Below are 142,481 nucleotides of genomic sequence, written 5' to 3'. Positions count from 1 at the left end.
AAGAATCCACCAAAGTGGCGATGGGGCCTCCATGCTCTGGGGGCCTCTCCTGGCCTTCATACTTCAGGGCAATTTCCAGAGGGCTGGCTAGAGGTGGCTGTTGACATTCCCACCAGCAGAACCATGGAACCAGCTTTCCCAGCAGCCACATGAACTGGCAAGAAGCAGAAATGCTCTCATGGCCTCAGGAAACATCTGCAAGTCCTCAAGGAGGCAAGACCTGCTCCTTTATCGCCTTTCCAGAGGAGATAGCGGGCCTGTCCCATTTGTAGAGACTGGACAAACTTACTGCTTTTACTTTCCAGGCCGGGTTTCTGCAAATGGAACAATTCACTCCTACTACACTTTTAGGATTGGGCACTTGGCAGCAGACCCTGTACTGGGCAGTGGGGTCACAGTCCTGGAATCAGAGCCACCAAATGCCTTCTAGGGCTCACAGGCAATGATGGAGACAGTGACAAGTAGCATTTGCAATTCAAGGTGATTGTTGCAGGAGAGGGGATGTGGGGAAAGGAGAAAAGTATGAACTTTGGAGTCAGAAAGACCCGTTTCCTCACATCCTGGTAGTGTGACTTCGGGCAGATTTCCTAACCTCACATAGGTTGTTTCTTCATCTGAAAGAAATGTAAATAATTATGTTTTTATTGCATAATTCCCGTAAGAATGAAAAGGACAAAGTACATCAATACTTAAAACTGCCTAGCACATAGTGGGGTCTCACTGAATGATAATTACTAGTATTAAATATTACTAGCATTATTGTAAAGGCTCTAGGAGGGGCAACTATAAATGGTGTTTTTAAGGAGACAACAACAGAAGAGACTTATAAGCTGGGTTTTGACAAGTAAGTAGGAGTCTGTTGAGTGGCTGGTGGGCAGGAAAAGTTTCCTAGTTAGAACAACAGCAAGAGCAGCTTCGTGAAGGAGAATGGAATGTTCAGGCAGCATAAGAGGACCAGTCAGGAACTACTGAAATATTCCCATCAAGAGATAAGGGCCTTGCCTCAGGCAAGATGACGCTCTGAAATCCCCTTTCTACTGTTCTCAAATAAAGGGCCCTCATTGACTTAGTGTAAATTCATAGACCAGCATTCTTACAATCTGTGCTACCTTGAGGGAAGCAGCCTCCACGCCCCTGGCCGGCCAGTCTACAGAGAATAAATGAAGCTCAGAGCTTCCTCCAGGCATCCAAGCCTCTGGCTCACCTTCCCCGGAGTTGTACAGGCTTGGGTTTCGTTCCCGGTGGAGTCGCTCTCCTTGCTGTATAACCCTGGCAAGCCCCTCGTCTCTCTACCCTCTCAGTTGTGCTATCTGAAACGATGGGAATAATGACACAGTATGTAGAGGTCCTTACACACCATCTCAGCTCCCAGCACACAGCAGGTACCCTGCTTCCAAGAACAAGGGGCTGCTCTGGCAGCTGAACTTATCGCAGAATTGGGGCAGGACGGACATAGTCCTGGGGAAGCCTCGCAATATCAACCGCTACAGATAGAAAAAAAGACTTTCACCAAAATGGTATACTTTAGATATTGCTCTGCAACTTTGCTTTTTTCAATGAATAAGAGATCTTGTCAATAGACATCTTCCTCATTCTTTTTTTAGCTGAGATAGAATTCACATCCCATAAAGTTCACTTATTTTTTATTTTATTTATTTATTTATTTACTTATTTACGGCTGTGTTGGGTCTTCGTTGCTGTGCATGGGCTTTCTCTAGTTGCAGCGAGCAGGGGCTACTCTTTGTTGTGGTGTGCTGGCTTCTCATTGTGGTGGCTTCTCTTGTTGCGGAGCACGGGCTCTAGGTGCACGGGCTTCAGTAGCTGTGGCACGCTGGCTCAGTAGTTGTGGCGCATGGGCTTAGTTGCTCTGCAGCATGTGGGATCTTCCCAGACCAGGGATCGAACCTGTGTCCCTTGCATCGGCAGGAGGATCAGCCACTGCGCCACCAGGGAAGTCCCAAGTTCACTAGTTTAAAGTGTACAATTCAGTGGGTTTTAGTATATTCACAAGGATATGGAACCATCACTACTGTATGATTCCAGAACAATTTCATCATCCCCCAAAGAAACCCTGTACCCATTAGCAATCATTCCCCATTCTTCCCTCCTACCAACCTCCAGTGACTACTTAGCTTGTTTTCTGTCTCTATGGATTTGCCTATTCTGGATATTTCATATAAATGGAATCATCTGAGGCCTTCTGTGTCTGACTTCTTTCACTTAGCATAATATTTTCAAGGTTCATCCATGTTGTAGCATGTATCAGAACTTCATTCCTTTCTATGGTTGAATGAGATCCCACGGTATGGATATTATACCACATTTTGTTTATCTATTCATTATTTGATGGACATTCGGATTGTTTTTACTTTTGGGCTATTCTGAGTAATCTCCATTCTTTTTAATGCATAGTGTTCTATTGATTGGATGTAACATAGTTTATTTAAGTACTTCCTACTTAAGAATAGTTCTGGTCTTTGCCATTTGGGGCCGGTGCAAAATGCTAATGCAAAAAATGTTGCCACAACATTCTTCTGGTCTTCCATAACAGGTAGTCAAAACTTACCCCATTTCCTAAGGAAATTATTCAACTGAAGCAAAAAGTTATGTTGACAAAGATATTAATCGAAGCAATTTTTGCAGTAACAAAAATGGAACTACTTAAAGAGTCCACAATAAGGAGCTCTTTCGATAAATTCTATTATTTGATGAAATAATGTACAGTCAGTAAAAATGAGAATTATGAAGGCAATGGAGCAACAAGTGAATTGCTAATGATGATCTTAAATTTAAAAGAAAATACAACAAAATGCAAAATGGCATCACTTGCCCACGCTGGTTCTCACAATAGCAAGACATGGGGCTGGGAAGCACACCCATGCCCTTTGTCTTCAAGTGTCCCGTCTCTGCCACATCACCATGACAAACAGAAGCTGGGCTTCCTCTCTAAGGAGCAGACTGGGGGTCACTGCCACCCTGCACTGCTGAGGATGCCATGAGAGGATCACTCAGCAGCGGAGGAGCGGCAGTGACAGTGCCTTCTCTAGATTTAAGATGCCAACTCCTTGTGTTGTCAGAGGGTGGGTCATAGCTGGCTGTGTAGCTGTGATGAGCATCATGGATCAAGGTCATCTTGGGGCTGTGGAACCAGTCATTCGTGGAGGTAATGGGTGACCTGCTGTGGTGGGTACCCTCTGAACTTCCCATGTGCTCTGCTGGAGTCTCTTGCCAGCTTTCAGCATCTGGGACAAAGGCTGCCTTCTTAGAGTGCTGCTTGATACTGTACTGTCCAGAGTAGTGATTGCAAATACATTCAACTGTAGCAGTTGTGAATGTATTCATGTGGATCTCTTTTTTTCAATGTATGCTTTCTATTGTCATAATCATGTATACTACAGTCATTGCCATTAAAGTTACACAATGCAGCTACAGGACAGACTTGCGGTTGCCAAAGGGGAGGAGAGGTGGGGGAGGGATGGATTGGGAGTTTGGGATTAGCAGATGCAAACAATTATATATAGAATGGATAAACAACAAGGTCCTACTGTATAGCATAGGGAACTATATTCAATATCGTGTGATAAACCATAATGGAAAAGAATGTACATATATGTATAACCGAATCACTGGGCAGAAATTAACACAACATTGTAAATCAACTATATTTGAATAAAATAAATTTAGAAAAAGAATATACAATGTAGCAAAACCAGTGATGAACATGCAGTCTTTAAAATATTAATGGGAAAAAATTTAGCCCCAATGGAGGATGTTGGCTGTATGCTCGTAGTTGTGATTTTTGTGATTTTTTGTGATGGGTTCTATCAATACACTTAGATTATATTGATTATCTATTACGTCTTAGGTTATAAGTTATAATAAATAGCAACAGATTACAGGTGTTATTTCTAAACATTCTAAACTTAAAATATACTAAATATATAATTTTTGTGAAATCAAAGTTTATATGAAGGAATAGAAAAGACCAATATTTTATGGTATTCTGTAAAGTGCATAGTGACTTCCAATCAGCTCCGTGCTCTGCTACTAGCCTTTGCTCAGCTCCATGAACTGTGAAATGACCTCCAAAATCTCCCAAATCTTCGGCAGAGGTTTAAGGTTGTGTTTGTTAGGGTTACAGCTAAGCTGCTGTAACAAAGAGATACTAAAATAGAGTGGCCCAAAAGCGATGAAATTAATTTCTCCTAAAAACAGGTCGGCCAGTCTGGGCTGGTGAGGTGACTTTGCTATGGACAGGTACGAGGTTCTCTGTTGCTCTGCCATCCCCTAGGGGGTCATTATTTGCTTAATCAAAGCTGGGTTGCTACTCCTGGGAAAGAGGAAGGAGCCAGCATCTAAAATAAGGAGCTTAAGTTAGACATGACTCAGAAAATGCGCACATCACTTCCTTTTATATCCTACTAGTCCGAACTTAATCATGGCCACATCCAGCTGCAAGGCTCATAAATGGACTCTCTACTCTGCCCAGGAAGAGGGAGAGGAGGGATTTGGGAGAACAACCAGGGATCGGCAGAAGAGATTTTTTTTTTTTAATTAAAAAAATGTGTAACAATAGAATTATATTACTTCACACAACTGCTGACATTTCTCTATGGTTCCTTCCACACTTGATAAGTACATATCTTTTTCCAACGTTGTAAAAATAGTGTCTATGCAATTTACGTTCTGCTAGAATAAAATGACATGATTAAAATAAATGATATACTATTTTTCATCTGTGATGTTGGCAAAGATTTTTTTAAAACACAGTAGCCAACGATGGGGAAACGACGGAGAAATAGCCACTCTCAAATATTACTAATGAGGATGTAAATTTGTGCAACTTCTCTGGAGGGCAATTTGATGATACATCACAAAGGCTTTACAAATTTAAGGGGGAAAATTCAGAGGTGTGTATACAGATTTGTATAAAAGGCTAGCCACCAAAGCCTTATTTATAGTGCTAAAAAACTGAACCAATCTAAATAATCAACAGCAGGAAATTGTTTAAATGAATTATGACCCATCCATCCATACGATAGACTACCACACAGCCATTAGAATCATGATTTTGGTAAGTCAGAAAGAGAAAGACAAATACCATATGATATCACTTAAATGTGGAATCTAAAATATGGCACAAATGAACCTATCTACAAGATAGAAACAGACTCACAGACGTAGAGAACAGACTTGTGGGTACCAAGAGGGAGGGGGAGTGAGGGAGGGATGGACCGGGAGTTTGGGGTTAGTAGATGCAAACTATTACATATAGAACGGATAAACAACAAGGTCGTACTGTATAGCACAGGGAACTATATTCAATATCCTGGGATAAACCATAATAGAAAAGAATATATATATGTGTATTACTGAGTCACTTTGCTATACAGCAGAAATTAACACAACATTGTAAATCAACTACGCTTCCATAAAAAAAAAATTAAAAAAAGAAACTTTGAGATACCTAAAAAAATAAATCATGCTTTTGTAGAACATTAATGATATGAAAATTATGATAATATATTAACTGAGAGAAACACATTGCAAAAGAGCGTATGTGGTCTGTGTTGATGAAAATAATCAATAAACAATCTACAATAGGAACAGAAAAGAGTTTTATTTGAGCCAAAGTGAGAACTATAGCCAGAAGACAGCCTCTCAGATTACTCTGAGGAACTGCTCTGGAGAACCATGGTTTTCAGCACAGCTTTATGTCTTGTCAGAACAAGGAACATCAAACATGTCAGGGGAACTTCCCTGGTGCTCCAGTGGTTAAGAATCCGCCTGCCAATGCAGGGGACACGGGTTCAATCCCTGGTTGGGGAACTAAGATCCCATATGCCGCAGGGAAACTAAGCCTGTGCGCTCTGGAGCCCACATGCCACAACTAGAGAGAAGCCCGCATGCCACAACGAAGATCCCACGTGCTACAACTAAGACCCGAGGCAGCCAATAAATAAAAAATTTTTTGTTTTTTTTACAGGTTTATTTCTGGACTCTTTACAGTGTTCCATTGATCTGTACATCTATCCCTCTGTCAATACCACATTGTCTTGATTATGGTTGCTTTGTAGTAAATTTTAAAATAGGAAACTTCGAGTGCTTCAACTTTGGGTTTTTTTTCCAAGATTGTTTTGGCTACTCTGGGTGCTTTGAGGTTCCATATTATTTTTAGGATCAGCTTGCTAATTTTACAGAGAAGCCAAATAAATATTAAAACAAACAAACAAAAAACATGTCAGGGATATATTTCTTTCAAGGTTTCAAAAAAAGCAGATCAGCACATGCACAGCAAGTCAGGATGGCCTTGACACCCGAGAAGGGAGTCTTATTATCGAAGGAGGACCGGCATTGGTGTCCCAGGAAGGAAGGTATTTAATCTTGATTTTTAACAGGGACATTCTTTACTTCTGGTCAATGTGCCCTTTCCTTTAATAATTAAAGCAGATGTACAATGTACAAACAGGCTGTTTTAGTTAGCAGAAAATTCAAGTTAACTCATGTATAAGCCAGAATTACTTCCCCATCCCTCAATCTGTGAAAATTTCTTTTATCATCTAATTCCAATTTTTTTTCACTTAAAATTATCCAGAGTTATAAAAAGGGCTTGAAGAATATTTACCAAAATGTTAACAGTGGTGTAAGCTGTGAGTTTTACTTCCTTATTTCTCCTTTTTAGTATTTTTCAAATTTTTTGCAATGAATATATGTTATGTTTATAATAAAGGGGTTATTTAAAACGCTGAATCAGACGTACAGAATCCTAACACATTAGAGCAGGATGGCTCCTCGGCAATAACTCCCTCAAATTTCTAAAAACAATTTCACCTCTGACAACTTAGTCCGTGTTGAGGTGAATACAAAACAAAACGTGTATGGAGGACTCAAAATAACTTAAAACACACACGCACACACTCCCCAAACTTCCGATACAACCAGTGCTAATGGGGAAACATACCCTGGGAAAACAAACATTGACATTGGCAGAGATAGGAGATGAGAACTTCATTCATTCATTAAAAAACTATTTGTGAGCACCTGCTATATGACGTTTTTGACACACTAGATCCTGGTAATCAATGATGAACAGATATGGTTCTTGCTCTTCTTGTCTTACAGTATTTAAAGTCTGCTAATGGTTGCCGAATGTCTATTATACACGCTACATTTTCACAGACATCTCTCTGTCATATTACACCAATAGTATTAATCCCCACTTATCGAGTTAGGGCCTAACTGTTATGCATGGTTACATAGGCATTATTTCTAATCTCACAGCAACCCTATGAAACAGCTATCATTAACCCCATTTTACAGATGAGAGAACTGAGAACCAGAGAGACAAAGAGAATTTCTCAAGATTGCACAGATAATTAGTGGCGGAGCTGTTTTCCAATGCATGTCTCTCTGCCCTTAAGCCTAGGGTCCTGTAGCCTACACAGAGCTTCGCCCTCCAGCACCACTCATCCCAAAGCCTAAATAAAAGCCCAGGACTCAATAAATTTGGACCTAACCAGACTTACTGAATTTACTGAGATGGGGCCCAGGAATCTTCTGCTCTTTTTTTTTTTTTAAATCAGTTGTCAGATTTATTTTGAAAGTGTTTGTCAGAAACTTCTGTTCTTAATAAGTTCCCTATATACGTCATACTCATTCTAAAGTTTAGGACCACTGCCTTAATCTCTTTATCTCCCTCAAAATCCATTCTGCAGAAATTATTTAAGTGAAATGGAAGGGTGGAACTTGTAAAACAAAACATAAGAAGAGGCCTTTGTGGAGACAGAAGTCTGTCTGGATCTGGTATGTGTACCTGGGAGCGAGGAGGTGGGTACCTGCAGCCTGGGGAAAAGGCTGATGGAGGGAGCAGAGAGGATAGGCCGGAGGAGAGGCCTTTAAGGTCAGCTATTGCCTCACCCAGGTGTTGTCTTGGGATAAACACTGCCTGCCCCTTCCCATTAGAAACCAGCAGCACAGGTAGCCACATGGGTCAGCCTATCAGAAAAGCAAAAAGGGGCTTCCCTGGTGGTGCAGTGGTTGAGAATCTGCCTGCCAATGCAGGGGACACGGGTTCGAGCCTTGGTCTGGGAAGATCCCACATGCCGCGGAGCAACTGGGCCCGTGAGCCACAACTACTGAGCCTGCGCGTCTGGAGCCTGTGCCCCGCAACGGGAGGGGCCGCGATAGCGAGAGGCCTGCGCACCGCGATGAAGAGTGGCCCCCGCTTGCCGCAACTAGAGAAAGCCCTCGCACGAAACGAAGACCCAACACAGCTAAAAATAAATAAATAAAAAATAAATAAATTAAAAAAAAAAAAAAAAGAAAAGCAAAAAGCTCCCAATGAGAAAAAAATAAAATGGAACTAGAGATGACACCCTAGAGAGACTGCCCCCTCCCAGTGCTTACTATTGAATATTTAAGGACAAATCCCTGCCCAGAGAATCAATCCCACCTAGAAAGGTGGTATTAAACCATAGGGGTCAAGAGTGATTCTGTGGGTCCTGGGGTCCTGTGTTCTGGGGCTTATCCCCTCCTCTCTCCTTAAACCCAGCTGCAGAGACAGAGACTAGAGCCTGGTCTTCAGCCCTTCCCCCTGAAAACATTACAGAGGAGCTGCTGTCCCAGGGGACCATGAGCTCATAGACCAGACTAATGAGCCACCTGAGAAACACAACCATTGTAAAAGAGGACAAACATCTACCAGGACGAACATCTACCATCTGAAGCAAGATGATTGGAATAGACTGGCCAAGAATATGCTTGATAAATACACTTAGGAAAATAAGGACTTTTAAAGTATAAAGCAAGAACAGGAAATCATTTTTTTACAACTTGAATGGTATGTAATTAACATACAATAAGATGCACATGTTGAAAGTATTCAGTTTGATGAGTTTTGACATAAATATATGTCTGTGAAACCATCACTATTATCAAGATAATGAAGATCTCCATCACCTCCCCCCAAAGTTTCCTCCTGCGCCTTGTAATCCATCCTTCCCTCTACTTCCATCCCCATACAACTGTTGATCTCTTTTCTGTCTCTTGAGGTTAGTTTTATTTTACATAGAGAATTTTGTATAAATAGAATCATATAGTTTTCATTCGTTTGAGTATTGTTTATTTCACACAGCATAATAATTTTGAAGTTCATCCATGTTGTTATATGATGATAATTTTTCCTTTTTTATTGCTGAGTAGAATTCTACCGTATGGATAGACCTCAATTTGTTTATCTGTTTAAAAACAGTAAAACACATCGGTTAAGGTACTCCTAAAACTTTTGCACATTGAGTCCACTTCTTCTAAATCACTTTTCAAGTCAAGATTTTCAGTGTCTGTGATTTTCCACATAATATCTTCCCCTATGATATCAAGAGCACTGGTTTTGCAGCATTTCTTTAAAAAAAAAATTAATGAAAGAATTAAACACCTATACTACTGAGCTCTAAAGCCAGATTAGCAATTATATGTGATGCTAACTTACTTTTTTGGTACTTTTTCTTATTGTGGTAAAGTGTATATAAAATAAAATTTGCCATTTTAACCATCTTAGTTCAGTGGCATTAATCACATTCACAATGTTGTGCAACCATTACCATTATCCAGTTCCAAAATTTTTCATCACCCTCAACAGAAACTCTGTATCTATTAAGCAATAACTTCTCATTCTCTCCTGCCCCAAGCCTATGTATAACTGAATCACTTTGCTTACACTTGAAACTAACACAACATTGTAAGTTAATGACAAGTGTTGAAAAGACTGTGGAAATATGGAAACTCTCATTCATTGATGGTGGGAGAGTAGACGGGGGCAGCCATTCTGGTATAATCTGACAGTATTTAGTCATATGAGGCATTCACGCCTCCCCCCTGCCCCAGTTGAGAGACGCTAATGGGAAACCCAGGAAGGCAGCCTGGCCAGAGATCCAGCATCCAGGGAAAAGAGAAACTTGGGCCAGGGCTGGCCCCATGATCTGCAACAGTGCTCCACCCAAGTGCATCCTGTTCTGGAAAGTCCTGTTTCCCCCCAGGGCACCTTTACCTCCTACCTGGACCACACCACCTTGTGATCTCATCCAGGTTCTGGAGGGAAACCTTGAGGCACTCAAATGCCCAGGAAGGCATGAGTGAATCTCTGTGATGGGGAAGCTACGAGATAGATGGGAAAATCTCTGGTTTGTGGATCAACAGACCTATGTTTGCTACCAGCCCCTTGGTCTCGGGCAAATTTAGCTCTCTAAGCCTCAGCTCTCAAATGTTAGTGGGGACAAAACATTAGATGACATCTGTAGAAGTGTGTGGCATAGACTGGATACTCAATATTAATTCCGTTGACCACATTTTTGACACGCCAGTGCTGAAAGTCTCTGGGGACACAGGGGCTCTTTTTTCTTGTTACCCTGAAGGATAGTTCTAAGCAGTTTTCCCCATGCTAAATCCAAATCTACCTTCCATAATGTTAAAAAAAAATTTAAATATTCAAAATAAAATTAAATAGAGCTTGAAAAGAAAAACAGTTTTACACTCAGAATGAAATAATACACTTGGAATAAAACCAGCAGTTTCTGCCCTATTCTTTCCCATCACTGAGTCCTGCTCTACAGGGAGCCACAGAGCTGATTGCCTCCTCCCCCCATACTTAACGCCATATTTTTAAATAATGTGTGTTTATACAGCTATTTCTTTCTTAGGAATTTATCTCCTACGTGAGGATTTAGCACTGTTGAATGAACTGTCCTTTCAGCATCCTCATCTGCTAAATTAGACATCACTCCTCCATACACAACTGTTTTTAACTTCAAAAATATTCTCAGGAGTCTCCCATTTATCGATGCGTTCTCCTCAGCTCCCTTTGCCCTTGTGTGTTTATAGACTGTTTTTTATTCTTTACTATCATGTTGGGTCTATAGAAGGGGAGAAAATAAAGGCAAGATGAACTTGCTATCTTTTTAAACAGAAGCCCCATGACAGAGCTTCTTGGAACAAAACTTTATTGAAAAAAAAAGAAGTCATTTACATCATTTTTGGTGAGTAGTTAATTCTTGGTCGTTAAATCGGAAACTGTGGTTAAATATCTTTTGCCCTTGCTGAATATATATACGTGAGTTGAGATTCTCCAATCTGGTTAATGTCAAAACTAAAATTTTGAATTGGATTACTGATGAAGAATTTATCTTCATCTTTAAAAAAACACAACTAATATTGAACTGAACATTCCTTTAATATTAACTGATCATAAACAATTCCTTCTCTTAAGGAACTGATTTTCAGGTATGCATTTTTGTCAATTGATTTGTTATCACTTGTAATTCATTGGAATTTAAAATTTGTAATTTAAGAGATGAATAGCCCTATTTGATTCCTACTATATTTCTTTTTAGTAGCTTTTAACTTTGGCATTTGCCAAAATCAGAGATCATTTAACTTTCTCTAGGCTAGACTTTTTCTTTTAAAATAAGGAATGGGGTGGAAATATCCGGACCCCAAGATAGCTAGAGACCAGTTAAAGAGTTTTCTATGGCTTTTTTTTTTTTTTTTTTGGCTGCACCACTGTGGCATGTGGGATTTTAATTACCTGAACAGGGTTCAAACCCGTGCCCAGGCTAAACCACTGGATCGCCAGGGAGGTCCCAAGACTTCTGTTGCTTTTTATTCTCTACCCAAAAAAGTGTTTTACAAAAGTCGGATATTATCTCACTGGTTTCAGCCCTCCCTTGGGAGAGGGCTTTGTTTTTTTTTCTCCATACTAGAGCAGATCTAAACCTTTCGTCAATTTGGAGGGGAAAGCCAGTTTTGTCAATCTGCTTCAAAACTGGGGGGAGGTGTCCTGGCCCCATTTATAACATCAGAGACAGGAACAGAGTTCCAATCATGATTCCTTTATTTCATTTCCAGCAGGTTAAATGGGCAGGTCGTTCTCTGCTATTTAGTAGCAACTTTAAACAGTAAGAAGGCACAATTTGGGGGCTAAAATTTCTCACAGAAACTTTGCAAATGCTACATGGTTCATTTGTGGCAATGATGTAAAATGGATCTTTCTGAGAAAGGTCCATATGTATTTTAGTTTGAGAACAATCATAATTTATGCCCACCTTTTTCCTGAGAGACAGGAAAAGATTTTAAATATATCCTGGGTGTCAGGAAGCTTTCAGTGTATAAAGGGACATTTGACTGAGGGATTCTTAGAAATACGACTTGATGGCAAGTGATAAATAGCTTTCCTTTACAATAAATTCATACAAGAAAAAGCAGTTGTTTCAAAGAAAAACATTAAGTGTGCAGAAAATGATAAAAACTCCAGGGTGGTATCTGAATACCAAAAGGTCTTGAAAACATTGTTTAGTTCATTTATTTTTTCCAGAAATATTTATTGAGTAGCTTCTAGCTTTCAGGCAATCTTTTGGGCACAGAATACAGAGGTGAGTGAAAAATTGTTTGACAGCTCCAAAATATAGAGCTCATAGAATGTTATATCTGGACAGGCTCTGAATAGCCACCTAGCCCAAGTCTCCTCTTTTTACTGACAGGGAAACTGAGGCCGAGAGAGCAGACATGACTTTTCCGGCTCACACATTTTGTTTGCGTGAAAGGAAAACGAAGGAAGCCTGCCAATTCCCCATCCAGTGTGTCACTGTGTGTTCATCCCTCTGAATCCCGGTTCTCTGGCGTCTGTTCCTGGGACTGGCATCTCCAAGACTTTTGTCATGGAGGTTCTGCCCTGGCATCACCCATATTGGAGGCAGCACAGTTTACACCTGGGGGAAGTCACCCTCAGGAGAAGGACTGCTCTGGTCTTATCTCAGGTTCTACTCCCATGATCAACATTAGCCAATCAGTGCCAACTGCCAGAAAATGCTGGCCTTGCTTCATCCTGAAGAAGCTACCCCAGTGTTTGTTGGAGGGAGGAATGAATTTTAACTACATTTATGGTGACCTGGTGTTCTCTTTTTTCTCTCATATGTGTCCAGGAAATCAGGATGCCTCTAGTTTTTTTACTACAGATTTTGCTTACAGTCACATAATTCATTTTGATTCTGTACATCATACAATTCTATATGATAAAACCAAAAGAGAATTAAGGAAAATTAAAATTGTGGCTGCAGGGTCTTCCCTGGTGGCGCAGTGGTTAAGAATCCACCTGCCAATGCAGGGAACACGGGTTTGAACCCTGGTCTGGGAAGAACCCACATGCCGCGGAGCCACTAAGCCCGTGCGCCACAACTACTGAGCCTGCGCTCTGGAGCCCGCGAGCCACAACTACTGAAGCCCGCGCGCCTGAAGTCCGTGCTCCGCAACAAGAGAAGCCAGCGCAATGAGAAGCCCGCGCACCGCAATGAAGAGTAGCCCCCGCTCGCCGCAACTAGAGAAAAAAAGCCCGCGCACAGCAACGAAGACCCAACGCGGCCAGAAATAAAATAAATTAATTAATAAAAGAAAATTAGTAAGTTAAAAAAAAAGAAATCTGTGGCTGCAGAGGGGAGCTTGCCAGAGGTAAAAGCACACCTCTCGGAGATCAAAGGACATTTATAATAGCCCCTGGTTTTGTTAATCCATCTCAACCAAGTCTCATCCATGTCATTGGAATCCATCACCATGGAGAAGTGCAAGAGCCGTATTATTTGTTGTGCTGCCTGCCTGCTGGTAACACTTCCGTCATAAGAGCAGAAATGGTGTTCCGCAGTGATAGCAAATGGCTTTATTTTCTATATAGCTCGTGTGCTATGTGAGATTCCTGAGAATTCCTCCCTGTTGGCTCAGGGATGTGTCAATTCACTGGGCCAAGATGACAAACAGCCACATACCAAGGTTTGAAATCAGAAACCCAGTTCCCGTGGATCCTGCAGAGTTCACTGTGTGCATTTCACCTCTTTCGGGGGAAAAATTATAAGAATATTCTACAATTTATACAAAGCATAGAGATGTGCAAACTTCTGGCTCTTCAAACCTGATAATTTACAAAACCAGCTGCAGCAAATTTCTGGGAAGAATCTTGCAGTATTACATCACAGTAGGGTCAGGAGAGGTAATTTACGGCCTGACATGTCTCCTTCCTGGCACTTCTTCTTAAAGAAAAGTGACTTTGCTTACTACAGCCAGAGGACAGCCCTCAGCAAGCACATTTATGGAAATATGCACAGGAGCCCATTTGTACTGCTCACTGACATTGAGGAGACGGTGCTGCAGAGCAGGTGCCGGGAGTGGAAGGCTATGGTCGGGGAGCTCAGGCATTTACATCCGGATGGGGGGATTTTCCTGTTTAAAAACTTAGTCTTCCCCAGTACTGTTCAACATAAATCCCAGTTTTACAGGTCTTCATGGAAGCATCTCCTTGGGGGTGAGTGTGCTGCAGTCTACTTATAAGGAGCAGGACTGGTTTAAGTCATGGAAATCCAAGAAAATGTTGGTTAAACCAAAGCAAGTTGTTCAAATTTCAGCACACACTGTCCTGGAGAGATGTGGTCCCTCCTTTGATGTGCCCCTAGATCCAGATGCTGGCTTTCCTTTACCACTGCAGAAAGCCCCTCCTGAGGGACGAAACAATAGGGCAAAGTAGTAAGTCTGTAATTTAAAATGTGGGCTTTGTGCTAAGTAAATTATACTTGACAAAAAAAGTTCCTAGATTTCCTCTTAAAAGGAGAGAGAACCCTGAGTTAACTTTTGACAGGAGGCCCAAAGTCAGGTCCGGATGCTCCAAGTCGTCTAATACAGCTAAACCAGACTCTAGTGGGACTTCTCAAATACAATTACTATTGAGTGGAAAACTCCCTAGAAGAGCAGAGAAAGTCAGCAATTTGAGCAGTCACCTGACAGAAACATCCAGATTCATTCATTTGAATCTATGGGAAAGTGATGATTCTAGGTCTTAACAGGTTCTCTATAAATATTTGAAGGACATTCTTTTCCAAGGACATTTAATTAAAAGTACAGTATTTCAATTTTTCTTTCTTTTTGTCTTTAGAATAATGTTATTGGAAGCAGAAAAGAAAAACCTTGTATTTGAGACCTAGATCATTAAATACTTCTCTAGAAAAAGTCTTTGACTTTGCTATATCAAAGCTCTTCTCAAAATCATGTCTATCAAAATGTTGTGGTGCTGAAGATGTTAGATGTCTATAAGCAAGTAAGAGATGCCTACTTGAATGCTGATTGTATTTTTGAAAGGATGATTTTTCTTTTATAAGGATTTCACGGCATTTCTTGAGGGAGGCTCTCCTGGCATTCCGGATGGGGCAGTTCTTTGTTGTGCTGGAACATGTCGTGCATGTCAGGAAGTTTGGCGTCACTAGCCCTGAGGCACAGAACAGTCTAGTAACCTAGGTCCTGGGACAGCCACCTACAGATCCTACCACTGGACAAAGTCAGCAGTACCAAGTGCCTCTGATCCAGGCACTGTGGCCGGCATTTGGGACACAGACATGAAACAGAAAAGCACACCCATTGCCCTCAAGGAACTTACAGTCTAATGGGGAAGGCAGACATCAAACGACTCAGATCAGGGGTTCTGGCCCAGTAGGGCCCACTGAGCTTGGCCAGCCTAGAAGTCAGGAAGGCCGCCTTGTGAAGGACTGTGCCACTGACCCCCAGGATGAATAGGCGGTAGCTCACAAGGCATCATCTGTTGTGTTTAGTTCTTATGTTGCTTCTAGTTTAGTCTTCGCTTCTAAAATAATTTCTAACTCTTTTCTGAATTCTTCATTTCATTTTTGAGGTTTTCTAATTCTGATTTATGCAGTTCTTTCATGTCTTAGGCCACTTGTTCAATGTATTTTCGTGTGTTTATTTTTTTTTTAGTTTTTTTGTTTTGTTTTGTTATTTTTATTTATTTATTTATTTATTTTATTTATGGCTGTGTTGGGTCTTCGTTTCTGTGCGAGGGCTTTCTCTAGTTGCGGCAAGTGGGGGCCACTCTTCATCGCGGTGCGCGGGCCTCTCATTATAGCGGCCTCTCTTGTTGTGGAGCACAGGCTCCAGACACGCAGGCTCAGTAATTGTGGCTCACGGGCCTAGCTGCTCCGCGGCATGTGGGATCTTCCCAGACCAGGGCTCGAACCCGTGTCCCCTGCATTGGCAGGCAGATTCTCAACCACTGTGCCACCAGGGAAGCCCTCGTTTGTTCTTAAATAACTGTTTTGAACTGTTTCTGACATCTCCGAGGTGTGCTTTCATTGTCTATGGGGCTATCATTCTGCTCCCTCTTATCCTTTTAATAATTTTGGGTGGAAATTGGCCTTGATACTTTCCTATTGTTTATTTTTATGCGAAATTATTTTTCCTGACTTTTTGGAATGAGGCTATATTCAGGAAAGATTTTCAACCTTCACAGAGCCCACTCTTTTGTTGTTTTTGTGTGGAGTGTAAAAATAAAGCAGCTTGATTTCTGGGATTTCCTGCCTCTGTCCTTACCCCTTCTTGGGTCTGGTCCATCTCATTCTTTCCTTGTCCTCAAACTCTGGTAGTGTCTTCCATGTTCCTCTGTCAGCTACAAAGACCACCCTCCCTTGCCCCCCCACGCCCCATGAGTAATACAGCCTCTCTCTCTCTGTGTCTCTCTCGGTTTCTCTTCTCTCATCTCAGTCCTGCTCAATTCTGACTTTAGTCCTAGAAGACAGCAGGTCAGCCTCATGAGCTTATAAGGGCTACGCTGCCCCGGTCCTTTCAGGTGTTCTTACCATAGGCACTTGCACTCACCTACTGTTGGGGAGGACAAACCCTCTCCCAGCTTCAGCTGACATTTTCAGGTTGGTTGCCCAACTCTCCAGTGATCACCGTTGCCCATTTTGGGTTCTGTTCTCAGGTCCATGATATACTTAGCCCTGTTCCTTCTTTCTTTTTTTCCTTCTCCTCTTACACAAATGCTGTTCCTGTGGCAGTTTTTGGTTTGCCCCCCCCTCTAGCTTGTATTTTGGGGCTCATGGGGTTACCTTGTTACCAATTTTGTTGTAAGTATTGTCTGATTTTTTGGTCTTGCTATTTAGTTGTTATTTTTATGTGGGAATTCGAAAAGATTGAAGAACTATGCCGCTACCACCAACCACCTGCTCCTTTTGTGTTGAGTGCCAGCTGTTTACAATGATTTTGTCTTCAAATTCTGGTAGTGTCCTATATGTACTTGCATTGATTGTAAAGACCCCTGTGAGTAATACAGTCCAGACAACCACATGTATCCTGCAGCCCTCTAACAAAGGCTGGTAATTTACAGGATGTTTGCATCTAGACTCCTCATCTTAGCTTGGGAACTTGATGGAGGGTTACTTCCTCTGGGAAATCTTGGTTATCACCCCAAGAAGAACTTCTCCCTTCTTTGAGCTTCCTTCATTACACCTCTTGGGATTTTGTGTGTACTATCCCAGAGAACCGGGAGCCCCTAGAAGCAGGGCCCATACACAATTATCTCTGTATCCCCAGGCCCTAGCACAATGCCTGGTACAACGTAGGGACCTAACATTTCCTGACAGAAGGAATTTGAGCTAAATGATGCCTGAAGCTATATTACATACTCATACTAAAATTTTTAAAAATTATTCTTAAAAATAATTTATGTTCATCATAAAACACTTGGAAAATACCACCCCCCCACAGAAAAAAGCATACAGAAAATATTCACCTATAATCTCATCCCCAAGAGAGAACAATTATTACCCTTCTGGTATATTTCATTTTGTTCCTGTGCATATTTAACTCATATAATTTGAATCATGGTGTATGCCATTTAAAAAAAATTTTTATAATAACTTAATTTTTTTTTTTTTTCTTTTCTTGTGATGTATTTTTTTTTTTAACATCTTTATTGAAGTATAATTGCCTTACAATGGTGTGTTAGCTTCTGCTTTATAACAAAGTGAATCAGTTATACATATACAATATGTTCCCATTTCTCTTCCCTCTTGCATCTCCCTCCCTCCCACCCTCCCCATCCCATCCCTCTAGGTGGTCACAAAGCACCGAGCTGATCTCCCTGTGCTATGCGGCTGCTTCCCACTAGTTATCTATTTTACATTTGGAAGTGTATATATGTCCATGACACTCTCTTACCCTGTCACATCTCACCCCACCCCCTCCCCATATCCTCAAGTCCATTCTCTAGTAGGTCTGTGTCTTTATTCCCGTCTTGCCACTAGGTTCTTCATGGCCTTTTTTTTTTTTTTTTTTTTTTTTTTTTTTTCCCCTTAGATTCCGTATATATGTGTTAGCATACTGTATTTGTTTTTCTCTTTCTGACTTACTTCACTCTGTATGACAGACTCTAACTCCATCCACCTCATTACAAATACCTCCATTTCATTTCTTTTTATGGCTGAGTAATATTCCATTGTATATATGTGTCACATCTTCTTTATCCATTCATCTGTCGATGGACATTTAGATTGCTTCCATGTCCTGGCTATTGTAAATAGTGTTGCAATGGTACATGACTCTTTTTGAATTACGGTTTTCTCAGGGTGTGTATGCCATTTTTAATCCTGTTTTTTTCACCTTAAGTTTTTCCATTTCCCCCACAAATTATTCTTCATAGCATTATTTGACAGCTGTGTATTATTCCAGTGTATGATAAGAGACATTTTAATACAAAATTAAAGGTATTTATTTATAAAACAATAGGGAAGAGTTTATGTAGTCTGCCTACTGATGTCTTGACATGAAATGCGCTATAATAACTGAAAATAAAGTAGAAGCCAACTCCAGTTTTAGAACACATTCAGAGTGGCTTTAATTTTAAGTGCAAGAAAGTCCTTAGTATAATTAATGTATTCTACAGCAACCGACTTCTGCTCAACTCATTGCCACATGCTATTCCCAAGGATTCCACTAGATGGCAGAACAGGCTAGGTAACAGCCATGGTTCTCAACCTTCGTGGGCGCAGGAACCATCTGCCTAACTCCAGCCTCAAGAGTTTCTGATTCATTAGGTCTGGGGTCTGGCCCAATAATTTTCATTTCTACCAAGTTCCCAGGTGATATGAATGTGCTGGGAGGATATCACACACATTGGGAACACTGGATTATAGGAATCAATGCAGACCAATCCAAAGTCCATTCACCCACACATCCATCCAGCCCCTCCTTCCGAGTTTATATTAAGCCAGTTCTAGGCAATATGGGCACAGAGAAGAGTAAGACACAGTTCCTGTTCGCAAGATATAGTCTTATGGGGTAGAAAAAAAGAAATTAAGAAAACAATGCTTAGTGTTGTCAGCTTAAGCTGACACATAGCCTTCCTAAGTGTTTTTTTTTTCTGATTCCCTCTCAAAGAGTTCAAGCAGGAATTCCCTGTCGGTCCACTGGTTAGGATTCAGCACTTTCACTGCTGTGGCCTGGGTTCAATCCCTGGTCAGGGAACTAAGATTCTGCAAGCCCCGCAGTACAGCCAGAAAAAAAAAAAAAAAAAAAAGAGATCAAGCTTTATGACCTTAAAGCTTGAATGATCAACAAGCTCAATCTGCTGAACTAACAACCTCAGGAATGTTTGCTCTCCTGCAAAACCTCACAGATGGAAAATCTCCTCACTGAATTCACAGAGGCCTGAAATATAAAAGCACACCTGACAACACCCTCTGCATTAATGAGTAAAAATAAAACACTAGGATGACTAGGTCCTTGGAATCTGCACTTGGTTTCCTTCTGAATTAGTTCCTCATTTTAAATTTCAACACATTAGTTTTGGAGAAAAACCTTTTGATTCATGATTGCCCACATTTTCCTTTAAATATTATTAATCACCTGTGGTATATCTTCATTAGGAAAAGTTTAAATTAAGACAGCTCTATATATCCAGTACTGTTGACTGGCCCTCTTCTGAAGTTCTAGACCTACTCTGACAGGCAATGCAGTTAGTGACATATCGTGTTAATTACTGGGATGTAAACAGCGATTGTTGATAGGTTTACTTAACACGGATCCTTTTTATGGAATGAAAGAAAACTTCAATGCATGCCTTGGGTTGAATTCTTACTTTCAAGTGATGCCTAGATTAGCGAAATTTTATTTGTGACTATAATTCATCTCAATGTTTCCCAAGTTTTTGAAAATGTAATAAAAATAAATGGGTAAAAGAAGAAGACAGAGTTCAGAAGAAATAAAAATAAGGACATAAAAATATCTGTCTTCACATGTTAAAGAAATGACAATTAAAGCAACCTTGAGATACCTTCTTTGTACCTACTAAATTGGCCGTTTCAAATAACCACTCAACACTGATGATATTGTGTTGAAACATGTACACTCAATCCAGTAAGGTGACAACATAAATCCCTTTAACCCATTTGGAAAGCCACATGATAAATATGAAGCAAAAGCCGTAAAGTGTTCCTTCCCGGAAACAGAGGAGGTTTCTGGGAACCCAGAAACGTTCTTTCTTGACTTGGACAGTGGTTAGACAGGCGTTCACTCTATAACTACTCAATAAACTGTGTGTTTTATGGTCTCTTCCATGTCTATAACAGAAAAATGTTAAGAAAAAAATTTCCTTTGCTTTTACCAATAAGTCACCTACTGGGAACTTGTTCTAAGGAAATCATGCGCAAAGAAGTTCTCTGTAGCATTACCTAAAAAACAAAACTAGACACTACTTAATTATTCACCAAAACAGGAATGGTTTAGCAAAGTATATGTAATAAAGGAATATTACAAAGTATTATGGTAATTGCAAAGACAGAGCACAATTCTGACAACACAATACAAAACAATGATTTGTAATTACATAAATCTATACATATATGCATAAGGATTAGAAGAGAATATTAAAAATTGTTATGATAAAGGAGTCTGGGTAATTTTCTCCAAAAGTTTGTGTTATTGTTAGATGATCTTTGCCACAAACAGAACAGAACATGTGGTTAAAATGCAAAGGACAGGGGCTTCCCTGGTGGCGCAGTGGTTGAGAATCTGCCTGCCAATGCAGGGGACACGGGTTCGAGCCCTGGTCTGGGAAGATCCCACATGCCGCGGAGCAACTAGGCCCGTGAGCCACAATTACTGAGCCTGCGCGTCTGGAGCCTGTGCTCCGCAACAAGAGAGGCCGTGATAATGAGAGGCCCGCGCGCCGCGATGAAGAGTGGCCCCCACTTGCCGCAACTAGAGAAAGCCCTCGCACAGAAATGAAGACCCAACACAGCCATAAATAAATAAATAAATAAATAAATAATAATTAAAAAAAAAATGCAAAGGACAGGAACATCCCACTGGCAAGGACTACCCTTGTCTAATCACAGAGTGATCGTCAAACATTCTGTTCAAGTGTACTCAGAACACTTTAGATGTTTATAGAACACGGCAGAACAATGCACCCCTATGTTCATAGCAGTACTATTCACAATAGCCAAGACATGGAGACAACCTAAATGTCCAAAAATGGATGGATAAAGATGTGGTAGACACATACAATGGAATACAGTTAAGTCCCCTACATACAAACCTTCAAGTTGCAAACTTTCAAAGATGTGAATGTGCGTGCATCCTCTACAAGTGGTTGTGCTTTTGTGTACTTTACTGTACAGTCCTGAATAGAGTACAGTAGTACAGTATCTTTATTTCAAGCCCAGGATGTCTGGAAGCAAGAGGGTAAATAGAATTGAATCCAGCAAGGAACCAGAACCTGTGCCATCAACATCAGGCATGAGCGAAACCGCACCTTGTCCTCCAACTCCTATTGTTGACGATCCTTCAGCTCTACCATCTCCCACCTCCTCTCCCTCCTCCAGTGAGTAACTCTTCTTGCCTGTTCACTCAATGCCAGCCCTTGTATGCCAGCTGTTGTACTGTACTACTGTACTTTTCAAGGTACTGTACTGTAAGATTAAAACCATGTTTGTTTTTTATGTATTATTTGTGTGAAAAGTATTATAAACCTATTACAGTACAGTACTGTATAGCCGATTGTGTTAGTTGGGTACCTAGGCTAACTATGTTGGACTTACGAACAAATGGAACTTAAGAATGCACTCTCAGAATGGAACTCATTCGTGTGCAAGGGACTTACTGTACTACGTGGCCATAAAAAAGTAATGAAGTAATGCCATTTGCAGCAACATGGATGGATCTAAAGATTATCATACTAAATGAAGACATAGAAAGACAAATGCCGATTGACATATATACACCAATATGTATAAAATAGGTAATAAGAACCTGCATATAAAAAAATAAAATTAAAAAATTAAAAAAAAAAGACAAATACCATATGATATCACTTATATGTGGAATCTAAAATACAACACAAATGAACTTACCTACGAAACAGAAACAGACTCACAAAGAGAACAGACTTGTGGTTGCCAAGGGGTAGTGGGGTAGGGGAGGGATGGATTGGGAGTTTGGGATTAGTAGATGCAAACTACTATATATAGGATGGATAAACAAGGTCCTACTTATAGCACAGGGAACTATATTCAAAATCCTGTGATAAACCACAATGGAAAAGAATATGGAAAAGAATTTATATATAACTGAATCCCTTTGCTGTACAGCAGAAATTAACACAACACTGTAAATCAACTATACTTTAATTAAAAAAAATACGGCAGAGCAGGGAAGTCTAAGAGAGGGAGAGCTGTGTATAATTGGTCTTTCATTTTGCTTCAAGGCCCTGACATTCTCAAAAGTTATTTTTCCTCCATAACATGTAGCCCCTAAGATAATTCATGGAATTTATTAAAATATCAAGAATTTATTGAGCATCTTGTAAGAACTCAATCTTAAAATGTTACTGGAGAGACAAAGCATTCACCTAAATTTTGAAAAATGTATGGCTTAAGAGTAAAAGTTAATGGTTTACCAACTGCAAAAGGTACTACATGATGAACTGCCAAATGAATTGCACACCTGCCTACCCTGGAACAAAACACTGAGTCAGGCCCAGTGGGGGTGGTGGTCACCAGAGGCTTTAAAGATGGTGGGAGGTTAATGGGATCCTACAGGCTGGCCCAAGGACAGGTTGGAAAGAGCACAGAGGGCTTCCCCACAAGGATGTGGGAAGACCCAAGGTGCAAAGGCAGGAAACGAAAGAGCAAGAGTCCTTTGAAGAGATGAGTTGGGACTCAATTACACTGATAGATCTAGACACCCCCTGCTGACAACAGGGAGTCATTAAGGTTGTTGAACAGAGATACGTGATCAAAAGAGTGGTTGGGGAGAGGCCCTGAAAGCAGAGTCCATGGTGGCTCAAGAGGTGCACATGAGTGGTGAAGGCAGAGGGCAGAGGGCAGAGGGCCAGGTCTGGATTGAAGAGACTGAAGTAGAGAGAATGGGAAGGGAAACAAGGAAAGGCAGGAAAAATCCAGGTCTGCAGAGGCTAAACATCAGGGCCCCAGCCTCATCCTTGCTACTTACTACTCCTCTAAGCAATTAGCCACTCTTTCAAGCCTCAACTCCTTTTATTTTTAAAATAAATTTATCTATCTATCTATTTATTTATATTTTTGGCTACATTGTGTCTTCGTTGCTGCGCGCGGGCTTTCTCTAGTTGTGGTGTGTGGGCTTCTCACCGCGGTGGCTTCTCTTGTCATGGAGCACGGGCTCTAGGTGCCCAGGCTTCCGTAGTTGTGGCTCGCGGGCTTAGTTGCTCCGCGCAAGCCTCAACTTCTCATCTGTAAAACAGGAAGGACAATCTGCCCTGTCATGGCGCTGCTGGGGATCAAAAGTACAGGACCATGTTTGATGAAAAGGAGTCCTACAAGTTTAAATTAAGAAGAAAGAATGAACCAACTTGGGGATGTGCTGAACAGAGGAGGGCAAAAGAGAGGAAGCTGATCCCAAGGTCTCGACCCTGCATAAACGTACTTTCCCTCCATCTGCATCTATTCATGAAGGTCACCAAAATCCTTCCTGCATTTTACTTTTAAATTTATTGTTTTCCCTCTTGGATCTCATTCAGAAATTGTTACATTGTTAGACTTACATTCTAGAACATGCAGAAACAGTAGAAGAACAGAGTCACTTTAGATCACTCGAGGGGCAGTTCATTTCTAAAGATGCATTCTAAAACACTCGCTTTTGAAAAGTTTCCTTAGAATTGGTTGGGGGAAAAAAGTAAGAAAATAGTCTTAACTACAGAATGTAATTTTTAAGGAAATGCAGCTTTATTTCTTTCAAGTACAAACAATAACTTGGGCTTGGCTAACCAAATGTTGCCTAATCAAGGGAACCTGCTTTAATGTATAGATATAAATGATTTACAGTTAGCACAATCACTCACAGGTAGAAGAATGCTTCTATGATGCATGAAAATAACTTCTCGTCTTATAGAGACATCTTGTTCCACAATCACTCCACTATTTGCTTAAGCAATCCCTTCTCCCCCGCCCACCCACCCCACAGACAGTTCAAATATAAACTTCATTTCATTCCCCCTAGATCACAACATACATCAAATAAGTGAAACATAAGTTCCATGTTGCCACAGATGTTGGATTGGTGAGGCCAGCCTTTTTCAACCTGAGCATTCTCATCAAGAGTACTAAGTCTAAATGAGTGAGATATGTTCACAACGTGAGTATATGGACACCAAACAACTGTGAGCTTTTATCATCTGAATTCATAATTTGCCAGGTTTAAACATAGAAAAACACATTTTTATTTGAGCATATTCATGAAGAGTAGAAGTAGCTGGATTCTTTAAGCTGCAATAATTAAGTATGTTTACACTGGTCAAGACTGTAATACTAGCTTTAAGCAACTATACCATTCTGGGGGAGACTGGAAATGCATTGAAACAACTTGACAGCAAAACACCTTTTTGCACTGAGCGCGATCATTCAGCCTGATTAGGCTGAAGGGAGTGATACAAAGACTATCCAGTAATCCATGTGAGGATTTATCCTGAAAGAAATTCACTTTCCTACAGTAAGTACAGGGAGCTACGGATCAGGACACTGCCAAAGATGGCTGGTAGGCATTTCTGTCAAGAATGCTAACCTGTTCTCTGCATGAGACATCTTATCTGGGGACTGCAGAATTCTCGAGTGTCTTGGTTGTCTTAAGTATCTTGGCAAGCACCAGCATAACCAGGTAGGAAGGCTGTGTCAAGGGGACAGACCTAAGGGGCCTCTCCCCTATACCGACAACTCTATGGCCCTAAAGGCAAAGGTCACAGTGTGCCCTGGCCCAGGCTGCATCCTAGGGCAGCAATCTGACTACACACTTTCCTACAGAGGATGGCAAGTGGTTCAGACACCAAGGCCCAGTAGAGGCCCAGACAAGGAGGAGGCACGGAGAACTAGAAGAGGGACGATGGGAAGATTCACCTCTAGGCTCCCAAGAAGCCAGGGCAACAGTCGTGGCTTCAAGGAGTTGGCTGGGTTTGGCCAAAGCAACATGTAAAGCCAGGCTCTACTCTCCTTAGCTACTTCTGTTTGGTTGAAAAGCCTCACCTAACAGAAACAAATTCTTCATGTCTAATGTAATACTGTTTCCAGAAGTATTTCTTTTCTCCCTAAGATTTACAAATGCAGAGCAGTAATCATTCTCCTGAGAGCAAATACTAGAATGATTACATAACCCTCATTCACATTTTACTGAGCATTTTTAGTGGCCAGCACAGATTAATTTTAAACTATGAAAAATGAAGTACACAGCTTAAAATAGCAATATTCTCCATCTTCCATTTAAAAGCTATTCAAACACGTGTACTTCCTGTGGAACGTCTTCAAAGTCTAGCCCCTGTCCTGGAGGAAGTCCTTCTTCCTACTTCTCTGATAGGTCTAAGAGGTCAGGTTTGACAACACTTACTACTTCAAATAATGGGGCTGGCTGGAGGAAACTAGCTTCCTTTGGAATGGGAACAAAGTCTGCTAAAACCACACTCGCTCAGCTCTCCTGGACCCCGTCCTCCCCCGGAGCCTTAAGTTGTTATGGTTCCCTACACAAACCGGAGAGGAAAGAACCCCCCCTTCTACCGCACCAGGGCCACTCAAGAAATCCAACACTCACAAAGAAAGATGGAGTCTATCTGCTTATGATTAAGAATTTTTCAGAAATGAGAATATTCACAAAAGAAGGGGCAAAGGCAAATCCCTTGCCTCTGAGCTAAGGCAGCAGAAGTCAGTGTGTAGGGGAGAGAGTCCCCTAATTCCATGAAGGGAGACTGAGTTATCCCCTACCCACTGTTCTCACTGACTCCCCACCGTGCTTTATTTCTTTTTAAAGGATAAGTTAAGTTTTCCATTTGTATAAAAGCTGACAATACTATGAATAAAGCTAGCATCCATAAAGCAATTAAATAAAATGCTCAGGTGAAACAAAGATCTCTGTGAGGAGGATCAAAGTTAGGACTCTAAGCACTGCTGTCAAAATCAGCTGTACCACCTTGATGATAACTTTGGTATTCACCTCTGAAAACTGAAATGGGACATGCCATACAGGTTTCAGGTTTGTCATTTTCAAAAAATTTTTCCCACAAATGACTATAGTTATAATCGCTTGGTCTTTGAAGCTACTGGATATATCTGATGGTGAGGTGGGAATAGGGATGGTCATTAGATCAGTAATCTCAGTTTTTTTGTTCTGGCTGGATGAAAAGGAGTTAAGTTGTTTACCCTTATCATGGCCCAAAGCCTCCTGAGGTTCCTGCAAGATAGATTCCAGCTTCTAATCTGGTTCCACTTCTTGAAGGACCGAGCAGAGCTCACACACAGAACTCAATGTGAAATGGATTTGGGGGATGGAGAAAGATAATTGTTCTTTTACATAATTCCCTCAGAGCCTCAACATGGATATTAACTAAACCCGTCCTTGAAACCAACCATCAGAATTCTCTGAAACCCTAACTTTGCAGCATTCAGAGGTCCACTGTCAGACTCTAGGCTGACAGGATTCTGGGAGAGCTGTGTCCCCACTGTACTTTGAATCATTCTCAGCTCTGCCAGCAACCCTTTTCCTACCTGAAAAACGTATGTGCTTTATATCAGAGTTAAGAAGAATGAATACCTCATATTCCCAGGCAAAGGCTCTCACTCCGGTTCCCGTTAAGTTCATCTTCAAACTAGTTTCCTGTCGGTCTGTGAATGAAATGCCCCCCTCACTCCTCTGTAACACAACGGGGAAGAGCTGAATTCTTCCTACTACTTGCTCCCTCGACTTTCTCCCTAATGTTTGTGACAGTTACGTTAAAACAGTTCCACTGCTGAATCACAGCATTATCTAATTTACAGGAATGAGAGGGTGGAGAATACAAACTGGCAGCCCGCAGACATGCTTTGTTTAGCCCACTACATCTTGAATGATCTTTGAGTCGTTGTCAACATTTTTAAAATTAGGGAATTACAAATACAATTCTGGAGTTCTACCTCCTGAAAAATCAGAAGACCTGCCAAACACTGGACTTGTTTCTGCCTAACACTTAGGGCTCCATAACTGCCCTGCCAGATAAGCTTCCCCTGGTGCAGCCCCATCCTACGCAGCATGCTGCACTCGCTTATGTTTATCTGCGTGGCTCCCCTGGGCGTGTGACTTTTCGAACCTTAATCTAGGGCAATTCCTTCATTTCCAACAGAAAGTTAACCTGCCTGAGGCTACACATCAAGTTAGAGGCACAGGAGGACGAAAGTCAGGGTCAGGGATCTTTCTTTCTAATATGGCACACTGCCTCTCTAGAGGACCACAGCTGCTCTCAGCATTTCTTCTACCAATCACTTACATTTTTAAAGTGGAACATGTAACATTTTCTACATTCCCTCTTATCCATTCTTTTTTGTACGTTTGGATTTCCTTATAGATGACAACTTTCTATCAGTTATTTCATTTATATATTATCTCCAAACCTAAAGAAGCAATGAATCAGCCATCAGACAAAACTGAAGTATCAACTTTTGCACACCTCAGCAGACACAGGACCAGAAGGAATCTTAGAAACCAAGTGACAGCCTAACAACTAGCTATACAGACAGGGAAAATGGGGACCAGAGAAGTATATGCCTGGGGTGCAGGTTTCCTAGGTAACAGAGCCAGTCTTCAACCTGCCAGCTCAGGGCTCTTTCTACTGTACCATGTCACCTCTGTGCAGTCACCTAGGCTGTGGGGGACCAAGGACCAGCTTGCTCCACCTAGAAACAAAAACTACATTAACTTCCTCACATCTCAGACATGGCCCACCTTCACTCTGTCAAGAACTAGGGTTTAGAATGTGTTACAAACCATCAATTTATACAACTGGATTTGCACTGGAAGACAACTTTTCTTTAGAACTGGTATTTGGTGGAGAGTATGAATGTCACAGAACCTGGTGGTCTTTATAACACGGGTTGTTATAAAAGCTAAGCCCCATGTGAGAAAAGTTGCTGTAACAACATCATAGCACCTTTGCTTCAACTTCAAAAGAGAAAAAGGCAATGGTAAAAAGCTTTAATAATAGACTGAATGTGTTTTCATAGGCAACCAATTAGCAGATTAATGAGCCATTTAAATATCGTTACTTAAAACCAATATTCAAGAAAGATGAACCCCAAATGCAGCCTCTTATACTGACCAACATAACTAAGTACGAATGAAGTCAATGGTGCACCCCATCAGCATGCTGCGGTGTAGGTGAACAAAACGAGCCCTCCCCCACCCCGAGCCCTGGCCCCCTGGCAAACAGAGATAAATGATTGTGCACTGCGTGATGATACCATTAGGTGAGAACTTTGGTTCATGCAGTCGGCTGCCACAGAGGTTGCACTCAAAACCCGCAGCCCTGGCGCCCGAAGTCAGTCAGCGGCGCAGCTCGCGGCATCAGCCGTGCTCCTTCCACAACACCAGGTGAATACTGTGGTCAGGCATGCTGGTGGCAAAGACCAATCCCGTGTCATTGTGCCCATCCAGTCCATTCAGCCAGGACACTTCGCCTGCCAGGAAGCTGGAGCCTCTCTTGGATTTCCTATACTCTGGGAGAGGCCAGCGGCTAATCAGGCTCTCTGTCCGCAAGTCCATGATATACAGGTAGCGGTTGTCAAACAGCAGGGCAAAGATATCTCCAAAGCCAAGCAAGGCCAAGTTTGCTATCTCAGGAGTCTTGATGACCCTACAAGGATGAAAGTTAATAAACATGAACCAGAAGGCAACTGTGCTTCTGTTTATGCTACTGTAATCTTTTCTGGAGACATTTAAAACCAATGCAAAATTCAAGCAAATTTAGAATTAAATGAAACATTTTTATAGAAAGGAAAATATGAGGACAAAAAGCTCACCCTCCTTTAGAAAAAAGGCCGGGGAGAAGAACCCTTCATAATGATAAGGTAATATAACACAGGCATATAAGGAGATGAATATTTATAAAAGCACAAAATGCCCATCTAAGCTGGAAAGGATCTTACAGATTATCTCGTTTAATACTCTCACTTCTAAGATGTGAAAACTAAAGTACAGCCAGGGTAAATAATTTGGCTAAGCATTCACAACTAGTTAGTTACCAGTCAGAACAAGAGGGTAACACTCAACTCTTACCACTAGGTAAAAACTACTATACGGTCACCCCTTGTTATCCAAAGGGATTGGTTCCTGGACGCCCTCAGATACCCAAATCCGAGGATGCTCCAGTCCCTTACATAAAATGGTGTAGTACAGCTGGCCCTCCACATCCATGGATGCAGAGCACACGGATATGGAGGGCCGATGGTACTGGCCTAGGGGAACCTCCCCAAGCCCAGAACAAAGACTAAAAACCAAGTGACTCAGACTCAGTGCTTCTCTATTCGGCACGCAGCAAACACAGGTTCCTCTCTAAGAACAGCAGAGGCTGAAAATATAAAGTTCCCCCAAATAATTCAGAAACATTTATTAATAGATTGATAATAGGTTAGAGAAAACTGGGAGAGTTGGGAGGACAGCCTTAACCGTCTCAGGTTGGCAGTTCCTAAAACATCGACGACAAAGGCAGAAAGTGGGAGGGACCTTGCCAAACAGGAACACAAATGAAAAAAAACAAAAAACAACGAAACCCTCCGTCTCTCTTATCTGCACGTTTAGTAAGGCGAAAAGTTGATGTCCTCTTTGGAGGCACTAGGAAAAGAGCTATAAGACAAGGGATATTCAAATTCTGCTGTGACAGTATATTTGAGCCTAGGTGAGACTCCAGTTTATCCTACATCTTAACAAGGACACTACCAACTAGTGTTACGTCCAAGAGGTCAACCAGAAGGGACAGGGCCTGGTAACCAGGACAAGCAAGGAGCAGCTGAAGAATATGAGCTTGAGGTGGGGAGAAAGCAGTGGCACGGACAGGGAAGCTATACACGATCATCACCTTTCAATAGTGAAGGACGCGTGAGAGGCCAGGCATTAGGCACTCTAGCAGAGAGAACGAAGGTCAAAGGGAAAGACCGTTACAAAGGAGCAGATTTCAGTCTGGTATCAGGAAGGGAGGGGATTTAGCAGTGAAGAATAAGACCTGTTCCTCACACTCAACCAGTCCAAAACAACCTTCTTAACCTGTTTCTCTTCTTCATTTCCTTGCTTGCTCATTCACCCAGCTGCTCAAGCTAGGAAACATGGCAACCATGCAAATCTCAAACCACAAATCCAATCACCAAGATCTACTGATTTTACCTGCTAAACTTTCCTTTAATTTATTCACTACTACCTGAATTGCCCCAACTCTGACCCAGGACATCACCTTTGCCTGCACGGCTACCAAGAGTTTTCAATGGGTGCCCCCACGTCTGCCTTTGGCCCCTCCCAATCAGTTAACCTCACACTAAAATCTAATCCTATCAGATTTTAAACTTTTAAACCCTTCAACGGCTCTCTACTGCACGCACGTCTGCCACTCTGGCCTTCTTTCAGTCACTCAAATGCACCGGGCTCCTGCGTCTCAGGGCCTTTCAGCAGGCTGCCCTCGCAGTCTACAATGCTCCTCACTGCACTCTCGCCCTGGCACTTAGTTAAATGCATCTATACATCCTTTAGAGCTTGGCCCGAATCTCCTCCTCAAAGAAGCTTTCCTTTACTCCTCAAACTAGGCAGGGTCTCAAAGTACCCCGAACCATGTTGCTCTTACCCCAACCATGAAAACACCTGCATGTAGTCAGCTGTTTAATGTCAGCCTTCCCTGGTTAGCCATTTCCACACATTTGGTAAGTATCTCTGCTGGTTCCTAGCGTATATCACAGTGCCTAACACACAGGTTAAATAAATAAGTATCTGCTAACGACTAGAGCAGTGGTGCAGTAGGCGTGGGAAAATACAAATTCCTACAAGAGAGAGCCAAAGGAAACTGGGGAAAGCAGCAGGAAAGTCTAGTAAGTCCCACATCATCAACACCAGCAGAAAATGACCAGAAACTTGGAAAACAGAGTGGCTAGGGGACCGGACTTAAGCCTGAGGAAGTTGAGCTGACTCCAAAGACCCCAGCACAAATGTGCTGCAGGACAGAACACAGGTCCTGACAGGCTCACATCACCTTCTACTTTGATTACTTTAGAACTGTAAACAGACATCCCTGCTGTGCACTCTGGGCCCTTAAACCTACAAGACCCCACCTGCTGTACTGAGATAACCTAGCTCAAGGGATTGCACCATAACTTAGCTTTATGCAGCAACATGCTACTATTTGTGCTTTCTTTTCAATTAGCATCAAAGCTTACAGAATGCAACCTGGTCCTGGCAACTGAGGCCACAGGATTTGTACCAAGATTTCAAAAAGAGGCTGTTATATTCATGTTTGAGGGGAAAAAGCAAGAGATAAAATAGCCCCCCCCTTTTTTTTTTTTAAATAGCCCCTTTTCAAAAAAAAAAAAAAAAATCTGAACTTAGTACTTGCTAGCAGCAAACAATCTTGCAGGTTTATTGGTTACAGCTAGTATATCCAAACATCAAAAATTAACAGAACTTTCATCTGGGACTCTGGACTCTATATGCTATTCTGAGTAAGAAGCACACATGAGAATATAGCATCAAATTAAACCTTTAGAGACTCTCAAACTCTAAGCATTAATCAGATTATAATACCTCTATTCCACCTCGCCTCTTCACCCCTGTCTCCCAAATTTTAATTCAAAACAAAAACAATATTAAACTATCAAAGATCTGATTTTCCCACGGTGACTAAGGTCGTATCTGCGGGGAACTGGTTCCAGGACCCCCTTGGATAACAAAATGCATGGACGCTCAAGTCGTTTGTATAAAATGGTGTAGTATCTGCATATAACCTACACACATCCTCCCGTATACTTCAAACCATCTCTAGATCACTTACATCTAATACAATGCAAATGCTATGTAAATAGTTGCTGGTGCACGGCAAATTCAAGTTATGCTTTTTGGAACTTTCTGGACATTTTTTTAAAAAAATATTTTCGATCCTCAGTTGGTTGAATCTGTGGGTGCGGAACCCATGGCCAAATGTACTTCAATTTCTTACTTTGCAAAGAATCAAGTTCTTTCAAAAGTTCCTTCTCTCTGGCTTGCTGGTTCCTTAAGCATATGCCTGCCCGATGATCCAACCACGGATGGATGGATGGATGGATGGATGGATAGATGCTGGACTAGGGTAGGCTGTGGGATATTGGGCAAGGCCCTTATCCTCTTTCAGCTTCAGTTTCCCCATCTATAAAATGAAGAGGTTGGACTAATGTCTTCTGGCATCTGTTCCAGTCTTTTTTTGTCAAAATGTAATTATCAATCATTTCTAGAAATTATTCTGAAAGCTTGGAAATCTAACTGGTGAGAAATGTAGGTCTAACTCCAGGAAGACATAAATGAGGTTGTAACTTTACGACCAGAGAGACTGGGCCCACCAAAGTCCTGCTGGCTAGTAGGATCAGACCTCATACAAGTTCACCTCAAACAGTCATGCATAAAAGCAATGAAGAAAATGTTCAGTTTCTGTCCCCAGGCCAGCACTTCCTGAAGCATGCTATGGAACACTAATTCTGTGAGCTGTTAACATGTGCTCCTCAAAACAAGGGCTCTGTGCACAATACATGTGAGGTACAGTAGGTTAAACAAATTAAAACAGGTTTCTTTATGTAGGACTTCTCACACCTATTAGTAATAAAAACCTGTTAGGTCCTCTGCTAGGTCCTCATTACAGGCATTTCATTTAAACTTTACTTTACAGGTGAGACAATTCAGACACAGAAAGGTTAAGAAACTTACATAAAATCACACAGCTCATAAGAAAGAGAATTAGGTCTTAAACCAAGGTTTATTTATCACCAAAGTAGGTTCTCTTAAATCACCATGTCACTGGCTTCCAACAGCCTCCAATACGCTAACAGATACCACCAGTATCCAAGAGGGGTCTATGATATACAGTGAATCACAAAATTATTTGTCTATAGACCTCTATTTCTTTCTTTGGAGAGAAACTCTGCAGGTTGTAATTTTCTCCAAGTTTCTCTGTCTTTCTGCTAGTCAGCGGAAAGCCACTCAATCCCTCAACACAGAATTTCAACTGACCAGGAAGTAGAACTTAAAATATTAGAACTAGAGGAGATCTGAAAGATCTTTTCATCCAAACTCTTCATTTTCCAGAGAAGCTGGAAGGGGAATTCAGAAATTCTTAAAGTGGAAGTAACTCAGAGTAAGAAGAGGGCTTAGAACCTAGACCCTCTACATTCTAACATATAACTCTTTCTAATTTAATGACCACCTTTAAAACATTTTTATGTGTGAGATTTTCAGCACAGAACTGATGGAGTAAACATTTCCCCAAAGCAAGTTACTAACTGGTTTATGGAAATATTTAGTCTTGTCTTTATTATTAAACTGCAACAAACTGTTAAAGGTAAAGGTCCAAGGGAATATTACCTGAGAATATCATAACTGGCAAAGTCCCACTGGTAGAGACCCAGTGCTGAACTACAGACAATGTATTTGCCATCAAAGTGAAGTCTTGGCTGCAGGCAGATACTTCTATCTTCAGAGACAGACAACGTCTTTAAGCACTTACAGTTAATTTCTCTCCCAATTGGCCAAATCTACAGATAAGAGAAAATTAGGAAAGATGAGAGACCACATCACCATAGAAAAGCCTGTCCTTAAACAACGTGGCTTGTGTTTGCTGACGTCAAATACAAAGTGAAGTAAACTGGAAAGACCACAGGTTTTACAGCTGAAGCATGGGTTCAAATTCTGATTTGGCACGTATGTGTTGTGTAATCTTGGGTAAAATATTTAACCTCTTTGAACCTCAGTTCCTGCCGTGAAGATGGTTAGTGCCTACCATATGGAACAGTTTAAAAGATGCAATAAAAATACATGTAACAGTGCTCTGTAAACTTTTTTGCAAATTGCTATTATTATTATACAAGTAAATGTTTATGTTTTCATACTTTAGATCTAAGAACTGAGGAGAGTAGGAGATATATGTCTTAAGAAAAGGTAAGAACGCATCGAAGATAAATTTCTGTGGATTTTTTTTCCCCCTTCATTTACAAATCAGAGTTAGAAACTGCCTAGAACACAGGAAAATGAACAATTCTCTTTCCAGTGGGTTTAAGAGGGCTTAAAGACATTCCTTCCTCCCTTGAAATATTCCCCCTGTGCTACACTCTTTCATAAGGCAAATTAATGGAGGAAAAAAAACCTCACCTTGATCTCATATTTGTCTGCACTTAAGAGGATGTAGTCTCCAGGGCTGTGCAAGAGAGACTTGACTTTGCACTTTTGCAAGACCACCTAGAAATAATAAATATCCATGTTACAGAAAGATCCTTTTAGTACTGTTCTTATCCCTTTTAATTAAAATATGAAAAAGAGCTCAAAATGATATGGTACGTGAGTAATCTATAACTCTATGTTAACTATAACACAAGTTAACCTTTACTAAGAGTTTTACTATTACCAGATTCTTTACATTATTAGCAAGACCTAAAAGTGTCTAATGCTGCCAGCATTTACTCTTAGCTTTAGTCTGGAAGCAAACATTAGGACTGACTTTAAAAATTATAAAACGTGACTTCATAAAAAATGTGAGGGATAGGAAAGAAAAAAGTCCATTCACATAGTAGATACAAATGACCTGTTTTCATAAGCATGTGCATCATAAAGGGAAAAGCACTCGACTTGGGACCAGAATCTGTCATATGTTGACTCTGCAGCCTTGGGCAGGACCATCTAACCTCTTCGTTTCTCAGTTTCCTCATCTTTAAAATAGGGGATGGGGCACCTATTATCTCAGATAATTGTAGTGAAAATGAAATAAAACAATGAAAATAATAATGTAACAGAAGCTAACATTCCATTAGCATGTGGGATAATCTGTGAACACTAGCTTCTGGTTATTTTAGGAATAAATCAGCATAAAGTGAGAGGGGAGGCCAGGCTCACTCATTCAGAAGCCTGGGTTGCAGATTCAAATGAAACTGACAGACCTGCTACTGAGTGCCAGGCACCTTGCTGGGTTCTGTCCCATCATCTCATTTAGTACTCACAGGAACATTTAGCAGATGATGAAACTCAGGCCCTGAAGGGAAGAGTAACTTATCTAAGACATCTCAGTCAGTGTCCTGGCCCCAAGTCCACTGTTTTTAACATAACACCAACTTGTCTTATATAACTTTTCTATTTAAAATTGAATGCACCCAGTACAGAATTTTTTCCCCCAATATTTTTATTGTGGTAAAATACACGTAACATAAAATGTAGAATCTTAACCATTTTTAAGTGTACAGTTCGGTGGTATCACTGGTCTTCTCACACAATCACTCACCCAGTCTAAAACCCACTAGTCATCGGATTCTTTCTTCTTCTTTGTCCCCCATGAGTAAGTTCAGTTGGCTTTACCTTAAAGACACATCCTTCGTGTACGCCCTTCTCTTTCTTTATTGCCACCCAAGTCCAAGCCGTGGGTCTCTTTTGCTTAGACTACTGCAAAAGCCTAACTGGCCACCCTGCATCCATTTGTGCCCCACTCTAACCCATTTTTCACTCAGCACTTATCTTCTTAAAACATGAATCACACCAGACTCTTGCTCAGAACGCATCAATTGCTTTCTACTATACTTACAATAATCCAGAATCTTTAATGAGGTCTAGTAAAGCGTACGTGCTGGCCCCTCTCCCACACCTCCCCCAACTACAGCACAGCTCCGCTGGCCTTCCAGGGCATCAGCTTATCAAATGTTCTAGGCTCTTTCCCACCCCAGGGCCTGTGCACATACGGCACCCTCTGGAACACTCCATTTACACAGTTACCTCCCATTTATTCTTCACATTTGGCCCCTTCTCTAAAAGCTTTCCCTGAATCAAACTGAATTAGACTCTGCATTTTTCCTCCATAGCACTTAACACAATTTGTGAACTTATGAAATTACTAATAACTATTCCTCCTACTAGACTAACATTCGCATCAAGCCTGGGTCTGTTTTGCTCACTCTTGCATCCTGAGCCCCTCACAGAATAGCATGATAAGCTCAAGAAAAGTGTTTCTGCATGGCATTTCCACTTTTTAAATGCCTTTTGATCCTCACAGCAATCGTTTTTTTGAAAACCAGAAGACATCACAACATTCTTCTAAAGATCCTGTACATTTTTGTTTCACTTCTTGCGAGCATTATTTTCTCCTCCTTCCTCCTTCCCTTTCTTCGCAATTTATTTAAACTAAAAAATCAAAAAACACTGTCCACCCATTTCTCCCACTCCCCACATCCCACCCCCTGCCTCTGGCAACCACCAATCTGTTCTCTGTATCTATGAGCTTGGCTTTTTTTTTCCCCTGTAGAGTCCACATATAAGAGAGATTGTATGGTATTTGCCTCTTTTTTGTCTTACCTCACTTAGCATAATGCCCTTGAGGTCCATCCATTTGTCACATATGGCAAGATTTCATTCTTTTTTTACAGCTAAATAATATTTCAATACATATATCCCTTCATCCATCTATGGACACTTTGGTTGTTTCCATATCTTGGCTATTGTAAATAACGTTGCAATGAACATGGGGGTGCATGTATCTTTCTGAGTTAGTGTTTTCAATTTCTTTGGATAAATACCCAGAAGTGGAATTGCTGGATCACGCGGAAGTTCTATTTTTCATCCTTTGAGGAACTTCCAAACTGTTTTCCGTAGTGGCTGCACCAATTTACATTCCCCTAAAAGTGAACAAAGCTTCCCTTTTCTCCACAATCTCACGAACACCTGTTATTTCTTGTCTTTTTGATAATAGTCATTCTAACTAGTATGACGTGATATCTCATTGTGGGTTTTTTTCCCCTAATATTTATTTATTTAGTTGGCTGTGCTGGGTCTTAGTTGTGGCACGTGGGATCTTCATTGCCACGTGTGGGATCTTTGTTGCAGCATGCGGGATCTTTTTTATAGTTGCGGCATCTTTGTTGCAGCATGCGGGATCTTTTTTATAGTTGCGGAATACAAGATCTAGTTCTCTGACCAGGGATTGAACCTGGACCCCCTGCACTGGGAGCGCAGAGTCTTAACCACTGGACCACCACGGAAGTCTCTCATTGTGGTTTTGATTTGCATTTCCCTGATGGTTAATTATGTTGAACATCTTTTCATTTACTTGTTAGTTGTTGTCTTCATTTATCATCTATAGGTCTTCTTTGGAAAAATGTTCAGATCTTCTGCCCATTTTTTAATCAGATTGTTTGGCTTTTTGCTATTGAGTTGTATGAGTTATCTATTTTGGATATTAGCCCCAATCTGATATATAATTTGCAAATATTTTCTCCCATTCAGTAGGTTACCTCTTAATTTTGTTAACAGTTTCTTTTGCTGTGCAGAAGCTTTTTAGTATGGTGTTGTCCCACTTATTTATTTTTGCTTTTGTTGCTTTTGGTGTCAGATTCAAAAAATCATTGCCAAAACCTATGTCAAGATGCTTACTATGTCTTCTTCTAGTCTTAAGTTTTATGATTTCAGGTGTTAAAAAGTTCAAATCTTTACTCGATTTTGAGTTAATTTTTATGTATGGTGTAAGACAGTGGCTGAGTTTCAATCTTTTGTATGTGGCTCTTCAGTTTTCCCAACACCATTTACTAAAGAGACTGCCCTTTCCCCACTGTATATTCTTGGCTCCTTTGTCATAAATGAATTGACCATATATACGTGGGTTTATTTCTGGGCTATTTATTCTGTTCCATTGATCTATGTGTCTGTTCTGCCAATACCATAGTTTTAACTACTATATCTTTGTCATATAGTTTGAAAGCATGATGCCTTCAGCTTTGTGCTTTTTCAAGATTGTTTTGGGTTTTTGAGGTTTTTTGTGGTTCCATACAAATTTGAGGATTATTTGTCTTATTTCCTTGAAAAATGCCATTGGAATTTTGATAGGGATTGCACTGAATCTGTAGATTGATTTGGGTAGTATGAACATTTTAACAATACCGATTGTTCCAATCCATGAGCATGAAATACCCTTCCATTTATTTGTGTCTACTTCAATTTCCTTCATTAATGCCTTGCAGTTTTCAATATACAGGTCTTTCTGTTATATACTGGTTAAACTTATTCCTAGGTATTTTATTCTTTTTGATGCAATTGTAAATGGGACTGTTTTCTTTATTTCTCTGTCTGATAGTTCATTATTAGTGTACAGAAAGGCAACAGATTTTTGTGTATAGATTTTACATCTTGCAACTTTACATGTAGTTTACAAGTTCTAACAGTTTTCTGGTGGAGTCATCAAAATATCATGCATCTGCAAATACTGACAGTTTTACCTCTTCCTTTCCAACATGGATCCCTTTTTTTCCTTTTCTGCTCTGTCTAGGACTTCCAATTGTATGTTGAATCAATGTGGCTAGAAACCAGCACAATGTTCTTTTAAAGAGCCTGTACATTTTTCTTCCACTTCTTGCAAGCATTTTTTTAAAATGAAAATTACTTTTCTGATTTAAAAATATGCTTATCCTAAAGGGAAAAAAGTACTCAATTCCACAAGAATTAATCATCTTCAACATTTTAGTGCAAAAACACATTTAGAAACTGTTGTCATACTCTACATAGTTTTTTGTATGTAACCTGTTTTATTTGCTCCCTCTACCCACCTAATATATTGTGGGCATCTTTCCATGTCCATAAGTCACTCATTCATTGAACTATTTACTGAGTGTCTTTTACATGTTGGTCACTGTTATATACCATCATGCTTTGTGGTTGTATCTATCCCATCTTATGACTCATCTACCACTTATGAGGCAGCATCTACCATCCCCCATCCCACCCCCAGCTCCCCCACCCTCAGCAAGACTGATGTCAACATTTCTTCTGTAGGTCTTCCTACCTTGGTGACCCATTCTGTGTGCCCGGTGAGTGTGTTCAGGCACGTCCCAGCAGATAAAGCCCATACTTTCACAGTGAAGTCTGCAGAGCCACTCACCAAGATGTCCAGTTCATCATTGTAGTCGACGCTAAACACTAGTATATACAACACACACAAAGTTAAAATACGCCTTTGCCTGTGGGTCTTTCATAGTAGAGTTCAATTACATTTATTCTCCCTAGCCGCCCAACTGTATAATTTCTCAACCAGAACTACTGTAGTAATGATGCTTTCTCAACTAGCAATTTTATGCTAAAAAATATATCCATTTCAAAATTCTTGTTATTATCATAGCTGATAATTCTAAGGATGAAAAGCTCCTGGAATAATACAATCTCTTATACTTGTACTAGCTTCAGAGTGAGAGGTAAACCAGTGTAGGAGATAATGGCATTTCTTCTCAGGACTGCCTGCCTGATACTACATGTAACTTATCTAGCCTATGCAGGAAAAACAGAACATAGGTGGACCTACTCATATTTGTACTATTTACTGCAGTAAGATAAAATGTCAAGAGTATAAGCTGCAAAACAATACCCATACTCAAGAAAAGCCAGTGTAATGAGAAAAACAAAACAAAGATCTTAAAGGTCAGACTAAGCCATTCTCTCAAACTGTCTGATTTTCTTTAGAGCTCTATCCCCAGCACCTAAAACAGTGCCTGAGTATCGCAAGTACTCAAATATTTGTTTTTAAATGCCTGCCAAGCTCTAAAGGAACACTGGGGACCCAAAGATGAAGACACTGCTCTTTTCTTTAAGGAACTCAGACTAAGTGAGGGGTGGAAGAGGAAGTCCAAAAAAAAAAAATAAATGTTTACCTCTTGCTAGGGAAACACCAAGGAGAATGACTAACTCTGCCCAGGGGTATCAGGGAGGACTTCAGGGAAGAGGCGATATTGGAGATGGGCCCTGAAGGATGAGTAGAATTTATCAAGAAAAGAAAGAGAATACTGCAGGTAGAGGGAAGAGCAAAGGCATGGAGTTAGGTAAAGCCACAGCAATGTCCATGGAACAGCAAAGAGGAAATTTTTTAGAACAGGGCTCTCAAAGCTGACCAGGTATAAAATCACCTGGAAGTCAATGTACAACCCTGGACACTGTGGAAATATTACACTCAGTTTGATATATAAGTTCCACGTTAAATCATGTATCTTCAAAATATTAATTTCTACAACAAACAAGTGGTAGCAGAGAAGACTGAAGAAAAATGTACAGGATGACAAACAAAATGGGGGGGGACTTGGTTTTTTTGCCATAAAACAGCTAGGTTTACATTAAAGAATTACTGAGTACCAGGTACGGTGCAAGGAATTCAGGACCTAAGTGTGAATAAGACAGGCAGGATCCCTGTCCTTCTGGAGCTTACAGGTTGGTGGGGAAACAAGGTTATCATACTTACTTGTATTGATATGATAAGTGTTACACACGTATTGGGAAACCTACAGCAGAGAAACTCAACCTGTTTAGGGAGTCCAGGAAGGCTGCTCATAAGTGTCTCAAGAGCATAGACTATGATTCTCAGGGGCTAATGCAGTGGGTAAAGGGCAGAAAGGAAGAAGGGAGCAGCTGCACAAGAGGCTAGGAACTTCATCAACATGATTTCTGCACAGAGCTCCAAAATACAGTGAAGCAGAGGGAGAAGCTCAGATCTGAAGGCTATGTTCAAATGACCAGTTTTTTACAAACTAAGGCTGCTGTAAAATTATTGTCAACCAAGCTCCAATTTGATATAATCTGTAGAGTCACTCCAAATGATTTCCAGTCCTAATTCTACAAATAAAGAGGACTGAATTTACAAGTGTAGCACTTATTCAATTTGGAGGTACGGAATCCGATCAAAACAGAGGGGGCACACTGTTCAATAGGATATAAATGAAACAGGGGAAAAGAAGAACTGCCTCTCCTAGCATAAGGGTATAAAGGACATAAGAGTTAAAAAATGGGCCAAGGAAAAGCAAAATTAGGGGGAAAATTCCAAAAAAGAATAACTTGAATAAAGGGATTAACTGTAGTGACTGAGAAAGAAATTGGGGGAAAGACAGGTTAAATTAAAAAACAAAAACAAAAAAGGGATCACATTCTTGGCTCCTGGCTTTAAGGAATGAGGGTAAAGTAGCTGTTGAAACCCTTGAAGAAAGGCAACCCACCCGCCCCCGTGTGCCCCCGGAAGTGCTGGGTCCTGGCTCCGGAACTCCATTCCCAGCAGGCCACAGTGTTGTCAAAGGAGCCTGTCACAAGCTTCTGCTCATCAAACTTCACCGCTGCACAAGTGTGGGTCTGGATGCCATAAACACACTGCCCTGTGCTCACATCCCATAGTTTTGCAGACAAGTCATCTGACCCTTCAAGAGAAAAACAGGGAGGTTAGTAAGAAAACAAACACTAAAGAAGGAAAATCAATTCCCCAAACCATGGTATTCTTAAAGGAGAACCTTAACAGTCACCTCCTCTAGCACTCTCACTTAATAGCTGGGAAAACCAAAGCATGGAGACAGTAACACAACTTGCTCTGGGTCACCAGAATACTGTTAACAGCCCTGAGACTGAGTCCAAGCCTTTTGGTTTAGTCCTTTTCCCTTAACTTTCCAGGTTATAGCGTGGTGTTAGACTAAAGCACCCTTTGGTGCTTCCACTTGTAAATTTTCCCAAATCTTTGGCTATCATGAGCTCTCTGATTTAAGCTTAAAATGGTGGGTACCACCGATGACTGGATGTGTACACTTGCATGCCTGTCCATTACCCAACAATTTTGAACAAATAAAGAATGTTGAATAGTAAAGTTGTCTGCTGGAACATGTTCTACTCTAAGGCAAATCATAGATAAGCCTCCAATCACTGGTTAACTTCTGCAAAGGCTAACTGCTAATTTCTTGAGCCATCTTGAAATATGTGAAGGAACTTCAAAGAAAACTAGACATAAATTATTCTCAGACGTTCACAACAACTCAACAAAGAGCTTGTAAAGCCTCTTAAGATTCTGCAGAAAAGAGGGTAGGTTTTACTTCTGCCTCTGATGAAAATATTATACTGATTATGGTGACAATTCAGGACCTTGTCTTAATCACATTTAAAATCCTAACGATGAACTCACGTCTCACAATTTACCTGTATAAAAGTAAGAATAAGAATTGACGAAGAGGGAATTCCCTGGCGGTCCAGTGGTTAGGACTCTGCGCTTCCACTGCAGGGGAAACAGGTTCGATCCCTCATCAGGGAACTAAGATCCCGCATGCTGCACAGCGCAACCAAAAAAAAAAAAGAACTGACAAAGAAAAAACCATTCTGAAGATACAAAAATGCAGTCCCTGTAATAAGGACATGGTATCTTGGAAAAGCACCAACTGATCAGTTTTCAAAAAGCTTAAATGACTAAATAAAGTTAGCCACAATGCCACCTTTAAGGGTTGATCAAGAGCCACTGTTTCAGACAATGGAAAAATAGCTATCAGTTACGGAAGAGGCAGAGTATGAATTTCAACTGGGGCAAACCCTATGAAAGCATACTGAAATGAAGACTATATTTGTTGTTATTTTACTACTTAAGGATTCAGTTTCCTCTCTATAAAATGAAAGACGAGATTTGGCTGGTGGTTCTCAATGGGCATATGAGGCATCAGAATCATCTGCGGAGCTTTATCAAAACACACGTGCAAGGCCCTATCTTCAGAGATTCTAACTTAGAACATCTGAGGTAGGATCTAATTACTGTAAAAGCTTGCCAGGTGATTCTAATGTATTAGCAATGCATTGAGAACCAATGATCTAGAACAATACTGTCCAATAGAAATATAAGGCAAGACACATACACAATTTAAATTTTTCTAATATCTACTTTAAAAAGTACAAAAAAAAGGGGACTTCCCTGGTGGCGCAGTGGTTGAGAATCCGCCTGCCAATGCAGGGGACATGGGTTCGAGCCCTGGTCCGGGAAGATCCCACATGCTGCAGAGCAGCTAAGCCTGTGCGCCACAACTACTGAGCCTGCGCTCTAGAGCCCTCAAGCCACAACTACTGAGCCCACGTGCCACAACTACTGAAGCCTGCGCGCCTAGAGCCCGTGCTCCGCAACAAGAGAAGCCACCGAATGAGAAGCCCACACACCACAACGAAGAGTAGCCCCCGCTCGCCACAACTAGAGAAAGCCCATGCGCAGCAATGAAGACCCAACGCAGCCAAAAATAAATAAATTTATTTAAAAAAAGTACAAAAAAGGGAAAATAATTTAATATTTTTAACTCAGTATGCCAAAATTATCATCTAACATGTAATCAATATAGAAATTAATGAAATAGTTTACATTCTAAGTCTTCAAAATCCAGTGAGTACTTCCTATTTCACATCTCAGTTTGAACTAGCCGTATCTCAAGTGCTCAAAAGCCATACGTGTTGAGTGGCTACCACACTGGACAGCACGGGTCTAGATAATCTTTAAGGTCCTCTCAGCTTTTTGGTCCAGTTGGCATTTTGTGACTATATTTCTAGGAAGCAAAGCAGGAAAAGAAATCATTTCAGATCCTATCTGAGCTTGGTTCTGATTTATTGCCAGTGTTCAGCCAGGGTCTCAATTCAACCCATATTTAGAGAACTTCTGTGTCAGGCAGGGCTCTTGCTCTTATGGTGCTTAGTCTTCCTAGGAAGACAAAAAGGCTAAACAAACAATAATAATTCAGTACAGTAAGTGGTGGGCAGTACAAAAGCCCATAGCAAATACAAGGGGGGGGTAAAAGGAGAAAGCGCCCCAGATGAAGCTCCGCTGAGTTTACAATCGTGCTCCTCAATATCGAGGTGTTCCATGAACATGCCTCAGGAGATGGAGCAACTGGCTCCACAGCTATAGCCTCTGCTTTGTTGTTAAGCCAAGCTGTGGTGTAGGACTGTTGGAAGAAGGAATTTCATGGCTTAAAAAAACCCCCAAACTTTCAGGTATTAACTAGTTGAAATCTAAAGGATGAATAAAGTAATCAGCACCCTCTCCCCAACCGAAAAAAGCAGTATATGCCAGAGCTCAGCCTAAATTTCTGTAAAAGACTAGACAGTAAATATACTAGGCTTTTTGAGCCATAGAGTCTCTGTGGTAATTACTCCACTCTGCTGGATCCAGCCCCTGCAGTTTGTGGTTTACCAATCGCTGGAATATAACTATTAAAGCACCTATTAAATATCTCTCTATATATTACATAAATATATGTGAATAGGCATTGGGGTCGATTCATAAAGAACTACTTGAATCCATTCTAAAAAGTACCTAGGAATTATTTACAATGCTTGTCAAAATGCATTGCCTAAAACATGGACACTGATAACAGTTTGGTATGACTGGGAAATAGTGGCAAGGTCAGGCTGGAGAACTCGGTCGGGAGGATGTTTAACTATGACCTTATCTGCATTTCTGAAAGATCACTATGGCTGCATCAAAGGAAATGGTTTGAAGGGGAGCAAAACTGGAAGCAGGAAGGCCAGTTATAAACTAGGAGGGAGGATAGAGAAAACGTGGCCTATACATACAAAGGATTATTATTCAGCCTTAAGAAGGAAGGAAATTCTGACATACGTGACAACATGGAGGAACCATGGAGACATTATGCTAAGTGAAATTCAGTCAGTCACAAAAGAACAAACACTGTAAGATTCTACCCATGAAGTACCTAGAGTAGTCAAATTCAGAGACAGAAAGTAGAATGGTGGTTGCCAGGGGCTGCGGAGGAGGGAATAGGGTGTCAGTGATTAATGAGTACAGTTTCAGTTTGGGAAGATGCTATAAGTTCTGGAGACAGATGGTGGTGATGTCTGCACAACAACGCACTTAAAATGGTTAAAATGATAAATCATATATACTTTACCACAATCTGATAAAAAAAATGAAAGATTATCTAAATTAATTATTTAAACTAGTTTATATAGGAAAACATTAGGCCATTCAGTTTTACACCCTAATAAACATCAGAAAACAATCAGGTTGGGTAAAGAGGTTGTAAATACAGCATAGAGGAAAGTGAAAGGGGACTAAATGTAGACTATTTTTCATTATATAAAAGGGGGAAAAAGCCCTCTCAACTCAGAAAACAGGGTGAAAACAGTCTTTGATATAAAAATTACAGAGATGGGTAATGTAACAAAGGTAAGCAGAAAAATGAGCCATAACCCAAATAGAGTAAGCTATCTTATCAAGTTAAGTTTAAATATTTAACTGGTAGAATCAGATCTCAGCTCTCAAACCACCCCTCTGAGTTATTTGACTCTGTTAACCAACTGAATAAACATTTACCAGTGCCTCTTCAAGTCAGGCAACTTTCATTCTCCTTCTTGAAACTCTCTTCATTACCCTTGTTTCTTTACCTCTCCCCTTTCTCTGAGTACACTCAAAGGATCCCCGCTATGCTCTATCTTCTCCTCTCTACGTCTCCTTTTAAAATTTCACTTACAGCCATAGCTGTGATGTGACTAACTCCTAAATCATTCTCTCTAGCCCTGAGCACTCTCCAAAGCTCTCACCCAGCATTTCCAGATACTGTGGGAATCTCCACTTTGACATCCAAATGAATTCAGTTCATCCTAAATTGAATTCCATCTATCCCTCTTGAATTTATCCCTTCATTTTCTATTCTTTTACTACTACTACTATCTTCCCAGTTATACACGCAGCTAGAAGCCTTCAGCCATTTTTGAAATCTCCCTATTCCTTACCACATATCCGATTCATTGCCAAATCCTGTCAATTCTATTTCAATAGCTGCTCTTCTCTGCAACTGCTACTTTTAAAAATCTCTACCCTTACTATCCTATATCTAGACCTATTTAAGTTCATTTAAACTGCAACAGACTAGTAATTTAAATTGGAAGCGCAAGATGTGTCTATGTCAAAGGGTATCAATAGAATTAGTATCATCTCCTAGGGGGAACACTTCAGAAATTTCTAGGGTGGCTTCACTGTCACAATGAGAAGACATTACTGGCATCTACTGGGCAGAGTCAGGAATGCTGGACATCCTGCAATGTTTGCAGAGCACAAAAAGAATCTGTATTCTGCATGACATTCCATAAAGTTCTGCCAGATATTCGTAAGTGAAAATCTTAGTTATCTGACTGAGCCTAAAATCTGTTTTACGAAGAGTATTAGCAGTTTAACTGTATACCTAATTTTCTATGAGTGTAACTACCAGATAAATTGAGGAAAGACGTACTTTCCTGGGAACTCTAATAAGAGTCTTTCACCATTTGAAAAGATGGCGTCACAGATGGTATCTGTGACACAAACACAACAGTCTGCATTCACAGCTGTCATGTTCACAATGATAGTACACATAGGTGTAAACATCTGATTACTTTACCACCTTCTAAGCCATGCTTGAGCACGTGTTCAATATGTATTACTTTAAATCACAGTCCTCTTATTTCTCCTCTGGATCAAAGTTTGGGTATTATATTGATTTTTAAAATGTGTACTTATAGATAAGTTACTTCCATGATTTTTACTTCATGATAGGAGAATACTGTAAAATATGTCATCAAAAGAGGACCTGGGTCTGACAGAAACAAGAAACACTAGTTTATCTGAAATGGAAAGCTCTGCACTCGGCCCTTTTTCTGCTCAAAAATCTTTCATAGTTTATAGCAAACTGTCCAAATACATGTTCCTGGCATTCCAGGCTTGTGAAAACACAGCCTAAGCCTATTTCTTCAGATTATACTCTAGGAGTCTCTCCCTAATTATATTATAAGATTTCAGCCAATATGGGTTTTCTTTATTTTCATCCTCCATGCTTCATGCTTAGCCCTTTCGAATGCTGATATTCCTACTGGAAAGCCCTGTGTATCTCAACTCTCCAAAAATCTATACGTTCTTCAAGACCCAACATAAACACTGCTCTACTTTCCCAAATGGAAGAAATCATTCCTTCTTCTGAACAACTATATAATTTTATTCCCTCATACAATTCAACGGTATCACTTTTTTGGTTGGTCTCTTTTTAATTAAGATATAATTGACTTATAACATTATATTAATTCCAGGTGTAATGTAACGATTTGATATCTGTATATACTGTGAAATGTTCATCACAGTAAGCCTAGTTAAATATATCATTTGATCGTACCTCTTTTATAGCTCTCGTTTTTCCCATTTGACTGTAAGCCAGAGGTCACAACATAGCCACTTACAGGTTGAATATGACCCAACCACAATATTTTAAAATTCTGAATAATACTTAAAAATTAATACTTTTTAAAAAACAAGGATATTTCACAAAAATTTAGACTTGGGGCTTCTCTTGAAAAGTCAGATCTGACAACTCTGAGCCTGAATCCCACATGGCAATAATTTACTACAGCAGAGCAGCAGCTATCCACTTCAGTGTTTTCTTATCAGCCACAGTTCACACGGAGACTTTTACTTAATCAGGTTACCTTCCTGATCCCAGTGTGTACGTTCTCTGAGGAAAGAACTGCTCTAATTCAGCTATGCATGCCCTCACACAGTCTGTCACACAGTAGGCATTTTATAAATAAATACCTACTGAACAGCACAAAGCACAATAGTTTCCTTTCTTACCGTTTCAGAAATAAGGAGAATAACCACCTCATTCAATCCATACCATGTTAATTTTTAGCATTATTTATCTTTTTGGTAATACTGTTTTATTGCTTGCTTAAGGGCTAATCTGAGAGTCACTGTAAATTTATTGCCAAATTCAGAATTTCCCAATTCAACCACAGTGAAAATACAAGCTCTTAAGTAACAAAGTGATACAAACACATGTTTAATTCTATTAACAAATATTTCTCACTAGTAACAGTCCCAGGAATGCTGCTTTAAACTAATGCTTTGGATCATTTTCAATAAACAAAGCATAATTTTCCACATGCAAACCTGGTGAATTTAATCATATTAAAAATAACACAGCATATAGACCCACCTCAAGAATAATCTTAAAATGCAGGGTTGGGTCCACAGTTATCTGCAGATATTAACTCTCCAGGTAGTTAAGGAATTCAGTGAATGTATTCCATTTACTTCTGTGCCAAGTAACAGGTTTTATGGCATTTTAAATGCGAAGTTTAACAAGAAATTAAGAAAAAAAAAAAAGCTGGAATTGGTTCTGAAAATGAGTCAACTGCCAGTATTGCCCCAAGTGTGAATAAATGCCAAGCTCAAAGGCAATATGGCATCTTAATCTTTAAAAAAAAATTACCTGCCGGTGATCATGAGGCGAAAAGGATATTGAAAAGCCATCACCACAGCTGGGAAAGTACGTCAAAGTATAAAAGAACAGATGATGTTGTTCCAGTAATCAGGCTTTTTATAGGACAGGGAAAATAATGTAAGCACGGAGTAATTTCAGGATGGCAAACAAACAAAACCATGAAATGCCTTAAATTTAATGTTTATTTTATAAAACTGACAAAGTATCTAGCATTTCAGAGAATGTCACCACGTGAGAAAATGTACATCCTCAATGAATAAAGAAATGCCATTTTAAAACAATATTGAGAAATCATACCTCTCTTAATTATTAAAAATATTAAAACTGAGTCTGGTAGGACTCTGAGGGAGAAGCAGGTTACTTTAGACTTTGCTGTGGGCATAGCATCAATCCACTATATCTGGAAAGGACACTGAAGAGGAGCTAGAAAATCATTCATACGTCTGGATCTGGTGATTCTACTCTGAGGCTTCTGCCCCAAATAAATAATTCAAGGGGAAAAAATAATGCAAACAAAAATATTTATAAAAATAGAAACAACCTGAATATGCATAATACGGAAATGGCTAAATAATTATGATATATTTACACAAAGGAACAGCATATACTATTAAAAATGACAACTATGTAATTTAGGTAATACTCAAGTGCTTATTAGAAATCATCCTGGATGATTTCTAATCATCCAGAACACGGAGTATCCCTATACTATATATAGTATATACGATGGAAGTGAATAGGCATTGCTATCATTGATTAAGAACTGCCTAGAGCCATTCTAAACTTTGCTTGAGAATTATTTACAACACCTATCAAAATGTATTGCCTAAAACATAGGCACTAATTATAATCACATGTAGAAACACATGCCCATTATAATTGGAAGATACACATAATTCTAATTTTAATGATTACATTTGTTATAAAAAGTTACCTAACTACTTGCTTAGTTTTAAAATACCCAACTGTCTTCATTCCCATGCCCAAACTCTTCTAATTCTTCTCACCACAGGATCTTAGAGCAGGAGAGAAATATCTCTTTTTCCATATTTTATAGACAAGGGAACAAACACAGAGAGGTTACATAATTCTTCCAAAATGACCTATTTGCTAGGACTAGACAGCAACTTTTCTACTGTTTTTTTCCCCTAAAATCATAGCTGATAGAAAAAAAAAAAAAAAAAAAAACCCAACATGGAGGACTGTACATGGACGAACAGCACAGAAACAAGTAGAGCTTTCTGACACACATCACGTTTAAAAAAATGTCTGGAGCTTTCTTCTCATAAAATTTTATAAAAATAATTGTCTTCTCAGAGTGAAAAAGGATAAAGAGGAGAAAAACCAGTCAGGGATGAAGGGATAATGCCATTATAGATATCTTATATAATTAACAATTGCCGTTCTCAAGCCTGAGGAGTATTTTGTTCTATTTGTAAGATTACACTCTATGAAATGCAAAAAAAAGTTCCAGGCTCTCTTACCTGTACAGAGGAGTCCATCTTTGTAGTAAAGTGCATACACTCTGGCACTGTGTCCAATTAATGATGAGGTCTCAAAGGCTTCATGGTCCTCCAGTTGCTTCATTCTCAAAATAGCCTTCAAATAAACCTTCTTCCAGTGCAAAGCGTCCTGAACAGAATCATCTATCTGCCAGCCCAAATTTTTACAGGCAGTCTGCCACACCTCTGTACAGGCACTTATCACCTTATTCCACTGTTTAGAGACGAGGCAGCATGTGAGTAAAGTCTGAGGATCGAGCCATTTTAACAAATAAAAACTGAGCTCCAGGGGAAGGAGTTTGAGGAAGTCCCGCTTGAGGAGAGTCTCCAGGTTATTGGAGAGATGCCTGAGCTGGACTGCCCCACTCAGACTAATCAGGTGATCCAGAGTTTCATTTTTCTGCAAGTCCGTCAGAGAAAGAAATGTAACAGAAATGTTATCAAGCCATGTCTCAAAGTCCTTTCTCTCCATAAGGTTATGGAAAAATTTACCTGTGGCACATCAAAATATTGTATTAGTTCTGCTCAAAATGACCATTCAAGCAAGACTGCTAACAAATGAAGTATTAAAAATTAGTGTAAAAAACTTGGCATTACAACATTATGCTTAGTTACATTACAACTTTACAGTTAATACACTGTATTTATCTGAAAAATTTCCATGCACACAAAAGAAAATACATTTGTGAAATCATACTTTAACAAATCATGACCTCCAAAACATAACTCAATGAAATTTATGCTGGTGTGTGTGTGATTTGCTCCTTTTGAAGTCTAGCACATGCTACATGCATCTTCACAGTAAAAGATTTACAGAGTATTCATTCCTTATGAAACAGTGTATTCTATACAATGGAACCCCCATCAAAACCATCATAATACCATTTCCTTAATACACTCTATTTGGGCACTAAAATCACAAAAATAAGCACAAGGATGTGACAACCAGAAAGCATGTCTCCGGAGCAGTAATTTGAGACATTGGTCATCATGCTAGGTACAACCTGACCTATTACTAGAATCACAGAACTGACTACTGGCTTTTGCAATAGATGTTCAGGCAAAAAGGTCTGGGGAAGAAAAATAAGCAGATGCAGTAAGTTATACGGCTCATGTATTCTGGTTCTTCCACTTCCTTTATGGCACTGCCTGTTATAACGTGAATTACCAAAGGCCTTATCTGGCCTTACATAGTCTGTTTTTATAAGCCTCATATGAGCTGGTGACAACTCTTAACCTCATGTACCCCAGAGAGCCATGAGGGTCCTGGAGTCCTGCACAAATAAGACAAATTAGTAACCCTGATGCTTAAAAAACACCCAAAGAAAGGGACCACCATCTTCACTTTGCAGATGAGGAAGCTGCAGGTCAGAGAAGGTAAGCGATTTGCCTATAGCCAACAGAGCAGACTGAAAGCCAGTGCTCTCAAGATCAGTAGTCTTCTGATCAGGTTGCAGGAGAACTGCAACCTGGCGATAAAATCTGGGAGCACCGAGGCTGATGATATACCACCTTCCCCTTTAGGGCTAAATACAACAAAAAAAACTTACAAGTATCCAGCAACACATACTATGTCAAGGTGTCAACACACTCTTAACAACGGGGACTAAACTAACAGGAAGAGAACAAAAAATAAAGCAAATCATGTAAAAACCATCTTTCCCAAGATAGGCCATGTTGGTAGATATTAGTGCTGGGTGATGGGTACATGGAGGTTTTTTATTCTATTTTCATATGCTGAAACATTTCAATGATTAAAAAAAAGAATAAAAACTTTCATTCTAATCTGATCACTCAGTTTCCCATCAGATTATCATACTAATTTAAAAACTTTATGTCCAAATTAAGGGCTTCCCTGGTGGCACAGTGGTTAAGAATCCACCTGCCAATGCAGGGGACAAGGGTTCAAGCCCTGGTCCGGGAAGATCCCACATGCCATAGAGCAACTAAGCCTGTGTGCCACAACTACTGAGCCTGTGAGCCACAACTACTGAAGCCTGTGTGCCTAGAGCCCATGCTCTGCAACGAGAGAAGCCACCGCAATGAGAAGCCCTCGCACCACAACGAAGAGAAGCCCCCACTTGCCGCAACTAGAGAAAGCCTGCACGAAGCAATGAAGACCCAATGCAGTCAAAAATAAATAAATAAAATAAATTTATTTAAAAAAAAAACTTTAAGTCCAAATTAAGGTAAAAGAGGAAAATAAACTCCTTTCCATATATGTCACCTAGATCAAGATCTACACAAATATCCAGATCTCATCGTCCAACTTTGTTAATGTTATGGTATGTAAAAATCATTTTCATTAATTTCCCAATATCTAATTTGGCGGGAACGTCATCAGACAAAAAGCAGTCAAAGCAAATAAACCTCTTCCAATCACATCATCTGTTGTCTAATATTTCTGAACAGTGAATGGACTTTAACCCTGAGGGTTTGGGCTAGGTAGGATTTATTAATTTAAGGATTTACTTGGCTGCCGAAAAACGATGATTTTACCAAAAGTTTTATCAACTTAACACAAGATAACAAGCCTCCTGGGACTTCCCTGGCAGTCCAGTGGTTAGGACTCTGCGCTTTCACTGCCAAGGGTCTGGGTTCGATCCCTGGTCGGGGAACTAAGATCCCACGAGCCACTCGGCACAGCCAAAGAACAAAACAAAACAAACAAACAAACAAAAAACCAAAATAACAAGCCTCCTCCTTTTTCTGTATCCTAACAACCTTTTATCTATAATATTTCTGGAAAAGTTTTACTTTAAAAAAATCATTCACAGCAAGACCAAAAAAAAAAGTTTCTGTGGACATTGACAAAATGTCACAACAGCTAATTAGTTAATACTGGTCAATTAAAAACATAACCAAAACATCTGCCCAGGCATCATTTTTTACAGTGAAGAAGCAGGGGGGCTTCCTCTATCTCACCTGCACCGCCACACACACACAGTATGCCACAGGTCCATCACAGAAACGCTGACATTTACGTAAGATGAACTGGACACAACGCAAATTTATAATACCCGTGAAAACAATATCATTACAAAATAACTAAGAGACATCATACAGCATGCCAAATCAATGTACCCATGACACCACAGAGATTATGGGACGAGTTTTCCAACGAGCACCTTTAAAAACCCAGCCATTTCTGATATTTATATACTCTCCTAACTCCTCATAAGAATTTTTCTTCCCACTCTTACATTAGAAATTGCCCTTTAAGCTACTGAACCCTTTATGGGAGGCTCTTTTCCAGTTCTTCATCTTTCACTGTCATGAAAAAGGCATCTTTTTAAAATAAAGCAGGCCCCATTAACTTTGCAGAATGCACTATTTAAAAAAAAAATCACCTTTTGTTTCTCTAAAAAATTAACTGACTCTGGAGAGAACTTTCTTAAGGTCACTGGTCTAAACTGAACTCTTAGAGAGCCTCTAGGAATATCATGTACTGGCAGCAAAGGTCCCATGGGGAAAACTTCAGGAAGTGGGATTTCAATTCAACTGAAGGAGGAGCTTTTAAAACACCAGAGCTTTCCAATAATGGAACAGCTGCCTCCAGAGTGGTGAGCTTCCCATTACTGGGAATGGTCAAGGACAGCTGGATACAGAGGCAGAATGAGGTAAATGAAAATGCTCTGGAGTCAGTCAAACCTTTTACTGATTCAGCCACTTTCTATGTGATCATGGACATGTTCAACTAACTTCTAAGCTTCCGTTTTGTCATCTGTAAAATGGAAGCTAGCTCATCTTGAGGGCTGTGAGAATCAGGACCAGAGTAGCGACATGCCTAGCACAGAGCGCTTGTAAGTTTTATTACTATGAATACCTGGCAGGAAAGCTCCACTAACATCCCTTTCAACCCTATGACATTACCACAGTTTATCTTAAGATGGCGTAAAATATACAGACCAAAAAACTCAAGTGCTCAAACTTACTGGGAATTAATTTTATAATTAAGGGCAGTTACTGACTTGAGGCTATGATTTCCCGCTAGGTGCATTTTCTCTCCACCCTCCATGGTGTCTCATCCTTTTTTCCTCCCCTCACTTAAGACTAAACATTAAACTTGCCCTTCTGTCCTCAATAGTAACAATCACAAAGCTCTGAAACAGGTGGATGATGAAAAGATTCCTAAACTGGGAGATGGGAGACCTGGGTTTGGTCTCTGGTTCTGCCATTAACTCCCTATGTTCTCTTAGGCAACTCTCATCTTTGCGCTGGTTTGACAGACTAAAGTACTACTCATAGATATTACCTCACTTGATTTTCACAACCTCCTGGAAGGTATCAGAACTGCCCTTAACTAATAAATGAGGAAATTTATGGCCCCAAAGGTGGAGTGACTGTCCCAGGGTCCCACAGGAAGGAGCAGGTGCAACATCTTTCCCAGCCCCCACCCTCCAAAACCAAAACCAAACCAAACCTATACTCCCAGGTCTTACTAAAGATACAACATTCTCGATTAAACATGATGAATGCATTTTCCTCTCCTCCCTCAGGACCCGGCCTAATCAAGAGAGAAAGCAAGACACTTGTTGCCCTTGGCTTCATCTTCCCTCTCTTTTCTTATCAAGTATAGCCAGCAGTTTCAGAGTACAGAGGCTCTGAACTTACCTAAATGAACTTACATACTTATATTTTGAATATTCAAGAAGCTAGTAACACTGATTGCTTCCAGAGAATGCTGGAGGGCTGAGGAATAGGCGTGAGGGCCCCTTTATGAATTTAAAACCGTGTGAATATCAGTTCTACGTAAATCCGCCTTCAGTTTTAAGCTGAATTTTTAAAAGCTTTGAAAGAATACAAATAGTGTTTCTAAAATAAGGGCTCTGCAACCCCACTTGTTGCTGGGTGACCCTGGGCAAATCGCTTCCCCGATCTCAAGCCCAGTTTCCTCACTTATAAAAGGTAACCACGAACCGGTAACCCTACAAGGGTTTTTACGAGGAATAAACAGGATAATGCACTTAAAACGTTTAGCACAGTACCCGCACACTGTAAGCCTACAAGAAATGCCGGTTATCACTATTCAGCATTAACCTTGTTATCTTTCTTGCAAGCAGCAGTCCACATACACACCTGTTTCCATGGCATACCCACAATTATGGCGCAGTCCCTCACATTAGTACAGCGCTTTGTACTTCATAAACCACCTCTCCACACTTCATCATCTTTCAAACTCATGGCAGCCCTGGGACATCACTGTTAACTCATTTCGCAGCTAAGGAAACTGAGGCACTAGGAGGCAGTCACTCCGAGACTCAATTCTCCCATCTCTAAAATCAACTCCAGATCCCTTCAACCCGTTCGTCGCTCCCGGGTCCCCTGCTCCCGGAGCCGTGTTCCGCGCGGCACTGACCTGAGCGAGCGCCCCGGGGCCCGGGACCTCGCGCCGGGCTCACACCGACTAGGCGCGCTCGGGCCGCCAGAGCCTCCCAGCGGCCGGGTCCGCTCCGCAGCCATGGCGCCTGCAGGGAGAGAAAGACAAACAGCCCGAGGCGCGGCGGGTCAGCAGAGGCGCGGGCGCCAGGCAACCCCCTCCCCGACCCGGCCCCGCCTCACATACAGACCTGGACCTGCGGCCGCCGCTCTCGGTCCGCAGCCTCACAGGGGAGCGGCTTCCGGTGCTGCCTGCGTCATCTCCGCGCGTCCCTCCACCCGCGGCGCCCAGCGGACGCGGCTGCACTTCCGGCCCCGCCTTAAAGGGGAAGTGGGAGAGTTGAGGAGCGTAGAGGGAGGCGGAGCATGCGTAGGTCCGCTTAAACCTGTGACGCATGGACCAAGGCTTGCTTCCAGGCCCCGCAGGTTTATGTCCGTCATCCAATCTGATCTTGCACCGACTGTGCGGCACTTTTTCTTATTATGCTCACTTTACGGAGGAGAGAGGGAGAATTTAAGAGACGTGTCCAAAGTCAAACAACGCGTAGACATAACATTTATATAGACAGTAAGACACCCGTATGTCCAGTTAGTGGTAGAGCACATCTAGGGTACTTGAAACATGGGAAATAAAAAGTTGATTCTTTGTGGTGGAAACTAAGTATGGAGTCCAGAAAGTCAGGTCTCAAGAGAGCAGATTTGATTTGGTAGGCAACAGGAAGCCTCTGTGAACTTCGAAGCCAGAGAGTGACTGATGACATTACAAGAAAATTTAGGAAGACATGGGTACACAGATTGGATAAGCTTTATGAAAGAAAAGTCAGTGCTAAGGTAATCAAGAAAACCAGGCACCCCTATCTATTTGCAGCAAATGGTCTCAACCCCAGGATGGTAGGAGTTTTATGAATGAAACTGAAAATTCCACATGGAGCTGCCCCAGAGACAACATTGTTTCAACCTCTCATGGACAAAGAAACCAAATTGTCTAAGTTTAAGCCTAGAGGCTATCCAGGAGCAAAATTTATGGCTCATTAAAAAATGAAAAGAAAATTGCAAAATAGAATTTGTATTTAATTAAATCCAACACCTGTGTAATCATTCAATTTAGTATATGTAAAAATTCCCTCTCATTTGAATTTTTTTTAGGATATATATTCCCACTTCGTAAAAATCTCCAAGATTGCACAATGATTGTTGAGAAAACATAGCCAACTTTAAAATGTAATGAATTATTCCTAGCCAAATAACTACAAAAACTGCTATGAATCGCAGGTAGGAAGATCAACACGCAAAAAGAAAAACATGAAATATGGCCTGGCGTAGGGACAGAATGTTCAGTACAACTGCTTATGTGACAGGAACATAAAAATATGCTGGATGTTTTCTTTCTTTCCTTCCTTCCTTCCTTCCTTCTTTCATAAACCTGCTGCTCAAATGGTATTTGGAGTAATTCCTACACATTGACGCAATAGGAAAATTGCAAACATCAAATGCTTAGTTTCTCTGATTCAGGCTAAAATGGACTACACGTTGTTTTCCATTTTGAGATAAAGTTGCCTGGGAAAGGTAGATGGATGACATATAATTTATTTAGGAATGTTCTTCCATGGCCTATACTAGGAATTCAAAATCCTTCTTGATGAGACATACACCAAACCACACCATAAGTTTCTTTGGGTAGAAAAAAAATGCACCCACTAGGGATGACAAGTTTTCCTTGATATTTAACACATTTGTTGCGTGTGCAGGTACCAGGGAGCAGCAACTACTCCAACTGTTTAGTTTCTTGAGATGCACTCCTTCTGTGATGATGCTATTAAGAGATGATATGCGTGAACTAACTGTTCTTTCAACTCCCACACATACTTCACCAGGCACTTCACCAGGGTCATTTTCAAGAGGTAAATAAGGTTGAAAGCATTTGAAGAGGTTTGCTTTCTAGTCTTTGTTCTGGATTCACTCTAGCTGTAACATGATCAGCACTTGCTGTCCTATGGAGCCAGCAGGTATTCTGGGACAAAAGCTCAGGTTGATTGACAAGAAACCTTATCCTTAAAGTCTCAGGCACAAGGTACTGTACCTCAATTGCTGTTAGACTGAGTGATCCTGAGATACATTTGGGCATACTTTGGCATCTGGACTCCATAATTTCCAAAGCCCTGAAATCGTTCACAGACAACATGCAGGCAAGTTTCTTATAATCTTTGAAGTATTTTATATCTATTAAAATAAGCTTTTAGTAGGCTGAAGTTTCTTCTGTGCGTAAATCATCAGAACTGAGAAAATGGAAAGGAGTTCAGATTATAATTGTGAGAGTTTGTTTTGCTCTGTTGGTTTTTCCTATTCAATAGACACGGGAAAGTAAAAGATGGAACTCAGGATTCTCTAATGGTTAAGAGTGAGCTCTGAAATCTGACAGATTTCAGTTCAAATCATGGCCCTACCTCACCCTCTTATTCACTGAGTGATCTTGGGCAAATTCCTATACTGCCTGTACGCTCAGCTTCAGTTTGAAGATAACATATCTGAAAGGGGTATTACCAGGGCTGAATGAGTTAAGGCATGTAAAGTGCTTAGCACAGTGCCTTGCCCCCAGCAAGCGCTCAGGAAGAGGTGTCATTAGGGGAGTCTTTGTTGATTGAAGCTCCAATGAATAGAGATTTAATTCCTCCAATGTCCCCTGGCTCTGTTATATTGCAATACTACATTGTATATGCTCTTCCAAATGGAAAGTTTCCATCTCCTTTGATGAGATGGAGTAAGCTTGGCACAGGTATGTCCTAGATCTCTGAAGAGGTGCTATACAGGTAGCAGGAATCTGCCCATATTGATAGACGCATGAGATGGATTAGGGGACATTGTCAAAACAATGTCAGAATTTATTATTAAATTGAAAAGTCATACTAGAAGAATGTAAATGTTTGATAGGAGCCATTGTTCAGTAGCCAACAAAAGCTACCACTCCATTGAAAAACAGCCCTTGACCTTTGTAGTTAGAGAAGAAACTGATCCAAGTGCTTCAATTCCAGAAAGAACATCATATATTTTCCTGTAGGCTTTTAGCACAATGGCACTTGTTACTTTATATCCATGTGTTTATGTCTGATTTCTCTTTGCTTCCCCAGTGTCTAACACAGTGCCTCATATATAGTAAGTAGGCTTTCCTCCAAGCAAGAAAACAACCAACATTTTATTCATGATGCCTGCTGTCCAGGGGGCCATGATATAGTGGGAGAGACAAACAACAGAACTAAATAATAAACACTTAAAACAGTGTAGCGCTAAGTGCTGTGAGAGGTACATATAGTGTTCAGTGGGGACAAAAACAGAAATGGAGATGGAGCTTGAATGAATGTGTGTTCTTTTATTTAGGTGACATTCTGCAGACTTCGGACTCACCAGTGGTGTTTCATTCTGTTTAACGTTATTCTATTTCATGCCTTGCTTTTTGGGGCTGATTTTGTGGAAGAATATTTTCTGCATGCTTTGCCTTATGTAGATATGAAAGTTCTTGAAATTAAGGATAAGGCAAGAAAATTGAACATGGAGCCCCTAAGAAGTAATCTTTCCAAATACTATATCCTGAGCCAGTCGGAGGTGTGTAAAGGGAAGAACATATTTTTGCTCTCTCTTATCTTCAGTAGCCCAGGAAATGGAACAAGGCGGGACCTCATCAGGAAAACCTGGGGTAACGTGACCAGTGTCCGAGGGCATCCCATTCTCACACTGTTTGCTTTGGGAATGCCTGTTTTGGTGACTGCCCAGCAAGAGATAGACAAAGAGTCCCAAAAGAATAATGATATAATTGAAGGAATCTTCTTGGACAGTGCTGAGAACCAAACTCTGAAGATTATCACCATGACGCAGTGGGCTGTGACTTTCTGCCCTAACGCCCAGTTCATTCTCAAGGTTGATGAAGAGATGTTTGTCAATCTACCAAGCTTGGTAGACTACCTCCTCAATCTGAAAGAACACCTTGAAGATATCTATGTAGGAAGAGTTATCCATCAGGATACACCCAACAGAGACCCTAATAGCCAAGAATTTGTCCCTTTCAGTGAGTACCCAGAAAAGTACTACCCAGATTACTGCAGTGGTGAGGCCTTTGTTATGTCCCAAGATGTGGCTCGGATGATGTACGTAGTTTTCAAAGAAGTCCCCATTATGGTGCCTGCTGATGTGTTTGTAGGAATTTGTGCTAAATCCATTGGCCTAATACCCATACACAGTTCAAGGTTTTCTGGGAAAAGCCATATCAGATACAACAGATGTTGCTTTAAGTTCATTTTCACATCCTCAGAAACTACAGATGCTGAAATGCCCCTGGCATGGAAGGAAATTAACAGTGGGAAAGAATGTACGCTGTTTGAAACCTACTATGGGCTCATTTCCTGCAAACTTCTGACATACCTTGACAGCTTTAAACTTTTTCACATGGGTACCATAAAAAATAATGTCATGTATTATGGTGATTAGGATTTCTTTGTTTTTCTTAAAAGTGTGTTCTTTAAAAATTACCTCTTACCTTGTTACAGAAAGTGTCCCTCCTTCCTTGTGTTTTATGTAGTTTCTCTGAATCTTTAATTGTACTCAGCAAGTTGCAGTGTTCTTAGTGCTCTGATGTACTACATTGAATTGAGATCTCATTTTAAGAAATTTAAGTTGGTGTAGCATGATTCTTTTCAAAATAATACCTTTTGTCTAGAAAAGAGAGAACATTCAATTTAATTATAACCAAGAGTCTTGTTTCTCTTTACAATTAATGGATTTCTAAAAATCACATTCTATGGAACTGTCATGACTCAGTGATAGCAGCTGTGACTGATTTTTGAGAATTCTCAGAATTAAAGGAAAACACTAAATAAGGAATTTAACAAAATGTTCATCTTGTCTGTAAGAGGAGACATTTTAGTAATCTGGGTGGTGGAATTACACTTAAAAGTTTTAGCTACCTAGTATATATTAACTTAAATCTCACTAGTGTAAAGACTTGGATCTCTAATTTTTTGTGAAACAATTTTCATCAAGTCCTAATTAGGCAGTATTTTACAAACGGGATGCAACAAATACACATTTCATGTTATGTATACACTCTATTAGTTTCCTAAAGATGCCTAACAGAGTACAACAAACTAGGTGGCTTAAAACAACAGAAATTTAGTGGTATTAGCAGTAGGAAAATGGCCCATATGGAAAGATGGAAAAAGGGGACTCACGGATACCAGAGATGGCGGAACAGAGCTGACTAATCTGGGGACAAGAAAATTCCAGTCACTTGAGAATCATTTTGTAACAGAGCAGGGCTGGTTTATCAACATCACCACCATGGCTTGAAAGAAACCTATCTCTCCATTCTGAACCATCACACTCTGATAACATATTCATGTAGAAACCTCTGGATTGGTGATCGCTTTGCTGTTTAGAGAGCAGAGCACTGGAAAACAGGTGGGAACATTTTTTGAAAATGAAAAGCAAGTGCATCCTTTGTTAATCAGTAAGATGGTATTCTGGTTTAGGCATAGTGACCCCTCCATTCTGACTCTAGTTATTAGGAGTCAGTTTCCCTCTCTCTGATCAACTCAATATTGACCTGATGGATCTCAGAAATTAAAAGCAAAGCTCTCAACAACGATGACCCACCAATAAATAAAATAACAGTTTGGGGACCTTTCTGGTTTAGCATGTTATCACTCCTCCCCACCCAAAACCACAACACAGTAAGATGCCTTGATAAACAGCAAAAAAAAGTATCAAGGAACACTAGAACCATTTTTTAAAGATTTATTATCTATTTTTCAAAGGAATAATAGTAACAAAAAAGCAAAAGAGACCTTATTAAAAGTATTTATTCTTAGTATAGGGAACATAATTTTAAGATTGCATATTACTTGTTTTTCAAAGAACATTTATATCCAAGACTTTGAAAGTGGAATCAGAAGGGAAAAAAAGACCAAAAAAATAAGGGAGTGGGTGGATAGAAAGAATTCAGAAACAATTTGGTTCCATTTTAGTTAAAGTGGATTTTCAAATAAGATGGTGAGTAAGTCCATGAAAATTTTCTCGGAGAAGAACAAAACTTCCATCTTCTTGCAAAGATTAAGGCAGTCAAAGGAATCTGAGAAACATCTGGTTCAATTACGATCAGGTTTGCCTGCTTTCCTGGCTTTACATTGAATTTCAATGTAGAAACACAACAAATGTTGGTGATAAAATTACATTAGACACTCCGTGATAATTCTGGTGGGAGGGAAGTCTCTGTTTTGTAAAATACAGATGGAGTCAAATGCCTCAGGAGAAATTTTGGTCAATAAATGGTCTAGACTCTAGAAGAAATCACTCTGCTCCTTCCACTGCTGTTGTGGAAATAGGTTTCACATAGTATGGACCTTCGCTCAGGTAAGTTCTGAGCCTCAAATAATTTGGGTTCCCAAAGATTTCTGCAATTGTCTTAGAATTGGCAAGTGCTTTCACCAGTTCATATTTGGCATCCTTTGAAGCTCTGTCATGCTCTACGGACCGGTCCATCACATATTCTACAAAACCTGGACTGTTAAACATAAGTTTCTGAGCCCAGGGTTGGTTTGCAATGGCCTGAAATAGAAGGGGAAAAGAACACAATTCCTCTGAGCCTTAAGTTAAGTTTGTTAATGGGATGGCACAAACCTTAGAAAGAAATTTGGCAACATGAACCTTAAAAATGTTACATTTTGCCCAAGTAAATTCCCTGCTGAAACTCTAACTTAAGAAAATCATCAAAATATTTAAAAAATCTGTAAACAAAGATGCTCATCACACTGTGAAAGGTACACTATAAATCCCTAATAGTGGGAAGATGAGTTAGTAAATTACGGTATATAGCAATAATAAATTAAATAAACATTAAGAATAAAGTTTATAAAGGATAGGTAAATCTGTTATATGAAAAAAGTAGATCCAAATTATACATATGGCATAATTACAACAGTGGAAAAATCAAGACAAAGACTTGAGAAGAAAAGACTACCCTAAAGAAACTCTCATACATGTGCATAAGAGGATATTTTCGAGAATGTTCATTGTAGCATCATTTGTAATAGATGCTATCTAAATTTTCATTTACTGGAGAATGACACACTGTGGCTATACAATGAAATACTAATGATTTTCTAATTGCCTCTTTAAATATAGATAAATCTTAAAAACATAACATTAGGGAGAAAAAGGAAATTGCAGAATGATATGAAGAGCACGATACCATTTGCAAAGTTTAAGAATATTTAAAATACTGTAATTTAAGTATATATGCATAGATGGTAAAAGTATAAAATCACACGTGCACTTGTAAACCCTGAATTCATGACAGTGATTACATTCAGAGAGGGAGGAAGGGGAATTGGATTGGGCAGAGGTAGCAAGGTATGACTGTATGTTTGAAATATTACATCAATAAATAGATAAATACTAATACCAATACTAAAAGGAAACACCTTAAAGTCATACCAAACAGGTATGACTCTATGTGCTTTAAAAACTTTCTACTTCTCAACCTTTTCCAAATTTAAAAATAATGAATAAGCAACGTTTATAAAAAATATTTTTAAAAACCTCACTACTATATTTTAATGAAGAACAAGGCACAATCAAGTTTACAGCCTATGTCTTCCTCTCAAAATGTGTTCTGCAGACCATCAGCTTTAGCATCACCTGTGAACTTGTTAGAAATTCAGGATCTCGGGCTCTATTCCAGAACCAATGAATGAGAATCTACATTTTAACAAGACATTACAGTTTGAGAAACATCAGCCTACGTAACAATAGTTGAGGATGGGTGGGTTGAAATAAAAACAGCTGCCCAAACCAGTAAATCAAAAATTATCTCTACAGCTATGGCTAAGTGGAGCATAAGGTAGAAGAGTGGGAAAAAAATAAATAATGAGAATACCAGTGCAGGAGCCAAAATGACCACCACAGTGACTACTGACAAGGGTGAAACAGTCTAAAAACAACATTCTTGAAGTTGACAGGTATCCTGTATCCTTCAAGACGCAGATCCTGTATCACATCCTGCAGGAAGCCTTCCCACTTTTTTTTTTTTTAATTTTCTTTATTTTTGGCTGCATTGGGTCTTTGTTGCTGCGCGCGGGCTTTCTCTAGTTGCGGCGAGCGGGGGCTACTCTTCGTTGTGGTGCGCAGGCTTCTCACTGTGGTGGCTTCTCTTGTTGCGGAGCATGGGCTCTAGGCGCGTGGGCTTCAGTAGTCGAAGCACGCGGCTCAGCAGTTGTGGCTCGCGGGCTCTAGAGCGCAGGCTCAGTAGTTGTGGTGCACGGGTTTAGTTGCTCCGTGGCATGTGGGATCTTCCTGGACCAGGGCTCGAAGCCGTGTCCCCTGCATTGGCAGGCTGATTCTTAACCACTGCGCCACCAGGGAAGTCCAGCCTTCCCTCTCTTGTCGCCCCCACTCTCCTTGTTCCCTCCCTCTCTAGGCCAAGCATGCTGCCTGAGATCCCATTATTAAGATTACTAAAGTGATGACTACATTTCCATGAGTCCAGGGAACCACAGCAAGTGCTGAAGCTACAAAGTTAAATCAGATATGGCTCCTATTTTCAATAAACTCTGTTGAATAGGTCAATAAATAAACATTTTCAACAAAGTGTAATAAACAGAACACAGAGGTATGATCCTTACCAAAACTATAATTATACAATTAACTTTATAATTATATTTACTGCTTGGGTCCTTCAATAGACGATGAGCTACATGAAAGGAAGGTCTTTGTATCTTTTGTTCACTATTATATGCCCAGAACCTAGCAAAGAAAAGAAACTCGACAAATATTTGCTGAATAAATGAATAAATGCAAAGTAGGAAAGTCAGCACTGCTTAACTCAACCTTGTGGGTTTGGGCAAAGCTTGCTGAAGAGACACCTGAGTTAGTCCTTGAAGAATAAATAAGAGGTTAACAAGCAAAGTCAGGGAAGAGTGTTGAATGTAGAGCGTACATGAGGGTCCAGAGATATGAAGCAAGCAGTCTGCTATCACTAGAGCTGCCAGTGCCAGAAGCGAATGGCAGGAAATAAGGCTGAGGAAGACCAGGGCTAAGGTAGTAAGGGCTTGCTTGATGGCAGATAAGGAATGAGGAGTTAATTCTGTGATCCCACAGCACCCTCGAACATTTTGCCACAGCACCTAATACCTTTTACTGAAACCATCTGTTTACATATTTGTCTCCCTAATTAGTCTACGCTAATAGTAGAGGGCAGAAACTTCCTATGCACTTGTGCATCCCCAGGGCATGGCAGAGAGACTGGCTCATTTTAAGTACACATGTGTTGAACTGGCAGAGTCCCAGAAGGCATGGAAAAGAAGGGAAGCCTACCGTGAACACTTTTAAGGCAGCACAGTGTAGTTCAAGGAAGGGTTGATTACTGATGCCACGGAAGAGCTCCAGCGGGTCCCGAGATAAAGAAGAAAACCAGGATTCTGTCATCCTCAGGAGGTCATCAGTCTGCTGATCAGGCTACAAGACAGAAAAGGAAAACCTCAAGACATTAGGAAGTCAGGAAACCTGGGTTCTGATCATACCCTGTCATTAACTAGCTGTGTGAGCTCTGCCAAGTCTGGAGCATTCTTCCCCAACTCAGCCCAGACTTCCCCAGTTTTGTCTTGTTTCTTTTCTGATGGGGTTGATTAAGCAATCTCTAGGGTCCTATCCAGTTCTAATACTCTATGATTCCACTTTAACTTTTTTTTTTTTTTTAAATTTTATTTATTTATTTTTGGCTGTGTTGGGTCTTCATTTCTGTGCGAGGGCTTTCTCTAGTTGCGGCAAGTGGGGACCACTCTTCATCGCGGTGCGCGGGCCTCTCACCATCGCGGCCTCTCTTGTTGCGGAGCACAGGCTCCAGACGCGCAGGCTCAGTAATTGTGGCTCACGGGCCCAGTTGCTCCGTGGCATGTGGGATCTTCCCAGACAAGGGCTTGAACCCGTGTCCCCTGCATTGGCAGGCAGATTCTCAACCACTGCGCCACCAGGGAAGCCCCACTTTAACTTTTAAAATGTCACTAGTCATATAATGAGGGTTATCTTCTTTCACTAAGAGTGAGAAAGATGGCATTTATTTGGTCAACATTTACAGTAAGTTAACTAGTATTATACAGATTTATTCTCCCCCAGATATACCACTGTTCTTCATTAATTTCCCAATCTACTTACTGGTAAATAAAAAAGAGATGAAATTGCATCCAAACACCTAATTTTGAGCTCTGTTGAGGCATTCTTTGCTTGATATCCTATTCTCATCAGCAAGCGTTCAAAGCGAGTTCCTTTGAAGAATAACAAGATATTTTTTATTGGGGTAAAATACACATAACATAAAATTTATCATTTTAACCATTTTTAAGCATACAGCTCAGTACATTCACACTGTTGTGCAACCAGCACCACCATCCATCTCCAGAACTTTTTCATCATCTCAAACTGAAACTCTGTACTCATTAATCAACAACTCTCCTTTCCAACCCCCCGTCCCCTGGTAACCACTATTCTATTTTCTGTCTCTGTGAATTTGACTATTCTAGGTACCATGTATAAGTGGAATCATACAATATTTGTCTTTTTGTGTTTGACTTATTTCACTTAGCATTATATCTTCAAGGTTCCCCCATGATGTAGCATGTGTCAGAATTATATTCCTTTTTAAGACTGAATAATATGCCTTTGAATGTATATACCACATTTTGTTTATCCATTCATTCATCAATGAACACTTGGGTTGTTTCTACCCTTTTTGGTTATTGTGAATAATGTTGTTAATGAACACAGATGTACAAATATCTATTTAAGCCCCTACTTTCTTTTGAGTATATACCTAGAAGCGGAATTGCTGGATCATATGGTAATTCTATGTTTAATTTTTTGAGGAACCACCATGTTTCCACAGCAGCTGTACCATTTTACATTCCCACCAGATATGCACAAGGGTTCCAATTTCTCACATCCTGTCAACACTTGTTCTTTTCTTTTTTTTTAAAAAAAATAATAGCCATCCTAGTGGGTGTTAAGTGAACAATGAGATTTTTAAAAGTATGCTTTCATATACTATGACTGCCACCAACCTAAACCAATATAAAAATAAACATGTAGTCAGAAACCAAGTGATAGGCCTAAAACACATTCATATGCAATACAGCATATATAAGTTAAAGTGTAGAGCTCTGGAATCAAAGGACCTGGATTTGAGTAGCAGCTGCCCCAGTCTGAATGATCTTAGAAAATTTTCTTAACTTCTCTGAGTGTCACCTACCTTATCTGTAAAATGAGCATGACAATAGTATGTTCTTTGCATGATTGTAAAAGGATCATATGTCGTAGGTACAAGCAGTTAGAAAAGTACACATAACATGGATACTAGCTGTGGTACACAACAGCATATATAATTTTCAACATACATTTCACAAGGGTTTTAACAGTGCTGTACATTTTTTTGTGTGTAGAATTCATAGTATTTGCAAGATACTCATGGATGTGCCATGAAAGTATCACTCTTAACATAAAATCTTGTAACATATTTTTGTTTTCCTTCCTTGACATATAAATATAAAACAAATGTGTCTTTTCATTAAATATTCACAACAACTCTGAGAAGTAGCTGTTATACTCTTTTTATATATAAGGAAAGTGAGGCCTAGAGTAGTGAAGTGAGTAAGTGAAGCTCAATAAGCTAAGTTAGTGTTAGAACTGGGACATGAATCCAGGTCTTTCTGACTCCAGACTATGGCCTTTGTACTATGACTACTATTTAAGAAAGATGTAGAGGGGAAAGAGTGCTTGGTCCAGCCAAGTTAAAAAAAAATTCCGTAATAATTATGAAACTTTTTAGGGATTAGTCCAAGGTCATGGTAAAAAGATTGCCACCTGTAAAAGCAGTTTCTACTATGCAGTTAACATACAAGCAAATGAACTTACATGATGAATTCTTGTCACCCCCCCCCCCAAAAAAAGAGATATCCTTAAGGAACGCCAAAACAAGTCATACCAACCTGTTTTCTGTAAAACTTGTTTTCCTTCAACATTGGATCCTAGAATTCCAATCGTGTCCACTGCTACACCAATCATGGTGGGGTCTTGACTTTCTGTCATTTCAAAGACTTTTTCCACAAAGACAGGATAACGCTCACAGATCTGCTGAGGACTATCCATGATAGCCAGGTTTCCAAAAAACTTCACAAATCCTAAAGATATTTACAAGAATATATTTTAATAGAAAAAGAAGATAGCATAAATTGTGGGCCCTAGGTTTTCATGGGACAGTAATAAACTTCAGGCCAGAAAGAGGAGAAAGGTTACAGTACTGTGTTGCCTGGAAATCAGACAGACCATAAGGAGATACTGCAGGACCTGTGATGTGTGGTCCTGACGGAATAGAAATCCTAGGGTGTCAACGGAGCTGGGTCCGAATACTGAAGCATTGTCATATGCAAGAGGGAGAACAAAGAACAAGGACCAACAGATACAAATTATAGGAAGGCAAGTTTGGAGTCATTATCAGGAAGAAATTTTTAAACAGAGATGTTCATCGATGAAATGAGCGAGGCTATCTAAAATTAATTTCCAATTTCTGGAAGTGCTCAAGAAAAACTAATCAACCATGTCCTAGAACAGAATGGCTAGAATAATTCTATATTAGATAAAGATTCCAACTCAAGATTTGATGAATCGGTGAAATATACTGTAAGTATCATTACTAGTAGTTTTATTATGATTCTTTTGGCTAAGGTTCAAGGGAAACAGCCTAATGCTCTAAACAGCAATATTTCCAGAAAATTAGAATCAACAGTGCATGGCTCCCAGAGCAATAGATTCCACCTCATTAAGGGGCTATGGGTATCATCTTAAGGGAATCAGCTCTAAAGAAAACAATCCCTGGACTCCCCTGTCAGAGATAACTCTGAAACAAAACATACACTGTCATTTCCACAAGTGTCAGTATTTCTTACCTGGCAAATAGAAGCTAGAGAAAGCATCTGAATCTGCCCCAACAATTATATTAGAAATCTGGTCAATTACTCCTTCTTGAGCGAGGTACTGTCGTCCATGATGAGTATATGCCAGTGATGTCACCATTTCTATACAGGTGGCTCTGAAATGCCAAGATTTTGCATATGATTAGTATAGTTTATGAACTGTTTTCATATAGGTTATTTTATTTAATTCTTCCCACCAAGTGTGAAAGGTGACTGATCCTGGCTCTACTTTTCAGATCAAGACACAAGGACGAGAAAATTATAACATGTCCAGAATCCCATTGTTTTTACAAGGCAGTTAAGACTTAAATCATGACCTTCTGACTTGAGGCCCATTATTGTTTCCATTATAACACAACTACCTCCTCAAAGAGTTTTTAAACCTTTGTTTTATTTTGAAATGTCAAACATGAATATTTTCTCACAAAATTATAATGCCTTTACCACATATTTAAAAAATAATTCTTTGGCATCATCTAAAGCCTAACCATGACCAAATTTCCTCAATTAACTAAAAAAAGTATTTTTACAGTTGATCCTAAGGTATTTTAATTGACTATTTGCAAGGTTTTTTCCTATGTCACAAAGTCTGATACTAAGTTAAAGAAATTTAACAAAATAATTTCCTTATTAGGAAGGCTTTGAAACAATGTAACTCAAATGCTCTGAAACAGTATGACTGAGGACTGGTTTATGCATGTGAGTTCAACAAATTTCAATCACATTTAAAGAACACAGGACAATCAGAAAATCATTTAAGATAAGGAAAACAAAGTCCTGTGTACACAAAGGTAACTACAGTGCTCTTATAACAGCAAAATACTTGAACCAAGTATTCAACAGTGGGGATGTGTTAGTAAATTGTGGAATATCCAAGGAAACACTTGGCAGATATTCAAGGGGACTTAAGGAGTAGGTGCTGGGAGTAAAGAGACTGGAATTAACATTTCTTTGAGAGCCTATATTGGCCATTGTATTGGTCTCTATGGTCAATTCACTTAATCCTCATATTATCTTCTTTACAGAATTGTCATTGTTCCATTTAGGAGATAAGGAAACTCAGGTGCAGAAAGGTTACAATAATTTGTCTAAGGTCAAACACCTACTAAGTAGTAGAGATGCATGTAAGCCCAATTCTCACTCATTTTCAAAAGTCCATGTTCCTTCTATCATGCCGTAGTGCTATTATTTAACAACATCAAAAAATGTGCATGTTGGGAATTCCCTGGCAGTCTAGTGGTTAAGAGTCGGCGCTTTCACTGCCGAGGGCCTGGGTTCAATCCCTGGTTGGGGAACTACGTTCCCATAAACCACACGGCATGGCCAAAAAAAAAAGAAAAAAATTATATACATATACGTATATATATATATATATATATATATATATATATATATATAATATATATATATATATAAAATGTGCATGTTAACACGTTAAGTAATACAAAATGATAGTTACCATGTGATTGGCAACTTTTAAACAGCACACATGCCTAAGGACAGGGAACACTGTTATTCAAAAGTAGCTGAATTGTCATGCTAAGTTCCAGTACGTTGTCACCATGTAAGTTGAGCAATTTTCAAAAAGCCCCTTCTTCAGGAGATAATCGGTCATGAGACTGCAACCTGAGCATAGGCTCCACTAGGGGAGATCACACTTAGTTCCGAGGTTGTCTCCTGGCCCGCCAAGAAAGGACATTTTGCTTTAAGAACTCTCTCCGTCAACATACCTGACTAGCACATCCTCCCCGGTCAGTTCTCGGAGGAGCTGCGTTACCAATCCACTGGTGGTACAGTAGTTTAAAGATTCTGGTGACACAGAAGAAATCTCCACAATTAGCTGAAAGAAAACAGAAAAAGCAGAAAGGTCAAAATAGCCCACAACTTGTTAGATGGCATTTTAAGTTAAATGCAGGACTAGGAAGTATATTACGTACTATTATATACTAGTATAAATTCTATACTTAATATAATTGAATTTTTAAAAATCCATTATTTGTCTCCACAAGCAGGAAAACTTCATTGAACACACAAGAAATTACTCCGGCACAGAAACACTCACCCAGATATACCTGGGTATATCTGCCCTTTTTTAAAAAGAAACCATCAATCAGGACAAAAGCCCCTATCAGCAACAACAAAGAGATTGTAAAAATCATTCATTCATTCATTCTATCAGTCGGCCATTCACTTACTCGTTCAACAAGTATGTTCTGAGGGCTTACTAAGAGATCTAGGACACCGAGTGTTTTAAGCAGAGGAATGACAGAATCAGATTTCGGTTTTTAAAAGATCATTCTGACTACATGCGGCGATAGACTAATGGTGACAAAAATGGGAGCAGACCAGTTTGGATGCAGATACAGTAGTCCAGGTGAGAGATACTGGGAGCTTAGACTAGGGTGGTGGTGGCTATAGCAAAGCAGAGAAATGCAGGCGTTTACGTAAAACTGACACAATGTGATGACTGAGTGGATACATGGCAGGGAGGACACGGCCTCACACAGAATGAGCTGGAGGTCCAACAGCCAGCCACGTGGACTGGGAGACGGGGCCAGTTTGTTGCTGCTGTTTTGATTAGGGGCATGAGGTGGATGGAGAAGATCAGGAGTTTGGTTTGAACATGAGCATAAGGGGCCTAGCTTGCCTTCACAAACTCCAACAATTAAAGGTTCAATAGAGGCTAAGGAGCCAGGAGACCAAAAAGAAACAGCTACACAAGCAGAAGGAAAATCAAGATTGCATAATATTAACAATGGAAAGTAAGACATTGTTCTGAAGAGGGAATTAGACTGTAGACGGTTCTGTTTTGAATATACAATCTATTAATTGCATGGCCTTGGGTCAATGACTCCATCAACAGCGAGATTAATGATAATGAAGTATCAGGTTTACTGCGAGAACTGAAGAGAATACATATGAGAGGATTTAGCACACTGCTCAGTACAAAGCTTCTTCTTACTACCACTACTACACTAATTTTTTCAAAGTCTAATTTCAAAGGTATCTCCTCTATTATAGTACTCAGAGTGCAGTGTAAATATTTTTTTATATGACTGTCTCACACACTAGGCTGGGAGTTCATCCCTACATCCCGAGCACCTGGTATATATATGGCCTAACATAGACTATATACTCAATAAATACATGTTAAATGAGCCATCTCGCCTTCTGATGTAAGCCTTGATGCATTCTGAATTATAGGCACCAGAAAGTATGCTTTCAGTCTTACCTCATACACCCTGTATCGAACAATGTCATTTGTTTCCATTACACTTTTCAAATCATCCAGCAGATTACTTTCAAATAAAGCCTCCAGTCCAGCCTGGGTCAGTGATATTCTTGACAGGGATTTAATGGCCTTATAAGGAAAGAAAATATCTCTTAAGTCATAAAAATACCAAACTGTACTTTCTACTTCACATAAGATTTATGTGAAAATTAGTGTATGGAACGCAGCTTACCCAAGGAGCATTCACTACATTTTAGCTATAATTACTTATAACTGGAAAAAATACACAGTATTCCCAACAGAAAATAGAAAAAGCTTCTTATCAAGCAACCCAATGTAAGCTCTATGATGGTTAATTTAGAAATGTGCATTCTAGAAAATAAAAGGGGTTTACTAGTTTTATTTTGACACCACTTATTTATTTCATACCATCGATATGAGGCTGCAAATTCAATTACGCAAATCATTCATTCTAAACTTCCACCTCTCAATCCAGAAGGCCTTTCTCTGTCTTTTAGGACATTAATGTCTCTGCATGTTTAGGCTGATGATTGTAGCTGACTCACCGCTTTAGCTACAGATAGATTCTCTCCACCAATACAATAAACGATTTGTTTTAGTAATTCAGCATTATTTAGAATCTCAGTAACAGCATCAGAATTTTCAACAATTCTTCCAACCTGAAAGGAAAAAAACAATCAGAAATACTCTTCCAAGGTAGGGCAACATGGAAACACATGATGGTCAAATTTCCTTAGTGTGCAGTTATTTTAGGAGTTACTGACTACAGCTATGAGTCATTAAAAAATTCCAAATGACCCAAATTCATTAAAGCCAAACACACAGATGGTATAGTCACATCTTTGAAAAGAAAGAAAAAACAAAACAGGTGAGTTAAGACTTGAGACACCTCAGTGAGTGAAAACAATACAAATCTTAGTTCTACCAACTTTCAGTTCTTGATCTTGACCAAATTAAATAACTTTTTTTGAGCCTAATTTCTTGTCTGTAAAATGGGAATACAATACTTAACTGCAGGATAGTAATAAAGATTAAATGAAACTAAATAGGTAAAGCACCTCCTACAGAGTTTTGCACATAAATGGTCAATGGATAAATCGATCCTTTCTCCTTTTCTTGAATAAATACTTTAGAGAAGGAAAGAAAAAACAGTATTTGAACATCTAGTGGATAACTAACTGCTCAGCTTCTATCCCTTCAAGATAATCCTCGGCAGAAGCTCTTCACCCAAACACTAGCATGTTTGGTTACCAGGGTGGTAAGAGTTACTGTCTTAATTTGTTGGTATAGTGACCTTTATAATAGTACTTCACTCATGCCACTATAGTAAGACTTACCATGGCAATCTTTCTCTCTAGACTAGGGGATCCTTGGAGGAAAGAAACAGGCTTTATTTATCTTGGTAGCTCTAACAGCATATGGTACAATGCCTGAAAAAAAGGAACTCAGTATTTGATGACTAACTGATTCAGAAGGTACTCAGTGGAACTTCTCACTTTAGCTTGTAGCTGCCGGTTATAATTAGCTACGCATACTAGAATAGACTAGATACTCCCTACAGAGAGAGCACGTGTTTTCTTCACCTCTCTGTCTCTGGCTCCCAGCATAGACCCTGGCCCAGGGCAGGTGGTCACTAAATGTTGATTCCCTTATTATGTGCTAGTAAAATTTCATACCTGGGACAGAGTGAGGATTTTTACAGAATCATTGGGGTGAGTCAGTCCCCTCTGCAGGTCAACCCTGAGGTTCCGGGCCACGTGAACTGGCTCCAAAGCTTGCAGCAATCTCTCCAGGATGGATACACACAAAGTAGTCTGTTCCCTAAAAGAGACACCACAGATCTCATCAATTCATGTCCTACCAGGTAGGAAGCAACAACCTAATATCTGACACCTAGCTTAACGAGGCTCTCCTCCACACAGACTTCCCTTTGAAACACCAGCTTCTACTAGTTTATTCAAATTTACCTAGTACCAGGCTTCCCTGGTGGTGCAGTAGTTAAGAATCTGCCTGCCAATGCAGGGGACACGGGTTCAAGCCCTAGTTGGGGAAGATCCCATGTGCCGCGGAGCAACTAAGCCCATGAGCCACAACTACCGAGCCTGCGTTCTAGAGCCTGCGTGCCACAATTACTGAGCCTGCGTGCTACAACTACTGAAGCCCACACGCCTAGAGCCCATGCTCCACAACGACAGAAGCCACCACAATGAGAAGCTCACACACTGCAACGAATGGTAGCTCCCACTTGCTGCAACTAAAGAAAGCCCGCGTGCAGCAACAAAGACCCAACACAGCCAAAGAAAGAAAGAAAGAAAGAAAATAAAGAAATAGAGAAAAATAAATTTTTTAAAGAATGTCTTCAAAGTTCATCCATGTTGTAGCATGTGTCAGAATTCTCTTCCTTTTTAAGGCTGAATAATATTCCATTGTGTATATGTGTATATCATATTTTGTTTATCCATTCATCCATTGATGGACACTTGGGTTGCCTCAATGTTTTTGTTTGTTTTAGCCATTCTAGTAGGTGTGTAGTAGAATCTCAATGTGATTTTCATTTACATTTCCCTAATGACTAATGATGTTGAGTATCTTTTCATTTGCTGATTTGTTATCCACACATCTTGTTCAAATATTTTGCCCATTTTAAAACTGGGTTCTTCTTACTGTGTTTTGAGAGTTCTTTATATATTCTGAATACAAGTCCTTTATCAGATATATTCTTTGCAAAGACTTTTCTCCATTTGTGACTCGTTTTTTCATTCTCTTAACTGTGACCTCTGAAGAGCAGAATGTTTAATTTTGATGAAGTCCAATTTATGAATTTGTTCTCCTATGGATCATTCTTTTGGTGTCACATTAAAGAAATCTTTGTTTAAGCCAAGGTCACAAAATTTTTTTTGTATGTTTTCTTCTAGAAGTTTTATAGTTTTAGGTTTCATATTTAAGCTTATAATCCACTCTCATACACTTCTGGTAGGAATGTAAAATGATATAATCACTTTGGAAAACAGTTTGGCAGTTTCTTCAAAGTTAAACATACACCTACCATATGATCCAGCCATTCCACTCCTAGGTATTTACTCAAAGAGAAAAGAAAAAAAATGTGTCTATGTAAAGACTTGCACACAAATATTCATAGCAGTGTTACTGTAATATACCCACACGGAGATAACTCAAATGTCCATCAACAGGTGGTTCATAAACAAACTGTGATTCATCTATACAATGGAGTACTACTCAGAAATAAAAAGGAATGAAGTATTCATTCACACCACATGGATAAATTTTAAAATAATTATGCTGAGTGAAAGAAAGCAAACAAAAGAGTACATGCTAAAAAAAAAAAAAAAAAAAAAAGAGTACATGCTGTATGACACCACTTATATGAAACTACTGAAAAAAAAAAAAAGGCAAACTCATCTATAGAGACATCTTTGCTACCTTGATTGTAGTGATGGTTTCATGAGTATATACATGTCAAAACTTGTCAAACTGTATATTTTATTATGTGCAGTTTATTTTAGGTAAATTATATCTCAATAAAGCTTTTTTTTTTTTAAAGCAATGGTAGGTTAAACTGTATATTGCACAGATTTAAGGTCACATGCGGCCCTTCGGTACCAAGAAGCCAAAGAATTAATAATGTACAATCAGTCTTGCTTGCCTTCCATGTTGTAAAGCAGTAATCTTAGGACTTTCTCTCATAAAAACTCCGGTCAAGATTCTAGGTTTCTGGACTTCCCTGGTGGTGCAGTGGTTAAGAATCTGCCTGCCAATGCAGAGGACATGGGTTCGAGCCCTGGTCCGGGAAGATCCCACATGCCGCGGAGCAACTAAGCCCGCGAGCCACAACTACTGAGCCCACATGCCGCAACTACTGAAGCCCGCGCGCCTAGAGCCCATGCTCTGCAACAAGAGAAGCCACCACAATGAGAAGCCCACACACCGCAACTAAGAGTAGTCTCCGCTCGCCGCAATTAGAGAGAAAGCCTGCACACAGCAACGAAGACCCAATGCAGCCAAAAATAAATAAATAAATTTATTAAAAAAAAAAAAGATTCTAGGTTTACATATATTAGAAAAGATCTCGAACCAATATATAGTGCAGGAAAACAGCAATATATCTAGAGACTGCCAATCCACTATCCAGAGAATTATTCCCACAAATTGCAATTGGTATCTACAATGTACTAAGTTCTGAATTACCTTGTCTTTAAATTTCCATTAAAATTGTTTCCTAGAGCGCTGCTCCTTCATTCAGCAAACCACCACCCCACAGACCTTATTCTTCAAACTCCCCTTCATTTCAGTTCCTACTGCATCTCTGGTGTTAACTTATAGATCACTGAAAGTCTCTCCATCTATAATATGAAGTGGTTGGACTAGGTGGGCTCTCTAAAATTTATGAGTTTAATCTTTTATTTGGCATATACTGTATTATGTGCTGTACCCTAAGAGGGATGCAGAGATGAATTCTTCAAAGAATTTACAAACTAGACAGAAACACATATGGAATTACAACATAAGGCAATAGTGTCAAGTATTATTAAGAGAAGTAATGATAATGTCCTTCAGGAGATCTAAGGCCAGTCACTTGCAACTGGAGTGACCAAGAAAGACTTTTTGGAGGGGGTGGCGCTTCACCTGGGCCCTAAAAGATGGACAGATTTGGAGGGGAAGGCATTTCAGTTAGAAGGACTGGCATGAACAAAGTTAGGAAAGTGCCAAGTCATGCTCAAGGCAAAGTAGTGCCACTTGGTAGCTGGAGCAGATGAAATATGTGTAGAGTGGAAAAAGATGAGGCTGGAAAAGTAGGATGGAAATATATTGTAAAGGTCCAAGTGCCAGACTAACAAGTCATGATTTTACACTGGAGGCAATGCGAAACCATGGCAAAGATGTGAGTCAAATATCCTGAGAAGTTCCCTGTGGTTGCAACGTGGGAAGGACACACTAGAAAAGGAAACTCAGAGGTAATGAGAAGTCAGACTAATGCAACAGACCTAGCGAGAGGGAGAAAATGAGGGCCTGAATTAACATGGACAAATAGAGATTTCACAGGCAGACCTGAATAATGTTAATTAACAGAATTAATGAAGGGAGAACACATAAGAAAAAGGGAGGATTCTTAAACGGTCAGAGCCAAGAAAGCCCTCTGAAATCATCCAGTGTTGATTCAGTGATTCATTATCTTTTCAAGAAGAAAAGTCACTTTTAAATTTCTGGATCACAAACATTTAAACAGTCTTTTAAGTTATCAGATGATCAAATACAAAGTGTTTTTAAATCAAATACTACAGATGTACATAAAAGGAAAAGGAAAAGTTGCCATCCTACCATTCTAAGTCCCACTACCATATTAATAGTTTCTGATGTATCTTTCAGATATTCCAAAAGCTACACTGGCCTGTGTTCAAGTGGGTGTGGGGGGTGGTAATCCTTTTTAAAAATTACGCCTAACGGAATTATAAACTCCTACAATTTTCTTCTTTCATTCAGCAACATATATTAGAGATCCTTCTATGTCCACATATATAGATCTACCTCAATTTTCCTAAGAGCTGCATAGTATTACAGTCATGTGTCATAATTTAAGAATCCCCTTTTAATAGATATTCAGGTGGTTCCTAGTTCTTTTGTTTTGTTTTGTTTTTTTGCTGCCTCCTTCTGTTATGAATATTCCTGTATATACAGTACATTTTGTGTGTAAGTATACCTGCATGTTAAATTTCTGTGACAGGAATTACTGTATCAAAGGTATGTGAATTTAAAATATCGATGGATGCTTCCAAATTGCCAGGATAGGACCCCTTCTTAAGAGGTAGGAAAAAGTCAAGAACTTGGATACGTGATTGTGGAGTCCTCCCCGTAGGTGGGCAACCTTGCTTTCCTCCTCCTATTTCAAGGATGAAGGCAGTGAGGCCAGGAGACGGCCACCTCAGAGCCTGGGCTTGAACCCCATCTCTAGACTCTCAGCCCAGGATCCTTCCCTCTCTGAAATTTCAGCGATAGTCAACCTTCACTGAGACTGGGAAAAGCCTCCCCCGTCACCACCACCCCCATCCCCGTCTCCATACTTGGGGGTGTCGCTCTCCCCCGCTCAAGCTGCAGGGTCATCTCACCGATGGTGCTCGTTGAGCAGGGAGAAAAGCGGGCCAAGGCGCAGTTCCGCCGCTTGCTCGCGGAGCTCGCTGAGAGGCACCGACTGCAGCACCGACTGTAGAGCGCGCAGCTCCTCCAGCGGCGCTTCCAGCCGAGACACCTCCCTCAGCAGCGACACCGCCTGGGCCGCCATGATGCCCCCTCCCGCCGGGGCTCGCCAGTCAGCCCGCCCGGCTCCCGGCTCCCGGCGCGCTTTTCCAAGCCTCGCGAGATCTGCCCGGCGCAGACTCCTTTCCCCGAGTTTTGGCTGGGCCAAAACGGCCCGGGCGGCACCAATAGAGTTGCGGAGCTGCCGGGCAGCGCGCGCTCTGGGGCTGCCAAGCCTCGCGAGAGCGGGGCTGACTAGGGTCGCTGGCGGTTACGGGGTCGCAGTGCGGCGTGATGTTGGGCGCTGCTCAGTTGGTCCTGCGGTCCGACTCTCCGGTTTGTTTGCTTCTGTCCCACTGAGAGCGAAGGCTGGGTAAATGCCCGGCAAGCGGAGTGGTGAGAATGAGGACCAGCCGAAGGTTGAACGGCCTTGGGGGCGGCCCCCTGGCTCTAAAACGAGGCTCTCGGCAGCGGCTATGGTGGACGCCGCTGCGGCTTGGGCAGGGGCTTAGGCTACCCGGGGCGGGGCGGAGGCGGTGGGCATCCTGCTCCCGGGCTAGACACGTATTAAGAGGAGGCGGAGGGTCATGTCTCTGGAAGACGAGATGAAAATTCTCGAGAAGCTGGAAGAAGAGTTTGCGCACCCTTAAGCAAAACGAGAAGGCGGTCAGGACCAGCATGGAGAGTGTTTTGCCCGTCTGCTCCCAGGTGCCGTGCACTCCTCAGGACGTAAACATCGAGAAGATGGAGACGAATTAATCTTTGGGGTCTAGGATTAGACCAAAGGAGGAGGGGGCAGCCTCTGACGCTGAAGGCCATCTGCAGCCAGGCCAAACGTGTTTACAGGCAACTGGTGGAAACCACTGGCAAGGGCAACCCAGAGAAGTTTCATGCGAGCAGGGGATGGTTGGAGAAGTTTAGAAATCGCTATAGGCTGTTGAATTCGAGGTTGATAGGTGAGGAAGAACCGTTAAATACCCAGTCGGCACCCACGTATTCCAAGCAACGCCAGAAACTGATCAGAGTTAGTGGCATTGTACCTCGGCAGGTCTTCACCGCCAAGCAGACGAGCCTGTTTTGGAAGTGCTTGCCTTCGCGTACTTTTGGGGAAAAAGACAAAAATCCGGAAAGCTTAGAGGAAGCTAAGGACCGGATTTCTTTCATTTTTTTGTGCCAGTGCCGCAGGTGACAAAACCATTGCTGCTTTATGAAGCAGCACCTGTTTTATGGAAAAAAATATTAAACGCCTTCCTATTTTCCGGCGATCACTAACAGTATCATTAACAGCTGCCCTCATTTTGGATTGGCTTCGTAATTGTTTTATTCATTGAACCTGGAGTTATTTAACAGAAAAAAATCTTGCCTTCAGAGTGTTGCTGTTTTTGGACAGAGGTCTCAGTCACCCAGACTCCATTCTTTGCTCATCCCAATGATGATATTGTGTTTCTCCATCTGGAGGGCAGTAGCTATCTTAAGCCCTTGGATCAGGGTATAATTGAAGCATTCAGGAGGTAATACACCAAGCATATATTTGACTACTTTGCTGACTTTTGAAAAAAACCCTTGCCTCACTTTGAAAGAAACATGGCAACAGTACAACTTTGCTGATGCTTTGGTAGTAATAAAAGAGGTGATGGATGATACAAAAACCAGCCTCTCGTAATAAAGCCTGGTGGAACCTTTGGGATGATGTTGTGAATGATTATGCATGTTTCCCTAGAGCTAATGAAGTTGAAAAAAATCATAGAGTCTGAAAATGGATGGGCTTTAAATTCATCGATATTGATGAAAGTGAAATTAATAAGCTACTTAAGTTTCAAGCTTTGGCAATAACAGAGAGTCTATATCTGTAGATGAGGAAGAAGGCAAATCTCTGGAACCAGAGATAAAGTTGAATTTAAGGAAACAATTCTGTCTTACACCAGGTGTCAGACCTCATTGAAGCTGCAATTGATGTGGGTTCTTTACTGGATTGAAGTTTGGCCTTTAAAAAAGATTTCAATAAATTGTTGTATACCTATAAAGAGGCCCAAAAGAACCTTCAAAATAAAGCAAAGGAGATGAAGAAAGAGAAGGAAGACACAAACAATAAAGAGGAAGTAGTGTGGGTGAAAGAGATGGGTACAGAATCTGACTCTGAAGAGGATTCTGAGTCCATATCTGAATCCAGTAAGGAGGAGGAGAGAAAGAGGGTAAGAAGCCTCCAGAAGAAGAGCTTATAATCTCAGGCAGTGGCACTGAGGCTCTTACTAGATCTGAAGAATCTGCCAAGGCCATAAATGCAGAATTGGACTTTTGGAATCTAACCTTGGAATTGAATCTGAAGAGAGTAGAGGTGCCTGAGTTGAAGGAAGAAGAGAATCCAGAAATGGTTTCTTCCAAATAACAGTTCATCTCTTGCCATCCTTCCCCTGCTGCCCCAGCATCGTCTTCATCATGACCATCTTTATAGTCACCAAATCAACAAACATTTATTGAGCATAATCTCTGTGGGATCCTGTGCTAAACTCTGGGACATCATCTCAGGATCTAAGGTAAAATGGTCATTAACAGTGGCCTTTCTTATTAATGTAATAGATTGAAAAGATCATAGCCTTGATTTATTTTAGTGGACTTTGAATATAAAGGTTTTTTTTTAGGATCACTCAGCCTCATTTTCTCTAACCCTGTTTTTTTCACACACGCTAAGTTTTTCAATCACAAATGGAGATTTTCTGAGTTAACCTTGTTTGGTAGTTGACATGAGACTACTTGCTCGTGAAACGGTGACATGGTCTTACATTTTATAAAGCATTCTTATATTAATCTTCTCGGTTAATCCTCACTTTAGACCTATGAAGGAGGTATTAGCCATTCCTTTACCAAAAAAACCCCAAAAAGCTCAGAGAGGTTAAGTTATTTGCCTGAGTCCACATAGCTATTGATGTAAATGATAGGACTAGGGCTACAGCTGACTTTGTTAGACACTTTGCCAGGAAGTGTATCAGGCCTTTAAGAATTTATAGTCCCAAGGAATGAGACAGACAGGTAAACAGGTAATTAAAAGAAACACAGAGGCTGTGAACTGGCAGCCTGCAGGCCAGTTTAGCTAACAGGTGTGTTTTGTTTCGTCTGCCCAGTTTAAAACAATTTTGAATTGGTTTTCAGCATTCCCCCCCCTCCTTTGTTTAAGGTACTATTTACATACAACACAATTAACCAATTTAAGTGTATAGTTTGTTGAATTTTTTAATGTTTGTGTAACCACTACCACAGTCAAGCTATAGAATAGTTTCCTTGGCTTAAAATTTACTTATGGCCTTGTGTATTCAATTTCTTCCCCTGAAGTGTCGTCATTTAAAAATTAAGATATTTCACATTAAAAAGCTGGATTAAAAAATTGGAAACCCTGACAACAGTGGACTCTGCATCCCCAAAGGGCAACAGTCAGTCCTTAGCTTGCTGCTTTTAAAGATTTGTTTAATAGTTGATGTTAAGTGCTGCAACAGAAGTGTGGACAAAGTGCCTTAGTGGAAAGAGAGGACTGTGGGGATTAACCTTGGGAAAGACTGCACGGAGCAGCTGGCCTGGAAGACAAATGAGTTCATAGGGAGAGCAGTCAGGAGCAAGAGTGTGTGCTCTAAGCCAGAGAGGATTGGAAGGGAGATCCTAGGAGGAGGGAGTGATGTGTGGGGGACAGGGAAGGGAAGGCAGCCATGTGTGTGCTTCATTTATTTGGGTTTTTTTGGTGGGATGGTCCTCTACAGCGGTCCCCAACTTTTTTGTCACCAGGGACCGTTTTCGTGGAAAACAGTTTTTCCAAGGACCGGGGTGGGGGGATGGTTTCGGGATGATTAAAGCCAATTCCATTTATCGTGCACTTTATTTCTATTATTATTACATCAGCTCCACCTCAGATAATCAGGCATTAGATCCCGGGGGTTGGGGACCCCTGCAAAGTGGAAGAGTTTTGTGTATGTGTATTTGTGTTTGGGCTGACGATTTTATATCTAAGAAACTTAGGTCTTTTAATCTGTACATCTCTGGGGATTTTATGGTTTTTTTGTATGTGCATGTTAGAATGGGAAGGGAAAATTAGTATTTTTACTTTTGCAGGGGTTGGAGGTTTGCATATGGTGCTTGGGTTGTATATTTCCAGAAGGAGAGTTGCCCAGTGAAAAATTACTCCCTCTTTCCCCGCCCCCTCCACTATCTCCTTCCGGCCAGCCTGGCTGGGACCTGGCTGGGCAGTGGGGCAGGCAGCAGGTGGTAAGGGGAGAGGGCAGTTCAGGCCCTTCGTGCCCGCCCATCAGCCAGCAACTCGGCCTCAGGCCACAGTTCCAATAGGCTGTGCTGCTAAATTACCAGCGACGCCATGGACAGGCTGGGCTCACGGTGCCCTTTGCCAGGCTGCCCGCGACCCTCTGTCCTTTTATGCCTCTTGGTGAGTGTTCCATGCTACAGTGCTATGAACCCTCTCACCTCTAAACCTCCAGCCTGGGGATTGAGGGAAGAAGGTGCATTTCTCTTTCACTCTTCCTGGGATTTTGAGCTGGGGGCGGGCAGGTAGTGGGTGGACGGTAAAATCCTTGGAGGCACCACCCTGTGTCTTGGAGATTGTGGTGTGAGTGTGAAGATTACCAGCACCCCTTTATGCCCTGCCTTGTGAGGAGGAGTGACTGGGCTGTGTTTCACTGCCAGGGTCCTTGGGGTGGTGAGGGGTGTCTGCTGGTGAGTTCTCATGTAAGGGTCACATGATAGGTTCTTTCCCTCTTTCCAGTGCAGTTACCATCTCATTTTTCTGGGGGCTTTGTTTTCTCATCTCTGAAGTATGTTAAAATGTTAAGGTTGGCAGTGGCTACAGAGTCCCCACAGTGGTGCTGGTGGTCGCAGTGGGCGGGGGCTGAGTGGGGTGGGGTGCGGGGGTGGTGGAAGGGAGAGCTGTGTGGGAGGGCCGCAAGCCTAGGGGTCTAGCCCAGTTCTGCTGCTCACTTTTTGGTCATTTCTTCCCCTCTCTGGCCCTTAATTAACTGGCACAAATCAGTGGCTCAACATTTGGGGGACATTTCTTGATTTTGTGTGTGTGTGTGTGTGTATGTGTGTGAGTGCAAGTCTGGATTTGCACCCAAGGAAAGTGTATAAACACAATGTCAATTTCAGAGTATTCACAGATTCCTTAAAACTAGATGGATTACAAATTTAGAACCACAGGGTGGTTTCTGAGGCCCCTTCTACCTTAACACAGATCGTAAAGTCAACCATAATCTCTTAAAGTCTAGGCAAATACTGCAGGACGAAAAAAGAATGAAATAATTGAAAGGGTACATACAATATTTTAAAAGAATGTAAAATTAGAAAAGGTATATAGTAAAGACATAAATATGAAAATGCTATAAACTTACAGTAATTCTTTTCCCGTTATAATGTTTCTATTAGGGAATATGGTGATGTGTGTATTTTGCATTCATGTAATATCACTTTCTAATATACTGTAGTCCACTTTTGGTTCCAAACCAACCTTTCATGCTTCTGATTCTTTGTTGATATGGTCCACAAACATTTCTCAAGCCCATACTCCTTGTCAGGGGGTTATAAAGTGCTGGGGATACAGAAATGTATGAGGCCAAAGAGCTCACGTCCAATGAGGGAGACATGTAAACAACTGTCTGTATTTCAGTGTGATTGATGGTACAATAGAAGGATGTTTAGCAGCAGTCCTGACCTCTACCCACTAGATGCCAATGGCATCTCCTCCCCAGTCATGACAATCAAAATTGTCCCTAGATGTTGCCAGATGTCCCCTGGGGGGAAAAATTGCCCCAAGTTGAGAGGCTCTGGATTAAGTGAAGCTGAAATAAGCCCACTGTATCAATTTCTGGTTGTGCTCCTTGCGGTTCAGAGAGCCCAGAAAAGGAGGCAGGAGTCTTGGATTTAAGTCTTGCCTCTGTCACAGAATTTCTGTATGTTCTGCCTCAGTAACATTATCTGTTAAATGAAGGGTTATCTTAGATAATCCCCGAGGGCCCAAAGTACCGCTTAGTATTTTTTGACTATGAGTTCATACAAGAGTTTCAATACATTTTAGGTGAGTTTATCGTTAATCCTATTAGCTCTGTGTTACACTGATAACTGCTGGCTGAAATGCCCTAGATCTTCCTTAGGAATGGTTTTTTTGGTTGAGGGACAGACCATTACTCCTTTTGTTTAGAGTCTGTACAGGAAGCCACCTTAGAGTCATGTAGTTGACTCCTTACAGTTTTTTAGTTTGTCCGATTCTCTGCCAAAAGCTCTGTGGGTGACCCAAAAGCCCTACTTACTTCACAAGGCTATTTTGTCTCAATATCAACATCTTGCTGGTGTACTAATTCACCAGTCTACAAGTTATTTCTTGAGAACCTGCTGTGTGCTGTGAACTGTCCTGGGGACACAGTGATGAGCAAACCACAGTCCCTTCCTTTATTGGATTAGTGATTATATATTGTTTTTCCTATCTTGTTTGAACCCATGGCAACTCTGAGGCAGGCAGCACAGATGTCATAATCTCCGATTTCTAGGTAACGTTTATAGAAGGCAAAGGAAGTAACTTGTTGAAGACCATAGGCAGCAGTACTGGCACTAGGATTTAAATCCTGCTCTTTAGTGCCTTTATTTTTTTCCTATATAATCTAATTGAGTTGTCACCGAAAGCTTCACTGAAAAGCCTTTTTTTCTTGTGTGGTCACTGGTTTAGTTCAGAGGACTAGTGTGTTGGATTGGAGGTGTTGGTGGAGGTAGTGGGAGGGAATGAGAAACCCACCCCAGACAGGCTTCTAGTCAAACTGAAGCTAAAGACATAAAAACGCTACTCAGGCCCTGCCAAGAAGTAGGAGCCAGGCAGGGCCGGGCAATAACATAGGAGTGGGAGGACAGAGGTTTATTTGAGCGAGATGTGAGCCCCGGGCTAGGAGGCAGGAGAAGCACGCTCTTGTTCAGTCTTGCCTGAGTCACAGTGGGACTCCTTGCAAGTTGCCTCTATCCCTATTAATGACTCCTTTGTATCCCCCCAGCAAAGAACCCTGGAATAGAAGATGTCCTCCAGTTCTTTTCATTTCCTCTTATTTTAAAAGTTTGTCATTAAAAAAGCAAGAAAAATGATATTTTAACTGTCTTTTCCTCTCACGGTGTCACTGCCATTTTCTTAGCTCAAGATCTTAATGTCTTTTTCCTGGAACATTGTAATGGCCTTTTGAATAGACTACCTTCTGGTCACCCCCCATCCTCCTTCAGCTTGATCATATTATTACTCTTCTACTTTAAAACCTGCAAAAGCACCTTATCACTTGAGTACAAACCCTGCATTCCTTAGCCTGACCCTTTATAGTTCTAGCCAGTCTCATTTTCCTCCCAATCTCTTACCCACAGACTAAGACCCATGCGGACTAGATAGCTTATCTGTCCCTAAATACCTCTTGAGTTTGTACATATTATTATATCTCCCTCTTTTGTAATTCTGCTTATTATTTCAGTTCCAACTTAGATAGTACCTTCTTTTCAAAGCCTTTTCCTGTCCCCAACAGGTAGAGCCTTCCTCCTGGACCCTCCAATTGTCTGTCACAGTAGCACAGGTCACATTGCTTTAGAATTAGCCTTCCTTTTCCACTAGACTCCCTGTAGCACCTGGCACATACACAATTGAACGAAGGTGAAATTAACTCCCTAAAACATCGACAGGTGTAAGAACTCATCATTCATAATAATCTCCATAGGATGATAGCAGTTCAGTGGATGCCAGTTGGCGTTACCTCCAGTAGCAGTTTTGTACAGTAGGAATGGATTTCAAGTTATCCAAACTCGACTCCTAATCTTGGCTTCAGTTAAAAGCTGTGTGATTTTTTTTTTTTTTGGCCACACTGCATGGCTTGTGGGATCTTAGTTCCCCTACCAGGGATCGAACCCGGCAGTGAAAGCACTGAGTCCTAACCACTGGACCACCTGGGAATTCCCAAAGCTGTGTGATTTTGAGCAAGTTTCTTGATTTTTTTTTTTTTAAATTATTTTTTCTTTTAATTAATTAATTAATTATTTTATTTTTGACTGTGTTGGGTCTTCGTTTCTGTGCGAGGGCTTTTTCGACTTGCAGCGTGCGGGGGCCACTCTTCATCGCGGTGCGCGGGCCTCTCACTATCGCGGCCTCTCTTGTTGCGGAGCACAGGCTCCAGACGCGCAGGCTCAGTAATTGTGGCTCACGGGCCCAGTTGCTCCGCGGCATGTGGGATCCTCCCAGACCAGGGCTCGAACCCGTGTCCCCTGCACTGGCAGGCAGACTCTCAACCACTGCGCCACCAGGGAAGCCCAAGTTTCTTGATTTTTGAGCCTCTATTTTTTCTTTTCTTTTTTTTACCATTTGTAAAATGCAGAGGCAAATAATCTAGACATGAAAACTTTAAGCACTAAAACTCAATACAGATCCCAGGAATTATTTTATGGATGGGAAATAGGGATGAAAATATGATGCCCAGCTTTGGTTCCAGTCTGCTTGAGCTGGCAAATAGTGAGTTGGCCATGTCACTGCTGATCTGTGCTTCTCTTTTCCCACCGTGTAGATCCTGACTGCTTCTTTCCTGACATACCCCATGCTCAGGACCCTTAGCCAGCAGCTCCTTTCAGTTGTCACTGGCAGCTATGTCTCCGGCACTTACTCCATCGTTTTTGTCAACTGTCCCAACGAGCAGATTGCCAGAGATATTGCCAGGTATGGTGAAGGGGCTTAGGTGCTGCCCCAGGAGGCCCAGGAGCTACCAGGATGCTCCAGAGGGGCCACTTTGGGGTACTTCTCTTGCTTTTGACAACCCCATCCAGTGATGAACTACCCAGCTGTCTGCTTGGGGTGATATGAGAAGCATGGCTGAATGACACTTGGATGGATCCTACTGCTGGGCCTGAAAATGCTGAGTGGTACATGGGGGCGTAAAAGGGATATGAGACCCAGAGAGATAGGTGGCTTGCGCAAGGTGTTAAGATAAGAGAACAGTGGAACTCCGCAGGTTGAGAATTTAAGAATCCTAATTCCTGACCCAGCTCTCTTTTTGGAGGTAGTCTTTGCTCAGTCCCAGAGGTGCTCACCATGACAAGAGGAGGAGGAGCCCAATTCCAAGTATATGGCAGATTTCTAAAAGCAGCTGTGCTGTGGTGGAAAGAGCACTGGACTTGTAATCAGAGCAATTTGAATCTTGGCTCTGCCACTTGCTGTGTGACCTCGGGCAAGTTGCTTCCCTTCTCTAAGCATTAGTTTCCTGAATTATAAAATAGGATAATGCCACCTACCTCACAGGGTTGTTGAGAGGATTAAATTACATGATATATGTACAGTCCTTATTCCAGTAACTCAAATGTAGTAGATGCTCAAAAAATGTTTGTTGTATCTGAATTTCCACCCTTCACTCCTCTTTTATTTTTTTTAATTTATTTTTCTTTTTTGGCCGCGCCTTGCGGCTTGCGGTATCTTAGTTCCCCGAACAGGGATAGAACCCAGGGCCATGGCAGTAAACGCGCCGAGTCCTAACCACTGGACTGCTAGGGAAGCTCCCCTGCCCTTCACTCCTTTATAGCTGCAGCTTTGAAGAGGGTTAGTGGGGCTGAGGGGTAATGGATTTGGCTCCTGGCTCCCTTTCTTCTTGCTCTACAGCTCAGCATTCTTGATGTTTGATGATAGCTTAAATTATAGTGTTTTATGTGTTGAATTTGGTCTTTGGGGGCACATAGCCTCCAAACTGATGGTCACAGGCTAACTTTGCATTTGATTCCATCTTTCCTGCCCCTAACCAGAATGTCTATTTTTTCCTTATTTTTTTTTTTTAATTTTTCTTTATTTCTTTATTTATTTATGGCTGTGTTGGGTCTTTGTTTCTGTGCGAGGGCTTTCTCTAGTTGCGGCGAGCGCGGGCCTCTCACTGTCACAGCCTCTCTTGTTGTGGAGCACAGGCTCCAGACGCGCAGGATCAGTAATTGTGGCTCATGGGCCTAGTTGCTCCGCGGTATGTGGGATCTTCCCAGACCAGGGCTCGAACCCGTGTCCCCTGCATTGGCAGGCAGATTCTCAACCACTGTGCCACCAGGGAAGCCCCTATTTTTTCCTTATTAACATTACTTTTGGAGAATAGCTTTTGTCTAAAAGAACATGTGATTACTCCAGAAATATGACCTAGTATTATATTTAGCAGCTAGGAATTGAACTCCCTTCTGTGCTTCTGGTATACCCAGGATCTGTGCTGAACTCACTGGACCCCTGGATTAGCCACTCTGGGTCCTGTCAGGGAACAACTTCAGCTGACATCTGTGAGGTGTTGGGTATCAGGAGGAGAAGGATTCTAAGGCCTGGATTCTAAATACAGTAGTTGAAAGGCCAGTTCAGGTAAATGGATCAGTATCAGCTTGGAGAGGGGTCTCTATTGTCTTTGCATCCAAGGTTGCTGATGAGAGGTCAGGAATGGGGTCTCATTCCTTCATAGGTAATGCTTTTTCTCTCTGGTTTTTCTCCTAGTTTTTAGGAGTTTCTCTTTGTCTTAATGTTCAAGTATTACTTGTTAAATATAGTCTCTCTACTCTCTCTATTCTTTCTGCATCGCGCTTTCCTGGAACTCCTTATAGATAGATGTTGAATTTGTTTTCTGTGACTGAACTTTATAGTTTTCTTTAGACTGAATTTTATAGTTTTTCTTTTCAAGATTTCAGATTGTTTTTAATAACCAACTGCGCTTGTTTTGTAATTGTCTGATCTTGTTTTATAAATGCAATAATCTTGCTTTATCTTTCTGTGGATAGTAATTATACTTATTTTATGCTTAATTTTATTCCAGCTTTATTGAGATATAATTGACATATAACATTGTGTAAGTTTAAGGTATACAACATGATGATTTTATATGTGTATATATTACAAAATGATTACAACAGTAAGGTTAGTTAAACATCCATCATCTCAGTTACTTTTTTTGTGATAAGAACTCTTTAAGATCTACTCTCTTAGCAATTTTCAAGTATACATAATTGTACTTATTTTAAAATCTTGGTTTCAATTATCCTTCTCATGTAAATTCTTTTTTGTTGTTGAATTTTAGTCTCTCATGGTGTTGACTTTCCTCAAATACTTTGTAATTCTTAATTGTGACCTCTCTCATCTTCTTAGCTATGCTTATGGGGAAGTGCAGAAACAGCTGCAGGAATTGACCTTAGGTGGCACTCTGCAGTGTGCGTGTGGGGCAGGTGGACATTCTACTGGCTGGGGTACCCAAGTAACTGGTCTTCTGGGCATGCACTCTCCCTTTTGTCCTTGGCTGTCGCCAGCCACTAGGACAGTGTTTTGCCTTTTGTCCAAAATTCCCACGCTCGCTGCTCTGCCTGTATCAAACATCCCATTACTGTTGCCTGGGCCATGGGAGATTTAGGGGGTCTACCTGCTGCTGCTGTGGCATTCCAACTATTTACCTTGATGGTTGCCTCCAAGTTCCTGCCTGCTCTGGTTCCCATTACATCTAGATTACAGACTGTTGCTTTCATTTTCTCTCCCCCCACTCCTGCCCCAAGTTCAAAAAGGCACATTTATTTATTTACAAAGGACAGTATAAATGTAATAAGGAACAAAGGAAATAAAATAATAGGCATACATATTTACATAGCAGGTGTAGGCAAAACTTACTAAGAAGATTCTTGAAATACTTCTACAATCTAGTATTCAACAGTTAAAATCAGTTTCTAAGAATAATTTATCACCTCAAGAAGAATTTTAAGGATGGTCAACTTATATGATTCAAACTATGACTACGTTAATGAAAAAATTATAATTTTATATTCTTCAAAATTCTCCAGGTTGCTGGAGGCCAAGAAAACCAGATCACTGCCAATGTTTAAAAGATTCAAAGGCTCTTAAGTTAGGAAGTCCCCCTACATGCTCCCATGCATGACTCAGGGCTACCTTTTTTCTTTAGGGCCTCCTCCTAGTTGCTAGTACATAAAGCGTTCTCCTTACTGTGCTCTGGCACGGCGAAGAAATGTTTTGTTGTTTCTGGTGTGGGGTGTAAAAGGGAGGTTGCAGTGTGTGTGCAGCCCGCCAGCTGAGCTGTAAGTCTCAAGTGGAGTTCTGAGTGATGTGGCAGTGGAGCTCTCCCCTCAGCTGTTCTGTTCTGTATTTTTCATGAATGATTTGGGTAGAAGAGAGGCAAATAGGTTTCGCTTCCAGGATGTGTAGAAGGAGAGTAAGTGGGTACATGGTGGGGAGGGCCCCACAAATGTTAGCCGGCAGGAACCCCAGCTCTGCCTATGGAACTAGTGCTGGGACCAGGTCTTTCAGCTCCAGTTTAGTGCTCTTTCTTCTTTAGTGCTCTTCAGCGTTCAGTCTGCTGCCTCTCAGTTCTGGTTCAGTTCCATTCTGGTTCCTGGCAGTGTTCTTAGAGCTCTTCATTGACAGATACATTCTAAACTGGAAGAATCTCTTATTGGGGCTAGGGTGAAAACCTGAATGTTGAACCAGGAGACCTGGATTCTAGTGTCCTTTTTGCTGCCAACACCACATATGACCTTAGACAAGTCTTCCTTCTCTGGGCTTTGATTTCATACATAGGGAGAGGGAATTGGGTTAGGCCAGGGTCACAGACAAAGATATCACAAGCAGGCAACTTAAATGAGTGAAGTGGGCTGGGGTGTCGCGCTGAAGAATGACTGTAGTTAGCAACCCTTACTCGTCCCAGGTGTTGAGAGGGAGAACAGTGGAAACTGACTAACCCGAGAAGCATATGTCATGCCTCGAGGGAGCAGCCCCTGCTCAGCTCTAGCTAAATCTGACCTTGTAGGACTATAGGTCCAAAATGTTATAAGATCCATTTTTTGGTGAGAAGCTAGGTAATGTGTATTTTTTTAATGTGAAATACCCTGATAGTAAAAATTGGTAGCAAAATAAAGATTTTTTAAAATGCCGTGAGAGCCAAACCATGTATCTGGTCTGTGAGCCTCTAGTCTGTGAACTTTGCAGTTTCTAGAGACCCCAGAAGCTCTGTCTTCTGCTTTACTCAGATGAGCATGAGGGCTTGAGCTTTCCGTCTGTGACTCACTGCTGGGCTTTAGTGTGTGTGTTTTTGTTTTTTGTTTGTTTGTTTGGCCACAGGAGCTTTTTGAATAGCACAGTCCTCCATAACTTTACAGTCTTTTACCCAAGGACAGGTTGCTGTGATTACTCACTGAGGAGTTCACACTACCAAAGAGACTGGAGGCCCGTGAGGCAATGGATTATTTTTTTCTAGAGGTTTTACTCACTCCCTGTGTTTGCGTGCCACCTTCAGAACCAATGAAGTGTAATTTCTCAGCAGATCATTTGATTGAGTGAGCAAGACTTGCAGCAGTTGCTTAAACAAATTTGTGCCGTGTGCCTCTTCTTACAGTCAGAGATTTATTTACCACCTGGAACTTTCCAAGGGAATGAGGGTGGTGGTAATACCACATTAATGTGGAGCCTTAAATAGAGCACTGTTCAGCCTGGAACTCAGGGGAAGAGAAAGTAGGTCAGTTCTCTTGGCAGCGGTCAAGGGAAGGAGAGATCAGTAAGCAGGGCTCAGATTAGGGTTATCTGGCAGGGGCCACACACTTCAGAGAACTGAGACCGGGCCCCCTTGGCTGACTGAGACCTGAGAGGGGGTTGTCAGGGCCTGCCTGATTCCGAGGGCTTGAGGTTTGATACTTGGGGACACTTCTTTGCATTGATGACTTGGTGGTGCTTTTGTTTCTATGACACTTGTACTAGTTCAGGCACTTTTTATTGTGTTCACCAGGGCTCTGCACAGGAATCAGACTATCAGAGCAGGAATTCCAACCTGTGGTCTGTCAAAGGAAGTTTTTAGAGGTCTGCAGAGGTGGTGATGATTGTGCTCTTAGGGTTGTGGTAGGAACCGTCACAAAAATAAAAAGTGAAAAGAGCCTGTATTTGCCAAAGACAGACATAGGATAGGATGCCTTTTTTTGCTTTTCCTTGGAGTTATATCAGTTCCATGTGGTCACATGATATCTACAGAGCAGAAACCCTGTCAGCCTAGTACATATCCGAGAGAGAAAAGGCGAAGAAGGTGCGTAATAAAAGGAGTTTTTGGTGGTGGAAAGAGTTGGAAACCACCGACTGAACCAATCCTCTGATTGTACAGCAGGAGTCAGGTTGAGTGATGGGGTCGTGCCTGTCTTGGATAGGTGCTCAAATACTTATTTCTGGAATGAAAGAAAGAGCTTGCGTAAGGTCACACAGCCATCCTACTGCAGGGCTGGATTGGAATCCAGGTCTTTTTGTTCTCCGTCCATTGCTAATAAATTCCCATTCCCCAAGCAGACTAGGCCTGTCCTTTAAAACTGCCTTCCCTACTTCTCTCCCCACCCAGGGAAGGACTTTTAAACAACTCTGTCTTCAGAGGTTCTGTGCACAGTAGTTATGAAACATGTTGGTTTGACTTGGGAGGGGCACTCTAAATGGTTATCTATTTAGAATTAGGTTTCCTGAGTAGTTCCCAGGAACTCCTGGACACTTGCCCCAGTAACTGTCACTCTCTCTTTGCTTTAGGGCTATACTGGATAAGAAGCTGACTGCCTCTGTGAACATCCTGCCTAAGGCATCCTCACTGTGAGTTTTGCTGTGGCCCGTGGAAGGGTGTGGGAGTGCTAGGTCAGGTCCTGCCTGGTGGAAAGAGCACTGAACTAATGGGGAACTGTCAAAGAACAACTCAAAGGCATTTAATTAATCAATAGTTCACTGTCAATTTCTATTCAGAGGAAATCAACCAGTGAGTTTATGTCATTCAACAAAAGCAAAAACAGGCTGTGTTTAGAGAAGGGAGAAAAAAATCTACAGTTTAGGAACAGTGAATCTTGTCTGCACATTCTTTGTTTAAATCAATTAGCTTGCTTTTAGCAAAGAAGTCAAACTGGGCATTCCATCCCTGAGTAAGCCAACTAGGGATATCAAAGATTATAACTTCCATTACTTTTGGATTCTCTGGAAAACTTTGAGAGTTTAGCATATGCGACAGGCTGTTTCTGTGTATTGTCTGCCTTTCATTTCATCAGCTCCTTTACTTAAGCCTGGTCTGCACCATTTCCCTCATCAAAATATGTCAGTATCCCAGTACTAGCTGTGCAGGATTTGTCTTGTGCCTTAATCTCTCTGATCAGCCTGTTTCTCATCTCCTTCCTCCCCTGATGAGCGAGAGAGAGGGAGGGAGGGAGGGAGAGAAATAACGTCTGCTCTAAAGGTCAGAACAGAAAAGTGCTATATAATGAAAGCTTTCCCCTGCCCAGCAGTGTCATTCCCTCAGTGGCTCACATCACCTATAGCTAGGGCTCCCAAATTTGGCTATGCTTTAGATTCCTGAGCTCCCTCCTGGATCTACTCAATCAGTCTCCCTGAGGATGGGGCTTGAATCTGAATTTTTAAGAGGTTATGTAAGTGATTCACATAAAGCCAGTCTGGGAGCTACTGCTTTGGAGCTAGAACAGAATTTTAGCCTACTGTTCCCCTCATATGTTCATCCTTCCTTGTAATTCATCCTTTTACCACAGCTCTGTGAGATGAGGCCAATGGCCTAAGTCATCTTAGATTTGCCCTGGGTCAGCATAGGCATTCTCAGGCCGAATTTCTTTCCCTTCCCATGATGCTGTTCTCGTACTCTTTTTCTAAACATTGTCACTGACTTTGTTTTTAACTTTTGGACCTGTTTCCATATTTTATAAGGCTTACTTCTTCCCTGAATCTTCCTGTGCTTTTTCATTTACCCATTGGTGGGCACTCAGCTTTGAGAGTCAGTGATACAGAGAGCACCAGTGCAAAGGATGGGGAGGTGCCTGGAAGCCAAGAGTATGGGATGAACATTGAAAAAGCTGGAGATGCCCAGTGTAGAGGAGAGAACATATAGGAGTTTCTGTAGGGCTGTCCTGAGGTGGTTCTTCATGTGGAAGTTGGGGAAAACAACTGGGTGGCAAATGTTGGCACACCATAAGAAAAACCATCTCATGTGAAAACCTTTCAGGAGATGGTGAGCCTCTCACCTCCAGGAAAGTTAAGGCAGGTGCTAGAAGCGTGCATTAGATTGTTTAGACTAGATGACCTGTAGGGCCTTGGCCAACTCTAGGCTTTTTTATATGGGCTTGGAAAGATTTTAAAGTTTCCACCTTAGTAAGTCACCTAATTGGGCCAGGTTTATTTCACTGAACTCATCTTGTAAGCATGATAATTTTTGTTGTTGTTGTTCTCTTCTCCAGATACTATTGGAATGGAGAAATAGAAGAAGCCACTGAAATCCTGCTGGTGAGTGAGGATCGGGGGATGCGGCCTTGATAGGGAAAGAGTGAGAGCAAGGTTCCAATTAAAAATTAGCAAAGATCAATTAGCTGAGGTTCTTGCCCCACATACGATGCCCTAGGTTCATTTGTAAGCTACTAACAGGGCCTGGGGACCCGGAGGAATGCTGTCTCCTAAATAGCCAGATGAATGAGCAGCTGCAGAGCTGGGGCTGAGCTCCTGAAGCAGTGATTTTTTTTTTTCTTTCTTTTACAGTTAATAAAGACAAAGACTTCCAAGGTCCATATGCTATCCAACTACATCAGGTAATAGTGCAATCTCTTCCCAGCTGGGACATGCTGGGAACTAAGTGAATGAGCTTGAGAAGTAGGAGACCTAGAGCTTAGTCACCAGCCTCCCATGTGACCCTGGGTATGGCCCTGTCCCTCAGACTCTCCATCTGTAAAGTGAGTGAGTTTTAAACCAGCGGTTCTCAAAATTTTGCTCTCAGGATCCCTTTACACTTTTAAAAATTATTAAGGACCCCAAAGACCTTTGTTTATATGGGTTATATCAAAGTTTACTGTATTAGAAATTAAAGCTGAGAAATTTTTAAAATATGTATTTTTAGTTAATTTAAAATAACAGTAATAGAACAATTACATATTAACATAAATACAGGCATACCTCAGAGATATTGCAGCTTTGGTTCCAGACCACTGCAATAAAGTAAATCATGTGGTTTTTTTTTTTTTTTGGTTTCCCAGTGCATATAAAAGTTACGTTTAACTTATACTGCAGTGTATTAAGTGTGTTAATAGCGTTATGTCTAAAAAAACAATGTATATACCTTAATTTAAAAATACAAAACAGAAAACAATTATAGTAACATCAAAGATCACTGATGACATCACCATAACAAATAAAATAATCATGAAAAAGTTTGAAATTTTGCAAGAATTAGCAAAATGTGACACAGAGACACAGAGTGAGCAAATGTAGCATAAATAGACTTGCTTGATGTAGGGTTGCCACAAACCTTCAATTTCTAAAAAAAACACAGTATCTGTAATAAAGTGTAGTGCAATAAAACAAGGTATGCTAGTAATGTATTTTTATGGAAAGTAACCATATTTTCCAAAAAACAAAAAAGTGAGAAGAATGGCATCATTTTACATTTTTGCAAAATCTGGCTTAATAAGAGAGCTGGATCTCGTCAAAAGCATCTTTAAGTGTTGGGACACTTTTAAGCTCATGATGATAAATTCAGGTTTTCCAAACTTCTGATTTTTGCTTAAAAACATGAATTTTTTTTTTAATATTGTGTTTAATTTCTGCTGTATAGCAAAGTGATTCATTTATATATATATATATATATATATATATATATATATATATATTCCTTTTCATATTCTTTTCCATTATGGTTTATCAAAGGATACGGAATATAGTTCCCTGTGCTATACAGTAGGACCTTGTTGTTTACCCATCCTATATATAATAGTTTGCATCTGCTAATCCCAAACTCCCAGTCCTTCCCTCCCCAACCCCCAAAACATGAATTTTTTGATTGGCATTAAATGATATAAATTGTCTTCATTTGAGTGATGGGCCCACTTTGTTCATATTTGAGAAAATGTCTACCTAATACTCAAACCTGAGTAACCTTAATTTGTAAAACTGACAAATGATGGTTACTCAGGCTTGAAAGTAAAAATGGTGTTCTTTGGGAAAAGTCTAGTTTGGCTTGTGTCTCAATCAGACAAGTTTAAGACAACATTGAACTTAGGTCTATAGCGGAAGTGCCTTATGTATGCTTCCCATTCTGTCACACAGAATATTAAAAAGGCACACTCAAGGGTCAAACTTTAATAAAAATAGTAATTTTTACCATATTATCAAGAATGTTCTTAAGTGAATTTGACTTTTTTAAAATGCAAGTATTGTGGTGATAGCTACAGTGATAGCTAGTACAGTTTGGTGCCGTTGTCTTGATGCATGCTAAGGTGCCACCAGTTTTACCCATCATTGCTTTTGCACCATCAGCGCAAATGTCAACATAAGTGAAAAGATAAATAACAGTTAGTATTATTATGAAAATAGTTTTGGCCTCATGGACCTTCTGAAAGAGGCTTGGAGTTCCCCAGTGGTCAGTGGACTCCACTTGAGAACCACTGGTGTAAATCCTTATTTATCATTCAGAGTATAGTTTTGTAATAATTGGCATCACCTGGAAGCTTGCCATAAATGGAGGATCTCACACTCACTCCAAACCTACTGAATCAAACTACAGTTTAACAAGATCCCCAGGTGATTCCTATGCACAGTAAAAGCTTGAGATTCTCTGGTCTAAATCAGTGATTTTTGATGTTGGCTACATATTATAATCACATGGAGACTTTTTCAAATTACCAACTTGGGCTCCACCTCAGATTCTGACCTAATTCATCTGGAATGGGGATCAAATATGGTGTTCTTCAAAGCACCCAGGTTGACTCTCCTATGCAGCCAGGATGCAAGTCACCTGTCTAGATGATAAAACCCTTTCCTTTCACATCTTAGGGAACCAGGCAGGATTCTATGGTTATATGGCTATACTGGGTCTCAGATCTATTGGTAGAGAAGGCCCTCATGTTACTGCCTTAGCGCAGGTGTGGAAATAGGGCATCTTTGGTAGAACCAGCCTGACTGGTGAAAGACAGCTTCAGGGTTAAGACAGTGAACCCCAGAGCTTGACCTCCAACGTCAAATCCTGGCTCCTCCACTTGCTGGTTGTAGCATAAGTGCATGCAAATTACTTTCTGTGCCTCAGTTGCCCCATCTATAAAATGGGGACTATACTAGTACCTTGGGTTATTATGCATATTGGAAAGAATTTATGTCAAGTATACACATGAATTGCTGTATCAGTGACAGCTCTTACTACTAAAGTGTTATTAAAATGTCTTATACTGAATGCTATTCAGACATACATACACTGAATTCTGTATGTCTGCTTATAAAAACACATACACTGGTCTAGGTATCCATGAAATAAGAAAATTCATTTTTCTCAGGCATTAGATAAAATTACCCAGCTTACTGCTAATGTTTAAGCACCTATACATACACATGTTGTGATTTAGTAAGCATTCTATCTCATGAGAACTTTACAGTGCCTAATTCAGCAAAAAAGAAGCAGAGGATTATTACTCCTGTGTGACTGATGGGACCAAGGCCCAAGGCCCAAGGCCTTATGTTTTTTCCGTTTGGAAAGTGAAGAGAACTGGCATTTTGTGCCGAGGACTAGGTGAAAGAAATGGGGAAAAGGGAGAGATTGCTGTGGGTTTGGATGGTCAAGGAAGATCCCTGGGGAAAGGTCAGTGGTTGAGTTGAGCCTTGAGGAACAGAGAGGCTTTTGATTTATCAGCAGGAACAGGGAGAACTTTCTAGGTGGAGAAGAGAATACAGAGGTACAGGGGAAGGGGGAGTTGTTTGGGGAAGGCACAGTGATGAGTGAAGGATAGTAATAAAAACAGTAGCTAACATTTACTGAATGCATACAGCGCCAGTGTACCAGGTATGTGCCTTATATACCTTGTCTCATTTAATCCTCAGCAATCCAGTCACATAGGTACTATTTTTATCCCCTCTTTTGCAGGGCCTTTAGGGAAATTAAGTGATTTGTCCATGCTTACATAGCTAGTAAGTGGCAGGCTTAGAACTTGAACCCATGTCTGTGAGACTCTAAAGCCATCCGGCCTAACTCATCACGTGGTGACGGATGGGTAACAGGCGTAGGAGTGCTGGGCTGTGGGGCTGGAGCAGTGGGCTGCAGGCGTATTGTGGAGGGCCTCAAGTGAGGCTGCCCAGTTGGGTTCTATTGCATAGGCTGACTAATCCTGGTCACTCACAGAGCTCTGCTTTCTTTCCAAAGGTTGGTGCATCCTTTTGAAATCCCAGAGGTCTTCAGTCTTCCCATGGACCAAGGAGATGTGCACTATTTAAAGTGGCTGGAGGAGGGCATGGAGGAGGAATGAGTGGGGGCTTTTTGTGCCTCCTGCTGGCTGACTCTGACCTTCATCAGCTGTTCTCTGGGGGAGGGGAGGCTTCTTTCTGCCCCCTCGCATCTCTGGATTCCATGCTTCTGTCAGCACAGAGGAGTTAAGTAACTTGTGGAGGGTGAAGGTCCAAGGCTTCTGAGGCTGGAAGAGGACGCTGGGCCAGTCAGGCCAAGCAAGAACCCAGTGGATCTTGTCTCTGAGTGCATCATGCGTAAAGGTGGCTGGGGGTGGGAGGGCGAGGGTGAGTGTGTATGGGGGCCAAGGGGAGGCAGCAGTGAGGGTGAGGTTTGTCATCTATGTTCACTGAGCCTATATTGAGTGCCTAGTATGTTATTACTCTCCTGCCTCTTATGAGGAATGGACCTGTTGACCTGTCACCCAGAAGTGTGTGGGGTGAATGCCACCTCCTAGGGGAAGTGGAAGTGCTTTATCCAAAAGCATGAATTGCTAATGGTGGAATTTCAGGGACAAGCAGGATTTTATTTCTTCTAGGTAAAGATGGTGTTTGTTATTCCTGAGTCCTGAGGAAGTGGGACCAGGAGTGGGCTACCTGCGTGCACGTAGGACTAGGGGAGTATTAGGGCTTAGACATAGCCTCACGGATTGGGAGTAGGTCTTGACTCTTTCCTAGCCTGAAGGGGCAGATATCAGAAGGTTCTGGTGCCTTGCTCAGTGGAGACATGGGTTCTGAGCCCACCATACTAAGCTTTCCACTTGAGCATTGAAACTGAGCATCCTGAAGTAGGAAAGAACCCAGGGGGACTGCTAGACAAGTGTTTTTCAGACTTGCCCCACAGAACCCCAGGGGTTCACAGAAGGTACCCTGGGGGCTACTCATACTTCAACCAGTGCAACTGTGCTTTTATTATTTTTATGTATTGAGCTAAGTTTCTGTTGTTAAAAGTTTGTAAACCAGTGGCCTAAGCCAGTCTCCATTTTATAGGAAAGGAAACTGAACTGCAGTGAGGTCCAGAAAGTGGGTGGCATGTTGAGTTACAGACGGGATAGCCAAGGCTGCTCACTCTGTCTGGTGCTCTCCTAAACCTGCTCCACGGGTGTCTTCTGCATGGGGAAGATCCCTGTGGGGTGAGAAGAGAGACCTGATCTAGGCTGCTTCCATGGCTCTGTCACAAGGTGACTCCACTCTGGGGACACCGTGGGCAGTTTGGGTGGGAGTCCACAGACATCTGCGGTATCCTAGGTCTTCCTTCTCAAGAGGGAAGGGTGTGTGGGAAGGGTGTTGCCAGGCTCTGGTTCTGACACCTTCTGTGCTTCTTGGACCTTAGTTCCTCTAGATATAAAATGAGGGAGGATCTGCAAGGGCCCTTCCATGAAGACCTTGTAGCGACTTCAGGCTGAGCCCGTTCCAGAGGTCCAGAGGATCCTGTTTGTGATAGTGGGGAGTTCGGTGGGCTGCCTCAGGAGAAGAAAGAAAATGATAATGGTGATGTCCTCTTTATTTACGACAGATGTTTCTGGTGCATGTGAAAATCTTGTGTAAAGTAAACCCTACCGAAAATGTACTGGGGACCCCAAATGGACTGTCCGTATTGCTTTCACGATAAAGTCAATTTCTTGGTCTGGATTTCAAGGCCCTTCGGAGCCTTGCCTCAACTCAGTTTTCCATCCTCACCTACTCTGGCATGTGGGTGCTCCAGTATGCTGTTCTGTTACTCCTGAGTTCAGGCTGTCCCCTCTGCCTGATCACCCTTCTGCACGAGTGCTTAAGAAGTCTCCTTAGCAAGGCCTGGCGTCCCCGGTTGGAAGGAATCTCTCCTGCCTTGATGTCCTGTTATCCTTGTGCGTCACAGTCAGTCTCCTGTTTCTAGATTGTGAGCTGCTCGAGGTGAGGGATATGTTTGAATCCATTTGGTCTCTTGCACTGGGTTTGGCAGATATTTCCTGAATTGATGTTTCAAGGATTTGAATAGCTAAAGCTTTCTCTATGGTCCACAATTACTTCCTAATTTATGGAGTTGGCAAAATCCAACTTTTTTTCCTTCAACTTTTTTGAGGTGGGACTAATTCCAAAGGAGGTTTCTCTTTCTATCTCTGGCCTTCATTGGTTCATTTTCTGTGCTGACTGTGCATTGAAAACTGTTTCTTGGTGGCCTTCCTTTGTCACAGTGTCACAGCTGACTATAGGAAATAGGAGAAGACAGGGACAAAACACCAGCCCTCTCTGCCAGGTACTGCCCTAGGTTCGTAACATTATTTTATCCTTACACGTCAATGTTATCCTCATTTTGCAGTTGAAACCTGAGGTCAGAGAGCAGGAGACACTTAAAGTAAGTGGCAGAACTAGGCTCCTAACCCAAGTCTCTGATTCTAAATCTGATGCTCTTACTGCCTCTTTCAAAGAGGTTGGATGTACCCCTTTGTAGGCCAAAGACCCAGAGAACCTGCTGTAGCCACCTCTAAGGAAGAGTTGTTTGTTCCTAAAACATCTGCGTGGTAGTTGGTATTGATATATTGCATTACTTCTCCCCACAGATCTGGATGTTGGTAATAATATCTTCAATTCTACAGATGAGGGAACGGATTTAGAGGAGTTTAATGATTTTTAGGGTCTGTGTGACTCCAACTTACATGGTTTGGCCACTCTACCCACACTGTCCTCCCAGATGATGCTGTGGGAGCTGGGGCTAGGACCTGCATCAGGGTTTCCACGCGGGAATTCCTTCCCAGCGTTTCTCAGGAAACTTATGTTTTTTGATCCCAGAATCCCTGGGAGAGTCAGTTGAGGAAATGTGAAAAAGTAGTAAAATGTTATCTGTGAATACTAAAGCTTAAAAGCATAGAGACGTTGCTGGTTTGAGGGAATCCAGCTTCATCAAATAAAAAACTAGAGCAAGAAATGCTAACATAGAGTTGAAGACTAAGAGAACCAGGACAGGAGCATGTAGAAGAGAAATGGTTTCCACCTAGTCAGTCTTGCCTGTGATTGTTGGCACGTCATAAGAGGGTGTGTCTAGCCCTGTCTGCCGCAAACTGTGAGTTACTCTTGCAAATAAGATAAGTTTATACACATAGTGTACTTTATACAAATCCTATGAGCAGTATTCCAAGAAATAAGCTTTGGAAGCAAAATAAACTCTTAATTTGGCAATTTTGACACATGATTCTATATACTCTTAACCTCGTTAGGATATTTGAATGTTACGTTATTTGAATACTATCCAATAATGTTCCCTGGTGTTTTCCAGTGTTTAAGTATTCCCTAGAGGCTGTAGTTCTTTCTAAATTCTACTAAGCTTAATATTCCTATTTGTTAATTTTTTTTTTCAGATATCTGTAATAACGGGGAAAATATGAAGAATGTTCACAGTATTTTAAGAATAAGTTATGATTTAGGGAATTTGTGAGAATTCTAATTTCTTGCTCCTAAATTCTAAAGGTAGATAGATACGTGTTGTAAATTTGTAAACACTAACGTAGACCGCACAGGAACAGGGACTCCCCAGCTTGGGGAGGACCACTGCCCTCAGGAGGGTCTATGGGCCTATTCACTGTAGAACCTGGACTAGAGCCCAGATCTCTGGATGCTTGGTGCCATTCACTTTTTATTCCATTACACTGATTTCAGCCCAGAGAATAATCCCATCCTCTACCCGGCCCCAGCTCCAACTGTGGTTTTGTTCCAAGGGCAGTTATAAGGTTGCAGCAGAAAGAGTGGTAGGAAAAAGCGGAAGCTGTAGTTAAAGATTTTTAAGGGCAGACATTAACACTCGGGGTTTTACATGCTACACTAACCTCTGAAAACAGAGTTCAGTTGAACTCATAGCCTTCACTTCCCTGTAGCTTTTTCCTATCCCTTCATGCTGCCTCTTTTTCTCTCTCTAAACTATTACCCCCGATTTAGAGAAGTTTATTTAAGGTGGTAATCCATCACATTTATATGTGAGAGGGTTCCCTCAATATCTGGGGTGCTGAATACAGCAGGGATTCTCCCAGGCATGTGAAGGGTGAGGAACTGGAGCAAAGGAACCTGACAAAGTAGTGCAGGTTCCAACCAGCAGAGCCAGGCCAGGAATGCACTTCAGATTTCTACAACTGTGTGCTTGCAAACTCTGAATGAAGTTTTACAGTGCCTGTACTTAAGCATCTTCACAGGGTTACATTCTAAATTCAGTCCCCAGCTTTCACTTCTCTGTGGCCCTCAGCAAATGTTTTTTGCCCCCATGGGTCAGGTACTCACAGAAAAAAGGTTCCACATCCTTCTGGTGGCAAAGGTGAGAATATTGCTGAGAGAACGTGGTGGTGGTAGGAGTGGCACGGTGGCCAGAGAGAGGATGGGGTCTCACCATTCCTCTTCACCTTCCAGGAAACCAGAGCTAATTCGTCCTGGTACCCAATAGCTGATATTTCACTAGGGGAATGACAGGCAGTTTTTCAAAGTGAGCCTTTAAATTGTAAATCAGACACATTAATTATAATTTTAATATAACAAATGTTATTAAAAGCAGCAATTCAAAACCATAAATCTTTTCGAAGGTGCACAGGGTTATGATAAGGTCAGTTGGCAGTAATGCAGCTATTTTCAGGTATGAATGAAATGCTGGGGTGTGGAGTCGGTGTGACCTTGCCAGGCCTTCACACTGACCTCCAGGTGAGGAAGACACTGTCTCCCTCCTTCCTCCTCTTCAAGGCCAGAGCCTCTGGAGCTTGAGTAGAGGAGGTGCAGGTACACTGACAGGCTGTGTTCATCCTGCACTTTCTCAGAAGCCTGGAAGGCAGGCCTGGGAGGCTGCTGTGTTCTCTGGAGCCAGGCAGGAGGCCCCCGGTTAGATCTGGCCCCATACTTCAGGCGGCTGGGGGCTGCCTTCTCAGCTCCCCTTCCACCTGGCCCCAGTTGGGGGCTTCAGTGGCAGCAGCTGTGGAGCTGAGAAGGGAGAGAACTGGGCCCAACCAGCTTGTTCCTGCCTGGAACATGCTGGGAAGCAGAAGGAGGTGGGTGGGCTGTGTACAGGAGGTGAGGTCCCAGTTGAAAGGCACTGTTGGGGCTGAGGTTTGAGGCAAGGGGCATCTGAACTCTTTCAGGGACCCCCCTGAATGCCCACAGATGGGGAGGGGGTCAGCCTAATGGAAAAACCAGCTCCAGGCCCGCTGCTCTCAGCTCATTGTTCATCCCCCTTCACCTTGCCGCCGGCAGCCTCCAAAACCCAGCCGAGCTGGAGGCCACGGCAGCAGCTGGCAAGGATAGTCCCCATCTGGTACAGCCCTCGCCCCAGTCAAGGCACTTCTTTCCCATCAAGTGAGTCAGTTTCTAATACCTCTGGAAGCAGCAAAAATGAGGGGTCTCCTCCCCCTCCCATTTTTGGTCTCCCTCCAGGTGGGTCTGAGTTTTAATGTTGGTTCTAAGAACTCTGTATACTCCCACTGACAAAGGCTTCCCTTTGAGGGGACTTAATGACTCAGGCCCTTTAAAAAAATCCCAGCCTGCCCCACAAGTGATTGTCAATTTCAGAACGGGGCAGGGGATAAGGCAGAGATAGTATGAGTCCCCCGTGCCTCCCTCTAGGGTCACAGCTGGTTCACGGGCAGGTGCTGGACGTTCACATTGAGTTGCAGCACGTGGCCCCCAGCAGAGGGCCAAGGAAAAGCCAAGGGCAGGAGCCACGCTGGCACCCGAAGGAATGTGTGGCTGTGTGTGTGTGTGTGTGTGTGTGTGGTGTGTGTACACCTGGAGGCCGGGGCCCGTGTGTGTGCCTGGAGGTGAAAGCACACACGCAGATGGAAGCTTATGTGTGGGGGGGTGAGTCTGGGGGTGGGAGGCAGAGGAGACAGTCTGAGGTGTAGCAGGACACGGCTTCCCTTCCTCCAGCCTCAGGTTTGCAAGGCCAGGCCCAGCTCCGTGGTAACAGAGAGAGGGATGTGGCCAGGGGAGGGAACACGGGTCTCAGAAGCTGATGCCTGCAGCCTGCACTCTGGGCCTTAATAACTGGGCTCTGGTGCTGGTGCCTTCGGAGGCAGAGACCCAGCCTCCTCACGCCTCAGATCCTGAGAGTCCCAGGGCCTCTGCCACACAGGCTTTGCAGAGGCATTCTCTCTCCCACCCTCACCACCTCTTCCCAAGGGCAGAAGGAGAGGCAGGAAAGTGAGAGGGAAGGGCTCCTCAAGGCATCCTCTTACCCACCTTCACCCAGTCTTTCTCAAAGGTTTCTGTTCTCATTATGTGGTCCCTGGGATGGGTCAGGTGTAAGGATGTCCAGTGGAGGGTTGGGTGTGTAAACACACACACCCAAAAGGGGAAGGAAAGGTAAAGGGACGCACTGGGGACAAAGACTCGGGCCTCAGGAACAGGCCACAGAGCCAGCAGGACACTAATTCAGAGGAACAGGTAAACAGTTTGAGGGAGTGTGTGGAGACACTGAGAAGTAGCCAGCGGGGCCTCAGAGACACAGGCAAAGAGGTGGTGAGCCTGAGGAGGCCGGAGAGCAGAACGGGCACAGCGGAGGCACAGCCCTGGCAGGCAGGCAGGCAGGGCTCTGGCCAGGCACTTGCAGCTCCATCTTGCTTCCCTCCCCCACCCCAGCCTGGAGAGAACTGGGGAGCCTGTGGCTTCCGCTGTCTCCCCTTTGGTTTCCAGGACTGCTGGCATCCTGTGGGGGCTGGTCAGTAAGGGGTAGTCCCTTCCCACTCCACCAGGTACTGAACCTTGCCCTCGGGCGTGACCCTCCGAGCCAGCACCTGGTACTTCTCCCCACAGGCTAACCGCCCGGCTGCGCCAAAGTAGTTGGTGATGGATGACTTGAGGTGGGACAAGGACGAGTCATCTTCACTGATGCTCTCGAACGTGTGGCTGTCGATGCCCTCGTCGGGCCGCTCGGGGCCTGAGGCCCCCTCCGCGCTGCTGTCGGAGGGGCAGCGTCCACCCAGCTCGGCTGCCCGCCGCTTTGCCCGCAGTGGCATGTACGCTTTGGCTGCCAGCTTCCTCTTGCGGCTGCCCACTGTCCGTCTGCACCGGAAGGGGAGGAGGAGGACGACGGGAATGAAACGGGATTATCCCACCAAGTCCCTGTCCCTGAGCACGCCGGGCACCAGGCCCTGGGCACCGATGATCCCCCTGGATCCCTACAACAGCCCTGAGGAGGCTCCAGAGGAGAAACCACCAGCCGGGAAGTGGCAGAGCCCGGATGCAAACCTAGGTGTGTCCAGCTCTAAAACCGTGTTTCTTAGGTTGAGGAGCTCAGTGTTAGGCGCCTGAGTCCAGGAGCACCGTCCTCTGCGCTTCCCGCAGCCATGCGGTGCAGAGGCCCTGCTTACTCTGCCTAGTCCGTCACCTGCACTCACTGTAGCTGGAGGCGTCACACAGGGGTAGGGACGGGGAGACAGACATGTATCCCCTCTCCTCCCCTCTCCCCCCCCTCCCCTCCACAGGGACAGAAAGAGGCGGAGGGGGGGAAAGAAACACACACACAAAAGAAGAGGTACACATTCACAGGTACTTCGAAACAAACCAAGACCCAAAGAGCTAGTGAGAACCAAAGAAATAAAAGAAAGTACAGAGGCAACAGCAGAGAAAGAGATGTCTGGAGACAAGACACGCTTCAGTGGGCATTACATCGATACTTTAAATTCTACGTTTTGCAAGGGCCTCAAGTATCCTAAATACGGTTAAAAGAGCCTCAGGTAAAAAGTTGTCTGTGTGCTTTGCAGCACCACCCTCCCCTTGCTGCTGAGGACCAGCTATTGCCAAGCAGGCTGTACCCTTAGCTAGGCCTCCAGGGATTTCTGTCCCCTCTCCTAGTCCTTACACTTTGCAGGATGCCATTTCCCCTCTACCAGGCTCTTCTCCTTAAAGACCCACAAGACAGACACCAGGTTCAGACAGCCAAGAACCAGGGTCAGGGGACCCTGCAGTCAGAGGCACAGACATTGCAAAATCATGGCAAACAGAGGCCAAGAACCCCAGAATGGAAGAACCCTGGATCTGAAACTGCCCAGCAAGAGATGTCACATAACCTGTAGCAGGCTAAGAGGAGCAGCCCGAATGCCCACAGCTCAGAACCGGACGGTCCCAGACCCTCACACACCTAAAGGCGGCCAGGTCCTGAGACTCAGACGCACAGAGTGAGCCACACATCACAAATGGGGTTGGGGGTTCTGGGGGGAGCGACGGAACTTGAATCCATCGTGCTGGGAGGCTAACCTGGAGTCGTAGGAAAGGCTGGTGGAAGCGGAGCCGGAGGTGCTGGCAGCGTCAGTGGAGTCCACGTCGGAGAAGAAGGTCTGGCCTGAGCTGGCGCTAAGAGGGAGGAGAGGGTGAGCCAGCGCTGATCCTCAGCGCCCCTTGGGACCTCCCAGTCATCTCCTGGTCCCTCTCACGTGCATCCTTCGTCCCAGCCGAAGCCACCTTCCCACTGAGCTTCCCGCCACCACAGCTGCAGTGGCACCTCCTCTCTCCTGAACGTTTCCTACCCATCCAGCCTTCAAAGTCCAAGGAGTCACAAAAGCCTTCCCTGACCGCCCTCCCCTGGCATTGACATCAACACTGTGACGGTCATTAGAGATGATAACGAACATGATCCCAGGCGCTTGTGCAGCACCTTACAGGCCGGGAGTGCTTTCGTGCACAGGATTTGGAGTCTCCTAACAACCACGCAGGACCAGGTGAGGAGGTTCAGAGAGGTTAAAGACTTTTGCTAAAGTCACACAGCTGGCGATTGCTAAGGAGGGGCTGGAGCCCAGGCCTGACTGACTGAAGCCCTTGCTCCCTCCTCCATGCCTACAGGAAAGCACGAAACGGCCTTTAATAGTTCTGGAAATAAAACGATGGATGCAGCCCCTCCCCTTGGGTGTACCAAGCACGAGGCTCTGTGGGAGTACACAAGGAGCATCCGCCACAGCCTGGGGAGGGTTAGGGAAGGCTCCCTGGAGGAACGTGAATGTGGGGTGATCGCAGCAAGTTTGGTATCAGGCGTGAGGCAAGGAGAAGTGGGAGAGGTAGGGAGGGCTGGGCTCGGCAGGCCTTGAGCGCTGCCCTGCGGAGCTGTCCCCGGGAGCCCTGCAGGCTTACAGCGTGGGTGTTAGGCTGAAAGCCCTAATGCAGACAGACCTTTCAGGCAGCCTTCTGCAATGCGGACCCTTTAACTCAGTGACCCCAAGGGAGCTTCCCCTCCCTCCAAAGGCTCTCTGCTTCACATCTTCCAGGGCTGGAGGAATGGTGGTCTCCCTGCTTGGTTCCATCCCAGTCTCCAGAGCAGAGCTCTCTGTCGGGTCCCTCACTGTTACCTTTTTAAACTCTGTATCTCATCCAGCGTGAAGTCAAATATGCTGGCCAGGTGGTGGTTGGTGCTCCAGGCCGAGGTAAAGTCACTCTGTGGACACAGGAAGGAGGGGTGGTCAGCTGGAAAGCATCACTTCCACCTTCCACAGCGCCCTCCTCCCCGCTGAGGGCCGCACAGGCTGCGCGGGGCCAGCTGGCCTTCTGAGGGTCACGCTTGGCACTTCCTCTTGTTTCCTGTCCTGACCAGGGAGCCGGGTCATGTCAGTTCTAGTCCTGGCTCTGTCTCTGGCCAGTTGTCTGAGTGTCCCATCTCTGGGCTTGAGTTACCTCAACTGCAAAAGGTGGCTAGTAACACCTTCTGAGCTTCATTCACTCTTAGAGGTGTCAGGGGGCGCGGCAGAATGGAATGACAGTTGTGAAGGTGCCTTATAAATGGTCCAGGGGAGACAACGTCTAATGTTACTGCCCACAGCGAGGGCTTCAGTGAGGATGCAGGGCTACTGAAGAAGGCAAGAATGCTCTGGAGCCCTGGCTCTGGGCTGGGCTCTGCCACTGCCTGAGGTGTGACCTCAGGAGGGTCGCTGCCCACCTGGGCCCTCAGTTTCCCCACCTGGACAGTGGAGGCAAGGCTATTAGCTGCCCTTGCCCAGCCCCGCTCTGGGTTCTTGGGAGAACTTGGGGAGATAAAAGGAGGAGTCTTGCAGTGCCTGGCCCTTCCTTGTTTAACCAGCTGTAAAAGGATCCTTTCGGGGACGTGGGAGAGTCCCCTGAGCCTGGGGGACTTAGTTTTCTGCACAGGAATCCCTAGTATGTGCTGACCCTGAGTGTGAAAGTGGAGAGTGAGAAAACGAGAAACTAACACTGGGGATAGCATCTTCCAGCAAAAACTTTGATCTTTTTCTTCTATAAACTCGCCTTTTCTGCTGCTGGAATTCATGAGGCAACAAACTGTGGAGACAGAAAAGGGAAAGGGTGGCCCAGTCAGAGCCTGAAGGCCCAGAGGGTGGCCCCGAGAGAGGAGTGGCTGGGCAGGGGTGGGGTCACAGCGTGGGAGTGGGCACAGGCTCTCCTTTACAAGGAGACCTGGGGAGGGGGGGGTGTCCTCTGGGGCAGCAGGTATACGAGGGTGGTGGGGTATAGTGGGCAGGCAGGAGAGGAGGTGCCTCTCCTGCCTCGGGCATCCAGGTGCTCTGCCCCCCACCCCCCGATGCCAGGAAGAGGGCGCTGGGCTCAGCCGGGAGCGCTAGGGAGCCCTTACACACTGACTGCCCCTTGACCTCTCTGCCTCAGCCCTAAGCCAGCAAGACTGGGTCCCGTGATCTGGCTTTCCCTCCAAGCAAGGCCACAAGGGGCTGTGGCTGAAGGAGCGGGGACGTGGGATGAGGTCCCGGCTCAGCCACTGACTGGCCGGTTCAGGGTGCCTCCAGCTGGGACTAACTGGCTGGAGGCCTGCCCTGATCACTTGGATGCCACCACACAGCCCATCGGAGGGGGCTGCAGCTGGAGCCGGGAGCAGAGGACCCGAGGTCGGCTGCGGCCCCGGCCCCGGCCCCGGGGCCCCAGGCACTGACCCAGGCTTGCTCTTTCCTCTCTTACGCAGCTCAGAGGCGCCGTTCTCAGTGGGCACCAGGCCCTTGTCGGGCAGCAGCTTCCCGGGGGGGTTGGGCGGGACGCGGATGCGCAGGCGGAAGATGCACTTCTTCTTCTTGATCTCCTTGCCGCAGAGGAACCTGGGGGTGGGCAGGGAGAGGAGAAAGCTCTGGAGCCTGTCCGTCCATCCTCCTGGGGAGGAGAGTCAAGTGTTAAAACCTCCCTCTCTGCCTCCCAGGACCCAGAGCTAAAATCCAGAGTGGCCCGTGGAGACACTGATTCCTCAAAGCCTGTGGGATCAGGGGCTCCAGGTGGCGGCCGAGAACGTAGCTGGTGGCTCCTCCCTGTCCTTCCTTGTCTTGTGTGCGGTTCTTGCTGCTCCTCTCCCTTTTCTTCTCTGCCTCAACCAGCCCCAAGGCCTCTGCCTACAGGAAGCCCTCCTCCAGCTCCCCGTGGAACGCTATGGTCAAAACACTGGATTCCACACCACTCTGTTCTCTGCTCTCCCCAAGGAGACTGAAAGCACCTCCAGGCACTTCCCTCACCCTTTCATCACTGGCTGAGCTGCCATGAGGCTGCAGAGGTGACTCAGCCACAGTCCTACCCTCAGGAGACTGTCCACAGAGAGGTCAGGAGGCCCCATGCACTCAAGCAGAGGGCTGTGTCTGGGCCCCAAACCGTGGCAAGATGAAAGAGAGAGTGGATGATTCTGTCTAGAGATGTCTGGGGAGGCTTCACAGAAGCAGGGACCGTGTCTTATTCACGGTGTCCTCAGTACCTACACAGGGCTGACACGGAGCGGTTCAATCAGTAGTCACTGACGGAACAAATGCGTGAAAGGCATTGAAGAGCACCGTGGTGACGGAGAGTGTGAGCAAAGGCACTGAGCAGGAAAGCAAAGGGTTCAGAACGGCTGGCGCCCAGAATAGATAAAGCACAGGGTCCGTGGCAGAAGGTATGGGCAGGGTCTGATCATAAGAGGCCTCGAATGCCATGCTAAGGAGCTTGCGCATTCTCCGTGGTGGTAGCGGGGGGCATGCCAGCCGTGTGTTCTGAGAAGAACTCAGTAGAGTGGATGGGCAGACGTGGGCTGGGGACAGGTGATGAATCCGTGCTTCAGTGCCTGGCCCAGAACCACAGATGGCTAGTGCAGCGGAGACCTCCGAGAGCAGGGGCTGCAGCCCCCTGTGGAGCTGAGTCCAGTATCAAAATGCGTCTGGCTGCCGGAGTGGTCAGGGCAGGCATCCCAAAGGCAGCGGGTGCTCCCTGATCTTCAAGGACGGGTAATATGCACATAGTCAAAGAGAAGTGGAGGGAGACCCAGGTGGGAGCGTAGCTTGTACAAAGGTTATGAGGTAGGAAGACGCTTTAACTGAAATCCAACCTGTCAAGGGGCCCACAGCACTCCCTCCCTTCCCTGCACGCACCGGCTTTTATAACTGTTCAGAGCGTTGAGGAGATGCGGTCCTCGGTCCGTCACGGGGGTGCTGGTGAGCTACCGGGGGGCAGGGCAGAGGACAGTCAGACCTGGCACGTGGCATCTGAGAAGGCCCCATCCCCCGTCCCCACCCTCCCCTCAGTCTCCTGATGCTCTGAGTCCCCCAGGTGAGGACCACTGACTTGTTCCGTGATCTCAGACAAGTCTTTTCACCTCTGAGCTCACGTCCCCATCTGTAAATGAGGAGAATAACTCCTGTCCTAAATGTATCAAGAGCTTTAAAAATGCCCATGCCCTTGACCCAGTAATGCTGCTCCGTGGAACCTATCGTACAGACATGACACACAAATAAAGCTTTATGTACAAAAAAGTTCACCGCATCATTTTCCTAATGATGGGAAAGAAACTACATGCCCAACAGGAAGGAAACAAGTAAGTAAACTATGGTGGAAACCATGCAGCCATGAAAAATGCTGATTAAAAACTCTTTCATAACATGGAAAAGTATTTATGATACAATGTAAACTGAAAAACATGACTTAAAATTGTATATACTGTCTCTTTGTTTTGTATACAGATTCATTTGTATTATTTTTTAGATTCCACATACAAGTGACATAATATTTGTCTGACCTACTTCACTTAGTATAATATTCTCTAGGTCCATCCATGTTGCTGCAAATGGTAATATTTCATTCTTTTTATGGCTGAGTAATACTCCATTGTATATATACACCACATCTTCTTAAACCAATCATCTATTGATGGGAAATTGGGTTGTTTCCATGTCTTGGCTATTGTAAATACTGCTATGACCACTGGGGTGCAGGTGTCTTTTCGAATTAGAGTTTTCATCTTTTCTGAATATATGCCCAGGAGTGGGGTTACTGGATCATATGGTAGCTCTATTTTTAGTTTTCTAAGGAACTTTCATTCTGTTTTCTATAGTGGCTGCACCAATTTACATTCCCACAAATTTATGGTTACCAAAGAGGAAAAGGAGGGGGAAGGGATAAATTAGAGGAGTATGGGATTAACAGATACACACTACTATACATAAAATAGATAAACAACAAGGATTTACTGTATAGCACAGGGCACTATATCCAATACCTTGTAATAACCTATAATGGAAAATAATCTGGATAAAATATATATATATGTGTGTATGTGTGTGTATATATATATACACACACATACACACATATATATATATGACTGAATCACTTTGCTGTATGCCTCAAACTAACATAATATTGTAAATCAACTATACTTCAATTAAAAATTGTAAATACTGTATAAGCCATATAAAAAGAAAAATAGACGTGGGGCTTCCCTGGTGGTGCAGTGATTGAGAGTCTGCCTGCTAATGCAGGGGACACGGGTTCGAGCCCTGGTCTGGGAAGATCCCACATGCCGCGGAGCAACTAGGCCCGTGAGCCACAACTACTGAGCCTGCGCGTCTGGAGCCTGTGCTCCGCAACAAGAGAGGCCATGATAGTGAGAGGCCCATGCACCGCGATGAAGAGTGGCCCCCGCTTGCCGCAACTAGAGGAAGCCCTCACACAGAAACGAAGACCCAACACAGCCAAAAAAATAAATAAATAAATAAATAATAATTAAAGGTGCTAATAATTTAAAAAAAAAAAAAAAAAAGAAAAATAGACGTAAATGAGAGGATTGAACTATGTGCACCTATGTGTGTTAGCAGTGGATGTTTCTGAGTGGTGAGATGCAGGAGTGTGGATGGTTTTCTTTTAAGTATACTTTCTGACACTTTGAAAATTTTCTACCAGGAATATGTATGATTTTTTTTAATAAATCAGGAAAAAAAATATTAAAAAAATACCAGCTTTACCTATCTCTTAGGGCTTTATAATATGTATGCCTTTTATAAATTATCAAACACTGTAAATGAAGATGTTACTATATGAAGAACTTCTGCCGAGCATAAAGGTTACTTTAAAAAAAAAGCCCTATTTCACTAAAGGATTTGGGGCAGTCAGCAGAGAAGATGCCTCACTCTGGATGTGGTGGAGAGGATTCAGAGGGTGTCATTAAAGGGCGCATGGCCCTGCCGTGGAAGTGGCTGGGGAAGCCCTGGCTCAGCTCTCCACCTCTGACATGCTGAAAGTCTCTGGTTTGTGACTTCACTCCGTGAATCCCAGCTCCCAGACCCCTGGTGATCTCTTCTGCTATTCAGAGTACGACCGGCAGAGGGCAGGCCCACTTCACTTTCCATCCTAGCCAGGTAATCTGGGGTGGGTCACACATCTCTGTAGGGAGATCTCCTCCAGCCAGACTCGACCCCCAGCTCCCTACAGCTGAGCTGGTGAGGCCCTAACCCACCCACTACCAAAGCCTGGGTTAGGAAGCTCCTCGCAGGGAACAGGCTCAGATGGCTGGACTCAGAGATGCAACGGCTCCAAGGCTCCAGGTCTTTGTCCCCACTCAGCAGCCCGCACGGACAGCCAGGGTTCCTGAAGAACTGTGCTCAGAGACCCAGATCCTGGCGTGGCGCTGTGTGACCCTGGGCAAACCTCTCACCTCTCTGGACTTAGGCAACCCCACTGTGGAACGGATTCTCGCCATTCTGATGTCCCATGGTCTTGCATACCTTGCCAAGCTGCAGGAGCTCCCAGTGGTGGTTGACAAAGGCCAGAATCTCCTCAAAGTCAAAGTACTTCTTCTTGCTCTGCACCCCCAGGTTGTAGAGGGCCAGGTGAACCACATCGACCCTGGGCAAGGGTGCAAGGAGGCGGGCCCAGAGTGAGGTGGCAGCCTGTCCAGCCAGGGCTGGAGCATCCTGGGTCCAGGCTGAAGGGCAGGGGCAAGGCTGGGACCTGGTGGCTGGAAATGGAATTGTTCCCAGAGGGAGGAGGGAAGGGAGAAACTGGGAAGGGACGGGAGTGGGCCTGGGCCAAGCTCCACCCTCTCACCATCGCAGGGGCAATCTCTCGATGTACTCTGGGCCCTGGTTGCACACGGAGCAGAAAAACAGGTAGAACCTGTGGGTGGTTGAAAAGGGGGCCTGTGGTAGGAGCGGCTCTGACACCCCACCCTGGTCCAGCGCCCTCACCCCCCGCCTGCTTTCGCATAGTCAGCACTGCCCTCATTCCCTCTGAGGAGGGGATAAAGATGGGGCAGAACAGGGACCAAGAACTAATCCCCTACCCCTTCTAACCTGTACCTCAAACCCTTTCCCAAATATCACTGGCCTGGAGTGTGGCTGAGTTCAGACTGAGCTGAACTAGGCTGGGCTGCAGGGACCACCCTCTTCCCCTCTGCCTGACACACACACACACACACACACACACACACACACTCAATCACAAACCACGTGAGACACCAACCAAGACACACACAGTATCCTGTTTGACACACATAAGCCTTCCACTAGCTTAGCCCCCCTGGTTAGAAGCCAGATCAAGTCATCCATTTCCCCCATGCCTCCTCCAACAGCCCCGGTCAGGGCTGGCGCAGGGCCTGTGTCTCTCCCCCTTCCCCAGACACTTGAAGCATCCGGGGCTTAGGGAAGGTGGGGCTGCGACTGGGGATGTGGCCCAGCGTGTCCCTCTACTGGGAAGGCCTCCTCACCCTGAGCTGCCTCTGTAGACAGGGACACACTGTCCCAGCCCCCCACTGGGGGTCTAGGGCCTGGCAGGCAACCTGAAGGAGTTGCTGCAGCTGCTGCCCCCATCCCCCCACCTCACCCCCAAGGCTGAGCCAGACCAGATTAGCACCTACCGGTCTCCGAACATCATGGGCTCATTGAGACACTGGGTGCAGGCCTCGTGGAACCACTGCCTGCACCGGTAACACTGCAGCATCCGCAGGTACCATCTGGAGAGCCAGAGGAGCCAGGGTCAGCCAGGCCCACACTCCCAGCCAGGGATCAGCCTCAGCAACCTTTCCCAACACAAACTCGCCCTCCAGCGGGGGAAAGGGAAGAGAACTCACAGTTACTGAGCACTGGGCTGTGCCAGGGGAAGCCCTGCCTGGCAGCAGGGCATAAGCTATATCATTTGATCTCACCATCTGGTCAAACACGGGCTGCTGTCCACATTTTACAGGTGAGTCAGAGGTTAAATAGCTTGTTCAAGGTCACTCAGGAGGCAAGTGGTGGATGGTGACTCAAATCCTAGCCTCCCTGACTTCAAAGCCCATGCTCTTTGTGCCACACTGGAGCCCCTGTCTCTGGTCTGTGCCTCACACACTGCTTCCCAAACACTACTGATGGGGAAAGGTTTGCCCTGGAGACTTCATGGGAGAATAAAGGCTCCTATAAGCCCCTCACCTGGTAATGTATCTACCCTATCACAACCATTCAACAACTACTCATTGAGTAAGAATGAAAACCAAAAAGGTGTTTTCTTAATTAACAGTCAGTGCTTTGTTCACACCTTGTCAGGTGTGGTCCTTGGACCACCTGCATCAGAATCACCCGGGGTCCAGGTTAAAATGCAGAAGATTCCTTGACCCGTTCCAGGCCTACTCAATCTTTGGGGTAGCCCCTGGGAGACACACTTCTGACAATCACCCGAGCAACTCTGCCCAGTAAGCATTGAGAACCACCACCTCAATGCTGCAAAGGTCTCTATAAGCATTTCTCCATCTGTTATCCCAAAGGCCTCAACACCCACGGAAGGATGATGGGGCCAAGGTTATTAATCCCACTTGAGAGATGAAGTACTTCAAGTGATTTGCCCAAATCACCCAGCTAGGTCGTAAGCACAGCCTCCAGACCCCTAGTGCTTGTCAGCAGAACTTGGGGATGAGACTCAGGACTTCAGGGTGCCCGGTAGGCTGTTTCCTGAGGGCAGAGGTTCCATCTCTCACTTCTGTGGTTCCTCCCACAGTGTTGGTGCAGTCAGCCCAAGGGAACAGGCTCAGTCAGCCACGGCTGCATGGAGGCCCAGGCCACAAGGAAGAATCAGTCAAAGACTCCCATCCTACATATAGTCAGGGTAAGAACCCCCTCCACTGCGTCCCCAAGGTAGTCCCCCCAACCCCTGCTTGCGCACCTCCAGGGAAAAGGACCTTCCTATCTCATCAGCAGCCTGTCTCACTGACTCTGGCAACGGAAAGGTTTATCTCAACGTCCATGCACCAACAGTAACAGCTCACACTTGTTAAAGCGCTTACCAAGTGCCAGGCACTGTGTGAGCCTTTACCTGAATGACCTAATTCACCCACCGCTCACAACCACCATGTCGCGGGAAAACTACGATGAGAACTGAGGCTCAGGGGTAGCACAGCTCTAAGGGGCTGGGAAAATTTGGACACTGGGGGCCAGTCTGGTAACCACTCTTCAATACTGCCTTCTTTTCCACGGTGCCCAAAGAAAACACCTCCACTCCCCCGCACCCCCCTGCGGAGAGCGCTAGCCCTGTGCTCTCGAGCCCCGCGCGCGCTCATGTGCCATCCCCGAGTCCTGAGGGAGGATACGGGCTCTTCCCTGGGGGTCCGGCTCCCCCAGCCGGCCGCGCCTACCCCGCTTCCCTGGGGCCCCGCCCCGAGCCCCGCCCCTCGGGGAGGCCCCGCCTCGCTCCGCCCCCGCGGCCTTACTCTCCCGGCCCGCCGCAGTAGCAGTAGCATTGCTGCTGGTTGGTGCGGTGGGGCGAGTCCCACTCCAGCTCCTCGGGCTGGTAGGACAGCACCATCTTCACAGCCTGCAGGGTCCTGGCGATGGCGCCCTTCTTCAGCGCGCCGCCTTTCTGCGGGAAGATGAGGGCCGAGTTACCCGCGGGGGTCCCGGTTGGGCCACACGTGGCTCCCTATCAAGGCTAGTGCCGACCAGGTGGAACAAGATATTCCAGTGTAGTCAGAAACGCACAAAGCCTCTTCTCATCAATCCCAGATCCATCCCCTCTCTATCCCCAAGGAGCTGCATTTTCAATAATATTAATAGTAATAAGCACAACAATAAAAGTAACAATAATAACCAACACATATTGAGAGTGGGCGCTTACATGGATTTTCTTTCTTAATAGTAAAGCACTATTTGTTGGGGGCCTCCTACTCCTGACACCAAACCTGTATCCATTTAAAGAGTACATTTTTTTTTTTTTGGCCGCACAGCATGTGGCACTTTAATTCCCCCACCAGGGATCGAACCCGAGCCCCCTGCATTAGAAGCGCAGAGTCTTAACCACTGGACCACCAGGGAAGTCCCCAAACCTGTATGCATTTAACAGCCAAGGAAACAGGCTCAGGGAGGCTAAGGAACCTGCACAAGGACATACAGCTTGTTAAGTGGCAGTCGCTGTCTGCCTCCAAAGCCAGGCTCTGTGACCAGGAGTGAGGCCCGAGCCCAGGGAGTCTCTGGGCTTCCAGACTGGAGGATGGGGAGAAGCAGGGTGGGAAGGATGGAGGGCTCACCCGCACAGCCAGCGCAAAGATGCAGCGTCGGCAGAACCAAGGTGTGAGCAGGGGCCGGTCGGCACTGCCCGCTATGGGGATGTGGCACTGCTGGTGGTAACCTATGGCAAAGGAGAGGGGGTGAGTGCCCACGAGGAAGCAGTGGCCCGAGGCCAGTCAGCCCAGAGGCGGCAGGCTGGGGAGGGCTGCGGCAAGTCCTGGGAGCTGTGTGCCTGCCAGCTGCCAGGGGACTGGCTGGTGATGTTCACCAGGCAGCCAGGCTGGTGTCCAGGCAGGCCACTAAGAGCCAGCGCTGGCCCAGTGCGGGAAGCACCAAAGGTCTGGCTTCAGCCTCTGTGCCCCATCTCTCCTACCCATCCTCTCCACCCACGGGGGCTCCAAAGTGCGTAACTTCTCTCACTTTCCAGAAGCCCCAGCTCTCCCCAAGGATCACCTCCCTGGGCCCTCATTCGCAGAGACTGGCCCCTTGTCACTCTGGAGCTCCAAAAGAAACAGGAAGCCAGCTAAGGCGCAAGTGGTCTGAGGTGATGCAGGTCCCGATCCAGTGGTGAATGGGGACCCACAGGTCTGGGCCTTCTCCATGCCCTGCTCATCACACTCACCCAGGCCACACTTCCCACAGATGAGGATCTCATTCAGTGGTCCTGATGTCTTCCCCAGGCAGATGTTGCACTTGGGTTCCTCTCCTGGAACACCAGCTGAAAGAAAGAGGCCACTAGGGTCAGGTCGGGCTCACAGGAAAGAGCAGTTTTAAAATTACATTCCAGGTGCTGAGCCTCTACTGAGTGCTGGGCCCCATAGGCCAACTCACTGAATCTCCCCAACCAGTCTGAGCTGCCTATTACCATTAGCCCATTCTAAAGATGGGGAAATTGAGGCTCGGAGAGGTTAAGTCCCATGCTCAGCTGGTAAGTAGGAGGGGGGGGATTCAAACCCGCAGCTATCTGACATCAAATTATTTGTCCTTTTTACCACATCATGCTGCCTCTTCTGCTTAATTTAACTTGATTTGTTAAAGTTTTTTATGTTAAATAATTTTTTAAAAATTTTATTATGGAATAATAACAGAACGTTACAATGAAACTCCACGTTCTTATCAACAATCATGAACTCATGACCAATCTTGTTTTGACTATATTCCCACTCACTTCCCCACCTCCTGTATTAAATATTTCAGTACATATCGCTGAAAGTTCAAGACTCTAAAAAAAAAAAAAAAACTACAGCGCCTTTATTGCACCTAAAAATTAAAAATAAGTTCTTAATATCAACAAATTCAGTTAGTGTTCACATATCCAACTGCCTCAAAAAAGTCATAACAATTTTAAGTTTGATCAATTGCTTTTAATCTACAGGTTCCCTCTCCATCTTTTTTTTTCCTTTGCAATTTGGCGTAGTTGAAGAAGAAATATGTACTTATGACTAAAGGGTTTGAGTGAATAAAGTAAGATACATTTTGATGTGTGTTTCTGTCTCATTTCCCCTAGCAGACGGAAAGTTCTGTAAGGGCAGAAAAGGTATCTGTTCATCTCTGTGTCCCCAGGACCTCTTATGGGGTGTGGCACATAACACGTGTTCAAGACATGTTTGTTGAATAAATGGTCTCTTGCCTCTTATCCCTGAATATGCTCCCAGGAAGGCAGGACCCACTGTGGGTCGCAGTTAAGTCTTCACTGGCTTAATGAAGTGATGGATCAGTAACTATAGCGTGCTCAGCCTTATGCTCTCATCTTGGGCGACCCCAGAGGGCTGCTGTCCTACCTGTGAGGAGCAGTGATCTAGCTGGGGAGCCACACGGTTCCCCAGGTGAACACTGCAGCACCTCCTTGGTGCCTGGCACACAGTGGGCCTTCTATTCAGGGTGTGCTACTTCTATCCATGGTTTGGACTGTCTTTCCTCACCAGCTGGCTCCTTCTGCTTTCAAAAAGAAGGCAGCCCAGGAGAGGAGACCCTCGTTGCTTTGGATTTTTAAATAATACCTTTAGGGTGAGAGGGGCTTGGAGAAGCATCAGCCTGCATTAGCCACAACATCTTGGAGAAAAAGGCAATTTGGAAGCTCGACTAACTGGCTGGGTTCTGTGGCCTCTGCTTGGCAGGCTCTTGAAATCATCTCTTACGGTAACAAATTCTTCAGAAACAGCCTCCCTGTAACTCAGCAGCACTGGGCTAAGCATTTAACCACACTGTGAGGCCAGTACGTTCAGTCTCCTTTTTCTCAGATGAAGAAACAGGCTCACAGAGGTTATGTCACTCACCCAAAGATATGCAGCAGTAAGTGGCAGAGCTAGAATATCTTGGTCCGAGGAATACTGGACCCTAAAACCTGCCTCTTCCCCACATACCGCCATGTCGGTTCTCCTGTTAGAGCATAAATGGCAAAAAAAAAAGTCTCTTCTCTCACGGTAACTCTGATTGGTAGTGGCTGCTTGGAGCTCCATGTTGAAAATATACAAGTGTTGTGATTGATTAGTGATGTCTGTCATGTACATGGCAAGGGAGAAAGGTGGCAAGAATGCCCCCAATCTGTCATCTCTGTAAGACAGTGTCAGCTCTCTGAGGGCAGGGATGGTACCCAACCCAGCTCCCTTTCAACTCTGAAAACTGGCCCAGCTCCATCCCAGTAAGTCCATCATCACCTTGCCTGGTTCATACCTGCTTGTTTGGTCTTTCCCCCACGGAGAGAGCTGGCCCAGCTCCATCCAGGTAAGTCCATCATCACCCTGCCTGGTTCATATCCGCTTGTTTGGTCTTGCCCCCATGGAGAGAGCTGCCTCCCTAGTTTTCTTACCATGCTGATAGGGGACACTGTGCTTATACCGAAAGGTGACAATTCTGATTGCCTGGGCCCTTCCCTGTTCCCTAGCCCCAGAGTGACCCAGAGCTTTGGGCAGCAAGGAAGCAAACACAGGCCTGGGACCCAACCCTGCTCTCCCAGCACCTCCCTGAGCCACTTTCTCCATCTGCCTGCCTCCCTCATGAGGTAGGAGTACTCAAGGGGATGATAGATGTCATAAGTGTGTTTCCACATAAATGTACAGCTGGTAATCCGATCAGCACCTCAGGTGTGCCTGGGGCTCCAAACACAAGGCCAGATGCCAGAAGTTAGAGACAGAAGGAGAGAAGGAAAAAATGGAGGGAGAGGCGGAGAGAGGATCGGGGGTTGGGTGGGGGGTGGGGGGTGCCTGAAATCACAGGAATACTCACCATGCTGTATGTCCTTCCACAAGACCCAATATTTGGAGTTATCTTCAAAAGTTACAAGGCAGCTCTGCTTAGAACTGCTGACCTGAGGCAGAGAGAGGGAGGGGCAGTGTGAGACAGTAGCTGCGGAAAAGCCACTTGAACACGGTCTTCCTCTCCCATTTCTGTCCCCACAGGTCAGAGGGTTTAGACCTCTCCTTGTGCTGCAAAAAGGAGAGCCAGGCTAGAAGGGGAAGGAGGATGGCAGTTCCGGAGGTAGTGCACACCCAATCACTGGAGTTGTGCAGTCAGGGACTGGGGGACGGCAACTTGGCGGGAACGCCGAGGACAGAACAGGCCAGGTGATCGTTTGTGATCCTCTCCAACCTGATTTTGTTTTGTTTTGTAGGCTCACAGAGCACTTTTCTAAAGATGTTGACCCTAAGGATGGCACCTGCTTTTGCAGGCTCTGCCTCCTTCCACTTTCAGCTTTGGAGCATAAGGACAAGGCGGGAATTTCCCAGCAATCTCCCACCCTCCATCACTGGTCTGAGGCCGAGACCAGAGGATGAGCAGAGAGATGCTGAGCCTGGGAACTGGGGCCAGGGAGGAAAGGTTTACCCTCTTGATCTTCCCGAGATAATACAGTCCATCTGTCCACCGGCACAGCACATACTGGCCCTCTGTCAGCTTGGACATCAGGTCTTTGAAGTTGTTCTTGGCTTTTGCCAGGGCCCCCTTGTTGGGGAGGTGGCTGGTGGCACCATAGGAGTCCCGAGTCCCTGGGTCCAGACCTCGATTCTCCATCAGCTTCCACTGACACTGGAAGAGAAAGAGAAAGGGGTTTTTACTCCTTACTTCAGGAGAAGGGGAAGGAAGGAAAGAAACAACCATTTATGTAACCTGTGCTATGTGCCAGATGCTTTTATCACCTCACTGGATCCTCCTGACAACGCTGTGAGGGAGGCATTATTATGCCCATTTTACTGGTCAGGAAACTGAGGTTTGGCAAGGGGAAGTGGCTATGGGGTCAGAGGCAGAGCCATGGTCCATAATCAGGCGAGCTGATTCTAAGTCCTGCTCTCTCCCCACCCATACCATGCAGCCTTCTACATAGAAAGGCTCTCTCAACCAACCAGGGAGCAAAATCTCCCTGCCCAGGGGGGCCTGAACCTCACTCCCTGGCTTCACAGCCAGAGGTTTTATCCCTAAAGCAAACATACTCCGTGTTCTCTAAGTGGAGGACCTTCTCCAGCGGAGCAGCGGGAAGTTCTCAGACCCCTGACCCCTACCCTGAGAGCTGGCCAGAGAAAACTCACCTGGAGAGGAAAACTCCTGGGTGGCTTGTGAACTGGTATAGACTTGGCCATCTGTGTCTTCTGTAATCTCCTTTTCTGTTCTCAATTATGGGATGATTTAATGGAAACCAATTCTGGGACATTTAAACTCACTTATGCTTTTACTCAGATGCAAACCGGCTCCAAGCAGTGAAGTCATTGCCATGCCAACCTCTCCACATCTGTCTCTCACCATCCTACAAAATGTGCCGCTCCCATTGCTTTCACTTCTTCCTGCTAATGGTACTACTATGGTCCCCAGACCCCCAAGCATCTTAGATTTCTCCAACCGATGAGTTGCCACAGCAGCGAAGCACAGTGACTTCTGGCACCCTACTCCTCTTTTCCATCCCCCTGTCCTGGTCTCAGTTCAGGCCTCATCTTGCCTGGGCCATTCATTCATTCAATAACTATTTCCTGAGCCTTGTGCCCACTCACCTATGCTGGGCACCTGGGATTCGGAATGGAACCACCAGCGCCCAGTGCTAAACAGGCCACTCCCTGTTTCCTGCCTCCCCACCAGACTCTTCCTCAGGGCCATCAATTCCCATCTTCTTATTCTCCCAGAAACCTTCTGTGGCTCCCCAGTACCTTCAATGGCATTCAAAGCCCCCCCACGGCCCCCTCCTCCTCAATCTGGGCTCACCTGGCTCCAGGCCCCTCCACACACTCTCCACTAAGCCAAAAACACAGCATCCCTCTGTTCCCTGCACCCGCTACTCTGGTCCCCTCCTCCTCTGCCAAGGCGCTGGGCACCTGGTGTTATGATTACCTGTAGACAGGGAGAGAGTCCTGTCTTTTTCCCTGTAAGTGTGTGTGTACTCCTGTGAGATTGTGTTTGATGTCTACAGCCTTATGTCAGTAAGCATATGAAATGGAATACATGTGTGTGCATGTCAAGGGCCCTGGGGCAGGCAGGGCCTTGCTGGGGTCTTCACTCTCCAGATGGTGGCGCGGCCACGTCCCCTCTTGCCTCCCCCCCCCCCCGCCCCCGCCCCTTCCCCCCCACCCCCATTCCTCTCTTTTCTCCAGGGCAGACCGCGCAGGCACCGGGCAGGGTGTGCAGTCCAAATCTCTGCCTTCTCCCTGCCACCTGGCTCCCGGGCGCTGCAAGGTCCCTGCCCGCCGGGCCTGGGGCCCGGGCCCGCGGCAGGTTCACAAACTGACACTTCCTCCCCCGCCGCGCCGTTGGGAGCAGGCCCGGTCGCCGCACCCCCCCTGGCGGGGCGGGGGCCCTCGGGTGGCGGCCCCCCCAACCGCGCCTCCATCCTCCCGGAGCGGGCCCCCGCGGGCTGTGATTGGCTGATTCAAACCCATCTGCAAAGAAATGCCTGTTTGCGGGTTCCCGTCGGCGTCCAGTTCAAATCCGCGGCACCCGGATCGCGGGGCCGGGCGGGGGCAGGAAGCGAGGATGATTCATGCGCAGGGGCCTCTCCCAGGGCGGCCGTTGGCTTTTTAAAAAGGGTGTTTGGGAGGGGAAAAAGCTTGCAGAAGTACCCCCTTCGGGTTCAAGCGCTCCTCTCTTTAGTCGCTCCGACGCCAAGCCTCCCCCATCCCAATCCTGCCGCAGCCTGACTTCGGACGTGAGCAAAATCCCAAACGCCCCCGTCGGTCTCCAAGCCACCCCCCCCCCCAACACACACACAACAGGAAAAATAAAGATTTTAGGCACAGGACTAGCGACCTGTCACACACGCCCCCCAAAGGCTCGGGGACCCGGGCGGGGCTCCCGCCACCCCGCGGACACCGTTCACCCCTCTCCACCCCCCAGGCGTGCGGCTTCCCAGGGCTCCAACGCCCCCGGAGGCGTTTGACCCGCCAAAGTTCAGGAAATTTCCAAAAGAGGGATGATTGCAGGGAAAGGCGAGTGTGGCGGGGAGTCCCCCGGCCCGGGCCGGCCGCCCGCAGCGCTAAACTTACCGCGAGGCTGCGTGTCCGCCGGTCCCACTTGGAGTCTGGCCACCAGGCGCATCGGCGGCGGAGGTGGCTGCGCTCGGCCCGCGGCTGCCCGGCCGAGTGTCCGCCCGTGGGGCCGGGGTCGGGGTCTCGGCGGGGGCGGGGCGGGGCGGGGGCGCCGCGGGGAGGAGGGGGGGCGGAGGAGGAGGGAGGGGCCGGGGCGCTCAGGAAGGGGCCCCCCGGGCGCGGGGCGCCATCTTTTTCGCGTTTTCCCGCGAATTATTGACGTCCCGCTTATGTAATTAGCGGGGGCCGCGCCGGCCTCGCCATTGGAGCCCGCGGCCGCGGGGCCCCGCAGCACCGCCCGCCCGCCGGCTCGCCCGCTCCCGCCCCCGGGCCGCCCCCGCGCCGCGCCCCGGCCTCCGCCCCCGCCCCCGCCCCCACGGGCGCGCATCCTCCGCCGCCACCGCGCGCCGGACGCAGACAAGCGGCGCGAGCGCACACGGACGCGGAGCCTGCGCCCCGGCATGACCGCCCGGCGGAGGCGCAGGCACAACGCGGGCACACGAGGAGGCGCGCGCGGCACTCCGAGCCGGCACACACTTGTTGAGGAAACACAGCTCTGCGCGCAGGGCACAGACGTCAGCTGGCACAGACACACAGCGGGAGGTGCAGATGCACACGGACTCCCTGCGTAGACACAGACCTAGAACAACCCAAACGGGATTCGCATGACAGAAACACACAAACATCCTGCACTTGCGGTGTAGAGAGCACACACAGAAACAGATCCACAACGCGCACGGCACAAACACAAATTCACAACACATGATACACACGACACAACACACAATAAAGAGGCAATTACAGAGTATGGACATAGATACATAGGAGAGACACCGTGTACACAGCATGGACACACAACAAAACATACACATAAAGTAGATAAACAGGCATGGAGCCACAACACAGTAACACAGGCGCACAAGAGAAACAGAGTACACCAACAGCAAATTGCACACAAACGTAATGCACGGAAACACAACACAAAGATACAATTGCAAATACATACCACACACACAAACACAACATTTAAATAAGTGGCACACAGTGAAAGACATCATACAGAGTCATAGGAATAGCAGATTGAGGAAAGGGGCGTGGCTCCAGTCATATCCAGTCCTTGCCCTGGGGAGAATGGGCAGAAATGTCCCCATCCAGACTTACTCTTTGGGGGTTGGGGGCTGGAGAATACTTGCCAACCCCTCTCCTTATCCCTCAGCCCTCTTCTCACCTGCTAGCATCACACTGCACAGACACCCGTGAGGCTGTGGAGTGTGGACATCATGGGTGTAGCAGGTGGACCATACTCCCCCAGCCCCCGGTCCTTCCTGTTGACTGTCAAGTTGCCCACCCTTGGCCCCCTGCCTCTGGGCCTTGGGGTGTGATCTCTCTGGCTGGCTGGGTCTACCTGTAGGATGCACAGAGCAGAGATTACAGTTGGAAGCACTCACCTCTGGGTCTCATAGGCCAACTCCACTGATTACCAGCTGTGGGACCCTGAGCATAGCACTTCAACTCTTAAAACCCAGTCTCCTCATAGAGTTGTTGGGAAGGTTAGGGTGAATGTATGCACAGCCCCCGGCAGCCAGTGGGTATGCAGTAAGTGATTATCGTGCTTTGTCCAGAAATTATATATTCATTGAGTGCCCCCCTGGGTAGGACTAGAACTGGGAGCTATGGGGCCCACAGTCTCATGGGGAGTCAGGTGTTGGCTCAAGCAGCAACAACATACATATATAAATATGAGGGGTGTGGTGCAGCGAGCTGGACATGGAATTGGAGGAGTCCTGGCTTCAAGTCCAGCTCTGCCTCTGAGCCAGAGTAAGATGTTGGGTGAACTAGTCCCCCTGTAGGCCACGTTCCCTATCTGTTCAAAGAGGGTAGTGGTACTACCCCATCTCACAGGGCCATTGCAGAGATGAGGACAAAATAGCATAATGCAGGGGCGGGTGTTTTTGTCAGTGAAAAAGTGATGGGCAAGATGAGGAGTGGTTAAAATACTACAAAAGGAGAAATGATAAATGCCACTAGAAAGGTATAGTTTCACCTGACCATTTAGAGGCAAATCCAACTTTGAATTGAGAACTATCATAGAAAAGGTGGCATTCAGAGGGAATGTGGGGATAGGAGGGAGGCATTCCAGGCCTAGGGCATGGTGTGTGCAGGAGGCCTGGGACGGAGGGAGTTGTGTCTGCTGGACCGGAGTTCAGGGTGCAGACGGTAAGGCTGGAGGAGAAGGTGGAGCTGAGCGTCCTGGGCTGAGCTTGGTTTTCAGCCCACGGCAAATCAGGGCCACTGAGCAAGGTTGTAAGTTATGTGTATCCTAGAGAGCCTTGGGGAGTTTAGAACTGAGAAGGGCCATGATCTGAGTTTGCTTTGGGATCTGGCAGAAGTAGGTTGAAAGCGTGGACAAACCAGAGAAAGACAAACAATCATTTTTTTAAAAAATGGGTTAAGACTATCAACAGGCAATTCACAAAAGAGGAAACCTAGGTGGCCAAAAATGTAAAGAGATGTTCAACCTCACGGGTCATGGGAGAGATGCAAATGAAAAGGGCTGTGAGACGCCATTTCACATCCTCCAGACTGGCAAGGAGTAAGCATTATATCAATGTTGGGAGAAAGGTGGAGGGGGTAAAGAGGTGGCACCCTTGGAACCCTTGTACAGTCTTGATGGAGGTGTAAATTGGTACAACTTCTCTGGAGAAGAGGTTTGGCAACATCTAATAAAGTTGAAGATACTCTTGTCTACAATTCAGTGACTTCACTCACTCAGCACATAATTATGAAAAATGAGGAATTGATTAATTGTCCATCAACAGCAGTGCAGATAGATAAATTGTGATCTATCTGTGCAATGGAATAATATACTGGGAGGGAAAATAAACTGAGGCTGTAGCCTCAACATAGATACAGTCTAGAAAAAAAAAGAAAAAGGGAACATCAAGTGGTAGAATAGTGTGATACCAAAAGTTTTTTTTTTTAATTCAAAACTATGCTATATATGTATTTTTAGGGATACAGTCAGATAGTGAAAGTGTTAAAACATGCATAGGAAATCAAAGACACTAAGTTTAAAATAGTAGTTACCTCTGGGAAGGGAGGGATGAGAATGAGATCAGAAAGAGGAACACAGGGGATTTAATTTTATCTGTAATGTTGTATTTCTCAGAAAAAAAAATCTGAAGCATATATGGCAAGGTGTCAAGATTTGACAAAGCTGGGTGTCTTGTCTGTAATTCTTCGCAATGATCCTTCTCCTTCTCAAGTCCAAAACTTTTTCTCTATCCTCTGTAAGTTTGAAATATTTGGTAATTTTAAAGATGGGGGCGGGGGCTGGGAGATTACAGCAAAGGAGGTTTAGTCACAGCACTAACCTGTCACATGTGCAGGGCCATCAGACCTCACAGTGTCCTAACATGTCTGTTCCCTGAGACTTGTCACGGCGGGGTGAACCGGGCATGGCAGGCATCAGATCTGTTCACAGGGGAGAGAACAAAAGCTTGGAGAGGTGGAGTGACGTCCCCAAAGCCACGCAAAGTAGGGAGGAGTACTCTCAGCTGTGTCTCAGGGGAGACCAGCAAAGGCCAAGGAGTGTTGAGAGAAGGTCTCCCACCTTGCAAAAATCCATCTTCTTCCATCTGCGGCCCTCTTTACTTTTGCTTTCAATTAAGGACGCCATGGAAATACAGAAAAGCACAAGGAAGAGAATAAAAGTCACTTGTGGTTTTCACTGTCTTACTTTTTAAGTCAGCTTTATTGAGCTATAGGTAATTCACATACAAAAAATTCACCTATTTTAAACGTGCAACAGTACCTCAATTCGAGAGGACCTATTTGTTTGAGTCCTAGACCAGTTAGTATATATGAAAGTGCTCTACAAAGAAGAAAACGCTTATTCACAAATTTGAATACTTATGATTATAATAAAGGTTTTGGAAATCATTAAGACAATAATTATTTGGAAATAATTAAGATTTCATCTGTGAAAGTAGGTGGCCGGTAGGCGGGCCTGTGTTTTGTTGCCTGAATTTGGGGGTCAGTTTATAATGGCCTCATCATGGAGGTGCTGAGAGCTTTCAAATTATAGTAGAAAGGATGACTGTTAACACCATTTAAAAATTAAAAAAAAAAAAAAGAAATAGTTGACAGGGTCAGACTGTGGCCTATTGAAGTGCTTGTGGCCTTCGTTGGCTGCCAAGACATAAACACCGTTACCTGTGGCTTTTGTGGGGAAACGAGAGACATCAAGTGTCTGTCCTCTTTGGGAGTCCAGGAGCGCCTCCATTGGGATGTAGGAGATCCTGTTGACCCTCCCCGCAAGCTTGCTATGGAACCAGGGGTGGGTCCCTTCTCTTCTCTGATTTGGTCTCCCCATCTGTTAAAAATAAAGTACGGCTTTATTCACACTTGCAACATTCAGCAGCCGGTTAGGGCAATGTGCTGTGGGCAGGCACCCCTAGGAATAAGGGTCAGGGCAGAGGGAGATGTGCCATAAAGATAAATAAATCCCAGTCTTTGGCATCAAGAAGCCCAGATCCAGCAGTAGGGTTGGCAGACAGACACATCAACAGGTCACTGTGATAGTCTGTTAAGAGATGGGATCAACCAACACTCAGGATTGTCAGAAAGTTTATTTTTTTGCCAATACAAACTTTGTATTTTTGTTTCTCATTGTGTTTTAATTTTTATTACTGTAATTACTATTAAAATTTTTTTCATATATATTAAAAAAAAAAAAGAAATGGCTCAAGACAAGGAGTGGTTGGGTCTGAGTAAATACCCATGATCTCTAAAGTGCCTCTGACTACAAAAGTATTTGATTTTATGAACTTAATCTGAGCTTTGTTTCTCCCTCACTGGGTAACCTTGAATAAATCACTTCTCCGGTCTGGGCTTCAGATTTACTCACTGGTCAAAGCATAACGTTTAAACAAATGAGTAGTTCCCAATCTTGCTACACAAAGGATCTTATATAAAGATTTGAGGGACTTCCCTGGCGGTGCAGTGGTTAAGACTCCAGGCTTCCACTGCTCGGGGCACGAGTTCTATCTCTGGTCGCGGAACTGAGATTCCACATGCCGCAGCACCGTCATAAAAGAGATTTGATCCACCAAACATCGCATTTATTATTTGAGAGTTATTTTGTCTTCTTTTTTATGAATTAGGTCCATATATTATATTCAATCAGAGATTTTGATTGGTATGATACAAATAATGTGATTATAAAAGATAGAATTAGATAAATAGATAAGTAAATTGAATAAGTAAGTAGAATTCTAGCCCAAAGCAAGGGCACTGTGTCTTTTGTTAATCTATGCCATTGTACAACAGATACTTCTGGGGAAGAGTAAAGCTATCTTTCAAATTATCCCCATATTAAAATACAGAGGAGAATTTTATTAGTGAATTCCAGTATTTACAAGGCATCTTTTCTAGAATCAAGCAACCCGTGAGTCTGTCAACTTGGTGGCTGAGCGCCCAGCCCCAAGCTGAGCAGATAGGAAACAGACAAGAACTGGTCCCCAGGAGCCAACCCCTTGCTGGGCATTTCATGAAGGAGACAAACTATTAACTGCTCAAGAAATAATCAGAGGAGAGCAAAAAAGAAGACAGTGGATATCACATGATCATTTGTATGATTCAGCTAGTAGAATGGAGGTTTGAACCCAGTTAGGTCGGTGTATTCAAAAGCCAACGGCCAGCAAAGCACAGGGAGATCAGCTCTGTGCTTTGTGACCACCTAGAGGGGTGGGATAGGGAGGGTGGGAGGGAGACACCAGAGGGAGGTGATGTGGGGATGTATGTACATGTATAGCTGATTCACTTTGTTATACAGCAGAAACTAACACACCATTGTAAAGCAATTATACTCCAATAAAGACGTTTAAAAAAAAAAAAAGACCAATGGCCATCCCACTGCCCCACCCTGCCTCCTTGCTTCATGATAGGAAGATAATCGTGATAATCATCAGCACACCAGAGAGCACACACTAGAGAGCACACCACACGCCAGGCACTGCCCTGGGTTTCACATGCGCTATTCTTAACCCATTTCACTCATGAGGAAACTGGTAAAGGTGGGAGAGCTGAGCCACAAACCCAGGCAGGCTGGGTCCAGAGCCTTTGACCACCATGCCCTTCTGCCCCTATGAATGCTGCTATTTGGTCTTGTAGCTTCTTATGCAATTAAGACACCCTAGATACATCATACGATGATATTTCATCTTGCACTAATACTTCATATATGAATGGCTCTTTGGAGTTTACACAGGGTATTTTCACATCTCCCATTCCATCCCCACAGCAACGCTACAAGATGAACAAGGCTAGGATTACAAATCCCCCATTTTGTAGATGATGAAACTGAGGTTAAGGAGGTTGAGTGAGGTACCCAAGGTCATACAGCTAGAAGGTATTAGACACAAGTCTCAGGGTCAGGTAGTCACAACTGGAGAGGACCTTCCAAGTCACGTTACCCAACTCCTCATGTTCAGATAGGCAAACTGGTACCTGGAGAGCACAGAGAGGCTTGCTCAAGGTCATCCAGGAAAGACTTTTTCAAGGTCAAGTGGTAAATCAGCAAATGAGCCATAGTTTGATCAAGGTTTCTGCCTCCCTGCTGAGAGATTTATACCCTGTTGCTTTTGTCAGATCTCCAGCAATCCTCTTGGGTTTTCCTACTGCCAAAATTTATTTTAAAACCTTTCTTGTTCAGTGTTCTGTGATATATGACATTCTCCTGAATTTCTGAGGGAGTCCTTGCCTGGGTGGGGGAATGTCTAGGTGACAATCAACTTGGAGAGGCCGTGAGTCTATAGCGATTTAAAGAGAATCTTCGCTCTTTTGCTGCTCTCAGAAGAAACTCCCAAAACTGGTCTCTCTCTGTGGTCTGTTCTGCTCCCTAACCTTTGGGCCGAAACTGGGGCGATGGCTTCGAGAGGTTTAGCTGGGACCACTTGGATCTGTGTCTTACAGCTGCCCCTTCCAAGATTACAGTTCAAGATCCCATACATCTCCTGCCATGGACAGGAAACGTCTGGGCCAGAGCTGCGTGGAGGGAGCCCAATTTGTGAGACACCCTGGGTAGGAACCTGTGAGCCAAGAGCTGTTCACTTCAGATGCGGCTCAGACCACTGGGGTCTGGATCCCACCTGGGGGGCTTCGACAGGCCCAGGGTGTGTGTGGTGGCTGAGGTGGGGGCAGTTAGAGGAAAGGAGAGGGAATCCGGAGCGGTGGGCATCCAGGAAAGAGGCCCTGGGACTTAGGTTGGTGGGAACAGTAGGCACAGTTTGTATGAACATTCAGCCGAAAGAGAGATGCTGCAGCAGATGGACATAAAAAGGTCAGAGGCGGGGGGGTGGCCACCGGGAAAGGGAGAGGCAGGGACAGGACTCCGCAGCGAGGGGTTTTGTCTGTGCAGGTCGCAGCGGAAGCAGAGAGAGCACAGGCTCAAACCGTGAGTAATCTGTTCGCAAACCCTTCACAGCCAACCTGGCTTTGGCAATGAACCCTTGGTGAGACCGAGGAGCCAAGTCCTCGTCTGCGGTCAGGAGATGACCCAATGCCTACTTGAGTGTTTCTCACTCCAATCGCTGGTCCATCCTGTCCGCAGTCACCCCCCCTCTGACAATCCCAGGAGGTACCAACCGGGGATGACCCTTCCATGAGGGTTAATTTTAGCACCCAGTTATTTAATCAAATGTGGATCTAGGTGGGGCTGTGAAGGGATTCTGTAGTTGTGATTAACATCTACAGGCAGTGAAGATGACCCTGGTAGTGTGTGGGAGGGCCTCATCCAATCACTTGGAGGCCTGAAGAGCGAAAACTGATGTTTCCCAGAGAAGAAGAAATGGTGTGTCAAGAGCACAGCATCACCTCGTGCCTGCGTTGGAGGCTGTCAGCCTGCCCTGGACTTGGCAGTCCCCCCGTCCCGTGAGCCAGTTTCTTAAAATAAAGGTATTTCTTTTAAAAACTGTATATACATATTTATTTTATAGCTATCTACCATCTATGTGTCTATCTATGTGTCCATCTATGTATCTATGTCTGTATCTATCCTCTCTGTATCTATCAATCAATCTACCTATCTTTGTATCTGTGTATCTTTGTATCTATCAATGTATGTATGTGTGTACCTATGTACCTATCTATCTATCTCCATCGGTTCTGTTTTTCTGGAGAATCCTGACTGATGATCCCTCTTTCAGAGCCTTGAGAACAGATCACCGATCAGACCCTTCCCAGACCATCTCCTGGCACATATTCGGGTCCCTTTATTCCTCTCCCTCCTGCCCCTCTGTCCCTGTGCTCCAGCCCATTGCTCCTTCAGCAGTCCACACCCATGGGTTTTACCTCAGCCTCCTTCTCTACACTCATGACCCTTAAAAGGCCAGAAGAACCCAGATGAGAATGGAATCCCGTAGAAGAGCAAGCTTGGTAGCAGCTTGAAGGGCTGAGAGGTCTGGACCAAGGGCGCAGCCATGGGAGCCACAGGAACCCCAGCCAAGGGAATGCTGCAGGCAGTCTGATCTGGGGACCTCTGCTGAGAGTGATTTTGACCTCCAAGGGTCCTCTCACCACTCACTCAAGAGTCAGCCCCAGGAGGGAGTATCTGATTGGCGGAGGTTGTATTTCACATGTGCCTATCCACTGTCCGGGCAGGAGACGCTGGGGAAGCACTGGGTTTCACTAGGCTTACATGGTGATGGTGCCATGGGAGGTGGGTGCTAGTTTTCCTTCCTCACAATGGGGGAACTCCCTCAAAAGAGAAATCAGGTTCTAAGATGGGGGCAGATACTAGACAGATTATAAGTTGCAGCTAAACCTCTTGGAGCTATTGTTCAAGTTAAGCCAATAACGGTTAGATGGTGTTGCTTAAAAAGGAGCAGGGTGGAGTGGACAGAACGTAGGTTATGAACGTGGATGACCCAAGGTTGAATTCTACCCCTTATTACTATTGTGACTCTGGGCAAGTTACCTAACCTCTACGAGCCTCAATTTCCTCCTCTGAAAAATGGGGATAATAACATTACCGACAGCCCCCAAAATTACACGTGAAAACACTTTGTAAACTCTAAAGTATTTTGAGCCCTTGGGGGCAGTGGGGATGGGGCAATCATGCCTAAGGCATCTTCTCAGCTTGGTGCCCAGCCCGAGCCTGGTACCCAGTAAACGCCCAGGAAGTGTTTGTTGAGTGAATGGATAAAGTGATCATGGGATTATTATCATCCTTCTAACTTGACCGTCAGCTTTGCAGAAAAACCCAGGCAGATGCTGTTGGACTCTGATGTGAGTTTTGTGAGCTGAGCTGAATCTTTTTCTTTTCTTTTCTTTTCTTGCTTTTTTTTTTTTTTAAACAACCCTTTTGACGTTTTCATTTTAATATGTGAAACCTGGCTACTTGTCTCAGGGAAAGTTTATGGAAAAAAAGCTTCCAGCTGGCTTTGGGGCAGCCCATAAAAATGTACTGAAAACTTTGACCAGTTAGAATTTAGGAGCTGTTGGATGACAGAGATCAGTGACGCCATAAACCCTGGTGAGGCCCACAGTATTTCAATAATTAGCTCTCTGGGCAAGAGGATGCGTTCTTTATTCCTTCCTGGTTCCTAGTCAAAGGATGGGGCCCAGAATCTGCTAAAGAGAAACCACAGCTTTCAAATAACCGACAAACACATCTCTAAACAGGGGCAGCTTGTGATTCAAATGGTTTCAAACGGCGTGGGGGAGGGAAGGGTTTTGAAGAGCTTTAACAGTAGCAAGCTGATCAGAATACCCACACCTCTCCCTCCCGGCCAGCTTTCCAAATCCTCCCCCTCCCTCAGCTCAAGTCTGACCTTCTCCAGGAAGCCCTCCTCGATAACCCCAGCCCATTATGGATTTGTTCATCCATATGACTCTTGGACTTAAAACCCTCCAGAAGTTCCTCTGAGCCTCAGGGCAAAATTCAATCTCCCTAGCTTGACATGCAAGGCCTTTTGTGATTTGGCCCCTTCCTGCCTCTGTGGCCTCTTCTCATATTCCTTCCCCCTACTCTTGACTCAGCTGCACCAGACAACCTTCCGCTTTATCTCTTCCCCCTCTCCGTTCGGGCCTCAGAGTCTTGGACTGTACCCTTGCTTTGGCTGGGATTCTCCTTCTCCTTCTTTATGTGGCTGGATGGTATTTATTCCCAAAATTCAGCCCAGGCCTCTCCTCCAGAGGATGGGGTGGTGGAGAGTTTGAGTCCCCCAGGCTGGCTTAGGGGCTCTCCATTTGGGTTCCCAGAGTACTCGTCACACTTACCCCGACAGTCCACTTACTTCCATCCTCTCTGCTCTCCCGGGAGCCCTCCTCATCTCAGTATCTCTCCAGCTGATACCAGACCTGGCCCAGAGAACATGGTCCTTTTTAAGCCCTGCTCCTCACACCTGGCAGTCCTCTGGGATAACCTGGGGAGCTTTAAAATGCTGACGCCTGTGTTCTCCTCAGAGATTCAGATTTTATTGGTCTGGGAGGTGGCCTGGGCCTGAGGATGGGTTGAAAAGTTCTCCAGGTGGTTCTAACGTGCAGCCAAGGCCGAGCACCACTGTGATTGACAGCACCTGACTCAGGACTCCCCCAGAGACTCAGAGGAGCTACACTCTGGGCATCTGTCAGGGAGCATGATCTTGAACTCACAGCCCCACTGTACTTGCCAAAAGCTGTGTTGAAAGGAACACTATTCATCCACTTACCTGGATCGGTGGTGCTGAGCAGCTATACAATCACTCTTGGGCCCCAGACAGCCATCCAGCCTGTCAGGAGAGACACCTGCACCTCAATACCTGTTAGAAAGACTGAGCCCCACCCCAGATCCAAGGAGCCCGGCCTGGGACCCCGCACTGTAAACAGTTACTGACTGCTGCTGACACACACCAATGTGACACAACTCAAAATATCCTAAACCAGGGCTGCAAGCTCCTGACAACTTGCAAAGCCAGGTAGGGAAGTTGAAAACAAAAAGGGCCTCAGGGAACCATGGAGGGATCATCGGAAAACTACTCAGCTCAAGCCAATTCTCACCCTTAGGGAATGTGGGTCCCATGTAGTCAAATCCATTTTTTTTTTTTTAAACAGACCGTCAAAATCTAGCTTTTTAGGTGAAATTTCCTAACAGTTTAAAGTTGGCGATGAATCCAAACCGTTTAAGTATACTTCTCAGGCCAAACAGAGCTTACCTGAGGACTGCATGTAGCTAGCAGCCTGCCAGTTTGTTCTAAATGTTTCCTATAAACGCTGCGTGGGGATTAAACCAGAGAACGGAGACCGGCAGGCCTGTCCTGCGCTGTGCTCTCTCCCCCGAGCTGCTTTCCGCTTTGGGACTTGGGCCAGCATGGAGGGAGCACAGGAAACAGCCCCCGGGGCCTGTGCTGTACGTGTAGTCGGTACACCTTTTGGGGACATTGCTCCCTACGTTCCACCATGTTCTCCTCACGCCAGCTCCCTAGGAAAAGGCCTCTCTGGTCTTAGGGCCCAGGAGAGTCATGTTTTCCTGCAGCCGCTGATTCGTTGGTATCTTATGGACCCTGAACCTCGTGGGATTAGATTTTGGCCGCTAGAAAGCTCAGAGGACAATTTGGGGCTTGTCTCCTGTAACCCAGAGGACCACGAGCTCTGCCTTTTGTCTGCCTGTCTTTTTCCCGGGTTCCTCTGACCTTTCCAGCTTCTGTTTTCCATTTGGCAACCGTCACATGACCACGCCTCTAAAATTTTTATTCTCTTGTACATCAAGAAGTTATGTTAAGTGCTTTCTGGAATAAGGCATGCTATAAATAAAGAAGCCCATACAAAAGAGTAAGTGCTCAACAAGAAAAAAAAGAAAGCTTGTTGAATCAGTGACTTCTTGAATGATTCATCTGCGGTCCCTCCCAGGGCCGTGCACGGAGCAGGTGTTCAGGAAATGAAGGGCAGGGTGATAGAGAGGAAAGTGACGGTTTAGAGATGGTGAGACAGTAGCCCTGTCATTTCCTAGTGACTAGGACCTTGGCCAAGTTATTTAAGCTCCCTTAGCCTCAGCTTCCTCATCTGAAAAATGGGGATAATCTCAGAACCCACTTTCTGGAGGTTGTTGGGAGGACTGAACGAGGTTTTGTATGTAAAAGGCCTGGTGCATAATAGACACAATAAATGGCAGCTGTGATTATTAATTATGAAAACCCCCTTGTGTGGCGATGTCATTATTTAATAGCCTAATTAATAAGGTGTGCCCCATGGATAAGGGTACTCTTGCTCTGCTCAGGTCGGCTAGACGCTGAAAAAGAAGCCACATGTAAACACTGGCGGAATAAAATGGAAATGCATTCCGAGAAGCCCTTGATTTCCTCAGCTCTCTGTCCCAGCTCTCTGCTTAGCAGGCCCCGGGCAGCCCTGGTTTCAGCGGTGATGCAGGTAGCTTCCTCTCCAAGTCTGCAGCTGCCCCATCACTCTCTTCCCAGCACGCTCAGCTCCTGTCCTGCCTTCCACATCACTCCAGCCGTCCTGTACATCCCTTTCTTGGAAGCCGCTGGCAGTTTTCTCCAAGCCTTCCAGCTCCTTCTTTAGCTCTGCCTGTCCCCTCTCCTGATGATCACTTAAGGGAGCAAATTCATCATCGACAATCCCTTGCCCTCATTGCTCAATGGACGCACCTCCACTTTAGGAAGGCTGTGCCCTGTGGTGTCCAGGAGGAGCACTGAGACGACTGAACGTAGTGTTGGGGAGCAGGGCATTCCCCTGAGGGTGGGACAGTCAGGAATGGAGCCCTCTACTATCGGTGTAGGGAAGGCAGCTCATCATACATCCTTGCCATGGAATGTCGCATCTCCCTAATCACTGAAAATTTATTCAGAGGGGGCACCATAGTGTAGGCAGAGTTTCCCAAAGTGTGGTCCTGGACCAAGAGCATCAGCGTTAACTGGGAACGTGTGACAAATGCAAATTCTCTGGCTCCACCCCAGAACCACTGAGTTTAAAAATCTGGGGGTGGACCCAGCACTCTGTTATTTTTTTTTAATTAATTAATTTTTTTGGCCATGCCACGCGGCTTGTGGGATCTTAGTTCCCCGACTAGGGATCAAACCCGGGCCCCTGGCCGTGGAAGCTCAGACTCCTATTCACTGAACCGCCAGGAAATTCCCCTAGCACTCTGTTTTAACAAGCCCTCAGCCTGGTTCAGCTGAGTGGCAGTTTGCAGACCTCTGGAGTGGAGGCAAGTGCGAAGCCTGGATTCCAGTTCTGAGCCTCAGTTATCTCCTCTGTAAACAGGGACCATGCTTCAGGCAGGGGCCTTCTGTCAGGGAAGTGAGGTTAGTGTGGGACTCATGCCCGCACAGGGTTGGTGCTCAGCCATCCCTCACCCAGTCGTTCATCAAACCAACCACTGAGGGTCAAGTATGACCTGACACTGCTCTGTGATAGGCCCAGAATCCATCATGGACCCCAGGACTCCTGACTCTGTCAAGGAGGGGAAGTCAGACAAAGTTACGGGAAACCTGATTAGAAAGGTTGGTGGGGGACCTGCATGCCCAATTTAGGATTTTTTATTTTATTTTATTATTTTATTTCACTATTTCTTTTTTTAAAAAATTGAATTATAGTTGATTTACAATGTTGTGTTAATTACTGCTATACAGCAAAGTGCTCAGTTTATATATATATATATATATATATATAATTTTTCATATTCTTTTCCATTATGGTTTATCACAGGATATTGAATATAGTTCCCTGTGCTATACAGTAGAATTTTTATTTTAAATGTTTCTATTACTTTTCTACAACAAAGCAACCAGATGCTGTGATTCCAGCGGCCCCTGGGGCCACTTGGTCTCTTCTCTCCAGGCCACCTCCCAGTCCCTGCCAGGGCCATGGAGGAGCAGCTACAGAGCATCGGGGATACCCGCCACCACCCCCGCGCTGACCTTGACATTGCACAGGTGGAAGGCAGCCTCGGGAGGCCCTCTTATCAGGCACTGAGGCCCTGGCTGCCTGCAGAAGGCCTGGCACGGTTCAGGAAAAGGCGCCTGGGAGAGCAGAACCGCGTGTTTGGAATGCTGGAGCTGCTCAATGCATTCCATATGGCTGCGGGTGCTGGCGGCCTGGCCCGACCCAGGGGACCGAGGGAGGGGGCCGGACTCTGGCAATCAGCGCTCCCCCATTAGGCCCTTGCCAGCCCCTCCCTGCAGGAAGGCACATTTATTTGTGCTCATTTACTGTCTGTCTCCCCTCTGCCCTGTGCTGGGATGTTGAACACTGATTGCCAAGACTAGCCTGGTGCCAGGAACATAGATGTTGGGAGGATTTGATGAGTGAACACCTAATAAACAACTTATTCGTAGAAGGCTTTAGGGATTCTTCCTCTTAAATAAGCCCAGCACACAATCCCCCCGAGCACTCAGCTTCAGCTAACGTTCCTGGGAATCTTCTGTGTGTCTGGACCTCACATGTGTCATCCAGCTGCCCCTCGTAACCCCACCAGTTGGGGACTGTGTCACCCAGCTTTGCCCATGAGGGCAGTGGGGCTCAGAGCTGGTGATGTGACTTGCCCAAGGTCTCACAGCCAGCAAGGGTAAGGATCTGAAAGCAGGTTAAAGGATTCCAGGTCCAGTGCCCTTTCTGTCCAAGCTCCAGAGGGAGGGAAGTCCCGCTGAAGCTTTAATCTACCCTGACTTCCTGGGGTTTGTCCTCACTCAGATCCCAGAGTTCCTCAGACTCGTAAAGTAAGGAACTGACCCGTTAAGAAAACAAGGCACAGAAACCTCCAGCAACCTTAAAATTTTTTCCCCCAGTTTTACTGATGTATAAATAACAAACTTGTCAGAAGTTTTGAGCTTTCAGATTTAAGGGAGAACAATTGCCTTAAAGAGGATTCTGTGATTTTCATGTTGTGTTTATGTAATAGCTCTAGAGGCATGATGGCTTGATTAATAGGCTCTTTGGGTAAAACCGTGGAAGTCCTCCAATCAAAATTAGGAACTCAATAAAGAATAAAACCCAATACTATTATTCAACATTGATCTGAAAGTTTTAGCCATTGCTGTAATGTGAAGCAAGGAGGTGACTTAGGAAAAAGACTACCACTTCTTAAGGATTCTGAAATTGGATTTTATATTAAATATCTTATTTTACTGAATACTCATAGCACCTCAACAAGATAGATCGTTATTTTATGTATTAACATTGTTTCCATTTTTTTCCTTATAAGGGAATTGAAGTTCACAGATGATAAGTAACTTGCTTATGTTTATCCACCAAATGATCCTTGTGGCTCCAGAGTGTTGCTGCTATTTGTAAAGGAGTCAAAATTATGCTAATTTAAACAGGATTTGTTTGTCCATCTTGAAAACCAGTAAAATTAACTGAAAAAGCTACCAGAATAAATAAGAGAATTCAGCAAGGTGATTGGATATAAAAGGCAGTCACCATCCTATACATCTGTACCACCCTACATACTAACATAACCAATTAGAAAGCATAAGTTGAAAAAATTTCCGTCATAACATATCAATAACTAACCTTAACAAGAAATGTGAAAGACTGATAAGAAGACAACCACACACCTTTACTGAGAAACAGAAAAAGATAAATAAATGAAGCTTCATTCCTACTGTGGTCTTGGATAGGAAAACAGGATGTTGTAAAGATGTCAACTTTTCTCAAGGTAATTTGCAAGTTTAATGAGACTCCCATAAAAATCTCTGAAATATTTTTTATCATGTTTGCTCCATCTGCAAGAATAAAAAGTCAAAAAATGTTGAAAAATACAAGTAATACAAAAAAAGGGTTAATTTGATGCGTGAAGGAAGCCAACACCTGTCATGTCACATTTTAAAACATACTCTGAAACTTTAGTAATCAAAAATAGCATAGTAAGGATATAAGAAATGGTAATGGATCAGAAGAACAAAAATAGCCCAGAAACAGTCCTTATCATTTACAGGCTTCAGTGTGTAATAAAGGTGGTGACCAAATCACCAGGTAAAGGAAGAATGATTCAACCTCAAGGCTAAGACAATTGGCCAGCCATCTGGAAAAGAATTAAGTCAGTCTCATCTCTCACTTTATATCAAATAAATTTCTGATGGAGGAAAGAGTTAAAATATGAGTCCATAAAACTTAGAAGAAAATCTAAATAAATATTTTTCAACTTAAAAACAAAACTTTTTTAACCTTGTATTTGGAAATAATTTGACTCACATAAAGTTGCAAAAATAGTACAGAATTCTTGTGTACCCCATCACATAGTTTTCCCTAATCATAACCTCTTACATAACCATAGTGCATTTTCAAAACCAAGGAATTGAAGCTGGTATGACACTATTAAGAAACTACAGACCTGGCACATATATGTAATGGAATATTACTCAGCCATAAAAAGAAATGAAATTGAGTTATTTGTAGTGAGGTGGATGGACCTAGAGTCTGTCATACAGAGTGAAGTAAGTCAGAAAGAGGAAAACAAATACCATATGCTAACACATATATATAGAATCTAAAAAAAAAAAAAAAAGGTTCTGAAGAACCTAGGGGCAGGACAGGAATAAAGATGCAGATGTAGAGAATGGATTTGAGGACACGGGGAGGGGGAAGGGTAAGGTGAGAGAGTGGCACTGACATATATACGCTACCAAATGTAAAATAGCTAGCTAGTGGGAAGCAGCCGCATGGCGCAGGGAGATCAGCTCGGTGCTTTGTGACCACCTAGAGGGGTGGGATACGGAGGGTGGGAGGAAGACACAAGAGGGAGGGGATATGGGGATATATGTATACATATAGCTGATTCACTTTGTTATACAGCAGCAACTAACACAACGATGCAAAGCAATTATACTCCAATAAAGATGTTAAAAAAAAAGAAACTACAGACCTGGGACTTCCCTGGTGGTCCAGTGATTAAGAATCCGCCTTCCAAGGCAGGGGACACGGGTTCCCCTGGTGGGGGAACTAAGATCTCACATGCCACAACTAAGACCCGAGGCAGCCAAAATAAATAAAATAAATTAAAAATAAAAAAGAAACTACAGACCTTATTTGGATGGGGACATTTTAAACAATAAGAAATACAACTCCGTTTAAAAAATCAAAATCTTTAGTGTATTAAAAAAATCATAAAAGAAATCAGAAGGGCAGATAACAAATTGAGAAAAGTACTTGCAATAAGTCTGACTGATGACTAGTAATTACCATGCTTTGTGATAAGTTAATAAGAAAAATATTAACATGTATATAGAAATTTGGACACAGGGCATGTGTAGACAATTCACATAAAATGAAATGTAGATGGTTAGTAACCATGTGAAACCGGCTCATCCTTCCTAGATACCAAAGGCAACTGTGTTCAATTTAAAATGCCATTTCTCATCTAGTAAATTAACAAATATTTTAAAAATATAGCAATACTGAGTGAGATGAGATATATATTTCAATACACTACTTGGGGAAATTTAAATTAGTACATCATTTCTGCAAAACATTTTTCAATATGTATCAAGAGCCTTAAAATTGTTCACATCTTCGAGCCAGGCATAGCACTTCTAAACATCTCTCCTCTGGCTGTTATCAGAGGTAACACCAAAGACTTGTCAAGATTGTTCATCATAGGGACTTCCCTGGTGGCACAGTGGTTAAGAATCCACCTGACAATGAAGGGGACACGGGTTCGAGCCCTGGTCCTGGAAGATCCCACATGTCGCAGAGCAACTAAGCCCATACGCCACAACTACTGAGCCCGCGTGCCACAACTACTGAAGGCCGTGCACCTAGAGCCCGTGCTCCACAACAAGAGAGGCCACAGCAATGAGAAACCCACGCACCACAATGGGGAGTAGCCCCCGCTCGCCACAACGAGAGAAAGTCCGTGCACAGCAACAAAGACCCAACGCAGCCAAAAATAAATAAATAAATTAATTAATTAATTAAAAGAAAAAAAAGATTATTCATCGCAGTGGGTAAAAGCTGAATTATCTGACAGTTAGGGAATGGTTAAATTACTTCCGTCCCTTCCACATAATGGAATATAACACTGTCATGACAATATTTTTTCATAGATTTTTAATGGCATGGAAAAATGTTAATAATAATATGAAATGGAAAATTAAAGATAAAGATTGGTATATGTATATGATACCAATTTTGAAGACTGTGAGTGTGTGTGTATGTATCTGGTATATATATCTATATATCTATATATGGCAAGAAATACACCACCACATTAATAGTAGTTATCTCTGAGTAGTGGGATACTCTTCTGTATTTCTCCTTTCTTTTTAAAAATAATGAGCAGCTATTGCTTTTATATTGTTATTTTAATGGCTTTATTGAAATATAATTTACTTATCATAAAATGCACCCTACCTTTATATTATTTTAAATGATTATGTATTTTGTTCATTTAAAAACAAATTTATATTTATTTTATTTTGTTTTTATTTATTTATTTACTTACTTACTTACTTACTTATTGGCTGCAACGGTGGCATGAGGGATCTTAGTTCCCTGACCAGGGAGTGGACCCGGGCCCCCTGCAGTGGAAGCGCAGAGTCCTAACCACTGGACCACCAGGGAATTCCCTAACAAATTTATATTTGGAAAATAGAACAGTGTTTAAAACTAAAAACAAGTCTTCTAGACTGCAGCTGTATCAGTTAGGGTTCCACCAACGAAAGAGAAAAAAATATATAAATGCCATTGAATTGTACACTTTAAATGGGTGAATTGTACAGTATGTGCGTTATATCTTAATTATACCTTCCTAAAGCTGTTACCAAAAACTTCCTAGCTCTGCCTCTCACCAGACGTGTGACCTTGAAAAGTGACCTCACCTCCCTCAGCCTCAGTTTCTTCATCTGTTAAATGGGGATGATGACAACAGTGACCTCATGAGTTGTTGGGATGTTTTGCTGAGAGGACACAGTAAGCCCTTGGTAAATACTAACAATAGCGATTGTTTACAGAGGAGGGCTCCCCAGTGCCTGGCTCGGGGCTGGGCACTTATGTTCATGACCTCACTTTGTCCTCTGACACCCCCTACACCGATTGTGCAGCGGAGGAGACCGAGGCTGAGGGCTCCAGCAGACAGGCAGCATTGAAACCCGGGTGTTCTGGAGGCCACCACCTGAGTTCTAACCACAGGGCAATCCTGGTTTTTGTGTCGTGTTGCCTTTCCATACGTGTGGGTGCTTTCATTACTGGGACCCCCTGCATCAGGAGATGTCAGCTGCTCACCTGGAAGCTTCATCCACCTCCCTCCCTCCTTCCAAATGGATTCTCTCCTTTTC

At 43.6% G+C, this 142,481-nt stretch overlaps 5 protein-coding genes across 18 annotated transcripts; 2 read left to right on the top strand and 3 right to left on the bottom strand.

The window, feature by feature from the left end:
• Nucleotides 1-24,055: 24,055 nt before the first annotated feature.
• On the bottom strand, nucleotides 24,056-55,695 carry FBXW2 (F-box and WD repeat domain containing 2). Of its 5 annotated transcripts, none has more exons than XM_082468523.1 (8): nucleotides 55,474-55,604; nucleotides 55,263-55,371; nucleotides 49,886-50,395; nucleotides 41,349-41,543; nucleotides 39,161-39,294; nucleotides 34,504-34,590; nucleotides 33,721-33,890; nucleotides 24,056-28,993 (listed from the first exon to the last, which is right to left on the bottom strand). In XM_082468523.1, exons 3-8 carry the CDS (start codon nucleotides 50,373-50,375, stop codon nucleotides 28,705-28,707), a joined length of 1,365 nt encoding a protein of 454 aa, XP_082324649.1. In that variant the 5' UTR covers nucleotides 50,376-50,395; nucleotides 55,263-55,371; nucleotides 55,474-55,604; the 3' UTR covers nucleotides 24,056-28,704. The 5 variants fall into 5 exon arrangements, with proteins under 5 accessions (XP_082324649.1, XP_082324647.1, XP_082324648.1 ...); XM_082468521.1 differs by having other exon boundaries at nucleotides 55,470-55,576; XM_082468522.1 differs by lacking the exons at nucleotides 55,263-55,371; nucleotides 55,474-55,604 and adding an exon at nucleotides 54,983-55,248.
• Nucleotides 55,686-60,560, top strand: B3GALT9 (beta-1,3-galactosyltransferase 9). Its single transcript, XM_082468533.1, has one exon. It carries the CDS (start codon nucleotides 58,784-58,786, stop codon nucleotides 59,756-59,758), a length of 975 nt encoding a protein of 324 aa, XP_082324659.1. The 5' UTR covers nucleotides 55,686-58,783; the 3' UTR covers nucleotides 59,759-60,560.
• A 126-nt stretch (nucleotides 60,561-60,686) lies between these two features.
• Nucleotides 60,687-77,915, bottom strand: PSMD5 (proteasome 26S subunit, non-ATPase 5). 4 transcript variants are annotated; one of them, XM_082468528.1, is made up of 10 exons: nucleotides 77,662-77,915; nucleotides 73,216-73,360; nucleotides 72,085-72,198; nucleotides 71,519-71,647; nucleotides 70,017-70,126; nucleotides 68,260-68,402; nucleotides 67,303-67,494; nucleotides 65,477-65,586; nucleotides 64,640-64,780; nucleotides 60,687-60,716 (listed from the first exon to the last, which is right to left on the bottom strand). In XM_082468528.1, the coding sequence occupies exons 1-10, from the start codon at nucleotides 77,832-77,834 to the stop codon at nucleotides 60,702-60,704; spliced, it is 1,272 nt and encodes a 423-aa protein (XP_082324654.1). In that variant the 5' UTR covers nucleotides 77,835-77,915; the 3' UTR covers nucleotides 60,687-60,701. The 4 variants fall into 4 exon arrangements, with proteins under 4 accessions (XP_082324654.1, XP_082324652.1, XP_082324655.1 ...); XM_082468526.1 differs by lacking the exon at nucleotides 60,687-60,716 and adding an exon at nucleotides 61,050-61,873; XM_082468529.1 differs by lacking the exon at nucleotides 60,687-60,716 and adding an exon at nucleotides 61,050-61,873 and having other exon boundaries at nucleotides 77,617-77,857.
• A 103-nt stretch (nucleotides 77,916-78,018) lies between these two features.
• LOC309663883 (protein CutA homolog) lies at nucleotides 78,019-99,677 on the top strand. Of its 3 annotated transcripts, none has more exons than XM_082468537.1 (7): nucleotides 78,019-80,322; nucleotides 86,350-86,498; nucleotides 92,337-92,396; nucleotides 94,031-94,076; nucleotides 94,326-94,375; nucleotides 97,966-98,309; nucleotides 99,562-99,677. In XM_082468537.1, exons 2-6 carry the CDS (start codon nucleotides 86,380-86,382, stop codon nucleotides 98,066-98,068), a joined length of 378 nt encoding a protein of 125 aa, XP_082324663.1. In that variant the 5' UTR covers nucleotides 78,019-80,322; nucleotides 86,350-86,379; the 3' UTR covers nucleotides 98,069-98,309; nucleotides 99,562-99,677. The 3 variants fall into 3 exon arrangements, with proteins under 3 accessions (XP_082324663.1, XP_082324661.1, XP_082324662.1); XM_082468535.1 differs by lacking the exon at nucleotides 78,019-80,322 and adding an exon at nucleotides 80,329-82,211; XM_082468536.1 differs by lacking the exons at nucleotides 78,019-80,322; nucleotides 97,966-98,309 and adding an exon at nucleotides 80,329-82,211.
• A 2,832-nt stretch (nucleotides 99,678-102,509) lies between these two features.
• On the bottom strand, nucleotides 102,510-123,418 carry PHF19 (PHD finger protein 19). 5 transcript variants are annotated; one of them, XM_082468519.1, is made up of 16 exons: nucleotides 123,169-123,418; nucleotides 122,580-122,699; nucleotides 120,533-120,733; nucleotides 119,936-120,017; nucleotides 117,333-117,428; nucleotides 116,731-116,831; nucleotides 115,918-116,066; nucleotides 114,097-114,192; nucleotides 113,289-113,357; nucleotides 112,967-113,087; nucleotides 110,339-110,406; nucleotides 108,893-109,051; nucleotides 108,182-108,269; nucleotides 107,327-107,412; nucleotides 106,245-106,340; nucleotides 102,510-105,050 (listed from the first exon to the last, which is right to left on the bottom strand). In XM_082468519.1, exons 3-16 carry the CDS (start codon nucleotides 120,716-120,718, stop codon nucleotides 104,708-104,710), a joined length of 1,740 nt encoding a protein of 579 aa, XP_082324645.1. In that variant the 5' UTR covers nucleotides 120,719-120,733; nucleotides 122,580-122,699; nucleotides 123,169-123,418; the 3' UTR covers nucleotides 102,510-104,707. The 5 variants fall into 5 exon arrangements, with proteins under 5 accessions (XP_082324645.1, XP_082324643.1, XP_082324644.1 ...); XM_082468517.1 differs by lacking the exon at nucleotides 123,169-123,418 and adding an exon at nucleotides 121,231-122,020 and having other exon boundaries at nucleotides 122,580-122,670; XM_082468518.1 differs by lacking the exon at nucleotides 122,580-122,699 and having other exon boundaries at nucleotides 123,169-123,300.
• Between the last annotated feature and the right edge of the window lie 19,063 nt (nucleotides 123,419-142,481).

Source organism: Balaenoptera physalus (genome assembly GCF_965194825.1).
Source record: "Balaenoptera physalus genome assembly, chromosome: 7".
Classification (NCBI taxonomy): domain Eukaryota; kingdom Metazoa; phylum Chordata; class Mammalia; order Artiodactyla; family Balaenopteridae; genus Balaenoptera; species Balaenoptera physalus.
This window is presented reverse-complemented; position numbering and strand designations above follow the sequence as displayed.

What these genes read in the sequence shown, in the direction of transcription:
- FBXW2 (XM_082468522.1), bottom strand. An exon ending in ACACAGAATGGGTCACCAAG is followed by an intron (nt 34,591 to 39,160) that starts GTAGGAAGACCT and finishes TATTATTTCTAG; the next exon opens with GTGGTCTTGCAAAAGTGCAA. An exon ending in CAGACAAATATGAGATCAAG is followed by an intron (nt 33,891 to 34,503) that starts GTGAGGTTTTTT and finishes TCTTATCTGTAG; the next exon opens with ATTTGGCCAATTGGGAGAGA.
- B3GALT9 (XM_082468533.1), top strand. Translation starts at nt 58,784, where the DNA reads ATGAAAGTTCTTGAAATTAAGGATAAGGCAAGAAAATTGAACATGGAG.
- PSMD5 (XM_082468526.1), bottom strand. Translation starts at nt 77,834, where the DNA reads ATGGCGGCCCAGGCGGTGTCGCTGCTGAGGGAGGTGTCTCGGCTGGAA. An exon ending in ATCTATCTGTAGCTAAAGCG is followed by an intron (nt 71,648 to 72,084) that starts GTGAGTCAGCTA and finishes TTTCCTTATAAG; the next exon opens with GCCATTAAATCCCTGTCAAG. An exon ending in CTGCCTTAAAAGTGTTCACG is followed by an intron (nt 61,874 to 64,639) that starts GTAGGCTTCCCT and finishes CTTCTATTTCAG; the next exon opens with GCCATTGCAAACCAACCCTG.
- LOC309663883 (XM_082468535.1), top strand. Translation starts at nt 82,143, where the DNA reads ATGGACAGGCTGGGCTCACGGTGCCCTTTGCCAGGCTGCCCGCGACCC. An exon ending in ATTGCCAGAGATATTGCCAG is followed by an intron (nt 86,499 to 92,336) that starts GTATGGTGAAGG and finishes TCTTTGCTTTAG; the next exon opens with GGCTATACTGGATAAGAAGC. An exon ending in CTGCCTAAGGCATCCTCACT is followed by an intron (nt 92,397 to 94,030) that starts GTGAGTTTTGCT and finishes TCTCTTCTCCAG; the next exon opens with ATACTATTGGAATGGAGAAA.
- PHF19 (XM_082468517.1), bottom strand. Translation starts at nt 121,281, where the DNA reads ATGGCCAAGTCTATACCAGTTCACAAGCCACCCAGGAGTTTTCCTCTC. An exon ending in CTGTGGGAAGTGTGGCCTGG is followed by an intron (nt 116,832 to 117,332) that starts GTGAGTGTGATG and finishes CCTTTGCCATAG; the next exon opens with GTTACCACCAGCAGTGCCAC. An exon ending in CCCATGATGTTCGGAGACCG is followed by an intron (nt 113,358 to 114,096) that starts GTAGGTGCTAAT and finishes AACCACCCACAG; the next exon opens with GTTCTACCTGTTTTTCTGCT.